This window comes from Podarcis cretensis (genome assembly GCF_951804945.1).
Source record: "Podarcis cretensis genome assembly, chromosome: 8".
Lineage (NCBI taxonomy): Eukaryota > Metazoa > Chordata > Lepidosauria > Squamata > Lacertidae > Podarcis > Podarcis cretensis.
This window is the reverse complement of record NC_137177.1, coordinates 90,261,883-90,391,046: the sequence shown is the minus strand read 5'-3', so window position 1 is coordinate 90,391,046 and position 129,164 is coordinate 90,261,883. Positions and strand designations below refer to the sequence as shown.

Sequence of the window (129,164 nt, the reverse complement as noted above, 5' to 3'; positions counted from 1 at the left end):
AGAGAGGGGGGTAATAATGGAATTTCACTCTCAGTGGATTTTCCATAGTCAACATTTGGTGTTTGCAATCCATTATTATTGGAAACTGGACTTGGAGGCCAAGACTCAGGCCCAGCCGCTTGTCTTGCCTGAATTGGTGCAGTGCCAGCCCACCAGGGTTCAGGCAGTGACCAGCAGGGTAGATGAGAAGCAAATACCTCAGAAACAAGTTCAGATATTTGTTGACTGTCTCTTTGCTCTTTGAATCTCGGAGCTTACGTCTGTAATATTTGTATCATCTACCCTGCTGGCTGAACCCTGGTGGGCTGGCGCTGCACCAATTCAGGCAAGGTGAGCAACTGGACCTGAGACTTCCTCTTGGATCCAGAAACTAATTGGCAGCTGGTGCTGAAGTGTCTGAACTGTTTTCAGAGACAGCCCTACACATAACGTATATTACTGAGTTGCGATTTCAGCTCTGCAACACCATCTGGTGCCACAGTGTTAAAATGCATTTAAAACATCATAATTTGACTAATGTAGCTAAATCCCAGGAGTGGTTTAGCAGACAGGAGCTCTGGGAATTGTAGCCCCGGGAGGAGAATTAGGGGGTGGGGGGGTCTCCCAACAACTATTAGCACGCTTAACAAACTACAGCTTTGGGGGAAGCCCTGCCCCTCTCTTTTTTTCCCTACTCGCTGAGATGCAGAGGACTGAAATAGTGCCTGGTGAATGGGAGGTGCCAGGAATAGGTGGGGCAGCTGTAGGGAGACTAGAAGTACCTCCCCGTACTTACGTCATGCGGATTATGGTTTCCATCGCTTGGTGTAAGACTGAGAGCGATGCCAGCGGCTCCTCTTTGATAACATCCTGTTGTGGGGAAGCACACAGCATGTCAGGGAACTGGAGACACCATCCCTGCCTCCACCACATTATTATTGGAAACTGGACTTGGTTGCCACTAGTTCCTCATTCATATGAAAGCGGGGTGGGGGGGTGTTGTATGTTCACTAAGCGTTTGGACACCTTTAGATATTGGCAAACTTTCCATGGTGGTTTCTGACTAGGCAGAAACCAGATCCCTTTCGGCTTCCCCTTGGCAAGTCCTGTATCGTACAAGGCCAACCCCTAGCAATGCAGAGCAGAACAGGGGCAGCCACCCAGAAGTCCCTGCTCCATGTTACACTGACCTCGTATGATGCATGCCTTGCCAAGGGGAACCCAAAAGGGATCTGGTTTCTGCCTAGTCAGAAACCACCATGGAAAATTTGTTGACGATAAAGAGGTGTCTGAATGCCTAGTGAACATACAACACCCCCCCCCCACTTTAATATGAATGAGGAGCTACTGGCAACCAAGTCCAATTTCCAATAATAATGGATTCCAAACATCAAATGTTGACCATGGAAAATCCACTGTGTATTAATGAGTGAAATTAAAATTATAATAAAACATCAGACATTTAAAACTTCCCTAAACAGGGCTTCCTTCAGTGCCTTCTAAAAGTCAGATAGTTGCTTGTTTCCACAGGGCGGGTGCCACTACCAAGAAGGCCCTCAGCCTTGTTCCCTATAACTTCGCTTCCCGCAGTGAGGGAACCGCCAGGAGGCCCTCGGAGCTGGACCTCAGTGTCTGGGCTCAATGATGGGGGTGGAGATGCTCCTTCAGGCATACTGGGCGGAGGCCGTTTAGGGCTTTAAAAGTCAGCACCAACACATATATTTTTTTATTATTAGTTTCCAATTTTCTACGTCTTATCTCTCACACATATATCCAATAACAAGGTTCTCTGAACCTTCTGACTTCTCTCCCTCTCATGGGTTCTTAAATTTTAAAAATTAATTTTTTGCATCTTACACTTTTCCCAACTATTAGTATGTATTCCGAATTTATCACAATCAATTTCACATTACAAATGTCATTATAATGCTGCCAATGATTTTAACTGTTTAAATTGTGTTTTTTAAATAAACTACAAATTTACTCCACACTCTACAAATATTTGGTCATCTTGATTTCTGATCTTCCGTCAGTTTCGCCATTTCTGCATAGGCCATCAATTTTGTATGCCATTCTTCCTTTGTTGGTAATGCTTCTTTCAATCTTTGGGTTAATAACATTCTTGCCACCGCCATTGCATACATAAAAAGTCTTTTATCTTCTCTTGGCACTTCCCGTATTAAACCTAAAAGGCAGGCTTCTGGTTTTTTAAAAAATGTATTTTTAAACATTTTCTTTAATTCATTATAAATCATTTCCCATAAGTCTTTTACCCTACAACATGTAAAGGTCAGCACCAGATAAGAATGTATTTATTTTGTGTGAGTTTCATAGCAATTATTATTATTATTATTATTATTATTATTATTATTAATACCCCACCCATCCGGCTGGGTTCCCCCAGCCACTCTGGGCGGCTCCCAACAAAATATTAAAAACATAATACAGTGGAATACAGCGAACGTGATCCGTGCAGGAGGCATATTCACAACCTGCAGCGCCGCGTATGTGCATGCGCGGGTCGCAACTCTGCGCTTCTGTGCATGCGCAAAGCGCAATTTAGCACTTTGCATGCGCAAGAGCTGAAACCCGGAAGTAACCCGTTCCAGCGCTTCCGGGTTCGGCATGGTGCGCGACCTGAAAATGCGTATTCTGAAGCGTCTGTAAACCAAGGTACCACTGTACAGCATTAAACATTAAAAACTTCCCTAAACATGGCTGCCTTCAGATGCCTTGTAAAAGTAAGGTAGCTGCTTATTGCCTTGACATCTGGTGGGAGGGTGTTCCACAGGGCGGGTGCCACTACCACGAAGGCCCTCTGCCTGGTTCCCTGTAACCTCACTTCTCACAGCGAGGGAACTGCCAGAAGGCCCCTGGTGTTGGACCTTAATGTCTGGGCTGAACAATGAGGGTGGAGACGCTCCTTCAGGTATACAGGACTGAGGCTGTTTAGGGCTTTAAAGGTCAGCACCAACACTTTAAATTGTGCTCGGAAACGTACTGGGAGCCAATGCAGGTCTTTCAAGACTGGTGTTATGTGGTCTTGGCGGCCACTCCCAGTCACCAGTCTAGCTGCCACATTCTGGATTAGTTGTAGTTTCCGGGTCACCTTCAAAGGTAACCCCATGTAGAGTGCATTGCAGTAGTCCAAGCGGGAGATAACCAGAGCATGCACCTCTCTGGAGAGACACTCTGCAGGCAGGTAGGGGTCTCAGCCTGCATACCAGATGGAGCTGGTAGACACCTGCCTTGGACACAAAATTGACCTGCGCCTCCATGGACAGCTGTGAGTCCAAAATGTCTCCCAGGCTGCGCACCTGGTCCTTCAGTGGCACAGTTAGCCCATTCAGGATCAGGGAGTCCTCCACACCAGCCCGCCCCCTGTCCTCCAAGTACAGTACTTATGTCTTGTCAGGATTCAACCTCAATCTGTTAGCAGCCATCCATCATCCAATTGCCTCCAGACACTCGCACAAAACCTTCACTGCCCTGGTTCTGATTTAAAAAAGAACTGTGGTCTAAACTACAGAGCCTAGGGCTTGCCAATCAGAAGGTCAGCAGTTTGAATCCCCACAACGGGGTGAGCTCCCGTTGCTCGGTCCCAGCTCACCTTTCGATCGGCAAGTCCTAGGCGCTGAGGCTTTAACCCACAGCGTCACCTTAATTAAACATAATTAAGAGTTGATAAATAGTAAAATAAAACCATGTGCCTCCCATTAAACTTGAGCCATATTTTCCTAAGGTTGAAAGGTCAAGAGCAGTGAAAAAGGCAACTGGCTTGGCTGGAGAAGATAGGTTTCTTCCTATCTTATTTTGAGGCTGGAAACTGTTCCTTCCTTTTTTACTTTGAAAAGGTTTATTCTTCTAAAAAGCTATCTATGTTATGTATTAAATATATTGGCTTAAATGTAATTATGCAAAGGAATTAGAAGCTAAGAAATGTTAAATCCTTATGCTAGATTCTTATTTCATATAGTTGGAAGAGATCACAGGGGCCATCAGCCATCAGCCCAGCCCCCCTGCCAAGCAGGAAACATCATTAGAGCACACATATGGTTGTCAGGCCTTTGTTTAAAAGACCTTCAAGAGAAGGAGATCTTTCAATGATGATGTGAACTCAAGATCCTTGACATCTGTTTAAGATAAAAATTTAAGATTAAACCATCTGTTTTGGAGGGCAATAGGGCGAGGTGAGCTGGTAATTAAGGTTCCTTGTTGAGACACATGTAAGATATATTACTACTTATTTGTCATTTATAGATAGAAGAATATATAGCTTTTTGTTTCCCATAAAAGGACAGAAGGAAATGGGTGTATCTTTTGTGATTGGTTCTAGCAAACAGCCAATAGGAATTTCAACCAGGCTGATTGGACAGAGGCAGCCACAGGAGGAGCAAGGGGGCTGGATTAAGGAAATATAAGTGCTGGCCAGAATGGCAGGAGGCCAGGCCAGAGCTTGGTAACCATATACCACTGTGCCTCATATTTATTTGTCTGACAAATAAATTATTATTTTAATTTCTCTATTGCTGCGTTGAATATTTCATTCCAGCTAAGCGTTAACCACAAGCAGGGTGCTACAGTACATCACACCAGCAAAATTAGGAAAAATGTACAAAACAGGAAATAAGGCCTGCTGGAAGTGTAAAATTAAAGAAGGCAATTTCCACCATATGTGGTGGACTTGTGAAGAAATGAAAAAAAATTGGGATTTAATTTATAACGAGCTAAAAAAAATATTTAAATACACTTTCCCTAAAAGACCAGAGGCCTTCTTACTAGGAATAATTGGGGACGAAATTAAAAAAGAAGACAAGACTATCCAATATTCGACAGCAGCGGCTAGAATATTAATTGCACAAAATTGGAAAAGTCCAAATACCCCAACGGTCAGAGATTGGCAAACAAAATTATTTGAATATGTTGAACTAGCAAAAATGACGCAAAAAATTAGAAACTAAAAAAATACAAAGTTTATTAGCGATTGGAATAAATTTATGGTATATATTGAAGGAAACTATAGAAACTTAAAAACTACAGCAGGTCTGATATAAACCTTACAATGCACAAACCATTAATAATTACTAGCTGCAGAAAAAAAGTAAGAATTTCTACCAAGAAGCCCGAAATCGGGAGGTAAGGAGGTCAATAGGTGTGTAGAAGAAATATCTAAATATCTAAAGATATAAAGATTTAAGGAATAAGACAAAGAACTGTAATGGAAATTGATGTTATTTTCATGTTATGTATGGATATTTTTTCCTTTCCCCCCAAAAAAACTGTTGCTTTGTTTTTTCTTTTGGTTATTTAAGTGAAACTCAATAAAAAGATTATTATTTTTTTTTAAAAAAAGAGAGAGACTGGGCGATAGGTGGCCATATTGGCCAGGTCTAAGGATTATTTTTAAGAAGCGGTTTAATGACTGCCTCTTTCAGCAGATCTGGGAAGGCTCCCTCACAGAGGGAAGTATTCACCACCCCACAGAGCCCATTGCCCAGCCCTTCCCGGCTCACTTTTATTAGACAGGATGGGCAAGGATCAAGGAGACAGGTGGTTGGTTTCATGTCCTCAGAGGTAACAGATTGGAATTGATCCCACACAACTTGACTAGACAGGACTCTAGCTCTCTCCTGCCCCAGCCCTGCTCCCACGGTGGAGTCTACCTTTTTCCGAATCTGAGCGACTTTATCTGCAAAAAACTTTGCAAAATCATTGCAGGAGATCTTGGGGTCTTTATCAGGCGCCGATGGCAAAGGTGGTTCTGTTAAATTGCAAACCACCTGAAAGAGTCTCCTGCTATTTTCTGCAGATGCAATAGAGGCAGTGAAGAAAGTCCTCTTCACCGTCGCTATCACCACTTGGTAGGCTCAACGTTGAGCTCTAACCCGTGTCCGGTCTGATTCAGAATGAGTTGTCTGCTACTGACGCTCTAGGTGTCTCAATGATTGTTTCATTGTCCTCCACTCTGGGGGAAACCATGGGGCTGCCTGGGCTCCATGCAATCGGAGAGGGCGCTTCAGAGCCAAACAGTCAATAGCCCTGGTTAACTCCACATTCCAGCGGGCCACCAGGGAATCAGCTGAAAGGCCATCAGCATGGGATAAAACATCCCCTACCACTCTTTGAAAACCATTTGGATCCATTAAATGGCGGGGGCAGACCATCCGAATCGGTCCCACCTCCCTGCAGAGGGGAAGGGTCACAGAGAAGTCCAGTTGCACCAGGAAGTGATCTGACCATGGCACTTCTTTTGTTTCACCTTTACTTAATGGGAAATGCAGTCTTCCCTGTCATTCATTTCCGTTCTGTAGGTGGGGAGGACTAGAGAGCAAGGCACTACGAGTCCCAGAAGGCAATGGGCGAGCCGGCTCCCACTCCTCCCTTTCTCGCCAATGGGAGGCGAGAGTCGGGCTTGGGGGCGGGGGGATGTTTGGAGTGGCAGGGGCAGTTGTTTCAAGATGGCGGATCTGGCTGTGGGAGCGGAAGGAGCCGCTCGCTGGAGCAAGGACCATATCCTTCCCTCAGGAGGGAGGCGGCGGGAGGAGAAGGAAAGGCGTGGGGGCGGGGCTGTTTTGACGGCGGGGCGGTGATAAACGAGGGCAAAGGCTGACGTGGTTCCTGAGCATGTGCAGAGAGCCGCCACGGTTGCCTCAGAAAACGAGCCCCGCTCGTTCCATGGGCTTTGTCCCCGAGTGCAGAGCCAGGCCCAGGGGCTACGGCTGAAGCCCCCACTCCCAGGGCGGGCTGACCCTGGTCCCGCTCTCTCTTGCCCCTCGCCCTTCTCGGCAAAGAGCGGGTTGGAAATATTGCTGCTTCAGATTCTAGTGCAAATGGTCCTGCCAATACGTTACATTCCCCAGAGCTCCTTCTACGCACAGCGTGGCCACCCTAATAGTCGCGCAGAACTGAGCTTCTGCAGCTGATTTCAAGTTTTGTTTGTACAGTAGTTCCCTGTGGTGGAAGTTTTGCTAACTTTGGTGGCTGCCCTTAGGATGAAGACAGGGCTGGTGGTGGGGAGACGTATATTGCACGGCCCTTGAGGTGTCCTATTTATGATATTTGTCAGGGACTCAGCGGGAGCGCAGGGAGGAGAAGAGATGGAGAGCGAGGGGGAGCAATCCGAGGGCAGCGTAGGAGAATATGACAGCAGTTCGAGAGATTCCATGAGCCTCTCCAGCGAATCGGAAGATTCACAGAAGGGGGCGCCGATGGGCAGGGCAAGGGGCGAGCCAAGGGGGACACCCCAGAAGCAAGGGGCCAGCGGGGACTCCCAGAGCAGCAGTTGGAAATCAGGAACAGCTTCCCCACCAGAGCGCAGTGGGGGGGAGGAGTTCCAGGTGTCAGAGCCCACATATGCACCACCAGCGAGAGAAGAGGAGTCAGGGGTGGCCACGCCTCCATCGGAGAGCGAGTTAACGGTCAAGAGGAAAGTTGCAGGCTGGGCGCGCGCGCCAAGTTCAAAGGTACAGGCGAGCGGCACAGAAGGTAGCCCGGATAGGGAACCAGGTCCTAAAGCCCGCCGGAAGGAGGGGCAAGAATCGTCAGGGTCAGCGTCAGAGGAGTCCAGGAAAGATGAGACCCTAGCGGGCAGGAGGGCCCAGAGGAGAAAGGAACTTAGGAAGAGGTGGAGCAAGGCGAGGGTCTTAAACTGGTGTGGAAGGGGAGGAGACTCAGACGGGACTTCGCCGATCTAAGGTCGAGACATAGAGCTGCACGCTGCGGCTTTAAAATGGAAACTGAATCTCAATAAAGACTTTTGTACATAACTACAGCCTAGCGTTGGTCCTCTGTGAGCTGGGACCTGGAGGCAGCTCTGACAATATTGTATGTCTCCTGTAACGGTAAAATATGGGTGCGAGGCTGCTCTGCCACCCAGCTCGTTGGACTAAGTCCGCGGGTCCCTGCGGAGGAAAATGAGCTCAGCCGGAGACAGGAGCAAGCTGCAGAAGATCCAAGTTTATTGCGCAACAGGTTCAAGGTGAGATTGAACAGCGAGGAAGGGGTGACATGAACTTTTGAAACTTCCCTCCATGTCCCAGAATACAGTGCAAAATACATCACAGTTACATCATGAATACATTAAGGAGAGGTTAGGTTACACAGATTACATCATGAATACATTAGGAAGAGGTTGGGTTACACCGGATTAACATATGGAGGAGGGAGGGGGGAATATGCAGAGCTGGAGATATGCGCAGATAAGCACATCCTGAGTACCAGTGATGAGAAGACAATGGTCCATGTATGCATAGTCTGCCACCTGGCATTGCCCGGAGGAAAGGCTTGGCAGTGTGATTTGACGGGATTAGGGTCTTCCTGAGAGTACGTGACACCTCGCTTGAGGGATTATGGAGGACAGGGGAGGTGTCATGGAGTCCTAGAGAAATTGAGCCGATTGGCACCAAAAGCAAGAAAATCGGTGTTGTGGTTGATTTTATATGATTTTTAAAGATTTCAGCCCATTTTATACTGACAAGTAAAACAGGAAACAAAGTGGATACATTGTAGCGATATTTGACAGTTTTTATGGGTTCACAAGTTTCGATTCCATTGTTCTCCCAGCGGGGAGCCGTCAGCAGCTTGTCAAAGGTTAAAGGAGGTGTGCAACAGCTCAGCTGAGCTAGTTCCGCAGAGGGAAATGCATTGTTCTGATTGGGTAGAATGCACCCATTGAAGAGATACAAAATGTCTGTATACACGGTCTACTAATGGAAACAATACAGCAGGTATAGCAAAAGGGAGACATAAGGCGGTTTGGGCTTATTTTCGCCCGGTCTATTTATTCTAGTTAATGGACGTAGGGAAAGGAAAAAGGCACTTTTATTTATGGGGTTCGGAGTTAAGTGTGGTGCTTGTGTAACAGTGTGGGGGCTGAGGGGTCCATATGGGGCTCGGTGCCCTAGAGGTCATCGCCTCAGACCCTCTGGTGACCGGCGGAAGGGGTGAAGAAGACATGCCCCCCCTTCCGTATCACTCCATAGCCTCTCCTTTTCACCCAGGGACCCCCGAGCCCGTGACCCTGCAAAACAGACCCAGAGCCTCTTCGTCACTCCCTCCTCGCGTCCTTTCGGCCCCAGAATGAGGTGTCCCACTAGCAACAGGAAAGACTGACGGTCCCCGCCCCCCAATGGTCCTGCTTCTCTATGGAGCTGGAAAGGGAGGCTCAGACCTTCAGGCTCCCAGAGGCAAAGTTAGGAGGTTCTGGGAGGCCTCGCATTGCACTTCTACAAAAGAAGGCCACCCTGCACTAGTTAGCTCGGTTGGTTAGAGCGTGGTGCTGATAATGCCAAGGTTGCAGGTTTGATCTTCGTAATGGCCACCTGCATTTCAGGGGGTTGGACTAGAGGACCTTTAGGATTCCATCTAATTCTGCAGGTCTGTGATTCTAACATCTCGGGGGGGGGGGGGACGACACACATCTTGCATCTCCAGCTAAAAAGAGCTAGATGAGCAGCTTACGATTAACTCCATGTGGTCATATTCTGGGTGCACGTTACTGTTGCTGCACTACTGATCTGCATTTACTACTGACCTGGACCCTGTGCCTTGGATTTCAACCTTTTTATTTGGCTAAGTACTAGTGCAGTGCACAAGAATAAAATGTTAACAAAGGCTTATAGCAATAGATAGAAATGGGGAGAGAGGAGGAAAAATAAATAGTACCTGAATAGGGAACAGTGTATAAGGAGCAGTATATGCAAGTAATTGCATAAACGTGCTATTTTGTTTTCCATGTACTGTAATCATTATTTGCATTTACTGATGCTTACTGTCATTATCCACATACACTTTCTTCTTTCCCAAGATACCTGTTTGGTATTAATATGTTCACATCCTTTTTGAACTAATTTGCATACATAGGTCTTCAGCTGATGTATTTGAACTAAATCTTTCCATATGGATTTTAGTCTGTTTGGTTGCCCCCCCCCGGGGGGGGGGCAGAGTAAAAAGCTTCCTTTCAGCATCTAGAAGAGATGATGTGTGGAGAACAACTTCTTGGATGTAACTTGCTGCCACTACTTGGCAATGGGCTGATGGCTAACTTAATTGAATCTACCATGAGATGATAAATGCCTGCTAAAGATATGCAGTGTGATGGGAGACTGGATGGTCCAACGGGGAAGGGTCCCATGGTATGGTCTTGGTGGGTGCAGTTTACCCAGATTTCTCTCCTGATCCTCCAGATACCAGTACCTGCTTCTAAGAACCCCAGATAGCTTTTTCAAAAATGTGTGACTTTAAAGTTTAGTCTGTGTCCATAATAAGAGTCTGAGGAGCATTCATTGAGTGTATAGCCTCCAGGAGTTGCTATTATAATAAAGGCTAATACAAATAAATGTGGCTCATTACCTCCGTGATTGAGCTAGTTACAGGGTCTTCAATAAAAGACAACCTTTTCATTCAGGTCTGTTTAAGAGTAATAACAAAGTGGATTTACAGAAATGTCTGTATTCTCCCAGTCAGTGTTGTGTTGCGTCTGAACTTCAATTTTGATGCAGAAGAATTTTCAGACTAGCTCAATCACAGAGATATTTCCAGACTGTAAAATGTAGAATGGAACAAACCTTTTGCCCTTGCTTTCCTTGAATGAAATAGCATTCAGTTTCTGATGAAGAGCAGCCACCTGTCTATGTCTCAGGTATGATATTTGAATGGCTGCCAAATTTAGCTTGAATTGTTGGGTAGTGAATTGGGCCAGGACCTGATTCGGATTCACTCTGTGCATACAGCACATGCACCCTTGTCTCAGCGACTTTGGAGCAACAGGTTAAAATAAGATTGGGGGTCTGTTTGTATCTTTGGGGAGAGGGCTAGAAGTAAAAGAGCTCAAATGATAACTTAGGGCAGGGGTCTGCAACCCGCGGCTCCGGAGCCGCATGTGGCTCTTTTACACCTTTGCCCCGGCTCCGGGGCGGATACTAGCGAGGGGAGGAGGCACATTGTGTGCCCCGACACTCCCCACTGTGGCGGGTGCTGTACTGGCTATGACGTCGCATGGGGGCGGTGCGTGCGTTAGTCACACACCATCCCAACGTCACCTTCCCGCCCGCCCGCTACATTGTAAGGGGCATGTACGCTGGTCACTGTTTTGAAGTGGAGTGAAGAACACACACACTCAAAAAAGGGTCACTTGTTAATTTAATGTTTATTTCTATGAGGAGCAGTAATTCTGAGGGGTCAAACAAAGAAATAATAAAAAGTGACAAAAAAGTTATTTTTATAATGACGAGTTTTGCAGCTCCCAGGTTTTTTTTCTTTGGAAACGGGTCCAAGTGGCTCTTTTTGTCTTAAAGGTTGCAGACCCCTGACTTAGGGATACAACCTTTTCAGGTCCTTTAGAAGGGCTGGAAAAATCTTGGTGTGTTTTTAGGCACCATCATCTCATTTTCACAGGTTGGCAGGCAGCCTTAGGTACGCCTTATAGAGCTAGAGAAATGGCTTAAAGCTGCCGTTTAGGAACATTTGATCTCTAGCTGCTCATATTTACATATTTATTTGCTTACAGTTTGCCTTCTCCTTCATCATGGAGCCCAAGGTAGTGTACATGCACACGCAGTTCTCAGGCAGTCTCCCTACCCTGGGAGTATACGAGATCAAACTGTGAATAATGTCATTGTACGCGCTGACTTCCTGACAAGTTAGATCCAGGCTTCTGTGTTTCATTTGCCTGCCTAGCCATCTCCCAATTGGCTCTTCCTTACTCAGAGGTATCAGAGAAGGTGAGACAGAGTTTTGTTGGCCCGCTTTGACTTGCTTTTATATTCTGACTGCTGTTACTGAAAAGAGAAAGAAATATTTTCATGGATAATTTTAACAGCTTAACCCATCTGACAGCGAGTCCAACTTGTGCTCTCTGCTCCCGTGATATACCTATATTTTTTTGTCAGATCCAGGAATGATTCCTGTTTGTGTGAAAACGTGTTCTCTGTATTGGCCCTTAGAAGTTAGTTCCATGTCAAGAAATTTGTTTATTGAAGGTAGATGAATTTTCTATGACTAATTTTCTTCATGTTTCTTCTACGAGAAGTTCTTTTCTTCAGGCAGATGATTCAATAGATTCAATAGCCCTGGTTGATCAGCCCAGTCTCTTTGTATTGTGTTAATTGTTGCCACCCACTCACTCCTTGGGTGCTGGCTGGGCCCTTCAAGTCCAGAGAGAAGCTGGAGCTATCAAGGCATCCAGGGCGGTTTGCAATGGTAAAATACTGAAAGAAATTAGGTATAATGTGGCAGCGATGGCAGTCCAATTGAATGCAGACTTTTTCTGCCTCCCTTGCTCTCTTCTTATTCTCCCACAGCTCAAAAGTGGCTGTTTGTATCTGGCTTAGAAGCCTTTTTTTTTTCTTTTTTTGTGCCATCATTGTGGCATTCAAGGGGCAAAGATAAAAGTAATTGTGTAGGCCTTGAAAAATCCTCCTTGTCCAGGCATCTAAAAATCTTCTTTAGCATTTGTAACTGGCTAGATTAATACTTGCAAGCCTGGGGCCAAAATGGAGCAAGCAAGACCAGTTTCTGTCACAGTGCCTAAGGATTAAAAGCTTCTTTTAGGGAGCCAAAACTCTGGATACACCTCCATTATTGCCTGTTCTTGCAGCTGTGTATAGTGTTGTGACAGATGAGCTGCCTTTCAGCCTCAAATAGGAGGAGCAGGAAGCATAGCTGTCAACCTTCCCTTTCCCCCCCTGGAAATTCCCTTATTTCAGCACCGCTTCCTGCTGCTATCCCAGATTGTTAGATATCCCGTAGACTGTTCCCGGGACAGGAGAGGCTGCTGATCCCTTATTTTCAAATCTGAAAGTTGACAGCTATGGCAGGAAGACATGCCTCCTTTTAATAAATCCCTTGCAGCTGCCTGTTCTCTTTCCAATTATTGTTATGAAATTGAAGCATTCATGTTTATTAAAAGCGTATTACCACTCCTTGCTGGCACAGGTATGATCAAATAGGACATGGAGCAGGTTTGTTTGTTTGTTTTTTTAAGAAGAGGATTTGATATCCCGCTTTATCACTACCCGAAGGATTCTCAAAGCGGCTAACATTCTCCTTCCCTTCCTCCCCCACAACAAACACTCTGTGAGGTGAGTGGGGCTGAGAGGCTTCAGAGAAGTATGACTAGCCCAAGGTCACCCAGCAGCTGCATGTGGAGGTGAGGAGACGCAAACCCGGTTCACCAGATTACGAGTCTACCGCTCTTAACCACTACACCACACTGGCTCTCAGGACATGGAGCAGTCGTCTACCTCTCTGTTGCAAGAGACTGCTGCTGCTGAAGGAAGGCCTTCAAAGGGTTTCCTACAAAATTTGTCCTCCTTGTATCAGGGATAGCCTGGAAAATTGTGCCCTATTTCACTTTGCTGTTTCCCCCCCAAGCACCTACAAGTTCTTGCTTTGGACTGTGACATGCTAACATGGGGCCTGATAGACATGTGTGTTTGGAGACAGTGTGAAACCAGCACCACACTCCCTCCCAAAGGATCTTTAGCGGGAGTCACACAGAGTGCTGTCCTTAATGTGTGTATCTGAACCCTCCCAAACGACAAAGGTGGGTCCACATGGAAATAATATAAAAAAATAAGGAATTTATTATAAAGGTAGTTTTAACAACAAAGTGCAGCAGCATACACTCACAATTCTAGGCACATATAAAAGCAATATTCTAACTTTCTAAAATAAGCGTTCTCAATAAGGGCCCAAAGTAAACAGGGGGAAGTTAATTAGCAAGATAGTCACAAGTTAGTGCTGCTGAATCTGTGAGTGTGCAGGTGATTTGACCTGAGGTTGCCTGACTCATCCTGGAAGTGCCAGTGCTCTGTCTAGTTTGAATTTTCAGTTCTACAGGATTCCCAGTTGGTTGAAGGAACCGGGCACCAGAATCTTAAAGCAGAGGTTTCAGGATTTCAAAACCTGCTCCTGGTGCCCTTTTGCTTACTAATTATACCAATGCCATTGTTGCAACCTAGCTTCCTGAGGAGGAGTGAATTGTTATGTATCCTCCTGACCTAGCTGGCAAGAAGGTCAGGGATAGAGACGACAGTTACAACGCTGAATGTAATCTTACAAGGCGGCAGGAGGGTCGTTTCCTATGGCCATCCACTTCAGCCAAACCTGTCTTTGGTTCACTCCTGAACACAAATTGGGGCAACAGCAGAAGCCTCGTTGCTGCTGTTTGTGTGGCTGTGACTTGCACTGCCCCTTTAATAATCCAGCTGCCTAGTACGGGCTTTGCAGGTGCACTCTAGATAGTCTCTGCTTTCTGCCCTCTGAGCTATGGTAAAAGGCTGGAAGATGTGCTGCTGCAATCGATTGAAGGATTAAACAAAGTGGGCTGTATGCTGGCTGTCTAGCAACCGGAAGCAGCGCTAATAAGCCTTGCACCTGCTTTTCCCTGCTCCTCAGCCAAGCCCACTGCCTACTTGAGTTATGCACCATTCATCTTTTTCCTAGTTTAAGCTCAACATGCACCAGTTCTCCTGAGGCCTTGAAGCTGGAGTCAGTTGGGGATAATATGTATTGTTATCCAAATTTGTCATTTTATATAGCATCATTCCTTTTTAATAACACTCCAATTAATAACATATCAAATCTTGCGACATCATAATACAAATAATAAAACCAATTATACATTCCAAATTATATTATTTAAAAAGACTTCCCATGTTCTGGCTGGTCAGGAGAAAATCTTTTGTTTCTCGTTCCTGCACGCGAGTAGGAGCTGGATCGGGGCTGCTCAGCTGGGGAGGTGCAGGCTCTGTCACACTTTCCATTGAGGGGTTCACCGCTGGGGGCTCCTTTAAACTTCTCCCCTCAAAGGAGCCCCCATGCCAGTATCAGAGCCCCTGCACCACCTGAAGGCAGCCAAGCAGAATAGTTGCTGGGGTGGCGAATGTGGAGGCAGCCAGGCAGCTGCGTCTGAGAGCCCCTGAACTGCTGCTGAGGCAGCTGTTGGGCTGTCTCCGCATGGCCACCGATGCTCCTTTCAACTTCTCTGTTGAGGTGAATGCAGCCACGCACCCCTCAATGGAAAAGTGTGACGGAGCCTGCACCTCACCAGGAGAGGCCCCATCCAGCTCCTACTCCGTGCAAGCAGGAGAGGGGGCACTCAAAACGGAAGTGTGGCACGGAAAAAGGAAGTGTCACACTCAAAACGAACAGTTCAGATTCCGAAAAAAGTTCGCAAACCGGAACACCTACTTCTGGGTTTGCAGCGTTCAAATTTCAAGTAGTTCCTGAACTAAGCTGTTCAAAAACCGAGGTACCACTGTATGTTAAACTATCCTAGTACCTAGAGTCACTTGAGAATTCTAAGACACTGGAAAAATCAGTGGTTTAAATCAGTGTATTTATGAGTCCTGATTCCAAATGGCATCCCATTGCATCCATGCATGGACAAAAACTGCTCCTTGGTCTCAGAAACCACCATGAAAAATTTGCTGACAATAGCTAAAGAGGTGTCCAAATGCCTAGTGAACATACAACACCCTCCCAAAAAAACCCACTTTTATATGAATGAGGAACCAGTGATAACCAAGTTCAGTTTCCAATAATAATGGATTCCAAACAACAAATGCTGATCATGGAAAATCCATTATTCATGAGAGTGAAATTACCTGCCTCTCTGCTCTATGATTGGGTGCCTCAATATTTATAAGATCCCTTCTCCTTTTAGGACGAGGCAGTGAAGAGCATTTTTATGAAGGCGACAATTCTAATAAGCAAAGCGCTTCAGGGGGAAGATGTCATCTTCCCCCATAAAGTGGAGCCGAGTACCTGCCTCATAGTAAGTAAATAATTTTTTTTACAAAGCCCTGAGCATCTTCGGTCCAGGGTGCCTCAGGACCCTGTTCTACCTCCACAGCGGAAGGCAGCAGTGTTTCTGAAGATCAGTTGCTGGGAGCCACAGGCAGGGAGAGGGAGAGGGAGAGCTCTGTGCAGGTGAAAGATGGATCTTATTCCCAGATCCAGGAGGCCCACTCTTCTCCCCTAGTTGTCAAGTGGGCTGGGCTGGAGAGAGAGCACAATTCAGGGCTTGGTGTGGTGGTGGCAGCGATGGGGTCTCCAGTTCTGACATGCTGTGTGCTTTCCCACAACAGGATATTATTGAAGAGGAGCCCCAGGGGGGCTTCTCAGTCACCGCCCTAAAGCAAGCCATGGAGACCATCACCCACCTGACGTAAGTACGGTCACTGCCCCACATATTCCTGGCACCTCCCTTGCCATACCCTGAAATTGTACCCTGTACTTCCCCACAACAGGAAATTATTGAAGAGGAGCCCCTGGGGAGCTTCGCAGTTTCTCTGCTCCGGCAAGCCATGGACGCAGTCACCCACCTGACGTAAGTACGGGGAGGTACTTCTAGTACACTCTTCCCTAGGAGGACCCACTTGCCAGTTGCAAAGAAGGTGTCAAGTGGGCTGGGCTGGAGAGAGGGCACAGCTCAGGGCTTGGTGTGGTGGAGGCAGGGATGGGGTCTCCAGTTCTGACATGCTGTGTGCTTCCCCACAACAGGAAGTTATTGAAGAGGAGCCGCTGGCATCATTCGCAATCTTACACCAAGCGACGGAAACCATAATCCGCATGACGTAAGTACAGGGAGGTACTTCTAGTCTCCCTACAGCTTGTCACTGCCCCACCTATTCCTGGCACCTCCCTTGCCATACCCTGAAATTATACCTCTTGGCCAGACACAGTGCACATTTCCTCACCGGGTTTATGGACTGCTGGGTGCTGATCATTTCCTCCCCCCTTCTTTCTCTTTGCTCTTCAGTGCCTTGAGACCACCTCTGAATTCCTTGCAGGTGTCTCCCAGGACCAGCCCAATACATTCTCCACCCACACTCCTCCCTGTAAGAAGGCATCTCTAAATCACAGCAGTCCTGACATATTAAAGTGCCCTCTTAACCTAGTGACAGAGTTGTCAAATTGTCTGAAGGCACATACACGGGTGGCCTCCTTGTCAGTGACCCTTTGTAGAGGTCACTTTGGTGACTGATCTTTGCATTTTGTTTTCTGGTAAAATTCTCAGCCCTGCTTTCCTACCGCCTGGTTCCATAATTATGCTCCACAGCTGCTGAATTGGCACTTTTTCTGCGAGCTTTGGATCATTTCCCCTCCTCTTCTTTCTCATTTCTCTTCAGTGCCTTGCAGCCACCTCTGAACGCACAGGTTAGATCGGAGCTGGTGGAGAAAAGCATCATGAAGGTCTTCTCTCTGCCCTCCCAGAAGCTGACGAAGCTGAGAGATGGGAGCCCCATGCGAGCAACAGAGATGCAGGTAACTGGACCTTCTGCTTCTAGGGATCTGAACGGAGGGAAATGGCTTGTCAGTACAGCCTGGAACTGTGGCCAGATAAAAAAAAATTGAGGGCAAAAAGGCTGAGCCGTGTAAGCTACGAATAATGCTGCCAGAGATACTTGGCCCATCACAAGGATGTAACAACCAGAGACCCTGGGTGTATATTCTTGATTCTCTTGGTATGTGTGTCATTTAAAAAGGTGTTCCCTCACCTGGGTAATGGACAGGTGGTATAGAAATAAAGTTTCACCACAACCACCACCCCTGTGGCTCTTTCCCCAACTTCAAAGAATATCTTGCCTTCATTCTGGCTACGGGCTGCAAAAAGGTTTTCATTCTTTGAAAAGAAATAGAGTTGAAGAATGCGTCCTTCTCCAGGTGTGCTGCCACTGGCCCCAGTCAGCATGGCCAACAGTCAGGAGTAGTTGGAGTCCAATAACCAGGCATGGGGACCCCAAGGTGCTCCAGAAGTAGAACAAAAGAGCATCTGCTTTGGATCCACAAGGTCCCAGGTTCAGTCCTCAGCATCTCCAGGTGGGGCTGGGAAAATACTCTGTCTGAAGCCCCAGAGGGCCAACTGCCAATTATCATCTGTAGACGACACCAAGGTTGGAGGATCAATGGCTGGGCTTGGTCTAAGGATGCTCCCTGCATTCCGTTGCTATGGCTGTGGTGAGGTGTAGGTTGTATTATTACATTTATCATATAAAAACACAAATGACAGATCACAACATAAAAATACAAAATCAGAACACAAAATGCTTAATAAAACAAAAACAACTCAAGAGCCAATTAATATCTAATTCTACTAATGTTTTAAAAAAAATTAATGCCTTCTTTTTTCTATATCTTTATTTCTTATTTTGTTTATAAGCTGCCTTCAGTCCCTTTCAGGGAAAAAGGTAGGGTATAAAATAATAATAATAATAATAATAATAATAATAATAATAATGTAGTAAAACAAATAGCAGCAAACTTTCTCCTTTACAAAACAACCCTTTTTGCAATTTGTCCCCTCTATGGTCCAGGCATGATTCATCAAACTAGTAGCCCAAGCTTTATGAATTTGCAAACCTGGATTAATGGTGGTTCTTCCATATGATGATGATTATTTCTCTCCCGTAGCCATGGCTGGATTGACTCCTCAAAGACCTGTGAGCAGGAAAGAGCTGTACCAGCTTCCCGTTGAAGTACGTCTCTCAACATTGAACCTAGATGTGAGTAAGCAGGTGTCAAACTGACTTCTGGACCAAGGCTTAACCAGATCAGGAAGCTAGTGAGATGGAAAGGCTTCAAGTATTGTTTGTGGTTGTTGTTGTTGTTTTTTATTTTTGTTATTGAAAATTTAATAAAATTATTATATATCTATATAAATTTAGAACCTTTTTCAACACAAACACATTATAGACATACATCTAAGCATGGGTATTTCTTAGATCCCAGCCCTTGTCTAGGCATTTGTGTCTGCTTTGTGCAAGGGTTGAAAACCATCCATTTCTCTGGTGACATAACAACTCAACCCTCTAATAACTCGTATAGGGTGATCCTACAGCACAGGGCCCCAGCCCCATAGCTGTACTCCTGCCAGGACAAAAGGAGCTCAACAAGGATGCAGCAGCAGTTCTCCTTCCACCTGCTGCATCCATTTTGTACACAAAGGGGAGACTTGGCCTTGAAGAAGGGTACTTCTTCAGCCAGCCTTACAAATGTCAAAAAGTTACTAGCCTGCAATAATTGTTTTGCCCCCTCCTCCAAAGTCAGCATGGAAACGCATCAAAAAAGTGCCTTCTTCCATGAAGGATGGTGGAGGAGAGACACTCTGATAGTCCACTGTGTTTCTGTGCTGACTGCAGATGAGACAAGACTACTCTTCCTTTACAGCTAGCCAAGAAATCAAGTGAGCTGGCTGCTCAGTCACCTGCATGAAATTCCTGGTTGCCTGGGGCTACTAGGCAAGTCGTCAAATACTAGGCATTCTTCAGTGATTTTAAAACCGATCCCTTTCACCTTTTGAGTCTTCAAACACATGGATGTCTCCATCCCCATAGGTGCCACTTTAAATTGGCGAAGGCTAACAATACAATACTTTCCCCCCCTCTGAGAGCTTGCCATTTCTTGCCAACAGAGGCCTGTGGCACAGATCACAAAGAATGAACAAAGGGTTTGTACCCCTTCTATGTGATGCCTCTTGAAGAGCATGACTGGGAGTTGTGGCTAGACATTACCAAGAAAACATGCCCTTCTGGGTTCAGCTACTCCTTTCAAAGAAGTCTTCAAAAGCTAATAAACTTCTTCTTATCTTTGTACCGACCTGCTGCCCAGGCACTTGTCCTGTACTTTTCCAGGCATCCATTGGGGCAGGAGCAGCAGCTGCAGGCACCTTTGCCTTCACTTCCCCTTTCTGAACTTTCAGCAGGTGTCTTGCTGAAAAATTCCTCTCTTTGGAAATTCCTAGAAATTGAGCAGACAAGATCAGAAAAACGTCCCAAGTTGTTCTTACAAAGCACTTCCCAAACTGAAGCTTCCCCTCCCAAAAGAGGAAATGAAAGCAGCACCAAAGAAAGAAAAGCTTAAGCAGCCCAGGAAAAAACTCTTAATGAAGAAAAACAAACCAGCCCAGACTTGAGAAGGCCCAAGGATAACCCTGCCCAACACCAAGAACCCTGCACCTTGGACTTACTCTTCCCATCCGGAGACAGGGGCCGAACGCTTGGTTGAAGAGTCCTGCAGGGTTACACCACAGACCAAAGATTAATAGTCTTTTTATAGACCCCCGTTATCACATCAGCTGCCTGACTATACTCAACACTTTTATAAGAAGCTCAATTATTTGTATACCAAACAGATTTTTAATGGCGTTGGAGGTACTTGATAAAGCTTTATAATTCCATGAGCAATTAGCCTATGCTCCTCCCTACCATTTCTTAGACAATCATGAAGTTGACAAGTCTTATTCCAAGCCATGTTTCAGTGGCTAGAACAGGATCAATCACAACACAGAACCAAAGACCAGGGAGAGGACCAGAGAGGAGGACAAGCGTAATTTTTGCTGCCTTGTTCCTAAACTCTTCAGAAGGCAATCAGAGCAAGTTTCCACACTTCTGTCATTCAGGGCTGGAACATCCTATCGTATGTAATTCACTACCTATCAATGTGGGCTGGCTGCTTTGGCATAACCCCAGCTTCTCTCTGGATTTGAAGGGCCCAGCCAGGACTCAAGGAGTGGGTGGGTGGCAACAATTAGCACAATACAAAGAGACTGCAAGCTGATCAACCACTGCACCAGTACTTAGCCAAATAAAGAGGTTGAAATCCAAGGCACAGCGTCAGTAGTAAATGCAGGTCAGTAGTCACTGCTAAAGACCCGTTGGGGGGAGGAGGTGCAGCAACAGTTACGTGCACCCGGAATATGACCACATGGAGTTAATCGTAAGCTGCTCATCTAGCTCTTTTTAGCTGGAGATGCAAGATGTGTGTCCCCCTTAGAGATGTTAGAATCACAGACCTGCAGAATTAGATGGAATCCTAAAGGTCCTCTAGTCCAACCCCCTGAAATGCAGGTGGCCGTTAGGAAGATCAAACCTGCAACCTTGGCACTATCAGCACCACGCTCTAACCAACCGAGCTAACTAGTGCAGGGTGGCCTTCTTTTGTAGAACTGCAATGCGAGGCCTCCCAGAACCTCCTAACTTTGCCTCTGGGAGCCTGGAGGTCGGAGCCTCCCTTTCTAGCTCCATAGAGAAGTATGTCCACTTGGTGGCAGGGATCATCAGTCTTTCCTGTTGCGAGTGGGACGCCTCATTCTGGGGCCGAAAGGGCGCGAGGAGGGAGTGACGAAGAGGCTCTGGCTCTGTTTTGCAGGGTGACGGGCTCGGGGGTCCCTGGCTGAAAGGGAGAGGCTATGGAGACACACCAGATCCTACAGAGGACCCCTCAAGGGCCATGCAATACACGTCTTCATCCCCAGGAGGCGAGGAGGGAGCGGCGACGAGGCTCCGGCTCTGTTTCTCGGGTCCCGGGCTCGGGGGCAACAGCCGAGATCTGGAAGCAACGGCCAACTGCCAACGGCCCCCCGCCCTGCCACGCCCCCCGCGCCCGACTCTCGCCTCCCATTGGCTGACAGGACCCGGGCTTCGCCCAGATACCGAGTCGGAAGAGCCGGCCAATGGGGAGGCCTCGGAGCGGGCGCGTGAGAAAGGAAAGAGGGGTTGGAGCCGGCTCGCCCACTGCCTTCTGGGACTCGTAGTGCCTGCCCTCTATTCTTCCCCCCAGAGAACGGAAATGAATGACAGGGAGGACTGCGTTTCCCAAAAGCCAACGCGGCGCGGCTTCTGAGCTACGTACGGGTGGCGAGAAGAGGCAAAAGTGCTGTTTTCCCTCCTCCCGGGTGTGCAGGTGCAGGTGGTCAGAGGCTGATGCGGGAGGGAGGAGGAGGAGGAGGAAGAGGGAGGAGAAGGCCCTGCGCAGCCTCAGCAGCTCCAGCCGCACCAAGCCCTGCCTGGAGAAGCTCCCTGGTTGGCATGGAAACTGCCCAGAGCCTTCCTTCCCCCCCTTGTTCATTCCATGGCGCTTCCTCCCAACAGCCCCGGGAGGGAGGCCAGGCTGAGAGGCAGCGACTGCCAGCCCCCCCCCCGAGCCCTTCCTTTTTCATTCGCACAACAGCCCTGGGAGGGAGGCCAGAAGGAGAAGCACGGGAAATGCTCCAAGGCTGCTTATTTGATGGCATTTATATCCCGCCTTTTTCTCCGAGGAGCCCAAGGTGGCACAGATGGCTCTCTCCCTCCTCCTTTAATCCCCACAACAACACCGAGGTAGGTTACTCTGGCAGGCACTGATTGACACACCCTTAATGGCCGAGTGGGGATTTGAACCCTGGTCTCCCAGGTCACAGTCCAGCACTCTAGCCACTGCACCACACTGCCTCTCCTTAGACTTTGCTATGGCAGAAAATCCTGCCTGGAGCCTCCCATGTTTTGGACCTGACCTTCGGCACACTTGCCCCCCCACCCAAATTAGTTACCTTTGTTTGGAGGAAAAATATCTGCTACTTTCCCTTTTTCTTCTTCTTTTTTAAAGGCATGCCTTCTCCAAAGTGTACATGTGATCTTCTCTTTTGCCCCTGGGATATTTCTAATCTAACATCCAGGCTTTTAAGGCAAAATTTCCTATTTGATCTGGGATCAAGGGGTCAGCAAACCTTTTCAGCAGGGGGCCGGTCCACTGTCCCTTAGACCCTGTGGGGGGCCGGACTATATTTTTTGGGGGGAGAGGGGATGAACGAATTCCTATGCCCCACAAATAACCCAGAGATGCATTTTAAATAAAAGGATACATTCTACTCATATAGAAACATGTTGATTCCTGGACCGTCCGTGGGTTGGATTTAGAAGGCGATTGGGCCGGATCCTGCCCCTGGGCCTTAGTTCACCTACCCATGATCTAGGATTTGGTTCAAGCCCCAACAGAACCTGCCGCTCACTCATCCCTTGAAACCTTCGTGCAACTGATGCAATATGCAATCTCCCTCCATTCCCCATCCTGCCTGTTTCCCCTATGATCTCAGGAGAACTGAATTTATTCTGTTTATAATTTGCCGGCTTGTTAAATGCCTCCCATGGCAGCGGTGCGGAGGAGGAAGGCCCCGCTGGAAGATTAGTCCTTTGCATAAAGAAGATCCGTATTTTTGTATTAAGGCTGGACCTAAATTATTTTAGGCGTGAAGCCCAGGAGACAGCACCGCAGACTGTTCTGCCGGGAGCCCAGGGGGATGAACTAAATGACCTAACAGGATTTCCCCCATCTTTTACCTTTGACGCTTCAAAGGGCTCCCTAAAGGCGGGACCCCTATCTGTCCTCTTCTGTTTTCCACGCAAAAACCTAAGCTCTGCCTGCTTGACAGCTTCCAAACATCGTGTGCTGTGCGGCATCTTTCTTCCTCTTAATTCCGTCTTCCCGCAGCCCCGTGACCTGTAGGAGTTTTGCAGCTGATGGAAGCTGTAATGCAGTGGTGTCATGGACTGGCTGGATGCAGAGAAGCAGGGGAACCCCCAAGGGAACTCCCAGGGAAGAAGGCTCTTAGAATCATAGAATCAAAGAAAAGCCCCAAACGACTAGGACCCCAATTATCTCAGGGACACCCTGATTCCTTATGCATCACCTCAATCACTGAGAACCTCTGGTGGTTCCCAGCACCCCTGAGTTTCAACTAGTCTTCACTAGGGATGTACACTATAGTGTGACAGGCCAAGCCCTGTGGAACTCCCTGCTACTAGAGGTTTGTCAAGGATCAGACCTCCTTTCCTTCAGAAATCTTTAGAAAACTTTGTTTAAACGGACAACATGATTTTAACCAATCAGTATGATTTATATTCCTTGATGTTTTATGGATCTTTTCTTGATTCTCCCATCTTTATTTTCCCTCTTGCTATATTTCTTCAAAGGGCAGATTATAAAATCTGTAAGTAAATAAATCAATCAACATGTGGCCTTCCAGCCCCCTGCAGCGCAAGAATCTTTTTGCCCAACAACCCTGGGAGACTCATGCTACGGACTGAGCTATCCCTTTGTTTGCAAGCTGTATTGCTTATATCTGGCGTGTGAGGATCTTGGTGATCCCCCCCGCTGGTTAGCTTCCTTTTCTCACTGGGTGTAAGCAGTGCTGGATTTCCCAGCTGGCAGATGAAGAACGTGCTTAGGGCACCAGCAAAGCAGGGTCGCCCAAAAATGAGCTTTTGTTTGTTTTTTAAGTATCAAATGTCTAATTCTTAACAAACACTGAAGCAGTCTATTACAGGGAAACTCAGAGCTTTGTTCGACTTCCTTAAGATTTCACACTCTTGCCTCATTTTTCTCTTCTCTTTATAGTACTTAAAGGTAAAGGTAAAGGTACCCCTGCCCGTACGGGCCAGTCTTGACAGACTCTGGGGTTGTGCGCCCATCTCACTTAAGAGGCCAGGGGCCAGCGCTGTCCGGAGACACTTCCGGGTCACGTGGCCAGCGTGACATCGCTGCTCTGGCGAGCCAGAGCCGCACACGGAAACGCCGTTTACCTTCCCGCTGGTAAGCGGTCCCTATTTATCTACTTGCACCCGGAGGTGCTTTCGAACTGCTAGGTTGGCAGGTGCTGGGACCAAGCAGCAGGAGCGCACCCCGCCGCAGGGATTCGAACCGCCGACCTTTCGATCGGCAAGTCCTAGGCACTGAGGCTTTAACCCACAGCGCCACCTGCGTCCCTATAGTACTTATCCCCACCTAAACCCAGGGATGACCTAGCAGTGTAGATTCAAATAAGGCAAGAAAATAAATTCCTGTCATATGTGGCAATAAATCTATGGGGTTTTGTAGTTTTAAAATTTCATGCTTCTGTTTTGCATGACATATGGGGGCACTATGGTATTTTCATCGCTTAGGGGTCTTAATGCAGTCCCAGGCCAGATTTGAATATGTCTGTGGGGGTCCCGCGGGCTCGCAAGGTTTGCAGGCAGCAGCCTGCAGCCCACAAGCTCGGGGGACAGCAGGGAGGCGCAGCGCCGCCACCCTGCTATTCCCGGACCTGATCTGGAGGCTGGCGGGGGGCGGGGAGAAGCAAGCTTGCTTCTCCCCATCGCCAGCCCCATGAGCTTGGGGGACAGCGGGGCAAGCCGCTCCCCCACGGAGGCTAGAGAGGCTGTCCCTGAAGGCAGAAGAGGGAGACGAAGCACTCCGTCTCCCTCTTCTAGCTTGGGGATGGCTGCGCAAACTTGGGGGGAAAATAAAAATTTTTTCCTTGATTTCCCCCCCAAAAAACTAGGTGCGTCCTATGGGCCGGTGCGTCCTATAGGGTGAAAAATATGGTATTTATCATTACAAAAGAGTGGCCAGGCTCCCCAGGAAATCCAGTCAAGTAACCTGCCAGACAGGAGATAAACAATGGCAGGAGAAAAACAACATTCAAATTTCTGTTTTAGACCGCCTTTTCTGTGATGTAGGTATGATGTATCTGAGGGGTGGTCTTAGGTTACACTCCTTCTGTGATGTATGTATGATGTTTCTGGGGGTGGTCTTGATCTAGGTAAAGGTAAAGGGACCCCTGACCATTAGGTCCAGTTGTGACTGACTCTGGGGTTGATGCTCATCTCGCTTTATTGGCCGAGGGAGCCGGCGCACAGCTTCTGGGTCATGTGGCTAGCATGACTAAGCCTCTTCTGGAGAGCCAGAGCAGCGCATGGAAACGCCATTTACCTTCCCACTGGAGCGTTACCTATTTATCTACTTGCACTTTGACGTGCTTTCGAACTGCTAGACTGGCAGGAGCAGGGACCGAGCAATGGGAGCTCACCCCGTCACGGGAATTCAAACCACCGACCTTCTGATCAGCAAGTCCTAGGCTGTGTGGTTTGACCTACAGTGCCACCCGTGTCTTGATCTACAGGGTGGCAATTTCAAAAGTCTTTATTAAGGCCTTGTGTGCCATTGTTCTGGGTTCCTCCTTCTTTCCTGTGAGTGAGGGGAGCACCCTGTTGCAACAGATCAATAAAGATCAACCTTACTAGTTGCTTGGCTTCTCAATATTCTCTGGTTGGCCTCTGTTATTTTCTCCTACCAATAGGGAACCTATGTAAGGACTCTATATGGGCTCTTGGATACCCCATAAGGGAAAAAGGGCAATTTTTGTTTACAACAATAACATGTGCTGGTTCATAGTAAAAACAGATTTCCAAAAATGCTTTCAGTGTTCAGGTGAAAGTTTATTTGCATTTGCTGTTTTTTGCTTTTTGTGTATTTTTTAAGAGCAATCAAAGGAGACAAAAGCTGTTTAAGGAGTTTCAGATGCAGATATTTAGCAGTCGTATCTTGCTTGGCAACCCAATGACAGCCCAGGCCTCTCGCCTGACTCAGCTCAGTCGCTTTCATACGGTACTATTCATTAGGTCAAGAAGAAGAGCCTCTACCACCATCTGTACGGAGGAACATGCAGCATTAGCAGAAGGCGGCACCGTTGGGAAGGGGTCAGCTGCTGACTCGTCAAACTCTCTTGAAGACAGCAAGTATTCAAAGGTTTAAAAACCAAAGTACAATACAAAAAGGAAGATATAAAATTGCAAAGGATAAACAAACCAAATTGCCAGTCTGAGCTGCCCCAATGGTTGAAATAGTGGCAGGTACAGAAAAGAAAGAAAGAAAAGTAGAGGCTTTTGTGTCATAACGCATAAAGAGAAGAGTCTTAAGTTGCCAGAGAAAGATTATTTACATCAGAACCTCAAAGGCAGACTTCACAATATCAGTCAAAGGCCAAACACGGGGGCTTTATTTACAGAGGGCAACATTAAATAGCATTTTGAAGCAACGATTGTCAGACACAGACACTGAAGTTTTTGCAGCCCGACTGATAACACAGAGCGTTATTGTGACCTCTGCTTCTGGCTAATCTGGGCCAGGCCTGGCCCCAATCCCTTTTTGGTGGGGAGAGAGGCAGCTTGGAGATCTGCAGTGTGTGGAGGGGAGTCGGGGATTCCACTGAATCTGGGGCTGGGCTTGGTGGACCCCTGCCCTGCCAATCGACAAGGGCATGGGCCAGCCGTGATCAGGGCTGCTGTTAATGTCAGTGTGTGGCAGTGGGCAAAATCCTAAGGCGTTACTGTGGAGTCCCAGAGTGGGAATTGTGACTTTACCGATTGGGAGGCGCCTATTGCTGCCTTTGCTCCTTTCCCTTGCTCTTCCACGAAACTGGTACTATATCCAGACACTCAGTCTCGCTACGTGTAACTCTCCTGAGATGGCCGCGGGACCAAATTCTGCTATGTATATTTTGCGGTCACACTTTCCAGCTGTAAAATGTGGTATTGGCCCCAGAACCGAAGCATCCTAGGAATCCTGGGTGTGGTGGGCAGATGAGAGTAGCATACACACACCATCCCTAAACTGGATGCACTGGCTGCTAAAGGGGGACAAGTCAGGGCTAGCTTCTGACCTAATAGTAGTAACCTGTGAGCGGCTCACCTCAAAGACTCCCTCCGCCCCGGGCAAGTCTTGCAGCTCAGCAGAGTTGGCCTCACCTTCTTGACTCTTCCACCTCTGCACCAAGTTTAGGAGTTGTTGATTGCTGGTTGAAAACTAGAGGGGAATGAAAGCCTGGGAGGTGCAGCCCCTCTCTGGGAGCAGGCTACAAGCTGACGCCCACATAGAATCATAAAGGTTGGAGGGGCCCGTAACGGTCCTCTAGTCCAGCCCCTGCAATCAGTAACCATGGCTAGGCTGAAAGAAGACAATAGGCTCTCCTAGTAAATTTGGTGGGGTGGAAGAAGGAGCCAAAATGCCGTTCTTTCAAAAGCTGCCTAGCTGCACCACACAATATATCCATTGTCTCCCAATCTTCCATTGTAAACCCGGCCAGGGCCATCACAAAACTGCTACTTTTACACCCTAGGAAAACCACTTTTCCTCCTTAGGGAGTGAATGCCCACAGATCAGCTGCATGAGGATGGTGATGATGACAGCCTTGCTTCATAATAATTCAGCATTTGCTTATGGCTTGCTGCTTACATGGAATAAGTGCTCTTATGATCAGATGCACAGTTATAAATGAATAATTACTAAGTGAATATTGTGTAATTACAGAGTGAGAGTGGGAGTCTGTTCTCCGCTAACTTCTCTTCTAAATATTATTTTAAAAAATAAGAATTGGGACTTGATAATCTTTGATTGCTCAGAGCTTGCTGTGTTCAAATAAATGGGGGCACATTTCATCAGGAATGTACCCAGGACAAACCCCGAATGCATCCAGGGCATTCCCTTCACAAGAAGGATGGATGGGCTGGGCCTGCTTCCCAATGTGCTGGCAAACTGGGCTCTCAGGTGGTTCTTGCTTTCCAGATGCAACAGCCTCCAGTTCACAAAATCATAGATTTGTAGAGTTGGAAGGGATCAGGAAGGTCCTCTAGTCCAACCTCCTTCAATGCAGGAATCTTTTACCCAGTGTGGGGCTGGAAGCCACAGCCCTGAGGTTAAGAGTCTCATGTTCTGCCACCTGAGCTATCCCAGTTGGCTGTGAGGGGCTCTCATTCCACCTTCTCCAACTGGGTGCCCTCCAGATATTTTAGACCACAACTCCCATCAGCTCCAGCCAGCACACTTGTTCTGACTGGGAACTGTAGTCCAAAACATTTGGAGCATTCCCAACTGGGGAAAGCTGAATAACTCGTGAGACCGGGCCAGAGTAATGAGCCACCCTTTCTGGCCTCACTCTGTGTTCTCTGCAAGGCTTCAGCACTTATTTTCTAGCCTTCCTGTGGTCTCCTTGAATCCCTGCCTCTGCTCAGCCCCTCTGTTTAACCAGCCTACCTCCACGTACTCAACAGCAGGGAAATAAATCTCCACCCTTTTCTCCCTATAGTCCCTTTAAAGACTTGGGGAAGAGGGGAACAAAAGAGAAAATTCCTCTGGCAGCAACCGCAGAATGCCATGACCTCCCCACTTAGCAATGGTTCCCCATGTGCTTGGCAAGCCTTACTTTTCTTTCCTCTGCCCATGCCTCTGTATACTGAAGGGAGTGTGTCACGCAATGAAAGCTGTTGGCGCAGCAAAAGTAGCAGTCCTTAGAGAGCAACAGGATTCTTTGTGTCCTTGGCCAACAGAGTTGTTTTGGCCTTTGGAATCAAAAGAGCAGTTTCCTTCCAGGGTAGCTGGCATGACTCCCAACTGAAACTCTCTGAGAAAATATGAGCCCCCAAGCATCTTTCCATAGCATTCATGAGCCCCTCAGCCCCTCTCAGCAATGATATGCAGCCCACATCTCCACTGACAACATTCTGCAAACACAGTGTCGCCACCACCCCTTCCTCACACATCATGTGGAAATTGTAAAGTGTAGAGCTTATATGGTGGTCCGCTTCTGCTCCTAAATATTATTTTCCTGACCAGATCTGCTCTGTTTCACAGCAACTGCCTTTCCTGGAGAGAATTTGGACCTTGGTTTGCATTGCGTGGCCTCAGTCCGCCAGATTCTGACTACACACCTAGAATCAGGGCTCCCCCCCAGCTGGAACTCACCAGAACTCAGGCCTGGCACCTCTCAGGTGGGCACCATTGCTTCCAGCATCTCCTTTTCTAGAAAAATTGCACTGCCTGGAATCAGAATTGTAGACTTGGAAGGGACCCAATAGGTCACCTGTTCCAACCCCCTGGGTGAAATCGAGCAGCCGTTCTTCAGACTCACTGCCTGAGCTGGCGACTTGGTCTTTGGAGGTGCCATTTCAGTGCTGGGAAAAGGAAGATTCTCAGTGAGGTTTAAAGGTCTGGGATACAAATATAGCAATGAATAAGTTCAAGATTACATTGAGTGATATATATGAGAGCATTGGTTGTGGCTTACATAGGAAGCTGCCCTATACAGATTCCTTATAGCTCAATATTGTCTACACTGATTGGCAGCAGCTCTCTAGGGTTTCAGGCAGAACTTTCTCCCAGTCCTGAAGATGCCAGGGATTGAACCTGGGAGCTTCTGCTTGCAAGGCAGATGTTTGGCCACTAAGCTATGGCTGCTCCCCACACTTTGCATTTGTTTGCATTGAATGGCTATAGCAAACTTATCAGCTCAGGCCAATCAGGTAATTCCGCCACCTTCAGTTTTCATGATTTTGACATGCACACCTGGCAAATGAAATCGAGGCTGCAGCAGGCAGGACCGGTGAGTTGCCCAGAAATTGGAGGGCTTCCCAGGAAGGAGGAGACATGGCCCCAACCCTTCCCAAAGGGATCTCCTGCATAAACTGCCCATTCAACCTACCATTTAAGCAACGTTTGTGTATAATGAACATTGCTTAATGTTATTAGCTGGTCTGTGGAAGCACCAGAACCAGAGAAGCCTTTTGTTGTAGTAGTTTCAAAACAGCAGGACATCTCCAGTCACTTATTCTTTATAAAAATGACTGAGTTCTAAAATATTCATTCCCTTTCGTCTACTGAGGAAAAGGGGAGGATTTGGTCCTTATTACAAGAGAAATGAGTTTCTCTATGCAAAGCACCAGTATAATTTTTGAGGTACAAGAAGAGTGAAATCTCTCCTTCAGTGAGTTTAAAAGAAGAAATGCATAGCTGTCAACTTTCAGATTTGAAATAAGGGATCAGCAGCCTCACATGTCCCGGGAACAGTCTACGGGATATCTAATAATCCGGGATAGCAGCGGGAAGCGGCGCTGGAATAAGGGAACTTCCTGCAAAAAAAGGGAAGGTTGACAGCTATGGAAATGGGGTTGGTTATTTTACTCTCAAAATGTACTTGTATGCACCAGCAGAGCCCCCTGTGTGGACACACACTCCCCACTTTCTAACAAATGGGATAAAAGATGCAACTTCTCTGGCTCAGATAGGAGATGGTTCCTTTATGAAGGTGTTGCTTTCTGGGTATTGTGACACAGAGACCTGATCTACTCCATGTGAGCAGCTCTCGCCCATTTCAGTGTGTCTTGTGCAGGAGAACATGCACGTAGATTGTGCCCAAATAGATTTGCATTACCCTTGTGATTCTTTGCATAGGCATGTTCACATGAGAGCAAAAGACCATTGCTTAAGTCTCCCTAACTGGCCAGTGGCAGAGGTAATGCATAGGGGACTCTTGTCAATTTCAGTTTCTCTCTGTTATTCCAATCTTAAATCCAGTTCTTCACATTTCCACATCAGTTTGCAATGTATTTTTTAAGTCCTGCTGGAAATTCATTAGCATTTTAGTGTGAATTTCCTCTAACACGCACATTTCTGTATGCCATTTTGCCTAATAACAAATTTTAGCAAAGCATATTTTCTTCAAACACAACACATATTTGTATGTTACTTTTACTAGTCTATGCATACGTACAGTACGCACAACTTTACTTCTGTGGATGCATTACTGTACACACCACTTTCTCAGAAAACTGCAATGCAAAATTTGGAGGATAGTTGTTCTTCAATTTGTATATTGTTTTGGGAAGTGTGAATTGGGAAGTGTGAATTTCAATGCAAACTGAATCATATTTCTTCCCCCATCTCTAGTGCTAAACACACAAATTTGTTCTGGAGCGGGAAATGGCAGGGGTTGAAGTGTTAAAGTCTCCTGCAACACCCCCAAGAATCCTGATCTGGATTGTTCCCCCCACCCACAGCACCCCAGCAACACCCACAGAAAAACCCCCACCATTCACACTTTTGCTAATTGTACAATGGTGTTGTGTTTAGTTTGGCCCCAGTGCTAGTGAAGGGTTACACTTGTGTGTAACCTAATCCTAACTGTTCTTTTCTTAACCTACTTCTGGTGGGGCAATAAGAGAAGTGGCTTCACATATCCACCTAACGTTTTCACCTTTCTTAAATCACCCCCCCCCAAATGTTTCTTTCTTCTTGCTGAGTCTCAAAATGCAGAGCAAAGAACAATGTTCAACTACCAGAGTGGAGGCTCAGATTGGAACAGGGAACTAACTGACTGGCAGGGAAAATGTTAAGCACTGCTCAGCCCCCCCCCCCCCAATTTTCTCAGTCCTGATCACTCCACCAGAAGCAGCAGCTTCATTTTCAGATGAGGTGAAACTGCCATGATGTGCCTGTAATGCTTAGCATGGCTTGAAGAATTTAAGGGCAGGAGCATCCAGGTGTCTTGGACCACAACTCCCATCAGCCCCAACCAGCATTGCCAATGGGCAGGAATGATGGAAACTGTAGCCAGACTACACCTGGCTGTCCCCAACCCTGCCTGGCAGGAACAAAGATTGCAGCAGACCTCTTTGGTGGGTCCCCAGCCACTGCCCCCCACCCCTGGATCCAGCCAAACAAAGGAAAACACTAACAGCTCTAATTAACTTCTGTTGAAAATCTGTATCTGTGTCCCAGCCAAGCATCATGAGTGATGCTCAGATCCCTTCTAAATGTGAATGCAGTAGAGAGAGCAGAGGCAGGCCATTTCTGTGCAGAACCTGTACCCCGATCCAAGTGGCTCTCGAAAGCAATTTACAGCTGCAGCAAATTTTACAATCACTTGTGAAAACACCTCAAGCGTGATAAAATCCCTTAATAGTGCAGTAAGTGAGAAAATAGTATTTTTGTAAGCTTTCCATCGTATTATCCATTGTGATTACACAAGTGACATTATCGGCAGTGTTTGTGGCTGTCTTGATAGTCCAGACAACCAAACTAGCACTTATGTGGCTGAAATGGAGTTATCGTAATACATATTTTCCTTAATGTAGTGCAGGTGGAACTTGGGAGAATCTGATTTATTTCCCACTAGGGCATCAGCACTTTACCAGCAGCTGGAACAGAGAGGCCTCTCTAGATCTGATGGAGCTGCTGGGTGGCCACAGCTGACCATCTAAGGACAAGAAGCTCCCTTAGATCAAGCCAGGTCCCTGATCCACCTCGCCAAGCTTCAGCCACTCCAACTGGCAACAGATCTCAGAGGCGTCATCGGGTGAGAGACCTCCTTTGGCCCTGTGACCTGGTGTCCTTTTCTCACCTGAGACACCTCAAATTGATCCCAGGATCACGTGCATGCAAAGCACATGCTCTACCCCCGAGGAGACGTGTGCGTGCGTGGGGATATTGCAGCCCAGAAATCTAAGCTGGTTTCAATCCAGAACCAGTAGACAGTCCTCAAAACAAGGGAAATGATTCCATTTGTTAGCCTGGATTGTCAACCGGGGACCAGCCCCCTGCTCATTTTGAAGCCTGGGGCAGAAAATCCACAGGGTACCCCCAGTACATTGAGAAGTTCTCCTGCACAAGCTCCATCAAAAAGAAGATGAGATGTGCAAGAGACTCACCATCCTCTTGTACACCTCACAGCGACTTCCAATGAGGAAGAGCTTCTTGGTGGATTGTGCCCCAGGGTCAGCTCTGTCCTCTCCCCTTTGCCAGCCTAATGGTACCTGCCCAACCTTGTTCCACCTGCAGGGCAATCCACTGGTGCAGGGGGAGCCACTCCTTATATTAAAACGCCCACCTTCCCCAAAGGCATTTAGTGTCACTCGTTCGTACGGAAAGGAGGTCTCTGGTGCTCAGCTGGCTCCTGGGTCAGATCCTTGCCCAAGAAATCCCACACCCTTCTCCAAGGGCTTCTCGGCAGCCGAAACAGCTTGTCTGCTTTAAAGTCCAGAGCAATTTCCGTCAGAGATTAATAGCGGCAATTGGATCAAGCATTCAAAAAACCAGTTCAACCTCCCGTTCCGCAGGTTCCCTGCTTCAGCAAGGGATCAGCACTCTCCCCAGTGCACACCAGTATTTCTGAAAGTGACCCGCTGTGCACTAGAAAGCAGTCCATGGGAAACTTCCACGCATGGGCCTGACGTGGCTTGGGACGTTTGCGCTGTGAAGTGACTGGCATTCAGTGGCAAGCACCCTCTCTGTCCCAAAGGGAGCATTTAAAAGGACAGACTATCTTGGTTATATCCTTGGATTCGTGGCCGGGAGGAGGGTAGTCGCACAAATCCTCAGAAAGCATTTCCTCACCTTCCCAAGCAAATCCCATGGGGGAAAAACATTCTGGGGTCCTCAGCCTCTCTTTTTCGCCGTCCAAAGAGATGCCACTGTAAGGAGGAGTTTTCCCTGTGGTGGCAAGAGCAGAGGGAGTAGCGGAAGGCAAGAGGAAGAAGAAAAGGAGGAGAAAGGAGGAGGAAGAAGAAGAAGAGGAGGAGGAACAAGAGCAGGGAGAAGCATCCAGGAGAGGACCTCAAGACTCTGTCTTCTCTTTCTTTTTGCTCTTTTTCAGAAAGGACGGGGCCCGGAATTTCTTTTTCTTCTTTGAAGGAGACTTGGAAGGGGAGCCCTCGGGTGACACAGGTCCACTGGTGACCATCTCTGTTTTGTCCTTAGGGGCGTCGGTGTCTGCATTGGTGGTCATCTGGCTCATTCCTTTGCTGAGCAGGTCCTCTATGTTTTGATCATCGTCTTTGCCGTTCACCACCACCGTGCCTGGGTCGTCCGCCTTCTGGTCAGCTTCAGCAGGTGCCTGGCCACCGTCTGCCTTCTTGCCACCTTTCCAAAAGAAACAAGAAATGAGAGCTGAAGATTCAACCGATGTCGTTTTTGGATTGCACTAGGAGTGATGCAAAACAAGTAGTTCAAGTGCAAGACATAGACGGGAGAGACCTGCTCAGCCAGGAGGCTTACTGGGTGACCTTGGGGCCAGTCCCTGTCTCTCATCCTGATCTACCTCATGGGGTTGTTCTGCAGAAAGGGGCACAGGGGTGTGTGTGTGTGAAACAATAATAAAGGGCTAGAACAGGTGGGTGACAATACGATTGGGAGTGAGGGGATGGAGAGAATGAATAAGGTGCATTCAAGAAAACAAACGCCAGTAACTAATATTGCTTCCTCACCAAAATGCAATTATTATTATTATTATTATTATTATTATTATTATTATTATTATTATTACTATTATTATTATTATTATTATTATTATTATTATTATTATATTACTACTGTATTAAAATAAATAACTTTTTATTGTTAAGAATGGCTAACAATAAAACTGTAACATTAGCAAAGGTTAGAACTACAATGCATAATGATTGTCGTTCCTTTGGAGAGCCAGCAGTGGTGCAGTGGTTAGAGTTGGAAACTGACCTGGGAGAGCCGGGTTCGAATCCCAGCTCAGCCATGAAGCTCACTGGGCGCGACCTTGGGCCAATCACTACCCCCTCAGCCTAACCTACCCCACAGGGTTGTTGTGAGTATGAAACGGGGAGAGGGAGAACCACACACACCACCTTGAGCTGCTTGGAAGAAAAGGTGGGCTGTAAATGTAATGAGCACATAAATAACTACTGAAATACTTTGTACAGCAAGAACCATCATGTCCTTATCCAAACGGTGCCTGCTCCAAAGGCCTGCCTGAGCAGAGCCCTTGAGCGGATGCCTGAATGAACGTTGGGATGGGGAGGGACAAGCTGGTCTCAAGAGGAAGAGAGTTCCACACTTGGAGTGCTGCCACTGAGAAGAGCCTCTCCTGCAGACTGCAAAAGTCTGGGGCTGGCCGGGGCTGCAGAGAGAAGAGGCGCTTCTTCAAGCAGCTGGGTCCAAGTGCCGCCATCTTGAACTGGTCCTGCTGCAGACACTGCAATGCTTTCATGATCAGTGTCATAAGACCCTACTGTACGCGCAGCAGGATTCTGTCCCACTTTTTGAGGGAGCGCACAGCAGTAATCCAGGCAGCATGAACTACCGTGGGTAGGCTAGTCTCCACAGGGCGGTAGGAGGGCCTGCTAGGGCTGGACATAGGGACTCCTAGCAGTGGAGCCACGTGAGTCTCTGTCAGCAGTTTGGAATCTAGGAACAGAGGAAGACAGGAACGTGCCTTATACTGAGTCAAACTGCTGGCCCATCAAGCTCACTACCGCCTGCACTGACTGGCAGCAGCTGCCCAGGATTTCAAGCAGGAGTCTCTCCCAGCCCTATCAGGAGCTGCCATTGAGGACTGAACCTGGGATCTTCTGCTTGCCCAGTGAGCTGCGGTCCAAGCTGCACATCTGTTCCTTTCGGGGGAAGGCTTCGGAACAGGCCATCTAGGGATTTCTCAGATCCAGGAACCCTTACCCACACAGCTTCCACCTTACCAAGATCCTTCCTCAGCTTATTGGCCTTCGTGCAGCCCATACAGCCTCTTCAGATTAAGCCCTCTAGTTCTTTCCTATAGATGTTTAATAGCATATAGGCGTTAAACAGAGTTCCAAGTGCAATCTATAGGCGCACATTATCTATAACCCTTACAACAACCCCGCAGGTAGGGGTTAGGTATATTGCAGATGGCATGGGGTTCAGGCTTAGGGATGGTGGCCAAGCACTAAAGGAACCTAGAAAGTTCCCAGCGCATGTGAGATTTGAATATAATACTACTAATACTAATACTAATACTAATACTAATACTAATATTTCTACCCCAGCCACTCTGGGCAGCTTCCAGCAAAAGATTAAAAATACATCAGTCATTAAAAACTTCCCTAAACAGGGCTGCCATATAGTTGTTTATTTCTTTGACATCTGATGGGAGGGCGTTCCACAGGGCGGGCGCCACTACCTGGTTCCCTGTAACTTCGCTTCTCACAGTGAGGGAACCGCCAGAAGGCCCTTGGCGCTGAACCTCAGTGAACGATGGGGGTGGAGAAGAAGGGGCTTCCTGGTCTGTTCCTGGATCTCTTATGCTACACCAGTTCTTGTACATATTCTGTACTACATGTTACACTAAATATTTATGCAATATGCCACAAAAACACAATGTATTGCAAAGAAAACTTTGCTAATCAGCAGACCGCATATGATGTAGGGGAGCCCCCCCCAACCATACTCCACCAGCCCATTAGGAAAAGTCTTAACAATGATGAGAGCTGCAACAAAGTCCAACATTCAGTTCTGTTCAGTACAAATTTATTACATCTCCCCAGTACAAATGTAGGCTGCAGCCTCCTTCCCTTCCCCTGAGTGGAATCAGAAATGGAGGCGGGGGCAATTCAGAGAGGCTGCTCAAGAGGCAATTCAAATCCTCCCGTCACATTCATCAGGATGCAATAAAAGAGGCCAAACTACAACGATGGTTGCCACAGGTCCCCCATCCCTGCTATATTATTGTTGTTATTATTTACCCATCGCTCACTCTAAGGTCCCAGGGTGGGTTACAACATTGAAACCTTAATATTAAAAACTGTTCCAAACAACTTACAATCACAAAGCAATGGTGGGTCCTAAAAACTTACACCTCAAGTTTGTCAGAAGCCAGAATAAAGAGGTGCTTCTTCAACATTCTTGGGCAACTGTTAAATGATGGTGCCAGACACACCTCTGGGGGCCACCACAAAGAAAGCCCTCTCCTCCTGGGCCACCAGCACACCAAGCCTCCGAGGGCAGACAAGCTACCAGGAGGCGCCCCTCTGCCTATCACAGCACCCAAGGGGAACTGTAGGGAAGGAAGTCGTCTTTCAGTTATCTGGGGTCTGAGACATTTAGGGCTTTTTGGACTACATGGAACTGGCTGAGATGACTGGCAGAATCCGAGACCAAGGAGAAGAGTCGGGGGAAGAAGATTGGAAAAAATTTAAAGTTTATCTTCAGAAATATTGTAAAATTAAGGAATGTTAGAAAGATGTTGGAATAGAATTATGTGGTTTTAGCAGAAAAGATATAAAGGATTAAGTAAAAATGAACTGGTGAAAGAAGAGAATGTAAAATCACAATATATTAAGATAAATTAATAAGATAAAAACAAAGGAAAGGATTTGCTGGAATATCTAACTGAATTAGAATACAAAAATGGGAGGTGTGAGGAGGTCAAGGAACTAAGTGAATGAAAGCAAGTGATGTAAAGGTTTGATCTGTTTTTCTTTTTCTTTTTTTCTTTCAACTGTTTGTATTTTTTCTATATTTTTTCTGTCTTTTTATTTTTTCTTTTTTTTCTTCTTTTTTTTCTCTTTGTAATTTTTAAAATTTGAATAAATATTATTAAAAAAAAAGGGGGAGACATTTAGGGCTTTAAACACTAATGTAAGCAGCTTAAATGGGGCCCAGGATCGAAGTGGCAACCAGAGCAGCTGTTTTGAAATGAGTTAAAAGAAATTTAAAGGGAACCCCAGCCAGCAGTTTGGCTGCCCCTCTCTAGACAGAGATTCTGGTGGAGGCTTTTCCTAACCATGCCAAGACTCTGTTTAACTGGAGCTTTTGGGGACAGATCCTGAAACTCTGCTTGCAAAGCAGATGGCCTGCCACTGCCCTGTGGGCCCTCTTGGCATCATGCAACTGAGTCCATGTTTTACACACGTTTGCAGCTCCAAAAATGAAAGGGTTGCTCAGCCCTGAGATGCTGAAATGGAGGCTGGATTGAGACCCCGTCCCTCCCCCCGGGAGCAGCTGAAAATTGAGAAAACAGCCTCTCTATACTTACTAAAGTGACAAGTATTCAGAATCAGAGGGAACTCCTTTGATGAGAGCAACACATGGAAAGAGAAAGGAGACAGTGTGGAGACAAGCACACCAAACACAACGAGGCACAAATGAGACAATGCAGGGGAGGGGGAAGCAACAACACTACATCCCCCTAATAGTCACAAGAAACCATGCCCCTCTCGGATCAGGACCACACTTCCACTACACCCTTGAATAGGGCGGGGCATCACATCCTGGGGAAGGTAAGATTTCACAGCATCACAGAATTGTAGAGTGGAAGGTTCCCCAGGGGTCATCTAGTCCAACCCCCTGCCATGCAGGAATTACAGCAAAAGAATCCCTGGCAGGTGGCCACCCAAGGAAGGAGGGTCCACCAGAGCAGGGCAAGGAGGGAAGGCAGGCCTTAATTCTCCCCCTGCCAGTAGCTGCTAGAATTAGCTAGCTGCTGCTGCACATCTTGTTATCTTACAGGCACCAGTGGGTGGACCTTTTCCGCTGTGCCGCCCAGCCTTCAGGAGTTGCACCCCACCCCTCGATAAGACATCATCTGGAAATCTTTTAAGACTCTCTTGTTCACCCAAGCATTTGCCAGAAATTAGAGCAGAGGAAACAGATGTACCAGGCCCAGTTAGCAGGGACCCCCGGCTGAAATTCCATTATAAAGAAACAAAAAAGAAGCAAGTCTCATATCTCCTAGACTCAGGTATGAAGCAAAAGGTATAGGTACTGTTCTAAGCGGTTTTTGTGGGATGAGCTAGCCTGGCTGCTGCTGCCTTTCAGTGTTTTTAGCCACCCCCATTTCTCCAATCCTATTAAAAGCATCTAATCCAGCTCATCTTGTTGCTGTGAGTTCCAAAGCCTAACCTTTCATGGTGTGAAGAAGCAGGTGCTTGACAGAGCGCTGCAAAGGCTTCCCTTACCTTCTGAAGTCTTGGGCGGGCTTTTTAACGGAGGCTTGGCTGGGCTCTGGACTGTGGGGTCTGCAGTCGACTCCAAAGGGGCCGTCACCTCTTCCTCCAGGCTTGTGTCTTTCTCACCTGGGAGGAGATGGGAATACAATGGAAGAAAGCATGTCTCAGGATGCCTGGATGTCCACAAGGATGGAGCAAACCCCCCCATCTCACTGTTTCTAAACTGTTTCGGACACAGAGCTGAAGGCGACTGCCAGGTGTCCACCTTGCTCCTTTGCAAGGAGAAGGAGGTCTTTCAACCCCCCAGGACAGGGGGTTCAAAGGGAGGCGTCACAGCTTGCTGGGGGCTGTGGTCATCAGCACAGGGGTCCAAAATCCTATGCAGCCAAGGCAACATTTCAGGTGGCTCACCTACTACCGAGCTGGGTTTGAGGTCCTTGTATTAACTTACAAAGCCCTGAACATCTTAGGTCCAGGGTATCTCAGGGATTCTGAGGCCCTAGATCCCAGCTCAGTCACTGCAGGAGCATTGATAGTTCCTGGAGTTGGTAAGGCTCCTTTGACAACAGCAAGTAACTGAGCCTTTAGTGCCATCAGTCCAGTCCTGTGGAACTTCCTGCCACTAGGGGATGAGTTTATGGAACCACGGGAGCGGTGGCTTTGAAAAGAGTTGGAAGCCACTGCCCTAGGGATGAGCTATTTTTCACTCTGTGATGACTATATAATAGGATAGGTATTATAATACATAATTCTCTCTCTCCAGGGTCAGAGCAAGGCAGTGGATTTTGGACTGTGAGCAGGAGAGTCCTGTTATAGGATGGGGGGGGGGGGGTTGGTTTAGATGTCATCTCTGGGTCCCCTCCAAGTCTGTGCTGCTATGTCTGTGAGATGGGATTCTATAGGAAATAAACGACTCACGTGGTAAAAAATAAATGTGGAAAACATAAAATTCTCCCCCATCCCTGTGTCTCTAGCACACCACCTACAAATTCCTTGGAACCATCCATATCCCATCCTTCCCAACAAATGCTTCTTTCTTGTCCCTCTCAGCTGATGACACAGCATTCATCTCCCCAGAGTGTTTAGGTGGCCCCTATTTTATCAAGTGTCGTTAGTTGCTAATACCAAAGCAAGTGCTGTGGTCTTTCAGCCCACTCAAGTTTCTAGTTCTCAGCAGCAACCAGCCCCTGTGCTCCTGAACCATGATATTTACCATCGAGACCCAGTTTCTTTCTTTCCACTTCCTTCTTGTACTCCTCCAGCTCCTGGTCTGTCAGCTGACTGAAAGGGTTTGGTGGCTCTGGCTCCGGAGGAACCTCGTTGTGGGATACATCCTTCATTTCTCCGTCTGCCAAGTGACTCTCTGTAGACTGCATTGGGAGACAAGAAAGAGGTAACTATGGGGGGGGGGGAGCCTGCAGGCAGAACCATGGAGGCCGGAAAGCAGAAAGGTGTTCTGGGCCCACGGATCAATCCTATCATGCTTCGATCCCACCCTTTCTCAGCGGCTGCTCCCAGCCTTTGGAACTCCCTTCCTAGTGAAGCTAGACTGGCTCCCTCCTCGTGGTCCTCCTGCCGGCAGGTGAATACCAGTTTATACCGAGAGGGAAGGGAAGGGCTTTTAATAGCACCATCCTGTTTTTATTATTTGTATTTTAATAGATTTGTCTTTTTACATTGTTTAAATTCTATTGGAGTTTAATTACTTTTTAACAATGTCTTCAGCATTTTTTAAAATTTTACCTGTGCTTTAATTTGTGCAAGCCATCTTGAGTCCTGGGCCATGAAAAAGGTGGGACATTGATGATGGTCTAAACTTCCCCTGCAAAACATTTTGGCTAAATGGCAGGACGCCTCTTTAAAGGTCATTGTAAGATGGCCCTGGATGCCCCTATGCCTTTCCAGACCTCACTGTACTCTCTTGCCCTTATGCTTAAAGGCACATCCTTCCATGTTGCTTAAAGATTTCTGGACCCAATATCTTTCAATGTCATCCATCATTATAGCATTTATGGAACGCTTAACTCACCATTGGAGGGTGATAAAAGGATCAGCCAGGAGAGTTGCATTTGACTCTGTATGGTCTCAATTTATATTGTTTATTAACAACAGTACAGTAATCTCCCTTCCCCCTCAGTCATAGCAGCCGCTATGGAGAAATTATCTTAATGCTCTAGACTGAAGTACATCCTGTGGATGTGAGCTTAACATGGAATGTAAAAGATTTTCCAAATCTGTTTTGATGCCATATGGATAATAGAAGACTTAACATTTGTACATGTATTTGTCCTGGGAGACAACACTTTATGGTTTGTAACTGGTTTTTTAAAAAATGTCAAAAACGTTTGCAAATAGTAATAGTAATAGTAATATAGTAATAGTAATAGTAATAGTAATAGTGAGGGGCCTTTTGTGGGACATTATTACAGTCAAACTCATACAGTATTTTGTCAGATAAGCACATGAAGAGGCTGAGGTTCACAGAGCTTTCCTGTTAAATTTGCTAGAGATAACTCTGTGACATCTCTTCCTTTGTTTGCCTTGGCAGGAAGCTGAAACACTACATCCTTCCTTCCTGCCTGAGCATCTCTCTCTCTCCTTCATGCCTCCAAGCTGACTACTCAGACAACATTTTGAACTTAGATTTTCTACTTTTGTAACTTAGTAGTTATAAATCTGCCTTCATTTTGCTACTGTAAACTGCTGCTTCAAGACCTAGGTTAGGTAAGCAAATACTACTTTCACTTCTTCACCAAACAATGTGTGTGATGGTCATTTTTAAGGGAGAGAAAAGTAGTAATACCAGGGAAAATCCCATCTGCCTTAAAGCATCCTGGATTCTTGTCTGTAGAAAATTAAATCAACCTTGTCTTAGCTTCCAAGTTGAATGCTGCAAAGGATGGTACTCTGCAGATTCATAAATGTGAGCAAGGATCCTCTCCTACTGCCTAAATCCATTCCTACACTTTTCAGTGCTAAATTCTTGAGGGTGAAATTTAATTCCCAGTGAGATCAGGAAAGCCCCACCCCTCTATTATTTGAAACGAGCTTAAGTGGTCTAAGTGCTGGGATTCAGCCAAGGAGCCCATGAAGGACTTCCGCTAGTGCAACTGGACTTCCTCCTGCTATCCTCCTCCATGCACGGACAATTGGCTCTTTGGGGGTCCGGAGACACCCCAGAACTGCAGGGAGGTGGTGGTGGTGAAGAGGCCCGATAGTTGCACCAGGCAAGCAGGAATGCTTGCACAAACAGAGAGATCTGCTTAGCACTGCGTTGAATGCCCGCCCCCCAGATGTCTATAGAATAAATAAGTAAAATATGCCTGTCCTCATAACAGCCTGGTGAGATCAATGTGGTAGAGAAATGGTGCCTGATTTGGAGTCTCCATCCCAGTGACGCTTATGGCACTGGAGCCAGTCGACAGCCATTGGGGTGGGGGTGGCTGGATGATCCTCCCAACTTTACAATTCAGTGATGCTATGATTCTATTCCAGGACATTCCCTGCGGGTTTTTACACTGGGAGGCTCCCTGAATGACAAGTACCGGGCTCCTGCTTTTCTCTGCTATCACGCTGGCGAGCAACTGGGACTGGGGTCCGGCCGATTTCACGTCCTGGCGGTTTTGTTCTCTAATCTGCAAGTGGAAATGAAGGAAAAGAGGAGAAAGTTTGTGGTCTGTGGGATTGCAGCAATGCCCCTGAAGAAGAGAAAGCAACACGCAAAGTTTCTTGGTGCCATCAGGGGCTGTGGATCAGGACCAGGCTCCCTGTTACCAGCACTAATGGGATACCTGGCTGGAGTTCTGACCTAGTTCAGCGCATTGCAGGGGCTTGGACGAGGTGACTTCCAACCCTACAATTCTGTGACTCTACACTGCATTACACCAGCTCTCCCCATTATATTTCTGCTAGGGAGAGAGGCTGCGGGGATTCTTCCCCAATACACAATTCCCAGGATTATTTTGGGGATGCCATAGCAACGGAGACGGTACCAACAGAGATGGAAAGTGTCTAAAGAGCAAATGGGAAGGAGGTGGCTGTACCTTATTCCTCATTTCCAGAACTTCTTGTGGGTCTGTGTAGAGAGGCACAAATTGGTTTGGGTTTTCAATTCGGATCGGTGTTCCACTGCTGGTTTTCTCCACCTCGTCTGCTTTCATCCACTGGGCAGCATGAAAAGTCAAGGGCAAATTGTAAGGTCAAAGGGAGGTCTCTTAAGGGTGGAGAAAGGGCACAGAGGGGTTCCTTAGCTGTGATTCTGGCATTGCAAGGGGTTGGACTGGATGATCCTTGGGGTCCCTTCCAATTCTGCAAATGATCTGCAAAGCTGAGAGGCAGGATGGGCTTTGGGGCTTCTGAATTCAAACTGACGAGTCAGCTTTTGCATCCACACTGAGAAAGAGCCCAGATATGTAAGGCTACAGACATTCAGGTTCCTAATTCAGCAAGAAGAGCTTTTCAGATCATTGTGACCCCCATCTTCTCTCGCTCACCTCACTGTGTGGGCCCTGCTGTCATGTGACTAGTCCTCATGAACGGTATAATCTGCCACTACTGAAGGTCACAACTCTTATTACCTATTTCCTGATTGTCACTGAAAACAGAAACGTATGTCCTCTGATTTTCTGAATAGTCCAAGGCAGAATTTTTCTTGAAATGAGTTAAATGGCCTGACTGAATTAAAACAGCTTTTCGAATCTTTAAACTCTCCCCCACGGTGAATACGTTTCATCCTCCTATACCAGCCAGTGGCTGCTTCTGGGGGTGGGGGAACGGACGGACCTGGAGGAGTAGCCTCAGCGCAAGAGGAGAGAAGTTTGTCACACAAATAATGGGACTCAGGAAAGGGCAACCAAAATTATCAAGGGGGTTGACTGACTCCCCTGTGAAGAAAAGTTGCAGTATTGGGGATTTTTTAGTGTAGGGAAAAGGTGAGTATGACAGAAGTTTATAAAATAGTGCAGCTGAATAGTGAAATAGTGAAATAGTGAAGCTGAATTCAGAACAGAGAAAAGAAAGTCCATTTTCACCCAGCACAGTTAAACAATGGAACTGTAGGCGCTGTAACTCTCCAAAGGTGCACTCCTCCACTGTCTCCTGAGACAGATGTCAACCAACCAACCAACCAACCAACCAACCAACCAACTAACTGTCCCCTAAATTTCTGCTGTAGCCAATTGGATGGGGGAAGAGGGCCCTGCCTTTCTTTCAGCGTGGAAAATGGTGGCCACTTCCCTTATGTGGAACATTTCGCAGGGACAAGAGGCAGCGAATGGTGTTCTCCTTACAGTGGTTTTGGTTCTGCTGGCGCTGCCTTGGCTTTCCTCGGCCACATTCACCCGCAGATAAGTGTTAGGTGTGTTCAGCCAGCGGGTCTTCTCCTTCTGCTGCTTCTGGGCATGCTGCCGGAGAGTTGAGACGGGCGCTACGTCCTCCTCAAACACAAAGGCTGTGACCGTGGCTGGGATCTCCACCTCACTCTTGTGCTTGGTCTTCTCCTGGACAAATGGATAGCGGTAGGCGTAGCCGGTCCGGTAGCCCTAGGAAGGACAAAGAGGGTTCCCTGAAGGCTCCCCTGCATGCTGACCCAGAGGCAAAAGCTTAAGCTGTGAGGCCACTTGCCTTCTGCACAGAAACTACCTGCTGATGTAGAGCAGGATTTTCAATCCCCCAAACCCACCCCAAGTTTCTGGTCCTGGTGGCTGTTAGCATGCATGAAAAACATTTGTATTTTTACTTAGAGATTACCACATTTCCTATCAGTAACATCTACCAAGTGTCAACTGATAGCAGTTCTGGTTTATGGGTTAATTAATGGGATCTGGCAGCTTGCAAATGTTCAGCTTGAAGTTATAAAATGGTAACCATCCATTGTTAGACAACAGGGTGGGGAACCTCAGTGGCCCTCAAGTCACTCTATGTGGCCCTTGGGTTTCTTCCCACCACACCCCTTGCTGTGCCTTCTTTGCTTTGCCCTCTCCTGGAGTGCTTTTGCCCTGGAGTCTGGGGGTGTCAAAGCCAGCCTGCTTACGGACTCATTGTTAAAACCATGTTTATGGAAGACCATCTTACTCGGCTCCGAGTGATCGTCAAAGAAGAAGACTGTTCCAAGGTAACATCTGCATCAATTGCTCTGCCCATTTTTGCCTCTGGCCCCACCCACCGCTGGCATGTGGGTCCCAGAAGGCTCCCCAGAAGGAAACGCATTCCTCAGGTGGGAAGAGGCTCCCCTGCACTAGACAGAGAAAGTGAGGATGGGACACATGTCCAGGAAAATGGGCGCTGTGGCATCTGCGCTTGCAAACGCACCAGGTTGTCGAGCATCCTCATCAGAGCCTCAAACTCGTGCTCTCCCAGCCGGCTCTTCTGCATGGGTCCAAAGGTGCTGCCGGCCCATCGGACAGAGCCAACGTCATGGGGCCGGTGCTTCTCTCGCTCCAGGACTATCAGATTCTCTGCTCCGCCAGCACTGGACAAGGCGGAGACCTGGAAAGATGCAAACCACAAGAGAGGCCATTTATCCACATGTGGTGTCCAAGCAAAATAGCTGAGCGCCAAGAGAATATCTGGAGATCAAAAAGTGCAGGGGAGAACCAGTTGGGGGCCAATTTGTTGCAGCCCCAGCAGGAGCCCAAGGGTGCAGGGAGGGGGGCAAGACAGTAGCATCCTTTGGTCATCAAGGAAGTGTGGAAGAAGCCCATGCATTGCCACCCTTCCACCTGCAGACGGCGCTCATGCGCTGGGCCTTGGCACATGGCTGACCTAGTTTTTTCCAGCTGAAGAAGTAGGCTGATGCTCAGAGGGGCAGACAATGGCACTGAGCATCAAAGGCAGGAATTGCAGGAAGTCCAACCTGCCTCCCGCCATCCCCACCCTGCCTGGGGTTGCAGAGCTTATTAGTTCCTGACAAGGGTGGGCAGAGCCAGAAAGACAGAGAAGAGGGCTGGGGAAGACTGTTGCCTTTTGGGGATAACATTTTTAAAGCCCCAGAAGAGGAAATAGCTGATGAAGCCCACCTGTGTAAATAATAATACAATTGATTAGTTTATGGATTATGAAGCTTGACGTTCTATTCTTTAACTTTCTGCTTATGCAAAAAAGTAAAAGTAAAGGTAAAGGTACCCCTGCCCGTACGGGCCAGTCTTGCCGGACTCTAGGGTTGCGCGCTCACCTCGCTCTAGAGGCCGTGAGCCGGCACCGTCCGAAGACACTTCCAGGTCACGTGGCCAGCGTTACGAAGCTGCAGCTGGTGAGCCAGCACCAGCGCAGAACACGGAAACGCCATTTACCTTCCCGCTATAAAGCGGTCCCTATTTATCTACTTGCACTTAAGAGTGTTTTTGAACTGCTAGGTGGGCAGGAGCTGGGACCGAACGACGGGAGCTCACCCCGCCGCGGGGATTCAAACCACCGACCATACGATCGGCAAGTCCTAGGCACTGAGGTTTTACTCACAGCGCCACCCACGCCCCCCCCAAAACAAAAAACATTACCAAATAAATCAGGTGCGATACTCTCCCTGATGCTTTTCAATATCTTTCTACGCCCCCTCACCCAGCTTGTCCGGAGTTTTGGGCTGGGCTGCCATCAGTATGCTGATGACACCCAACTCTATCTGTTGATGGATGGCCATCCTGACTCAGCCCCAGACACACTGACCAGATGCTTGGAAGCTGTGGCTGGATGGTTACGTGGGAGCCGGTTGAAGTTAAATCCTTTGAAGACAGAGGTCCTTTGGCTGGGTCGGGACGATATGAGATTGGGGGGGCAACTCCCATCTCTTGCGGGGGCACAATTAGTGCCAGCACCATCCATTAAGAGTTTGGGTGTAATCTTTGACACCACCCTTTCCATGGAGGCGCAGATTGCAGCTATAACAAAGGTGGCATTTTTTCATCTCTGCCAAGCTAAGCAGTTGGCTCCTTACCTCTCTCGCCCTGACCTAACCACTGTGATCCACGCGACGGTCACCTCCAGACTGGATTATTGTAACTCGCTCTACGTGGGGCTGCCCTTGAGACTAACCCAGAAACTCCAGCGGGTGCAGAATGCTGCGGTGAGACTCCTTACGGGGTCCTCCCTGCGAGATCACATTCACTCGGTGCTATACCAGCTGCACTGGCTCCCGGTGGAGTACAGGGTCAGGTTTAAGGTGCTGGTTTAAACCTTTAAGCCCTATACGGCCTAGGACCCTCGTACCTACGGGACCGCCTCTCCTGGTATGTCCCACGGAGGACCTTACGGTCTTCAAAAAAAAAAAACACCTTGGAGGTCCCGGGCCACAGAGAGGTTAGGCTGGCCTCAACCAGAGCCAGGGCTTTTTCGGCTGTGGCCCTGATCTGGTGGAACGCTCTGTCACAAGAGACTAGGGCCCTGCGGGACTTGACATCTTTCTGCAGGGTCTGCAAGACAGATTTGTTCCACCAGGCCTTTAGCTAAGGCACAGCCTGACCCCTTCTTTTGGTAATTCTTCACAGAACTCTAGCCTAATGGTTGCCATCAATTTGATTTGAACTGATTTTATAATGAATTGATTTTAGAATGCTGTATTATTTTACTGCTGTTAGCCGCTCTGTGCCCGGCTTTGGCTGGGTAGGGTGGGATATAAATAAAATTTTATTATTATTATTATTAAATTATGCAAAGCAAGAAAATGGATGCAACTTTTAAATTTTTTTGCAGATCTTAGCAGGAACCAGCTTGGAGAAAGGGAGGGGGCAGGTGCTGCAACCTTCCAACAGTTGGACTTCACCCCCAAAGGCGTCCTCTTCCATTGTTTCCAAGACATGGGGATGCCAACCAACATGCACTAACATATATACTATCAATAGTAACTGATACAAACTATCAATATCAATGGCTATTGCTTACTTTAGAATGATTTTAAAATACTGTCACATGAGTATTCTCAGAATGAATTATCTGGGTTGGTGCCACCTTGTGAACTTAAATGAACTGGCATTAGACTGACGAGTGAGGATGCCCTGATGTGCATTTTTTGCTCCTGTGTTGTTACTGTGGCTTCTTTGGACACGTGGGGAAAGGACATACAGTAGATTCCGGCGTATAAGACAACTTAACCCCAGAAAAGAGGTTAATAATAATAATAAATTTTATTTATATCCCGCCCTCCCCACCCTGGGGCACTCCACACACCATGGAGTGGCGGGATGATAATTCCCCCCCAAGCACCACCCTCTGTCCCCAACCAGAGAGGAACGAGCGCAGCCATTGAAGGACTGTGCCCTGAATCCCAACGTCGGCAAGGCGGTGGTCCAGGAGTTCGTGATCGACCATGTCGAAGGCTGCTGACAGGTCTAATAGAATCAGCAGCCCCGACCTGCCTCGATCCAGCTGCCTGCAGAGATCATCTGTTAGGGCGACCAGAGCCGTCTCGGTCCCATGACCAGTGCGGAAGCCGGACTGGAATGGATCCAGAGCCGATGTTTCATCCAGAAACCTACCAAGCTGTTCAGTAACCGCTCTCTCAATCACTTTACCCAGGAATGGAAGATTCGAAACCGGGTGGTAATTGGATAGATCTAAGGGATCTAATGATGTTTTCTTTAAGAGCGGGCGCACCACTGCCTCATTCAGTTCCCCTGGGAATGTCCCGGTGCCAAGGGACAAATTGATGGTATCCCCCAGGGGGGTCCGCATCTCGTCTGGACACGCTCTAATCAGCCAGGACGGGCACGGGTCGAGAGGACAGGTGGTGGGCTTTCCAGCTCGGAGGAGTCTGTCCACATTGGCTGGGGATATCCGGTCAAAGTGGTCCAATACTGGACCTGAGGACAGTCGAGGGGCCTCCAGTTCCTTTATTGTATCCAAATTGGCAGGGAGGTCATGGCGGAGCAACAGGACCTTCTCCGCAAAAAAGCTTGCAAATGCCTCACAGCTGTGTGTCAAATTGTTATTTAAATTTGGCTGTCCTTCGAGGGACGTTAAAGACTGAATTATACTAAATAATTGCGCCGGGTGAGAGCTAGCGGATGCAATGGAGGCCGAGAAGTAGGACTTCTTGGCGGCCTTCACTGCCATCTCGTAGGTTTTCATAAAAACCCTATAAGATGTTCTTGAAGCTCTGTCACGGGCACCCCGCCATACTCGCTCTAGCCGTCTGAGGTCCCGCTTCATTTTCCGGAGCTCCTCAGTAAACCAGGGAGCCCGATTTCTGCGGGGTCGCAGAGGGCGCTTAGGTGCGATCTCATTGATGGCTGCCAGGAGCTGGGTATTCCAGCCCTCAACAAGCTCAGGCAATGAGTCGCCAGGGGGAGCAAGGTCCCACAAGGCTTGGCAGAATCTATCAGGGTCCATCAGCCTCTGCGGGCAAGCCCAAATTGGCTCGCCACCTAAGCAGGGTGGGGGTGGAACGTCAATCCCGGCTTTCAGAGCATAGTGAAAGGTTAAAAAGTCAGGGGTCGTCTTATACGCCAGGTATGGGAGGCGTGGAAGCAGCAGCAGGGGCGGCAAGCTCTGCTCTGCGCCGGGTGGCTTTCTCCCGGCGTGGAGCTGCCCAGTGTATTAGACGACTGGGCTTATAAGACGAACCCCCAAATTGAAGCTGCCAATTTTGGGGGGTCGTCTAATACGCCCAGTCACCTAATACGCCAGAATCTACGGTACACAAATTGAAATAATAATGGTGTCTCTAATGCTGTCAAGCAGTTGGAGTAGATGACCATTTGAGTCCCTTCCAACCCTATAATTATATGATTAGATAAAACGTGCCTGGTGACTAAAAGAAGGGGTGGGTGGGTGGGTGGGTGGGAGGGAGGGGGTGTGTGCTCTGCTGCTCACCTGCACTTCACAGGCAGCCTGCAAATGGAAGATCTTGTAGAAGGCTTCTTCCACCGTGTCTCCCAAGGCCACCACACCATGATTCCGCAACACTAGAACCTGCCAAGAGAAGGAAGGAGAAAGGGTCAGTAAAAATGGGGAAAGCCATAAGTGCTTCTCAATTCTGTATAATTTTTCACACTGCCTCTTGCCCGAGGAATTCAAAAAGTCTGGCTAAGCCCTACTTCAGAGGTCTAGATCCCAAATGCCAGCTCCTCCACAGTTCCGCATGTCCCACCGTCCCCCCTGCCCCCACCAGGGAAACTGGCACTTTACCATTGAATCAGAGCAAACATCAGCCAGGTTTTCTGTGAATTGACGCTTCCTCTGGTTCAGTGTTAAAGAGCAGGTTTTCCTGGGGAAAGTCGTGAGGCAAACAGACAGAAAACCACTTGGACCCCTGCCTGGAATGCATGGGGCAAGCACAAACCCTCTTGCACCTGGGCTTTCTGGGCACGAAACAAGCAGTGTGGACAATCCCAAAAGGCTGTTTGATGTGCCACAGTGCCAGAGGACACTGAAGCCTGAATACTACCTCTCAACCCTCACCTTGCAGGTGGGTCCTAGACACTTCTGCAACTCGATTCTGTCTGCTTCTTCCTCCATCTCCCCATTGAAGTCAAAGTACACCATGTTCCCTGCCAGCAGTGCATCGTGGGAAATGGGCAAGAGGCCGTGCTTCATGGCAGACACCTGGAAAGGAAGAGAGAGCAGAGACAGAGAGGCAAAGATGAGCAGGTAGAGCCATCCCTTGTCTTTCCATCAACGCATCTAGACTGTGCCTTGGATGGGCAACAGAGGTGGGCCTGACCTTTGCACCGTAGGTCACATCCCAGGCATGCCAGAGTCAGAGATTTCTCCATCCCCTCTTCCAGGCAAGTGAGAGGCATCCTAGTGCAAGGGCACCTTCCAGCCAGGCAAAAGCACTTGGTGGCAAGAAGGGCCTTTTACCAGCTGCAGCTGCTCCAGCAGTTGTGGCCATTCCTGGACTGGGAAAGCCTGGGCACAGTAGTTCACTGCTTACTTCAAGCCTGGATTACTGCAATGCACTCTATGTGGGGCTTCCCTTGTACTTGATACGGAAGTTTCAGTTGATGTGCAATGCTGCAGCATGATTGCTGACAGGATCGAGGCCTTGTCAGCATACAACACCTGCGTTCATAAATCTCCACTGGTTGGCAATTTGCTACCAGGCCAGATTCAAGGTGTGACTATTAGCATATAAAGCCCTTAACAACTTGGGACCTGTTCTGTATGTGAGATGGCCTTACCCCGCCTGTGCCCGCTTGAATGCTTTGAATGGAACTGGCACTGTTACAGGGGCCACATAATACCCCTTCCTCATCTCTAAGGACACCATTTTTTAGTGTGGCAGCACCAACACTTTGGAACACCCTCCCTATTGACATCAGCCTTCACTGTACTCTTTTGGGTACCTTCTAAAACATTTTTTTTTGTTTAGACAAGCCCACCCAGATGCTTAGGAAGCTGTTGTGAGCCTTGTTGGTGGTTGCATAGGAGTCATGAGTTTCTGCTCTCCTCCCACCCATCCACAAGCCTGGAATCTAGCCATGTTCTGTCCCTTTCCTTAACACAGGGGTGCCCAAACTTTTTTCAAAGAGGGCCAGATTTGATGAAGTGAACATGCATGAGGGCCGACCAGCTTATTTAGCTTTTTTACGATTTTACCCCAAAGCTGTTGAGCTTTTTGGGGGGGGATTTTACCCCAGGAAATAAACTAACTGGTGTGCCGAATTAGGCCCCGGATTTGGATTAGGCTGAATTTGGACATGCCTGCCTTAACACCTTCCAACGCCTTTCACCAACATCCCCTCTGGGCGTTATGAGCCACAAGCTGGGAGTCTTGCAATGGAGTCAGGCTACTTTCTCAGAGGGAGAAACACCTTTAGCTTTATTTGGGGAGCTCCTGGCCAGAGGACACAGTCGCCTGCAGTTTTCCCAATGACTGCAAAACAGTGCAAGAATCCTATATCCATCCAGCTCCTTCAGGGAGGTGGAATCTACCAGCCAATCTACTTAAGGCTTCTTCAGCTGGCTATAGCTCTTTGCAGAGATTACAGCCTCCATAGCTGATTCAGAAGCTGTCCAAGGTCCTGATCTTGACTGAGCCTAGACTTTGACTGGACCCTGCCTGATTCCTGGCCATAGAACCAGGTGCAGGGATTCTGTTCCTCTTCCCTGTTTCATTTGCTGCTTTGTGGTTTCCTCTAAACATCTCATTTCTCTTCTCCTGTCACCTCTGTACTGCTGGCAAGGATTCTGCCTAAAACTCAGAGCCAGTGCATAGTTAAACTATGGAACTCCCTCCCACAGGAGGCAGTGATGACTTGGGGGGCTTTAAAAGACGATGGGACAAGTTCATGGAGGAGTAGAGGACTATTGGTGGCTACGAGTCATGGTGGCTGGGCTCTGCCTCCACAGTTGGAGGCAGTCGCTGGAAACCATAGGAGGGGAGAGTTTGGATCCTGCTTGCTGGTTTCCCAGTGGTGTCTGGTTGGCCCCTGCGAGGACAAGATGCTGGACTTGATGGGCCTTTGGTCTGATCCAGCAGGCGCTTCTGATGTTCTTATTTGAATAAACTCAAAAGCTGCCCTGGTTTACACAATGCCTTCCAGATAGCACTGTTGGGTTCAGTGTTGGGCATCCTGGATACTGTGAAACTGGGGTCCCCCTGACTATTCCTAAGACCTTCTCCCATTCAGAGTCTCCCAGAGTCCCTGCAGTGCACAAGGAGGGATGGAGAGGCCAAGCTGTTCCAAGCTTAATGCTCTTCTATAAATCAGCCTCGGAGCCAGCCCAAATGTCTGAGCAGGAGGCTCTGTCTGCTGTTTCTCGTTGCTCTGTCAGCAAGACGAATGGACAGCGTTCCTTACTGCAGCAGTGGCTGGCGTGTGCAGATGGATGATGCATCTCACGTCTGGTCTGGCTGCATAGATGGCAGAGTGCAGGCTGAACCTACGGGTATCCACTGGGAAGCTGGTGCTGCCTGCTTCCACCACCTCTCCCAGGATGTTCACTTTTACCTGCAGTGCAAAAGAAAAGGTGGAAACACAGATGGGTGAGACGTTAGGGTGCTGAATTGCACCCTAAAGGTGATGCCTGGATGGCAGCTTCCTTTTGGGCATAGAGGGGGTAGGAGACGCAGTCTTTCCCAAACCAGGTGGCAAGATAGGTTGACAAGTGCCATGATAAATACATTTTTGACAATATTCAAGGCTCATGGCAATCCAGCTACAATCCTCTCATGAGGGAGTCTGCCTGCTGCATCTCTGCATGAGTCACTGCTCTGGTTTTGCAAGCTTCCAGTAATACCCACTGTGAATGAGTGATCCAACTGCACCTCATGCAGAGACACAGTGGAGCTTCTCAACCTTGCTGGAGGCTGACTCTTCCACCTCTGCATAAGTTACTCTTCTAGACTTGCAGACCTCCACTCAGGTCTAGAGATGCGGCAGAAGTCTCTGCCGTCAGATGCTCTGCTTGCTGTATCTTTGTGTGAGTCATTGATCTGCGAGTGCCACCTGGCTGGGCAGAGGAAAGCCCAAGGCAGTAACTTGGCAGAAATACAGAGGACTGGAATCCCGCCCCCCAAGGACAGACAATTCTTAACCTTACCCATTCTAAGAAGAAATATTTTCAGTCACAAGAGTGACAGGTACTTCCCATTTTAATTCAGACCCAGAGTGTGCCCTTTTATCAGAATTCTGCACTTTCTCATTTTACCCCCTCTCAACCCACACCCGGCCCCAGCAATCGTTTGCACATCAGACAGCAAAATATGAAACAGAGACCTCACCCCTCCAATCCTCTCTGCAGTTGGTGATTCCTTGGGTTTTATAAGGCTTACATTGCCTCCTCCAACCTCCAGGTATTTTAGCCTCCAATTCCTATCAGCTGACCAAGTCATTTGCCCTCCATGATGCCAAGGGAACTGGGGGCAAAGACTCCGCCCCATGCCTCTCATGATGTGTTGTCTGACCCTCAAGGGAGATGTACTTATTTATTAATAATGCCTTAAGTATGGAGGTGCTCAAACCCTCAAGTTTGGGGAAGAGGGGTCTTGTGTGCTCACCAGGCTAGAAGCTGTGACTTCAGGACAGGAAAGGCCCACAGGGCAAATGAGGAAATGGTCCTGTTCTTTGCTGACTCTCAGCTGTGAAAGGAAGACAAGAAGAGAATGGTGAGCTCAAGTCTTCATTTCCTTGGGCTCCTGTGGCCTCCTTCTTCCCTAGGGAAATTAAGATCAGAAGACTCTTCCATTCATTTCGTTATTTCCCCCTGAGTCTTCATCCACCTTTAAGACACCGTTTATTTCTGCCATTTCTTACTATAAGATCCCAGGATGGCTTATGACAATATAATTTACCGTTATAAAAACAGATAAAACAATTACAGGTATAAAAACGAGTAAAACTGTTCCAGTCAGCTCAGTACAGTGTAAATTATGTCAAAGAGGTGGGTCCCACAAAACAAAACAAAAAACAAAACAAAACAAAACACGCCCTAACTGCAAAGGGTGTCAGTATCTGGTGAAACCTATACAATGAAGATGGTAGAACACCTCTGTGGGGAGGGAGGTCCACAGTTTAGTGGCTACCACAGGGGAAGTCCTCTCCTGAGCTACCATTTCCCGGGCAGAACATCCAAGAGGATCAGCAGAGATGGAGACCATCTTTCAGATATTTGGGGCCTAAGCCGCTCAGGGCTTTAAATACTGTTACACGTCACCACAGTCTCTGAGTGTTGAAAGACTGGCTCCAGAGGTTCCAGGCGCTTACGTTCCTTGGAATGAAGGTCAGCAGAGACTGTGGTGTCTTTAGGATGTATGATTTCATTTACAAACATCTACAACCTGAGCATAAGGTGGAGGGGCTCACAGCATTGACACCCCAACAGATCTTGCTTCTCTATTAGTCACGGCTTTGGATCCAGCACAGAGCAAGCAGGTCCCTGTGTCTCCAGCTTCCAGCCTGCTTCCATCTCAGCCCTTTCACACACACTCTGGCTATTGTTTTCTTACCTAGGAGCTGGGTGAGGGGGGTGGAGGAAAGAGGCAGCTTAGCCTTAGCTGTAGCTTTTACACCCTACCTCATTCTTTTGGGACAGTTAAGGTCACTGTCTTAAAAAGAAACTTGTCTGACCAGTTCGGCAAGCACCTGTTAGATTTTAACCCTCGCTGGGTACAGGAGCCCAAGAATTAGAAGGGACTCAGGGCATCATCCAAACTGACCCCACCAAACACACAACAATATCATTACAAGGACCTTATTGGGCCTGGAAACAAACTGGCGCACCGTTGCCTTGAGCCAAAGGGGATAAAGTGGGTATTGACCAAGAAAAAGGAGATTTCAAGGCGTCTTGTTTCCTGCCCACTGAAGGAGCCCCTGAACAAAGTAGGCGGCAGGGAAGGGATCCCTCACCGTGACGCAGGTGCTGCTGAGCTGCGCCCAGCCATAGAGATCCAGCAGCCGGTAGACGCTGCTGACTTTGCAGCGCATGAGCCTCTCCCCTTTGGCAAAGGACGTTGAGTCAATGCCCTGGAGGTCATTGATGGGGGTCACCGTGGAGAGGTCTGTGGGAGAGAAAGCGCACAGGAGGGGTCAGCTGGTTAAACAAACACAGTCAAGGCATCACTGGAGCTGGGTGAGACGGTCCATTTGCATGTTCCACCCATGGCTCTGGAAAAGCACATTGCCTCTCACTTTCCTCCATTCCTTGTGGATGATTTAATTTTCTGTTTGAAACAGAGGTGGGGAACCTATTTGACGCCACAGGACACATTCTTATCCAGATAGGCCTTGCAGACCAAATTTGACAGGTGGGTGGGAAATTGCTTGATGTCACAATGAAGCCAGATTCAAGGTGCCTTGAAGTTCTGAAATCAGGACTTCAAAGCACCATTTAAGGTACTGCTGAAATGAAGACCCCCTCCTGGCTTTAGCAAACGATTATGAATCCAGAAGAACATACAAAGAGTCTGCTGGGTCAGGCCAATGGCCCATCTAGTCCAGCATCCTGTTCTCCCATTGCTGCCTCTGACCATGAAAGCAGAGCAGAGCCATTGTGGCTCATAGTGATCAATAGCCCTCTTCGATATGGTTTTGCCTAATCCTCTTTTAAAGCCATGCAAGTTGGTGGCCATCACTGCCTCCTGTGGGAGTGAGTTCCATAGTTTAACTCTGTGCTGTGTGAAGGAGAACTTTCCTTTATCTGTCTTGAAGGGGCTGGCATCAGATGCCCTGCTAAAATGGAGGGGGAACCCTTCAATTTAGCCGGGGACTTGACGCAAGTGACTTTCTGAATCAGGAAAGCGTCTGCATGGAATCTGGTCAAACTGAGCAGGGCTCAACCCCACCCCCACCCCACTGGTCAGCTGGCAGGCAGGGAGTTACAGGTGAAACTTGGAAAATTAGAATATCGTGGAAAAATTCATTATTTCAGTAATTCAACTTAAAAGGTGAAACTAATATGTGAGGTAGACTCATGACATGCAAAGCGAGATATGTCAAGCCTTTATTTGTTATAATTGTGATGATCATGGCGTACAGCTGATGAAAACCCCAAATTAACAATCTCAGAAAATTACTGCCTCAGTGCGGCGTGGCATGGATGAGAGCAGCTTTTGCATCTCATTTGGAAACCAAGGACCCAGAGTTTGGAGGAAGAATGGGGAGGCACACAATTCCAGATGCTTGAAGTCCAGTGTGAAGTTTCCACAGTCTGTGTTGATTTGGGGAGTCATGTCATCAGCTGGTGTTGGTCCACTGTTCTTCATTAAGTCCAGGGTCAACGCAGCCGCCTACCAGGAGATTTTGGAGCACTTCATGCTTCCTTCCACAGATGAGCTTCATGGGGATGCTGACTTCATTTTCCAGCAGGACTTTGGCACCTGCCCACACTGCCCAAAGTACCAAAACCTGGTTCAATGCCCATGGGATTACTGTGCTTGACTGGCCAGCAAACTCGCTTGACCTGAACCCCATAGAGAATCTATGGGGCATTGCCAAGTGCAAGATGAGAGACATGAGACCGAGCAATGAAGGCTGCTATTGAAGCATCCTGGTCTTCCATAACACCTCAGCAGTGCCACAGGCTGATAGCATCCATGCCATGCCGCATTGGGGCAGTAATTGATGCAAAAGGGGCCCAAACCAAGTACTGAGTACATATGCATGCTTCTACTTCTCAGAGGTCCAATATTGCTCTATTTGCAGTACTTGTTTTGCTGATTTCATTTAATATTCAAATTTTCTGAGATTGTTAATTTGGGGTTTTCATCAGCTGTATGCCATTATCATCACAATTGTAACAAATAAACGCTTGACATATCTCGCTTTGCATGTCATGAGTCTATCTCATATATTAGTTTCACCTTTTAAGTTGAATTATTGAAATAAACGAACTTTTCCACGATATTCTAATTTTCCGAGTTTCACCTGTAAATCCTGCTGCTTTGGTTACATGCACCTGTTCCTGGCTGGAAACAGGCATGGGCAGCCAATGCAGGATTTAATCCTGACCTTCTGGCCCATCAGCTGACCTTACAACAATTTGGCTAGGCCAAACCATCACTTCCTCCTACCATTTCAGGAGAAAGACCCTCCCTCACTGGCCATCAAGTATCTCAAGGGACAGGATGGAGAGAGAGGAAGGTGGCCAGGAATTGTGGCTGGGGTGGGGGTAGCTGCAGAATGAAGAGCTGGGTCCCTTTTGGGGCTGGCGGTTCATGTGTCAGGTGGGTGGGGGTTCTGCAGAAGTGAATGCTGAGAGCAATGCGTGGGTCCGCCAAATTCAAAACAAGGTTGAAAAGTGGGGGGGGGGGGCGTCCCATGAGGAGGCCAGGTCAGGGTACAGTGTGGGGCAAAAGGCTGAGCACAGTCAGGCCTTGCTGGAGTCACTGGGGCCGCATTCACACCATGCATTTAAACCACTGTGACACTACTTTAAACAGTCACAGCTTCCCCCAAAAAACTTCTGGGAGCTGTAGTTTGTTAAGGGTGCTGAGCGTTGTTAGGAGACCCCTTCCCTATTCCCCTCCCAGAGCTACCGTTCTCCATGGAGATGAGCTGATTATTAGACCGCTCTAGGCATTGTAGTTCTGGGAGGGGAATAGGGGTCTCTTCACAATGCTCAGCCCCATATATATTCTTTGGGGGAAGCCGTACGTGTTTAAAAAGTGGTATGATGTTCCTTCAGATGTAATGGTGTGAATGACACCTGTGTGGTGGCCAGGAGGCTTGTGTTGATGTGAGGCACAGGCAGATTTCTAGGCAAGAGGAGGGAGGGAGGAGGAAAGGGGCTCAGGAGACGGAGAAGGTGCTTTGGCACCAGACGCATTCGTACAAGGGATGCCAACTTACTCAAGGGTGAAGGCGGGAAGACGGAAGGGGCAGTGCTGGCCATGAAGTCTGCAATCTGCCGGAGGGCCCAGATATTGGAGTTGTTTCCTTTCTTCATTTGCTCCTGGATGAGGCTCTCCAGCTCCTCCCTGAAAGACTGGGGTGGGGGAAACCCAGAGAGACCCTGAATGATCCAGGCTGCAGCAGCTCTGAGTCCTCCTCCTCCTCCTCTGTACCCTTCAAACTCTGACATTCGTTTGCTCAAGAATGACCACTTCATTCATTTGGATATTCAGGAACCAGAGAGAGACCCTTTCATCTCTGGCTGATCCAAAGACTCAAAAGATCCAAAAGTGGTCATTCTTACAATAAAGGGAGACTTCATTGTAAAACCACTGCAGGGCATGAGAAGTAGCGCCAGCATTGCCACTGTTTTTTGGGCAAGATCTTGCGAGATCTCACCCACGTCCCGCAAGATCTCGCCAGAACCAACCTCTGCTCAGCTAGGTAAGGGATGCTTTGCCGGCAGGGCAGTGTAGCATTTCCTGTTTCACCTCAAATGGTGCAATGGGATGAATCATCCCTGAACCACTGAAGGACTCTGGATTCAATCACAGTAATGGCTTTCTATCCCACTGCAGCTGTTAATTAACTTCACAGCGCTGGGATCATTGTTAATCTTTAAGGTAGACACATAATTTGGGGAAATGAGAAGTGGAATTGTGACATTTATTGTGTGGTAAAGGGGGGGGGGCTTTCCTATTGCCAGGAGTCAGAAACCCTTATTGATCAACTGCAAATCACCCAGGAGATCAGCTAGTAGACCCAAATATGCACAGGTCCTGAATCAAGCAAATGTGCAAATGGCTTTAGATACCTATTAGGTCCATAAATTACCATATAGCATATATTCAACACAAGAAACAGCGACAATTTGTTGTTGACAAAGGACAGCTGGACATAGAAAGGGCCCCATTACCTTCAGTAGCTTAGGGCCTCATCAAACCTAAATCTGGCCCTGCCTGTAGCCCAGAGCAGGTCATGTGGCCCTGCCTCAAGGTCAGACATGCTCACCGGCTCAAGCTGAGCTCTGCCTTTCCTGAGTGGAATGGCTCTTGCCTTGCTGCACAATGTCCCCCCGCCCTGTCAAATCTGGCTTGCGCCATTGAGGTGGGTGATACTCACAGGGCTTTGCAGAATCATGGTGACCCTTTTCTTCTGCTCCATCAGGTTGAAGTCTTGGCGCAGGTCGGCAGCCATGTTCCTGATGCGCAGGTACTCAGGGTCATCTTCTGAGAACCGGTCGAAGTAATGCTGGCTTTGGGTGGGGAGGGAGGAGACCTCCTCAGGGATGGTCTCGCTGCTCATTTTGGATGTTCTAGTCTACTTTGGGGGCCTGCACAAACAAAGATGGAAATGCCAATTGCATCCTCTCTCTCTAGAATCCTAGAACCATAGAAGTGCAGAGATGGGGGGACTCCCAAGGGTAATCTAGTTCAAATGTCCGCAATGCAGGAATCACAGTTGAAAAATCCCGGACAGATGGCCATCCAACCTCTGTTTAAAAACCTCCAGCGAAGGAGAGTCCATCACCTTCCAACTGCTAAACAGCTCTTGCCCTCAGAAAGCTCTTCCTCGTGTTTAGTTGGAATCTCCTTCCGTGTCATTTGAATCCTACCCTCTGGAGCAGCAAAAAACACGCTTGTTCTATCTTCCATGTGGCACAGCCCTTCGGATATTTGAAAGTGGCTATTATGTCATCCACACTTCCCTTTGTCCCACAATTTATTCTATTGGTCCGTGATTTCAAGGCACAAGTCCAATAGGTTTTCCCTTTGTCCCGCCTCTTTGCCCGAGAAAACCCACTGTTCACCGCTGAATCGGAACAGAAGTCAACCCACAGGAAACCTGATTGATGAGCCCAGGCTAACCATACCCAGCTCCCTCCCAAGGCTTGGTTTCCAGACCCTTCATCATCTTGGTCACCCTCCTCCGCACACCTTCCAGCTCTAATATCAACACAGCAATGTTAAGAAATTGCCCAAGCCTCCTTCCCCAGAATCCAGCACTTTAATGTCAGAACGCACCTCTTGACAATGCTTGAGGGGGTTTATATACTTCTGGGATCACAGGGGGAAGTGGGCAGGGTGTGTGTGTGTGTGGGGGGGAGCTGCAGGCTGAGTCACAAACAACTGCATATCAGGCTGACAGAAAGCCCTGGTGTAAATTACACATTGCAGCAAATCTTCTCTGTTCATTATTGCTAAAAACGTTTAATTACAACCAAGGAGCCCAGATGGCATGTGGCTTGAAGGCAAAAGCACGTGAGTCTCTTACTTCCAGCAAGAAGAGTAGGCAGAAAACCTAGAGAGACCTGAAACCATTACTCATCTGGTCGCCTATGGCGAGGAAGAATCTTCTCCAGGGGACCAAGCCTAACAAAAAGCCACAGTTACTTACTCAAAGTATATGTGATCAGGGAGGAAGAGAATGTTATTTGCACGGTTGTAATGCTCTTATTGTGGGTGGTGCTGTGGGTTAAACCACAGAGCCTAGGACTTGCTGATCAGAAGGTTGGCAGTTCGAATCCCCACAACGGGGTGAGCTCCCGTTGCTCGGTCCCTGCTCCTGCCAACCTAGCAGTTTGAAAGCACATCAAAGTGCAAGTAGATGAATAGGTACCACTCTGGTGGGAAGGTAAACGGCGTTTCCGTGCGCTGCTTTGGTTCGCCAGAAGCAGCTTAGTCATGCTGGCCACATGACCTGGAAGCTGTCTGCAGACAAACGCCGGCTTCCTCGGCCAATAAAGCGAGATGAGCGCTGCAACCCCAGAGTAGACCACGATTGGACCCTATGGTCAGGGGTCCCTTTACCCTTTAATGCTCTTATTGCACTACTTAGAAGCAGCTGGACCAGCCTAAGTGTTTGGTGCCACATATGATTCTCCCTCCCAGCAGAGCATCCAGCACAATCATCCCCCCCCCATGTCCGTGAAGGCTGCTAGGAGGATATGCTGTTCCCTTGTTTGCACTAGGTCAGACTTGCTCCCTTCCCTTCTGCCATCCCTTATGGCATCCGTAATCTGCCAGCTGAGAGGGTCTGCTTCCCTTGGTCTCATGGTATGGCCAGCCACTGACAAACAGGGCTGCAAACAAGAAAGGTGTGTTTTACTTATTTATTTCAGAAAATTTATACACTGCTTGACTGTAAAAAAAACAAAAACAAAAACATTGTTAGTAAGAAGACCAGGGGTCAGCAACCCGCGGCTCCGGAGCCGCATGTGGCTCTTTTACACCTTTGTCGCGGCTCCGGGGCAGATACTAGCGAGGGGAGGAGGCGCATTGTGCGCCCCGACACTCCCCACTGTGGCGGGTGCTGTACTGGCTGTGACGTCGCATGGGGGCGGTGCGTGCGTTAGTCACGCACTGTCCCGACGTCACCTTCCCGCCCGCTGTCAGATCACGGCTCCGGAGATATATTTGTTTTAAATGTTGCAATGGTTTTGCGGCTCCCAGGTTTTTTTTCTTCGGAAACGGGTCCAAGTGGCTCATAGAATCATAGAATCATAGAGTTGGAAGAGACCACAAGGGCGATCGAGTCCAACCCCCTGCCAAGCAGGAAACACCATCAGAGCACTCCTGACATATGGTTGTCAAGCCTCTGCTTAAAGACCTCCAAAGAAGGAGACTCCACCACACTCCTTGGCAGCAAATTCCACTGTCAAACAGCTCTTACTGTCAGGAAGTTCTTCCTAATGTTTAGGTGGAATCTTCTTTCTTTCTCTTTTTGTCTTAAAGGTTGCAGACCCCTGGTTTATGCACTGAAAATCAGTGAACAAAATATGAAGAATTAACAGCAAAAATGCAAGACATTCGAAAAGTTGACATAACAGCAGACTAAAACCAGATCGAAACCTGTATGAACTTTCCAAATGTCTGGGTAGGTTTGTCTGACCAAGAAGGTTTTAGCAAGTGCTGAGAAGAGTTCAGTGAAGGAGCCTGACTCCTGTCAAGAGGCAGGGAGTTCCAGAGTGTAGCTGCTACTCCTGCTGCACTAAAAGATTGGTTCCATACAAATGCGGAAGGGGTCCTACGTGACACCTGTAACAGAGCCAGTCTCGCCAATCGAAGCTGTCAGTTGGGGTATATGGGCAAGGCGATCTCACAGGTAAACTGGCCCCAAGCTATTATACTAATAATACTACGAACTTTGCCCAGAAGCAAACTGGCAGCCAGTGCAAGACCCTGAGCAACAGTGTCGTGTGCTGACAAGGCCTTATGTAGCACATCCCCTGCCAGACAGGACTATGGAGCAGAATTTCATTCCTTGGGCCTCTGGGTTTGCATGTGTGTGTGTCTGGGGCACATCTCTCACTCTTCCGTCTAAATATTTGAACACATGCTGGCTGTTAGCATTGCTGAATGGACCAAAAACCCAACACACGCTGTGTTCACACAACATTCCTTTCTAGAATCAATGGAGGCCGAGTGCTTGTTTTCTCCAAGTAGTCTGTTCACAATCCAGATATATTGCACATTATTCTTGCCCCTGAAGACTGCTTCCTGAGAAACTGGTTTCATTTTTAATATAGTAACTCAGCTCGATTCTGCATTACCCTGCAGCACATCCATTTGAAAACAGAGGAAGACAGGTGTAGGTGGTTTGGGCAATGGTGGGGGGTGGGGTGGGAGTCTCTACCCCCACCCAATGATGTTGTGGGTGAGCATAAACCAAGATCACAACTCCCACCTCCTTCTCTATTCACCTGGGGCAAATGGAAAAAGCAAGAATAGCCTCATCAAAGGAAGGATTTTTTAATTGCCTATCAAGTCACCAAACCCAGCATTGTAGATGGCAGGATCTAGACTCAACCTGGATGCAGAACAGCATGCTGAGGAAGAGCATGAACAATGCTGGATTGAGTAAAAAAATTACATTTTTGTGTGACAAACAAGTCACTGTGTACACAGCCGCAGTGTTGGGGAGTGTAATGCATTTGTGGGTAATCACAGAACTGTCGAGTTGGGAGGGATCCCAAGGGTCATATGGCCCAACCTCCTGCAGTCACAAATGTCGAGCTTTGAAAAACACACATGGAAGAGGCTATTGAGAATTTAAAAGTAAGAGGCACATATAATGAAAAGTTATGACTCTGCCGTGTGCTTTTCCGCCCTGCTTTGAACCCCTCAGCCTGGGCGCTCATGTCACTCCCCAGGCTGGCACATTAGATGACCTGCTCTGGGGATCCTGAATTCAGACAACACTTTTGCTTTCCATTTCTCTCCAGTGTCAGCTTGTGTTTGGATGGAGACTTCTCTCGAACTTTGCAGAACAACCACTTCCTTTTCGCCTCTTACTCTTCCAAGGCAGTGCCATGTTACCGTTGCCTGGTAACCCAGATGCACCAGGACTTAAAAATAAAGATCTGAGTAGGATTAAGAGAGGAGGGAAGCTGGAAAGCTCTTGCTGCCTTTCAGCCAGGTGCCAGTTGTGATGGGAAGGGGCACCATGGAAAAGGGGTTATATACATGATATATGATATCAGAGAAGTAAAAGAAAATGCCTTGGGCAGCTCTGCTCACATGCTTTAGCCATCATCTAACTTTCATGCAAGGTTATTGCATGCTTGCAAAATAAACAAATAAATAAATAAAATCCCCCAGCATTTGAGCAAGCAGAACTGCTAGAAATTTTCCCACAATAGGGGCCGGCAGGAGGAATTGTGTCTGCAAAACCCCTCTTTTGTGTCGCCCTTGACACAGAGCTGCGCTTGCACATTCTTGTCGACCCAGATTGCTTTTAGCTGGCTGCCTGCCAGCCTCTCTGTCCTGCAAACAGCTCTTAGTCCGCACCGCAGGATGGTCACTAGTTCAAAGCTTGTCCTCACATGACTGCCTTATGAACTCAGACTGGACCCCATCTCCCTCCAGCAAGGTTTGGAGACTGGCAGTGTCAAAGGCCACCTCTGACTGTACTGTTCCAATGCATGGGGAGAAGGAAGGCCTGTGTCCCCTGTGGGACTTGCCCTCTCCTGACACCTTTGCAGCCTTAAAGGGCTTAACAGTATATAATAATCTGAAAGGCTTGCAAATGGCTACAAGGTTACAGCTACACCCTGGTGCTTAGACCATGAGTAGGATACTAGCTTCCAAAGCTGTAAAGCTAAGTGGAGGCTAAATCTCATCACCACTGGGCTCCATTCTCTGCCCAATGGCTAGCAGGGCCACAATGCAAGGAAAAAACCCTTAAATAAGAGACACGGGGGAATGATTAATGGACTTCAATGTCTGTACACTAATGCGCAAAGCATGGGAAATAAACAAGATGAGCTTGAGCTCTTAGTACAGCAAACTAAATATGACATAATAGGCATCACTGAAACCTGGTGGGATAAGTCCCACGACTGGAATGTAATAATGGAGGGATACAATCTATTTCAGAGAAACAGACCAGACAAGAAAGGAGGAGGAGTGGCGTTATATGTCAGGGATGTGTATACCTGTGAAGAGATCCAAGATTTAGAACCTCAAAGCCAAAGTGAGAGCATTTGGGTCAAAATTAAGGGAGAGAAGAATAACAGGGACCTCATTGTGGGAGTTTACTATAGATCCCCAAGCCAAACGGAGGACATAGATGATGCCTTCCTGGAACAGATGGCCAAGCATGCAAAAGGAAGGGAGATAGTAGTAATGGGGGACTTCAATTACCCGGATATTTGCTGGATGTCAAACTCAGCCAAGAGCATAAGGTCAAACAGATTCCTCACTGGCCTTGCAGACAACTTCATTGTCCAGAAAGTGGGAGAAGCAACAAGAGGAACAGCCATTTTAGATCTGGTCCTAACAAATGTTGATGACCTGGTTAGTGGGGTAGAAGTGGAAGGATCATTAGGCGCGAGTGATCATGCTCTTCTGAAGTTTACTATACAGCAGAAAGGAGCAGCCAAGCATACTAGGACTCAATTTCTTGACTTTAAGAAAGCCGACTTCATAAAACTTAGGGAAGTGCTGGGTGAGATCCCATGGACAGTAATACTAAAAGGAAAGGGAGTTCATGATGGCTGGGAGTTTGTTAAGAGGGAGATAGTAAAAGCACAACTTCAGGCAATACCAATGAGACGGAAACATGGAAGGTGCCTAAAGAAGCCAGGGTGGCTATCTAAAGAACTTTTAACTGAGTTAAGATTAAAAAAGGATGTGTACAAAAAATGGAAAAGGGGGGAAACCACCAAAGAGGAATTCAAACAAATAACCAGCACGTGTAGACACAATGTCAGAAAAGCTAAAGCACAGAATGAACTCCGGCTTGCTAGAGAGGTTAAAAGCAACAAAAAAGGCTTTTATGGGTATGTTCATATCAAAAGGAAGAACAAAGAAACCGTGGGGTCACTCAGAGGAGAAGATGGTGAAATGCAAACAGGGGACACAGAAAGGGCTGAACTCCTCAATGCCTTCTTTGCCTCAGTCTTCTCTGATAAAGAAAACAATGCCCGACCTGAAGAATTTGGAGCAAATGATTCAGCAGAGGAAACACAGCCCAGAATAACTAAGGAGATAGTACAAGAAAACTTGGCTAGTTTAGATGTATTCAAGTCTCCAGGGCCAGATGAACTGCATCCAAGAGTATTAAAAGAACTGGCAGATGTGATCTCAGAACCACTGGCAGTCATCTTTGAGAATTCCTGGAGAACAGGCGAAGTCCCGGCAGACTGGAGGAGGGCAAATGTTGTCCCTATTTTCAAAAAGGGGAAAAGAGAGGACCCAAATAATTACCGCCCAGTCAGTCTGACATCAATACCAGGGAAGATTCTGGAGCAGATCATTAAGCAAACAGTCTGTGAGCACCTAGAAAGGAATACTGTGATCACCAATAGTCAGCATGGATTTCTGAAAAATAAGTCATGTCAGACTAACATGATCTCGTTTTTTGACAGAATTACAAGCCTGGTAGATGAAGGGAACGCAGTGGATGTAGCCTACCTTGATTTCAGCAAGGCATTTGACAAGGTGCCCCATGATTTTCTTGTAAAGAAGCTGGTAAAATGCGGACTTGACTATGCTACCACTCAGTGGATTTGTAACTGGCTGACTGACCGAACCCAAAGGGTGCTCATCAATGGTTCCTCTTCATCCTGGAGAAGAGTGACTAGTGGGGTGCCACAGGGTTCTGTCTTGGGCCCGGTCTTATTCAACATCTTTATCGACGACTTGGATGATGGACTCAAGGGCATCCTGATCAAATTTGCAGATGACACCAAACTGGGAGGGGTGGCTAACACCCCAGAGGACAGGATCACACTTCAAAACGACCTTGACAGATTAGAGAACTGGGCCAAAACAAACAAGATGAATTTTAATCGGGAGAAATGTAAAGTATTGCACTTGGGCAAAAAAAATGAGAGGCACAAATACAAGATGGGTGACACCTGGCTTGAGAGCAGTACATGTGAAAAGGATCTAGGAGTCTTGGTTGACCACAAACTTGACATGAGCCAACAGTGTGACGCGGCAGCTAAAAAAGCCAATGCAATTCTGGGCTGCATCAATAGGAGTATAGCATCTAGATCAAGGGAAGTAATAGTGCCACTGTATTCTGCTCTGGTCAGACCTCACCTGGAGTACTGCGTCCAGTTCTGGGCACCACAGTTCAAGAAGGACACTGACAAACTGGAACGTGTCCAGAGGAGGGCAACCAAAATGGTCAAAGGCCTGGAAACGATGCCTTATGAGGAACGGCTAAGGGAGCTGGGCATGTTTAGCCTGGAGAAGAGGAGGTTAAGGGGTGATATGATAGCCATGTTCAAATATATAAAAGGATGTCACATAGAGGAGGGAGAAAGGTTGTTTTCTGCTGCTCCAGAGAAGCGGACACGGAACAATGGTTCCAAACTACAAGAAAAAAGATTCCACCTAAACATTAGGAAGAACTTCCTGACAGTAAGAGCTGTTCGACACTGGAATTTGCTGCCAAGGAGTGTGGTGGAGTCTCCTTCTTTGGAGGTCTTTAAGCAGAGGCTTGACAACCATATGTCAGGAGTGCTCTGATGGTGTTTCCTGCTTGGCAGGGAGTTGGACTCGATGGCCCTTGTGGTCTCTTCCAACTCTATGATTCAATGATTCTAAAAATATGTAAATTGGCTTTGCCAGGATGAGGCAGACATGAGGGACCCAGATGAGGGCAACAGTAGGAGCTGAGGTATGAGCAAGACTTACTTCACCAGAGGGGCCCGTTTAAAGCAAGGAGAGAGCCCAAATGCCCCTCTCCATACCTCCACTGTCTTCTGAGTCTGTAGGTGGGCAAGGAGGGAATTAACAACATTGTTAGGAGAAGGAATGAGCCACTGTGCACGTGGTCAGCAGCCTGGAAGCACAGGTGGGGTATGCCTAAGGAAATGCTCACAGCTGTGGCTGGCCAGGCTAAGATGGGGTTGGAAGCTCAGGGCAGGTGATCCCTGCACCTATGGCTGACTCAGATGGAAACCACCTTAATAGTAGTGCCCTATTTAAGGGGGAAAGAGACAAGCCCCAAGGGTTGCCACAACTCTCCAGGGTAGATGTGGGGAGGAGACCAAGGGGGTGATGCAGGATGTCACAGCACAAAGGGGGACCAAGCGACTCAGGCTGGGTGAAGGGGCAGCCGAAGCAAGGGGAGCTGAGGGACTGTCACATGTGGAGAGGAAGCAAGGACAAAGAGGAGAGTAGATGCCAGGGTGGGGGTGGAACTTTCTTGGACTTGACATGAGGCCACCTCCCTCTCAACACTGCATCAAGCACCAACTGCGACAAGTTTCCACACAATGCAGCCTTAATCCTGGAATCCTCCATGTTTCCCCAGCATTGCTTCCACCTTCCCCATTTTGGGGGAGAGATGTGGAATTGCAGCCCCAAAGGTAGGGCTGAGGCATGGTGGGAGGTGCTGACATGTTGAGTTTGAGAGAGGTAAGAAGCAGGCGGCCATGGGGAACAGGAGAAATGGTCAGTTCTTGCCAGTGGCAGCTCAGCAGGTGCCCCACCTGACCAACCTGTGATGCCAGCTCTGGATTCAGCATCTGGCCTCCAGGACTCTGGAAGGAACAGCACCCCACCAGGCCTGGAGCTAAGCACCCAGCCTGGCCCTAACACACCCCCTGCTTTGGCCCAACACCCCTTCATCCTCCCTCCGCTGTCTCTTGGGGGGGGGCTCTGTCTGGGAAGGAGAAATTCATTGCTACCCAGGCTGCTGCTCTCCCCAGCTTTTAAATATCTGTCACCCCAGGCAGCTTGAACATGGCTAGGCTGCCCAGTTCTGCCCATGGCAACCATGTGCCTCCACTCCCAGACACAAAGGGCCCATTGTCAAGGATCCCAGATGAGAAGGAGTCTCTCTCCGCGCGTCGCTTGAAAACCCAGGAGGAATCCGCAGATGGCAGATGTGGACGGAAGACAATCAGGCAGATCACGAAAAGGTTTCCACAGCCCAGAAGGGTGTGTGACAGCAGCACATTCAGGCAAGGAGGGCTGGGAGCAGCCTGGGGCCACAGGGCACGTTGGCGTATGAGCCAGCTCTGGCATATGGTGCTTTGGCAATCTCATTGTGCCAGGCAGCGGGCGGCAGCCAGATTGTCTTACACAGTGCAGCAGAGTTGCCCACTGGGGGAAGAGCTGGAGTTTTTACAGGAGAAGAGTCCCCTGGGAGTGGGGGGTGGAAGGCAAACAGCGAGGAAACAACAAGAGCCGGGAAGACTCTCTGAGCATCTCCTTCCCTAGGCTGGAGTCGGAAATTCTGTCTGCAAAGCAGAGACCCTAGGGAAGGTGGGAGTGGGTGGCCCTCTGGGTTAGCCAGGGGCTCTGCAATCTGGGATTCTCATCCTGGGATTCTCTTAGCAAATGATAGGGCTCAGTTATCTGCATGCTTTCATTTTCTGCCCCACCAACAACTCCACAGATGCTGTTCCATAACAGGATGGCATCTACACATGCAAAGAAACATACACACACTTCATAAGGAGTTTAATTCTAGAATCCTCTCCAGTAGCCTGTTTTGTTATAGCTGCAGTTGTAATGTAAGAAAATGTGAAAGCTTGTCAAAAGGAAGGAAATAAAAAATGGGGAAGGGAGTTGCAAAATAAAATTCAGGGAGCTCAGAGTTTCTTGGGGGATTAAAAAACCCCTCCTTTTTGCTACTCATGCTGAGAACAACTTGCTATTTGCAAAATTGCACCTACATCCGTTTCTCATTAATGACAATGCGTAAGAAATGCACCTCTTGAGACTCAGGAAAAGGAGATCATGGCAACATGAGGAAGCTCTAAACTTCCTAAACATACAATGTTCCAAGCATCTTTTTTGGTTTAATAAAACAAACCATTTCCTCTTTTCCGTATCTATTTTTAAGGCAATTTTTATGGCACCCCTCTTCTCTCCCCTTCCCTTGTGAATTTAGCAATCTCTTTTGGCCCTCTGCCCCCCCCTTCTGCTGCTTGACCTCTCTGGAGGGACAGGATTCTTGGCACCAAACATTGGTAGCCTTTTTGAAGTTGATGTGACCAGTTGAGCCGGGCCTCAAAGTGGATTAATGGAATTGCCAAACAGGAGAGATGAACCAATAAAGGCAATTAAATTAAGCATCAATCATGCGTCTCTTTCCATGCACAACCATTGCTGCTTGCTCAGCCAGAGTGGGCCTCTACACAGGGCGCACTTCTTTGGTGTGTCAATGCAATCTGCTTGCCCCTGAAAACCTCATGCTATTACAGGGTCAGGGAAAGCAACCTCCTTCCTCCTCTGAGATAAGCTACAACTTGGTTCAAAATTTTGTTGCATGCACACCAATCTCTGAGCAACGAGAGGTTCTAGGAGTTCCTGCACTTACCCAGGGTTTGGTTTCATAGAATCATAGAATCATAGAATCCTAGAGTTGGAAGAGACCACAAGGGCCATCGAGTCCAACCCCCTGCCAAGCAGGAAACACCATCAGAGCACTCCTGACATATGGCTGTCAAGCCTCTGCTTAAAGACCTCCAAAGAAGGAGACTCCACCACACTCCTTGGCAGCAAATTCCACTGTCAAACAGCTCTTACTGTCAGGAAGTTCTCCCTAATGTTTAGGTGGAATCTTAGCATGAAGGTCAGTGGAGACTGTGGTGTCTTTAGGATATACGGTTTTATTTACACAGACATACGACCTGAGCATAGGATGGAGGGGCTCACAGCATTAGTGCACTCATAGATCTTGTTTCCTCATTCTGTTCCCAGGGAAGCCCCAGAGTCAGCACAGGTCCAGCACAGAGCAAGAGAAGCCTCTGTGTATCCAGATTCCAGCATCAGCCAATACTCTCACACAGCCCAGCTTCACATATTGTTCTCCATCTGAGAATGAGGTGGCATCCAGCCAGCTGAGGTGAGAAAAGGCCCACCCATTTTTCTCTTTGCCCATACAAATGGCTGTACTTGGAATTGGCACCCATCTGTCTCAAGAGATAATGGAGTGTGCCTCGGAGGGTGAAGTCAAACCACTGTGTCAGCAGCACTGAAGTGATCTCCCCAGGACACAAGCCTGGCCAGTGTGTATGGAGGTCCGGGGCTGCTCAGATGACAAGACTCCCCTCTTGGCCCCACTGATGGGGTCCAAAGGAAAGCAGAGCAGGACGTTTGGCACCAGCTTGGCTGCAGGAGTTGCCAGATGGAGGCATACAAGGTGCCTTCCAACTGCCTTAGGGACTCCACTCCAGATTTGGGCAGGGTTTACTCCTTAGCCTTTTCATCTCCTGAAGATGTCCAGTGGAGGTTTGGTATCAGAGTTTTCCTTCTCCTAGATGGACTACCTTCCCAGGTGGATGAGCCCCATTTGCCCCTCTTCCCTCTACCGAATGTGCAGAAAGTGCCTTTTTGACTGTTGGACTCACTCTTGGTCTCGTCAACTCAATCAGCTGGAGCCTGTCTTCACATGCAGGGGAAGTCTCTAACTCACTGAGGTTTTGAGACCCATCTACTCCCCTCACCTGGTTTAGCTGGCCTGTCAAAGCTGTTCCTGGGATACGGCCAGTGTTGCTTGCTGACAGCTTCCAGTAGGGACTTGTGAGAACTTAGTGCATGCTGGGGACTAAGGATGGAGCATGATGTGTCCTCCACAGAGATACCACCCCTCTCCCACCCCCCACCCCCAGCAGTACTTCTGGCCAGCCAAAGCCATCACCTTAACAAAGGAACTGCTAGGCTGGTCCTCCAGGAGTTTTTGTACTCCAGCTCCCATCACCGCTTTCCATTGGTCATGCTACCTGGGGCTGATGGGAGTTGGAGTTCAACAGCAGCTGGAGGGATACAGGTCCTGGGTTGGCCAAAGGAAAGGACAGAGCATCAACTGCACCTTAGTTTGGCAGGGTAAGAAAAGCTGTCCTTGTGAAGCGGCCAGGACAGCAACCCTTTCCAGTCCCCTTTGAGGGTGAGGGCAAATGCCGGTGCTGGGTGGGGGGAGAGGCAAACAGTGGGAGCAGCAGCAGATGAGACTCTTAGCTTGGAATGTTGCAGAAATGCACAGAAGGAGGGAAGTTGTTGAAGAACAAAGGGTTCGGCATTTCGGAGGTTAATAAAAATGGCCTGATTTCACCAGGGGATTTGTAAAATGATCTGCCAGACACCCCCTCTGAAAGACACAAGGCGAGGAGGCAAAGAGACTAGATAGATGCTACCTAGATCAATAGACAAGAGCAATCAAAAAGCCACACACAGCAGCCTGCAGGTGCTGTTGCAAAGCTGGTCCTGCTACACTCTAAGGAAAACAACATGAAGCAAGGCTGCCCCATCCTCAGGGGTGGACATTTGAGCTTTAGATGCAAAAAACAAAAACAAAACAAAACCCTGCAGAAAATTTAATTTTGGTTAGCAATCGGGAATCAGCCGGGAATATTTCTTGCATGGCACCCTCATCCCCACACCAATGGAAAGCAAACAGGTCTTCTCGTTCCAGCTCCTCGTGGATTGTGCCCTGTGGGTCAGATCTGTCTCCCACACTGTCTGCCCTTTGTTGGTCTCCAAAATCCATCTCTCGACATGGCGGACCCACCTTGCCGCCTTGCTTATAAAGATTACCTGCCAGTGGAACGAACTGCTTGCTCCACACACCCAGCTCTATTTCCTTCACACCTTAGAAGACACTCCTGCCAAAAGGTTTATTGAAAGTGCGAACACTGCACACGGAGAAAGAGATGCTGTTAGTGGAAAACAGGCCTGGCCCCGAGTTCCTTAAAAATTAACTTCTTTGAGGCATAACAGAATTAAGGAGGATTTAATATACAGTGGTACCTTGATTTAGGAACTTAATCCGTTCCAGAAGTCAGTTCTTAAACCAAAACGGTTCTCAAACCGAGGTGCGCTTTCCCTACTGAGGCCTCCCACCGCTGGTGCCCTTCCACTGTTCAGATTTTGTTCTTAGACTAAGGTAAAGTTCTCAAACCAAGACACTATTTCCGGTTTTGCGGAGTTCTTAAGCTGAATCGTTCGTAAACAGGACTGTTCTTAAACTGAGGTACCACTGTATATCTTTTGGAGTTGGGAAAAAAATGCTTTTCTGGACAGAAACACTGATCATTATACAAAAATAAGTACAGGTGATGATATCCCAAGAATCCCTTAAAAAAAACCTCTCCATTGGTTACTTCACTCCGAGGTCATCAGTACTGATTTTCAGCTGATTACTACACTGCTAACAACAGCAAACACTGTATTACATAAAAGTAGAAAAATAAGATAATAAATATCAGATAATAAATGTTGGAAGTGTAAAGAAAATGAAGGTTCATTCTTTCACCTCTGGTGGACATGCCCAAGGATCAAGGCTTTCTGGGAAATGATATATAATGAAATGAAAAAGGTATTTAAATATACCTTCTTGAAGAAACCAGAGGCCTTTCTCCTGGGTATGGTTAGCCATGTGGTGTTAAAGAAGGATAGAACTTTGTTTCTGTATGCCACAACAGCAGCAAGAATCCTTATTGCCAAGTATTGGAAGACACCAGATCTACCCACTCTGGAAGAATGGCAGATGAAAATGACAGACTATATGCGACTGGCAGAGATGACGGGCAGAATCCGGGACCAGGAGAAGGAGACAGTGGAAGAAGATTGGAAGAAATTTAAAGACTACCTTAATAAATACTATAAGATTAGTGAATGTTAGATTGACAGGGGTTTAAAAATAATGTGGTTTTCAGAGACCTTGATTAAGAAAAGGAATGGAATTAGTAAAAAACTTTTGGGAAACAAGGGAATGGATTTGCTGATTGGATAATGAAATTAGAATACAAAACGGGGAGGTATGAGGAAGTCGGGGAAAATAGGTTGAGAAAATTAAGGTTTGAAATTATACTTGTTGTTTTTTTTGTTTGTTTTGTTTTTATTGTTGCTGTTTGTATTTGTATGTTTTTATTGGAAATGTTAATAAATATTATTAAAAAAAGAAAAAAAGAAAAATAAAGATTCCCCGCTCCCCCACCATAACTGATTGGCAAGGAATAACTGGCAAACTATCTTCATGATAAAATCTAAATATTTTTTCATTTTTATTTATTCACAACATACAAACACACACACACACACACACACATATATATATGTCAGAGCTGCCCGAGGTCCCAGCTCACAAAGGACCAACGCCAGTCCGTTGTTATATACAAGAGTCTTTATTGAAACGCAGTTTCGATTTCAAAGCCGCGGCGTGCAGCCCTACGTCTTAAACCCTAGACTGCTGAAGCTCCGTCTGAATCTCCACCCCCCAGACACCAGTTTAAGACTCTAGCCTTGCTCCACTTCTTCCTTTGCTCTTTCCTCCTCTGGGTCCGCCTGTCCGCTGGGGTCTTGCCCTTTCTGGACTCTTCTGATGCTGAGTCCCCGGATTCTTCCCCCTGCCTCCGGCGTGCTTTAGGACCTGGCTCCCAATCCGGGCTTCCTGCTGTCCCGCGCGCCTGTACATTTGAACTTGGCGCGCGCGCCCAGCCAGCAACCTTTCTCCTGACCGTTACACTGCTCCTGTCACTGCTTCCCCCCTCGGGGGGGCTAGCTGGACCTGACTTCCCCTCCGTTCCCTCACTCTGCGATGGAGGCGTGGTCAGTCCTGACTCATCTTCTCTCCCTACTGGAGGAGACGCTGGCCCTGATACATGGGACTCTTCCCCCCCACTACGCTCTGGTGGGGGAGCTGGTCCTGATCTCCCGCTGCTGCTTTGGGAGTCCCCGCTGGCCCCTTGCTTCTGGTGCGTCCCCCCTGGGAACCCCCCTTGCCCTGGCCCTCGGCGCCCCCCTCTGGGAATCTTCTGATTCGCTGGAGAAGCTCATGGAATCTCTCGTGCCACTGTCATACTCCCCTACGCTGCCCTCAGATTCTTCCCCTTCGCTCTCCATTTCCTCTCTCCCCTGTGCCTCTGGTCCTGAGCCCCTGACAATATATATATATACCCTTTCCCATCAAATGTCACTTTCTTTTTCCTCTTTCTATTTTGTAGAAACAAGGGTGTCTAATAGTTTTGGCAATGAATTGTGATAACGTTAATAAAAGAGAGAGAGAGAGATTGGGGGGGGGAATCTTTATTTTTCCACTTTTATGTAAGTGTTTCACTGTTGTTAGCCTCTTTTAAGCCTTATTTTCCTCTCTCCTTCTTGTTCTCTCTGCCACATCAGCTGTTGCCTGACTCTTGCCAGAGATTTGACACCCTCAAATCACATCCTCAGACTCCTCCCTTGCAGTGCCATAATGTACAGAGGGATTATTTTTCAGGTGGAAGAATATTAAAATGTCTCTGAAGGCATTTGGGCCATTAACAATTCAAAGCGGGCAAAAAAAAAAAAAAAAAAAAAAGACCAAGGCATTTTGTATTTCTTTTTGCTATGGCTTTCCAAGGTGCTCCTGACGTTCCCACGTTGAACTGTTTTAGGGTGTGCTGAGATTATTCATTGACAAGAGTCACTCTGGGCTATAATCAGGAGCAGATTTTTCTTTCTTCTAGCAGTCAGAAATGGTTTCTTCTAGCAGTCAGAAATGGTTTGTGGGCAGAGATCTGGCTTAAATGGATCCTTACTGCTCAGTCTCATAGCTTCCACAAACGGGAAACTGACAAGGCCATAAAATAGGGTTACCAGACATCCCCGGTTCCCGGGGACAGTCCCCGGATTTGCAAATCTGTCCCCGGACAAATTCCATCCCTGGAATGTCTCCAGATTTGAAAATCTGTCCCTGGGAAACATGGCAGCGGCAGTCTCAGCAGCCCAGAGCCAGCCTGGTAGCACAGTTGGCTCAGGCTGGCTTCAGGAGTTGCTCGCTGCCATGGCACCTGCAATTTTCCTCGCTGGAAGTCCCCATATGATGTGTCTTGTGCACAACACATCATATGAGGACTTCTGGTGAGGAAAAATGGTGGGCGCCACAGCATCTCCTACCCCCTTCCCTCTTTGTTTTGACTGATGGGGGAGGCTCAGGAGTTGTGGGTTGGTGGCCGTTGCCCAGTTTTTAAAAAACTCTGCGCATTTATGTTTCACAGCGTGCGAAAGAAGAGCTTTGCACCTTGCCTGGCAGAGAAATCGTGCACCTGGTGTCCCTCTTGGGCAACGGCCACCCACCTGCGACTCCCAAGCCTCCCCCAATCTGTCAAAACTAAGGGGGAAGGGGGCAGGAGATCAGGGAAGGCACATTTATATTTCACAGGGTGCGAAAAAGGGCTTTGCACATTTATACAACATGCATGTGTGCTTGGGCCCAGGGTCTTTGGCCATACCATCCCCACTACTGACTCCCTGTTGCTACTCAGCTTCAAAAAACAAAACAAAACAAAACAAAACAAAAAACACTGGTAACCATACCATAAAACAGATTTTTTGCGAAAGTGAAAAGAAGTACTGTATTTTTTGCACCATAACACTCACTTTTTTCCTCCTAGAAAGTAAGGGGAAATGTCTGTGCGTGTTATGGAGGAAGTGCCTACGGGTGGCATGCCTACGGATTTTCCTCCTCTAAAAACTAAATGCGTGTTATGTTCGGGTGCGTGTTATAGAGCGAAAAATACGGTAATAAACCTAGCAATAAAGAGCACTTTGAAATGGGCCTAGAAATGCCCTGACAACCAGTGCAACTGATTCCGTATCAGCTCCATCTAACTGGAGATCCCGTGGACAAAATCTGGGATCTTCTGAATTCAAAGCATGAAGCTGCAACTCTGCTGGGTTCCCTTGCCAGTTCATGCCTGCCCTTTTCATTTCGCTTTTTGTGAAATTTTGCCTTTGCATTTACAGAGCGACCAGGGATTCCCACCCCCCACTCTTCTGATTATTTCAATTTGATTCAATTTAATCTAATAGTTATTGTCCCTCCTTGGTCTGTTATGGATAAGCTTAGCGTTCTTAAGTGGCACTTCAAACAGCAAAACAAAGCCATTGTGCAGGTCACATGATGAGAGCAATCAGGGCAGAGAAAACGAAGAGCTTCAGGATCACAAAAGAAATGCAAAGCTGACAATCCCAGTCTGTTCTGGCTGGATTGCGATGGTCTCCTTCAAAACCTCCCAGTCTAGCAAGGAGACAAACTGGAAGGGAACAAAAATAGCTAATTTACAACATGACGACAGAACGCATCTAAAATCTCCAGATATGCTACGACAACAAATCTGGAGGGATGAAAGCTCCATTTCTTGCGGAGACCATGAAACAAGGAAACAGGGTCACTGGCAGATCAGCTGTGGGATATGATCAGCACCTCCCATCTGTCCCAGGGTAAACTGACAGCCCAGCTGGGCAAAAGGGCAGGCTGAGATGCTGTCTGACACACAGCGTGGCTGGGCTTCCTCAGAATGCATTGGTGCGCCTTGAAGACAAACAGGAGAGATGGAAGCAAGGGAACGCCTCCCCAGGTTCATTGCCCATTCCATGCCCCCAGCACCCTTCCCACACAACAGTGGTTCCCAAAGTGGGTGGCACTAGGTACTAGGAGGGTGCTAAGAGGAAAGGTGGAGATGGGGGCCACTGGAGATGTAAATGACTATCAGACTTTGAAAAGCTGTTCTCACTGGACCACGTTCATCAATTTTGTTGAGTTAATTAAACCAAATAGTTTTAATTGAATTTTGAATAAATGTGCAATGAATGGTTGCTATTTTATTGTGTTGTTGCCTTCCTTAGTGGGCTGTGCAAACTGCTATTTGGAATAATGCTTTGGCTAGCTAGCGGGCTCTGGGGATGAGTCTGTAGAACCAAGGAGGCAGCAGCCTGAGAAATTTCGGGAAACACTGATCTATAGTGACAATTTTCTCAGGGCAAACTGACACATCCATTGGGGGGGCAGTAGATCTGTCCCCCCAGCTCTGCCTTTTCCTAAAGAGCTTGGGCCTCGATGTGCCTCAGTTTCCTCAGGGAGTGGCAGGCAGACATCCACATTATATGCTGTGTGCCTGGGTGTTCCCTGGTGTGCATGTGATGTGCCAGTGTGGGTACTGGGGGCTGGCCTGAGGTGTCAGATCCGGGCAATGCCCCAGTCACCCCCAAGCAAAGGGGGAGCCCTCAGCAACCCCTTCTCTACAGCTCTGGCTTGAAGATGTGGTTCTCACACATGATGACTCCCTTGCAGCTTCTTCTGTTCACAGCCATGAAGGAGCTTGTGTGGCTACAGAACTGGCTACGGTTCCCTTCAAGGAATGCTTATGGAACCACTGGAAGAGAAGAGCCTGACAACTTTCTTAAAAGCCTTCAATTGACTCTGGTTACACATGTAAAGCTAGTCCTGCCCCCTGCCCAAGAATCCTGGGAACTGTAGCTTACCCCTCACTGAACTGCAATTCCCAGCACCCTTAACAAACTACAGTTCCCAGAGTTCTTGGGGGTGAGCAAGGGTGCTTTACCTGTATGGTGCTTAAGCAGCCAGTGCCTCCCACCCATTAGTGTGGTTTTGTGGCTTAGAGTGTTGGACTAGGACTTGAAAGACCAGGGTTCAAATCTCCGCTCACTGGGTCACCTTGGGGCAGTCGCTGCCTCTCGGCCGAGCCCACCTTGCAGGGCTGTTGTGAGGATTATAATGGAGGAAGGAGAGAACCAGGTATGCCACCTTGAGCACCTTGGAGAAAAACAGTGAGATATAAATGCAATAAATAAAAAATAAAATCAGCCAGCAGGGCCCACTGAGAAGTGCCTGAGGTCCTGATCTGCCCTGCCACTTTTCCAGTCCCGGCAAAACAAGATACAACTGTGCTGTGACATTATCTCCCTGGCATTATTATTTTTTTGCTTTTTGACATGTTGTCTGTGCCATTGCTTGCTATTATTTTGCATGTTACTGTTTTATAATGTTAGCCACTGTGACAGTTATAAATACAAATACACACAGAGAGACTTCCTGGTGAATTGTACCCCAAGCAACTAGATTTGGCTCCCATTCTGCTTGTTACTGATACCCAAAATCACCTACCTGCCCCACCCTGCCTCCTGGTACAGCAACCGCGGCCTCAGGATTGTGGCACTCTGCTGTTCTCTGTGCTGCACACCGGGCTTTTGTCTGCACAGGTGAGAAACAACATCTCTGCCTTTGACTGGGGCTGTTAGTCTCATCTGCATCCTCGATCTTGCTTGCCAGTTCTGTCTTCCTGGGAGCCTTTCCATCATCGCCCCTCCTGCCTGCCAACGGGAGTCATGAGATGGAAACACAGCATCTGTGCTGCAACCTTAAGCTCCTCATCAGCTAAGGCATCTCCAGTCTTAAGCAAAACAAGCACAGTTGTGACCACAAGGGAGACAGCACCTCTTCCGGCAAGCTTCTCTGGAACAGCACCAGAGCAGCCCTCTTCGCAGAACGAGAGATGGGAAGCAAAGAGAAGGTCAGGAGACGGCATGGTTTTTATGGGGGCCGAGACACAGGTGGTGACTAGGTGGGAGATTGCAATACAGGCAGGGTGCAACACCTGCATACTGATCAATAGCAAGAGCTATTTCAGAGAGAAGAAGAAAATCTGATGCTATTAGTTCCCACTGGTGCAGAGTGAATTCTATATTTGGAAGGCAGGAACGGCGTGTTTACTGTGCACAGCGCACCAGACAGTTATTAAAAATTCATTCAGAAGTCTCAACCAATCTGTCTTTCCTTGGTGAACAGAAAGAAATGGAGGGGAAGGAAACGGTGGCATAAAAAGATAAGTTGCAAAAGCATTATTTCTGCCTCTTCATGTGTGAATCTTCACCATGCAGCGCATAGCTAGACTATGGAGCCCCCGCAGGAGGCAGTGATGTCCACCAACTTGGATGACCTTAAAAGAGGAATAGACAAGTTCATGGAAGAGAAGAAGACTATTGATGGCTACTAGCCATGATGACTCTCCTCTGCGCCCAGTTGGAAGCAGCAATGCTTCTGAATACCAGTTGCTGGAAACTCCAAGAGGGGAGAGGGCTCTTGTGCTCGAATCCTGCTTGCGGATTTCCCACTGAGGCTTCTGGGTGGCCCCTGTGAGAACAGGCTGCTGGACTAGATGGGCCATTGACCTGGTCCAGCAGGCTCTTATGTTCATGCCATCAGCCATCCACAGTGCCAGAGGTTCAGGACTTGCCTACATCAGGTGTTTACTGCAAATGAATGTCAACAGGCAGCTGATAGATTTGCCAGCTTTCTGTCCTCCAGATGTTTCGGACTGCAACTTCCACCATCCCTCACCATTGGCCATGCTGGCTGGGGCTGATGGAAGTTGTGCTCCAAAGAATCCAGCGGGCACAAGACTGGGGAAGGCTGATTTAATGAGTAGCCAACGCCAACAGTTGCACTGGAAAACTTTGCCATTTGGCACAGGGGATTACTAGAAGCTGCATTTGTGCCGCTGGGTTAGGACTGGCTTGGAAGAGGTGCAAACCAATCCCTAGAGCTGAACTATTCTTGCAGGCTTTTGGGACAGGGCTTCATGCTTTTGTGCTTAAGATGGTATTACGGAGTGCCCCTTCTTTCCCCCTTCTAGCAAAACATGTTTTCTACTGTTTCAAACTCCTGCAAAACCAGACTGTCCAGAGACAGCAGCAAGATGAAAACAAAGGCTGCACGCACCTATGCTTCATTCCCATCACCTTCCAATCTCTGGGAGGGGGAAGAACTGTATCCAGATAAAAAATTAGGAAGACTGGCTCCATTTTCCTATTCTCCTATAGCTGGTGTGAGGATGCTTTTGTATTTTTGTGTGCACTTTTGCATACTGACAATGAAAGATGAATGAATTTGGAAGTAACACGAACATCCAGCTTGGCCCCTGATTAGTCAGGTACTTTGGACAGTTCCTAAACCCTCCACTCAGATTTCCACTACTTTCTGTCCTCAGATGTGAAATAGTCAGGGAATATTCAGTAAATATTCAACACCTAAATTTGCAGAGGAGAATTGGGGGGAGTGATTCTTATTCCAGCTCTAACATTTCACCAGGAAGCAGATCCAACCTCTTGAGCAGCACATCTCTGCAGAGAGGCCACTTTCAGCTTTCTGCCTGTACGTGTTGTTAAAAAACAGCCCCCAGGAACTTGCCTCCTCCTCCTCCTCCTCCTCCTCCTCCTCCTCCTCCTCCTCTCTCCTATTCTGAAGCGAAGGCCATCGTTGCACCAACCCTGTTAGCAAAAGGGTAATGTGTGGGAGGAACAATTCAATTGGGAGAGCCGCTCGTCATACCGGGAGGTCTTGAAACACAAAGCAAGGTCTGTGGGCTTCATGCCTTCAGAGGCAACATTACTGTTTGACACATCAGCCTGGCTTTTCCTCCTCATGTTGATCTTGGCAGGACCTGCAGGAGACGGCAGGCAGAGGGCTGGCTGCCCATGGCTGCAACAGCCAATCTCCAGAGATACTGCAGAGCAAGAATGGCACTTCATTTTTTATAGCCTTTATTTATTTAGATACAAAAGGTACATTTTCTTCCCGGGGACAGAATCCCACACATGTTAAGCCGCATCCAAGTTTCACACTAACACCCATAGATTTATGCCCAGTTTATTCCTTATTACTTTTACAAAAGACCAGTGCTGGTGAGTTGTAGTCCAAAACATCTGGACCACACCAGGCTGGTGAAGGCTGCTCTAGGCCACTGGGCGGAACTGTCTCTGAACACATAGGCAGTTCTGTAAGTTTGACAAATTAGGCAAGCACCAAAGGAAGGTGCTGATAATATTTATTTCTTATACCCTGCCCACCTGAATGGGTTACTCCAGATAGTCTTCCAACAAACTACGGGGGCGGGGGGGGGGGCAGGGAGTATCAAACATTAAAAGCTTCCTGAAACACAGCTGCCTCCAGATGTCTACAAAAAGTCATTTAGTTGATTAACTCTTTGACATCTGACAGGAGAACAACAACTACCAGACTTTTAGAAGACATCTGAAGGCAGCTTTTAGAAGACATCTGAAGGGAAGCTTTTAATGTTTAATGTATTACAGTATTTTAATATTTTTTTGGAAGCCGCCCAGAGTGGCTGGGGAAGCCCAGCCAAATGGGCGGGGTATAAATAATAAATTATTATTATTATTATTATTATTATTATTATTATTATTATTATTCCACAGGATGGGTGCAACTATCGAGAAGGCCCTCTGCCTGGTTCCCTGTAATTTCACTTCTTGCAATGAGGGAACTGCCAGAAGGCCCTCAGAGTTGGATCTTGGTGTCTAGGGCTTTAAAGGCCAGCACCAACACTTTGAATTGTGCTCAGAAATGTACTGGGAGCCAATGTAGCTTAGGACCGGTGTTACATGGTCCTGGCAGTTGCTCCCAGTCACCAGTCTAGCAGTTGCATGCTGGATTAATTGTAGTTTCCGAGTCACCTTCAAAAGTAGCCCATGTAGAGCGCACTGCAGTAGTTTAATCAAGAGGTAACTGGAACATATACAACTCTGGTGAGACAGTGTGCAGGCAGGTAGGGTCTCAGACATTGCACCAGATGGAGCTGGTGAACAGCTGCCCTGGACAGAGTTAATCTGAGCCTCCATGAAGCCCAAAATGACCCCCAGGCTGTGCAACTGGTCCTTTAGGTGCACAGTTACTCCAATCAGGGCCAGGGAGTGCAAACCCACAGGCAGTTTGTAGGGTTGTAGGGGCCCTTGAGGAAGTAGGGTGCAGTCAGAGAGGCACCTCAAGGCATTTCACAATGTTACAGAGGATTTTGAGTTGTGATTTTTGGCTCATGAAGGCCAGCCGCTTTGAGGGAGGAAACTAGATGGAGCCAGCCATCCATCATGATGGTTTGTGGTGACATCCTTGGCCGGTGTGTCCTGAAATATCATAATATGTGAATGGGAAGGCCAGGGTCTGTGTGGTGGAAGTATGATCCTCCAAAGCACACAATATGGGTCTTTCCCCTTCCCTAAACACCTCTGCTGCGTGCACGACAACACCAGTCCTGCGGATGGGATACTTGGGTTATTTTCCATGTATTTCCTCTCAAGCAATAATTTTATAACAATGACAAGAGATTGTTCATGACAAGTAAGACACTAGGAGGAACTGCTCAACAAGTATAATATCTTGTCTGTTTTATTATTGTCTAGCTTCACTCTCGTTTGTTAAGGTTAAAAACCAGCAGGGCAGCCTCCGCTGATGATGATTTCAGCCGACCAAGATCCATTTATCTTGGTCAGCAAGACTTTAATGAAGGAGGCAAAGAGATACAGAAAGAGATCAGGGCAACAGCTGCAGCTCTCCTCCCTTTCATGCAAATCAGGAGAGACCCCCCCCCCCAAGCCCCCTGGCTGAGCGCCAGAGAAGCTGTCAGATGGGGCATGTTTTAATCAGGCAGACTAAGAGCACCCTACACAAGGCCATTTCTTACAGTCCTTTTCTCGTATCTCATCGCACCACAAAATGCAGGGTGACAGAATTTGTACATACGTTTAATGAAAGCCTGAAGGTGTAACTCAATACAAGGAGCAACTTTTTGGGGCTGTATGTAGCTGAGCACTTGGGCTGCTGAAGATCTGTATGTTTATTCCTCCTTTTGTCCTGGGGGCTATTCACAAATCCAATCAGTTCCACCCCCCCACCCCCATTATGCAAAATTTAATACACAGCAGACTAAAAGCTTTCTGAAAGAGAGAGATGAGGAGGGATGCAGAGTTGGATAAATGCCTCGAGAGAATGGATCTTTCTTTTTTGCTGAGCCTGACAACTGGAACCAGTAAACCAGGGGCGATACTAGGCTTTATTTCACCCAGGTCAAAAACCCAGGCCCCGTCCCCCACCCCCACCCCAATCTCTGTACACACACACTGGCTGGGAGCCTCAGTGGCACTGCTCTGGAGACTTCACCTGGGCCAAAAAAAAACCTGGCTAGCACTCCCCGCCCAACAACGACACTGCAGTAAACCCAATCTGGAGAGCTAAGAATGAGGGGTGTTTGTTGAATCCAGATTTGAAATATTTTTCAATCTACATTAACTTCTGCTTGGAGCCTCCCGGCTGGGACGCATGGCTGCACAAGGAATGTAATGATTTGGAATCCAGTTCCTGCAATGGAAAGGGGACTTATCACTTTGGGCGAGATTCCAAACCTCACACAGCGGGCAAGTTGAGTACTGGGAAGAGGTGCTGGGACACAAGAAGGCTAAGGGTCAGGGAGCCCAGATGCAAAGCGATGGAAGGCTTTGAGAAGGAAAGCAGAAAAGATAAGGAACCAAGGCAAGAAAAGGCTGCTCCGAGGGCTCTCCGAAGTAGGACTGTCATATTCCAGTTTCCCAGCGATTTGTGTCCTATGGAAATCTAAGGCTGCAATGCTATGCACATTTTCCTGAAAGTAAGGCTGCTTACATACCAGGGTTGCTTCCAAATGGGGATGTAATACTGGAAATGGGTCATTGGCGTATCACAAGTGGGTGGTTGGCAACACCTTCTTTAAAAACTTACAGGATTTTCTCAGGAATGGTCAAAACTAGATTAAACCTGGGGGGGGAGGGGGAGGCAGATATGAGCTGGCATTTTGATGCTGATGATATCATGTGCACGGTGCAAAAAACAACAACCCCTGTTGGGGGCACCAATTCCACATTAGACACCTGCCTGAAAGGGTTTAATGCGTCACTCAAGCTGCGTCCACACATGGGGAAAAATGTGCACATGGCTTGCTGTTTCCATGTAGGCATTCGTGGACCTTTGTCCACACATGAGTGCTTTCAATTTTATGGCTCCCAAATCTACCTCAGTATTTCCCATCCATACAAACAGGGGCAAATTTGTGCTGTGAATACTTTCCCACTCGCCAGACATTTCGTTGTGGGCATGAAAATGGATGTTTGCGTAGTAGTGCCACCTCACTTAAAAAAAAAAAAAAATTAATTGAAATGTTTGTTAACAAGAAAAGAGGCGAAAAACACACACACACCTTCTCAAATCTGAACAACAATCTCTGACTTACACAATACATCCATGTAAAAAACCAAGTTAGATAAATATTTGAAAAGTGTCAGGATTCATGGGATGCAATGTATATACGGTAAATCCCTAACATAATTTCCAAATTCTGTTCTTATCCTTTGTAGTTCACTGAGCAAAATCACCCTCTTTTTCTGTATTCTTTTTATTACATTGGATAATAATTTAGGCCTTCTATTTTCAAATTAATAATAATGTTGATTTACATATAATAATACAATCATGGTATTATTAATGTCTATTTAATTATTTTCAGCCACAATTTCAAGGCCAGGAAACGTGGCACAAAGCCAATCCACAACAAATTCTTTAATTGATGTATCATATTCATCTGCTCCTTCTGCAAAACCAAAAAAAACACAGGTTTTGGCTGCAATTTTTGAGTTCCTCCAGTTTTGATTTAATTCTTTTATTTTTCCCTTCTCAAGAGCTGAATTTCTTCTGCGTTTGGCCAGGCTTACATCCAGAGCTTTGAAAGTGGAAGTTGACAAAGCATCAAGGCAGGAGTCAAACTCTGCATTTTATTCCCACCAAAGGTCTCAAGGTTTCTTCCCACTGTGCAGTCAGTTCCTTTTTAAATGTTTGAAATCGGTTGACTAGTCCCCTACTAGTCCCCCTTTGAGGCTGTTCTTGCCATCTTGCACCCCATTGAATAAGGTTTTCTGTGGGCTGGGGGCCATATTGCCAGATCAGGGTCTGTCAGATGATACGAGGCCTTCTTGCTCAGTTGGGATAAATATGACATCAACACACTTCCTTTGCTTTTCAAAGAGCCATGTAACATTCCTTAAATAAGGTGCATGGAAACATAAACACCAATTCTATAGCTGAATCACATGAGGAAGGTTGATTCTGTCCAAGAGTTCATGGAGCAAAAGATTTCGTGTCCGTGTTAGCCATGCTCCCTGGGCCCACTCACTTTTCAAAAACACCAACAACAAAAAATGTGTTTTCCAAGCCAGGAACCTGAGCTCCCTTGTGCCCATGGGCACAAGGCATTTGTTTACCTTTCTGGGCAAAGCTTCGCTATGGGGCAGGGATTGTAGAGGGTCAGGGAGGATGGTCAAGAGGGAGGGTGGCTAATGGTCATCAGACAAAGCAGGCCGAGTATATCCAGCCTTTACCATGTTAGTTTTGAAGTACAGTTCCCATCAGCTTCACCCAGCACCAAGTTGGGGGAGCTAGCCTAAATGAATAGCGGAGACAAAGTTGAAGAAGAGCAGAAAGTAGGCTAGAGCAATATTATTATATATATTATTACATACTGGCTGCTTGCTTTCCTTAGAACTGGCGATTTCTGCCCATCCTTCCAGAAACTGACCATTGTCTAGTGCAGGCCTCAGTACCTCAGCTGACTTTAATTATATGGTAATATCTTGCACCCACTGAGAATAGAGCCCTGCACTTTTAATTGGTCTCAATGGGAAATTTGGCTTAAGAGCTGATGAAAAGTCAAAGCCTTTGATTTATGTACTTTTTAAAAGATTGAGATTGACTGTTCAGGACAGCAAGTGAAACTGGGGTCTCGTTAATGCAGATCAGGGATTATGCCCTTTGTAGCAGTTCTGTAGCAGTTCGGCCCCTGTGAGCTGACCCAGAGGGATGATTCTGAATATCCCCCTCCTCCAAATTTTGCCCCAGACCTCGGGGCTCCAATTTGCTTCGACTTGGTCGCAATGCAGCACATAGACATTTTCTTTGTAGCTTTCTTCCTGATGGGACTGCCAGAATATTGAACATGGCTTTACACAGTTACGATCAAGAACAGCAAAAAGACATTTTAATTGAATTCTTGTGTGATTAGTGCACAACTGCATGCACCCACGGAAAACTGCTGCTGGTGGACAGACCTCAGCTGGAAAGAAAAATGGAAGAGATCCAGTGTTGGCTGGAGGAAACTGTGAGCATGCCAGTTCGAATAGTACTCCCCGCATTATTGCTTCGTGGCTCTACGATGCGCCTGACACTCACCCCAATGGGGCCCCATCTGCTCCTCTGCTCTGGCATTGCATTTACAGTGCATCAGCGTAGGTCCATTATCTCGCTGGCATCCTTGTCACAACCTTAAATGTTTAAAGTGAAACAGTAGCACTAAAAGGAGGGTTGAGAGGGAGACAGACCCCACAGAAGGGAAGGGAGTTTGTCTGGTGGCCTATGCAGATCCTCAGGCTTACACTTAGGATTTCAGTGCCCTTTGCAGGTTGTAGGAGGAGACCTAATTCTCTGGGGAGGACCCACACAACCAGTCCTGGCCCTGTGGCTGCACAATTAACCCACTGGCCCTTGAGAGATGCCTACAATCAGGGGGATGCAGGCAAGAGCTTATTTCTCAGGCTTGCCATGACTTAACCTACTCTTCAACTCTCCTAACAGACTCTTACTCTCCTAGAATCATAGAGTTGGAAGAGACCACAAGGGCCATCGAGTCCAACCCCCTGCCAAGCAGGAAACACCATCAGAGCACTCCTGACATATGGTTGTCAAGCCTCTGCTTAAAGACCTCCAAAGAAGGAGACTCCACCACACTCCTTGGCAGCAAATTCCACTGTCGAACAGCTCTTACTGTCAGGAAGTTCTTCCTAATGTTTAGGTGGAATCTTCTTTCTTGTAGTTTGGATCCATTGCTCCGTGTCTGCTTCTCTGGAGCAGCAGAAAACAACATTTCTCCCTCCTCTATGTGACATCATTTTATATATTTGAACATGGCTATCATATCACCCCTTAACCTCCTCTTCTCCAGGCTAAACATGCCCAGCTCCCTCCTCGCCAGCTGCCCATCTCTGTGGACTTGCCTTCCGCACCGCAGCACTCTCAGGCCTGCTAGACTCTTAGGGGTTACTATGGCAACCAATTTCTCAGTTCCAGGGGGTACCACTTTACTGGATGCTGACCTGGTTATTCTGAGGCCGAGTAGCAAAAGCCCCACACTCACATCGTTGCCTTGATAAAAATGGTGAAGCAAACTGAAAATAGCTGATAAAAGACCAGATTCATCAATGGAGGTGGGGGAGGAAGAATGTGGTAGCTGAAGACCTGGTCTATGGGAAGCAGGTCCCATCTTTAGTCTTGGTCATCTGCTGTTAAATGAGCACAGTTAGCAGCAGTAGAAATGAGCCACGCCTGAGGTCCCTGCAGATTTGCAGCAAAGTCAGCACTGGGCTAGGAGTTTAACCCAGTGGTTTGACCCAGTACCACAGAGAGAGAGAGAGATAAACTGGATAGGAAAATTACATTTTGATAACCCAGTATTCCCTCAGCCCCCAGGGCACCTGCAACATGATAAAACTGAACATTCAGAACTGGATAAATATGGGAACTTGGCCTTTAACTAAGGGCTGGCTGTTGTCAGGCTGGTCAGGCCTCCCATAGCCTTTGGCCATTTGGCTTGACTTACAGATTGCATGCTAGCCAGAGAGTTGCCCAGTGGCAAATGCCAACTCTGGTCCTCATGCCAGCAGGAGGCCGACAGCTTCGGCTCAGCAGGTCCAGCCAAGCGCAGGAAGTGCTACCATCAGCCTGACTCTAAAGAGATCTCTCCTACTGGATCAGCGGCATTTTTCAAAAAACCAAATTCAACATAGCAGATGAGCAACCGAAGAAGACACAGACGTAGAAGAATCAGGCATGTAATGCGGAAGGCATTTAAGCTTCACTCCTGGCAGGTGTAAGTTGCCCAACACGAAAGCCTGGTATATATTTCATCATGGTATATATTTCTTGACACGTATCTATACATATCCATATGTATAAAACTGAATAAAACATTTTTAAAAAATAAAAAGACCTGGCAGAATGGATAAACTAAGCGAGGTGATTTGAAGGCGAGAAAGTGGAATGTGGGTCAGAGATCTGACCAACCCTTTTTCTGTCCCTACTACCCTCAGTGGTGCATCTCGCTTTATTGGCTGAGGGAGCCGGCGTACAGCTTCCGGGTCATGTGGCCAGTATGACTAAGCCACTTCTGGCGAACCAGAGCAGTGCACAGAAACACTGTTTATCTTCCTGCCGGAGCGGTACCTATTTATCTACTTGTACTTTGTGCTTTCGAACTGCTAGGCTGGCAGGAGAAGGGACTGCAAACTCTTGTTTAAAAACCTTCAGTGAAGGAGAGTCCACTACCTTCTGAGACAGTCTGTTCCATTGTCAAATGGCTCTTGCTGCCAGAAAGTTCTTTTCCACCTCTCAGTCTTCTCTTCTCTAGGCTAAACATCCTTCAACTGTTCCTTTTTTTTTTTTTAATAAATTTTTTATTAAATTTTCACATTTTATCAAGACAAACATACACACACATAAACAAAGACAACACGTATGAAGTTTCATAACCTTACTTTCCTAACCCCAGTTCTTGACCTCCCCCCACCCCCCCTTCATACATCCTAGTTCAATTAAATTAACTCAGCAAATTCATATCTCTCATCCTTTACATATTATTATTGTATATATATATTTTTAAAAAACCTTTTACTTAGCCAGATTTTACTTATCCAATTTTCTTATAAATATTAAAACCTTTTCTAAGGTCGACTCAAGTTCCTTCCACGAATTTCCCTTTTATCTTAAAAATAAATCATAATAATCAAACACAAAAGTCATAAAGATTTTTTTTTAAAAAAAATTCTCCTTTCCCCCCCCCCCCAGCCCGGTTTCTGTCCCTTCCAAATGTCCCCACGTCCACAAAAACAGTTTTTAGCCTGGATTCCTCACATCTGAGGCCTTTAAGTCCCTGTCAGTCTCTCTTTGCCGATCTTGTTGGTAGCCCTCCTCATTGGTCCTCGGGTTTCGAGGAAGTTCCAGCTCGGTCTCATCAGAATTTCTTCCATCCAAAGTACTTGACACCAGCTGCTGCAGAAGGTCAACCAATCCATACTCGAAGAGGAAGCCCCAGTCATATTTCTTGTTTCTTTTAAATTCAAATATTCCAAATGTTCCAGGGGCTTCCTCCCACCTCTTTCGCATCTTTCGCAGATTTGTAATCCAAGGGTCTTCTTCTTTGTATTCTAACAATGTAAGCTTGTGGTTGGTAGTCTCCATCTGTACTGGCCCTTGCTCACTCTCCCCCTGTTCCAAAGTTATCTCTTCTGATTCAGCTGCAGATTTTTTCCCAGTCAAATCCATTGTGCCTTCAGCAGAGTCACTTATTTTAGAGTTCAAGGTTATAAGTTGTTTACTCATGACCGAAGTCTGCTCCTGCAGTTTTCCCACAAGAAAAAACATTCTTTCTAACTCTGCCTGTAATTTTCCATCTGCAGCCATTGTAATGTTTCAATGTTTCCCCTAGGGGGATTCTAGTTACTTAATAGTCTTTTCCCAATAGTCCTTTACCTTGTTATTTCCCTACTTTATTTCCAACCACTTTAGTTCAAATGTAGCAAATTAAGTCCAAAAAAGTGTTAAATAGTAAAGTTTTTAACTTTCGCTGCCCGTTTGACAGCTCCTTTGACAGCTGTCAAACTCCTCGTTCCTTTTTCTCCAGCTCACATAGAGGACACCCCCGGGTCTGGGGAGGTTTAAACAAAAACTTCTAAAATTCCACTCTTACTCTCCAGCACAAATCTTCTTCTGTCAAATTCGTGCAAATATTATCTTTTTACAAAACACCAAAGAAAGAACTCTCCACCTTAGTTCTCTGATCTTTGCTTTAAATTTTCTGTAGGCAGGAGGGTGCGGACTTCCCTTTAGCACATCCCCCGATCGTGCCGAATTCAAGGATAAAATTTTTAAAGTCCAAGTTCCAATCTACTCACGGATTAGTTAAAGTCCGAATTTCAGGGAAGAAAGTCAGCGGTCTCCGGCCATGGCTCGCGGCTTCGCTCCACTGCAGTAGCGGTCTACTCACAGCACCACGCCACTCCCCGTACCCTCTCCGCAGCCTTTAAAAAGGCTCTTCGTGGGTTGGGGGGGCGCTTTAGGTGCCCGCCGAGTCACCAGGTCCGCAGGCTTCCGCGCCTGCGGTTTCTAAGGGTCCCCGCGTCGCCGTCGCGGTAAGACCCGTCTGCAATGGAGCCGATTCCCTCCGGAGCTCGGAGGGAATCCACCATTAACCGGATTGCGCTAACTCGGAAGTCCTTCAACTGTTCCTAAGGCTTGGTTCTCAGACCTTTGAGCCTCTTGGTTGCCTTGCTCTGCACACCTTCCATCTTGTCAATCTCCTTTTCCACTGGGTGGGAGGCTTTTGTCCTGAGCTGAGCGACATGCCAGCCATGACTGATGGAAACGTCCATTGGGAAAATGCCAAGGCACTGAAATGCCAGAGCTACATTTAAAAGCACGAGAACATCTCAGGAGAAGGTTAAACGGTTGACTGTGCTGCTTCGTCAATGTGGCATTTGCATCTACGGCATCTTAGCTGAGTCATGCCAGCTGCACGCTTGATCCCCAGCTAGCCACTGCTGACTCAGACTGGGTGGCAGCACAGCATGGAGGGGGAAACAGGGGAAGCTGCTTAATAATAATATTATGCATTCATATATGAATTATTTGTATACATTCATATTCTACTCTTCCTTCAAGGACGGGGTGGGTGGGCACACACATTTTATCCTCACAACAACCCTGTAAGGTATGTTAGGATGAGTGATAGTGATTGGTGCATCCGCCCCAATGAACAGAATTTGAACCTCGGATTCCCCACTCTTTGCCCAACAGGCTAAGCACTACACCACTCTTGGCATTTAGTCTCCTCAGACCACTTCACGTGAATAATTTCAACAATCCTGGTGCCATTCCTGTAAGGAAGGTCAAATAGCTCACCCTTCCCTCAGAGCAGATGGCACTCTGAAGCCATTAGATATCTCCTTGCATATAGTCAAGCCAGAGAGAGTTGATTGGCGAGGAGACATTTGAACCAGGGGTGTCTTGGAGAACAGTTTTTGCTCTTTGGACCAGCACAGGAAGCTTAGCAATTGCTGTGTGCTGTGACTTTAGACCTGAAGGAAACAAACAAGCACACCTGTCTGGTTTGCTCCCATCCCTTTATCAGGAGTTTGAAGCTGAATAAAGTCCCCCTGGATGATGTAACCGTGTTCTGGATCCTTCACCCCCCCCCCCAAACACACTATTTATGTGTACAAAGTTTATAAGTTATTATACCACAAAGACAAATGCAGATTTTTCCAGGTTCTTCATTGCTGAGCTGGTGAAGTCTTAGCCACTCGTTCAAGCAGTGAAAGATGCACCCTATGCTTTCTTACTTCAGAGTAAGTCCCACTTTAAGATTCACTTCCAAGTAAACATGTCTAGAGTCAAGCTGCTACACTAAATACCCGCTCTTGAAAGCTGAATCAGAGCAAAAGGCAATATGCGGAACACCAAAATAGCTGTTTGCTCTTATTGAGCTTTAAAGAGTGAGTTTTTGGGGAGACAGCTCTGGATCAAAAAAAAGGGTGCTCAGACATGAAGCTTTAAAGCGCAGAGCTGTGCCTGCAAAGAGCGGGGCGAAAGGTTAAGCATGAATATGCCTATAATTCTGAGCAAATGAACTGGGCTGGTTCTATTAAGCACACTGTGATGGATGGGGCCAAATGGAATTATCCCATTGATCTGAAAGAAGCAGCTTTTAATGTAATCAGAGAGGCGAAATGCCGTTAAAAGAAGAGGCAGCAGGACACTATACTTCCTCCCAAACCTTTGAGTATCTTGGGGGGGGGGGACTTTCCAGATGCTGAAGGCGAAGGGAGTTCCCTAAAATAAGCCTTCCAGATGCTTTGGATTAAAATTCCCATCAGTCCCAGGATTCACACTACAGTACTGTGTTGGCTCTGGCTGGGAGTGTAGTCATAGAATCATAGAATCATGGATCTGGAAGGGACCCCAAGGGTCATCTAGTCCAACCCTCTGCAATGTCGGAATCATGGCTAATTAAATTAACTTGACAGTTCATAACTTCAGATTTAATTAACTTCACACTTAAAAGGCCAAACTACCCTTTCCACACTTCCCAGAGCAGTAAGCAAACCAAAACACAGCCTTCCTCTGAATCTTGTGTTACAGTCCTCCAACCAAATAATGTGCACAAAAGTCCACATACCAGGGCAGATGTGTCCAAAGTCTGTTTTGGGGGACTAATCTGGCCACCCGACTGGTTTTATGGTTTTATCCGGGCCCCCGTGGCAGTTTATGTATTGGTGTCAAATCCTAAAAGATCAACAAGTTCACTCCTAGAAAAAGCTCAACAACTTTGGAGTAAAATCGTTAAAAAAGGTCGGCCCTCACGCATGTTCACTTCATCAAATCTGGCCCTCTTTGAAAAAAGTTTGGGCACCCCTGTACTAGGGGGAAAGTGTCCATACATGCATACATTGGTGGAAATAATATACAAAAATGCATCTGGAGTGTACAAGGTGAAGAAGACTGCCTTGTTATCTTGAGGGCAGTCAGATAAGCAGACTGACCTGACAAGTTGGCAATAAGGGAAAGGTGCATTTAAGAATTTATAATAAAGAGCCAGTGTGCTATACTGGTCAGAGTGTTGGACTTGGGAGACCAAGATTCAAATTCTCAGTGAGCCATGATGCAGCGCAGTGCCTTTTGGCCTAACCTACTTCACAGGGTTGTTGTGAGGATTAAATGAGAGGAGGGAGAACCATGTATAAACCGCCTTAAGCTCCTTGGAGAAAAAGATGGGATATAAATGCAACCAACCAACCAACCAACCAACCAACCAACCAACCAACCAATCAATCACAGCACTACCCAGTGATGCCCTTCCTGCAACAGCCAGTCAGCTGGAGGGGAGGGTCCCATTTCTGGCATCTAAGCATCTTGGCCACACCTTGTCTCTGGCCCTTGGATGCAACAGTTTTCTGATGGAGCTGTGAATCATCTCTCAAATGTCAGTTACATAAAAGAGGAAGAAAAATCGATATGTATTTTGTGACCTAATCAAACAGATGGGAGAGAGAGGAAGCCAGCGGGGATCGATAGGGAAGTGGAGGAGTCATGGCCTGGTCACTTAAAAACCCTCCCTGCTGTGATTTTCCACACAAAAATATTGCCCCATCAAAGAATTGCCAGGAGCTGGCCTGAAACAGAATGAATTATCTCCATCCCTGGGTCTAATGTGGCATAAACCAGCCAAAAGAGCCATATTAATCCACTTAACTGCTAATGTTGGTTCCTTGGGAAGGAACAAGGCTTCTCATCTTGCAAAACAGGAGGCCTCTTTTCTCTTGTTCTCTCCTGATTGATAAAAAAATAAAAATGAAATGAGGAATATGGAGGCCCTTCTTTGAGGGGAGAAATCCATTTGGTGCCAGAAAGGAAAGAGATGGTCCTTTTTTCCAGGAAAGGATTTGCTGTTTTAGGGTGAAGACAGACATGACATTTTAAGGGCCAGGAGACGAGGCTGTTTTGGGAGAACATGGCTTGCGATATATATATAGCATTGATTGTTGACCCATCATTTCAAACTGCCCCTGAGTGCAGGCAGCCAAGTCACCTTGCAGAAAACCATTGTGCTCTCTGCTCATGTGTGTGTGTTTGTGTTGGGGGGGAATAGTTCATGCCCAATTCACAGACAATCACTTGAACCCATTTTTAAAAAAATAATGTGATCTTTGCTTTTATCTACACAAAATGTCAGAAGTTCCAAATGCATGTGATTCAGTTAAGAACAACAAAGAGTCTTGCAGCAGCACCTTAAAGAGCAGCTAATTTATTATGGAATATAAGTCTGCCTCCCCCAGCCTGATGCCCTCCAGGCAGTTTAGACAGCAACTCCCACCAGCCTCCGCCTGTGAAATATACTCAGAGTCGCAAAGTGATTTCATGCTCTTTATTCAGCTCATAGTGGTGAGGAGGAATGAATGAAAGTCCCCTCAAGGTATCTGCTTTATATACATTATTTACACAATGGGCTGCACATGATTGGCTAATTCCGGAATTCTACTGTAAGCCAATCAGGTTGTGGATTCACTTCTATCTGGAGCATGATTGGGTAGTTCCTGCCAACCAATCATACTGCTGCATTGTTCTAGGACCAATCAGACTGCTGCATTCTGAATCCTATTGTTCTAGGACCAATCAGGCTGCTGCCTTTTGGATCCTATTGTTCTAGGGCCAATCAGACTGCTGCAGTTTGGATCCTATTCAACCCAGTACATAACACCCCTCCCCTCTAAGTTCCAGTCCTGCCCGGGAGGTCGCATTCATAGTCCTCGAGGTACGCCGGTGGCCTACGTGTGCGTTGCGGCCTGGGGTGTTCCCTGGTCCGGGGTTCAGGTTCTGGCTCGTGTTCCAAGGATGCTGGCTGTGATGGGGCTGTTTGGTCTGGCGCAACCGGCTCACTCAGTCGTGGTTCTGGTTCCGGTGTCCTTTCGGCCTCGCAGGTCCTCTCTGTATTTACTGATTCTGCCTCTCCTACTGGCCCCTCGTGCTCTATGGGCCTCACTGCCCCTCTGTTCCCTTGGGACTCCTCTGCCCTTTCCTCCTCCTGGTTTTCTCCTGGGAATCGTCGCCGTATCTGGTCGCAGTGGCGGCGCCAGCATTGCCCCCCATCCGTTAGCACCTCATACGACATGGGGCCAGTGACCCTGGTGACTGTGGCAGGTACCCATGCTGGGCCTGCCCCAAAATTCTTTGCGTACACTGGGTCCTGAGCCTTGAAGGTCCGGGGGTTCTTGCCTTCCCCCACCACTGCCTCATCCTGAGCTCTATCGGGGTGAAGGCGGTCCAATCTGATTGCAAGGCGCCGACCCATTAGTAGTTCAGCGGGGCTCCGGCCAGTCGTTGAGCTGGGGGTGCTGTGCTGTGCTAGAAGGAATGTGGCAAGGCGGTACTCCCAATCCCCTTGCGTCATACGGCGAAGGGTGTCCTTGGTGGTCCGCACCATGCGTTCTGCTTGGCCATTGGTGGCAGGGTGGAATGGCACCGAACGGATGTGGCGGATGGCGTTCTGCGTTGTGAAGGTTTGGAATTCTCCTGACGTAAATGCAGTCCCGTTGTCTGAGACGAGAGTGTCAGGGAGCCCGTGGGTTGCAAACAGCCTGCGTAGTACCCGGATGGCTGCGGACGTAGAAGTGGACGGTACCAGTGCGACTTCCAGCCATTTGGTGTAGGAGTCCACCACTATGAAGAATGTTTTCCCCTAAAAGGGGCCAGCGAAGTCCACATGCAGGCGTGACCATGGTGCTCGGGCGGACTCCCAGGACTGGACTGGGGCCCTTGGGGGATCTGGGTGGGATTCTTGGAAGGCCTGGCAGTGTTTGACCCAGGCCTCTATCTCTCCGTCGATCCCTGGCCACCACACATAACTCCTGGCAAGGGCCTTCATTCTTACTATCCCTGGGTGTGTCTCGTGTAGGGCTGTGAGGACCCTTTTGCGGAGGGGCTGGGGAACAACGACCCTGCTTCCCCATAACAGGCACCCCTTGTGGGCCGACAGTTCATGTTTGCGGGTTGTGTAGCCGGCGAATTCTGGCCTGGGGCTGCTGCTGGGCCATCCCCTCCACACCCAGTCCAGGACCTGGGAGATGACCCTATCTTTCTTGGAATGGTGTGCAACTTCTTGTGCCTGAATGGGGCGGTCAGGAAGCAGCTCCAGGCTCATAACCTCTTGTGCAGGTGCTGGGTCGGGGCCTGTTTCCGGTAGTGGTAGCCTGCTGAGGGCGTCCGCATGGCCCATCGCCTTCCCCGGACGGTGAATCAGTGCATACTGGTAGCTGGCAAGGAAAATTGACCACCTGAGGACGCGAGGAGACAGCACTTGGGGGGTCTGCTTTTCAGGGGCAAACAAGCCAAGCAACGGCTTGTGGTCAGTCACCACGGTGAAGGGCCGCCCGTACAAGAAATCATGGATTTTTTTTTCTCCCTTCACGATTGCCAGACCCTCCTTGTCGATTTGCGAGTAGTTCCGCTCAGTTGCGTTGAGTGTCTGGGAAAAGTATGCCACTGGTACCTCTCTTCCATCCGGGAGTTGGTGTCCCAGGACAGCGCCAATTCCATAGGGCGAGGCGTCGCATGCTAGCACCACCGGCAGCCTCTCGTCGAAGTGTGCCAAGACCGAGTTTGAGACAAGCAAGTCCTTGACTGCCTGGAATGTGGCCTCCTGGCGCTGGCCCCACACCCAAGGGGCCCGCTTGTCCAGGAGTCTGTGTAGGGGCTCTGCTACCGCCGCCTTGTGGGGAAGGAAGGAATGGTAAAAGTTCAATAGTCCCAAGAAGGCCTGAAGTTCAGTCTTGTTCTTGGGCGCTGGGGCATCACAAATGGCCCGTACCTTGTCCCCAGTCGGGTGGACCCCTTCTGCGTCCACCATAAATCCCAGAAAGTCCACCTGAGGCACTCCTAGTAGACATTTTTCCCGCTTCACCTTGAGACCCGCCGTCTGGAAACGGTGCAGAACGGTGCGGAGGCGGTCCTCAAACTCCTCTGGTGTGGGCCCGGCAATCAACACATCATCGAAGAAGGGGGTGACGCCAGGAATCCCTTTAAGTAGAGAGTCCATTAGATTCTGGAATATGCCTGGTGCCACGCTGATACCGAATTGCAGCCGCTTTACCCTGAATGCTCCTCTGTGCGTCACAATCGTCTGTGCCTCTGCTGTGGCCTCATCTACTGGCAGCTGTTGATATGCTTGGGCCAAGTCCAGCTTGCCAAAAATTTTCGACCCAGCCAGGGTGGCAAGAACATGGCTGACCACTGGCACTGGGTATGCATGGGCTGTAAGGGCCTTGTTTATGGTACATTTGTAGTCTGCGCAGATGCGGACCGAACCATTAGGCTTGACGCGTGTGACAATTGGGGTTTCCCAGGGGGCATTAGGCACCGGCTCCAGCACTCCTTGCTCCACAAGCCGGTCCAATTCCTCGTCTATACGGGGTTTCAGGGCAAACGGGACCCGGCGGGCCTTGAGCCTGACCGGTCGTACTGCGGGGTCAAGCTGTTGAGCAATGGGGGGCCCGTATACTGTCCCAATTTCCCATCAAAAACCCCCGGAAATTCCTTCCATATGGCGTCCACGTCCACTTGTAAGCTAGTGTGGTTCACCCCGGTGACGGCTAGCCCCAGTGGTCCAAACCATGCCAATCCCAGTAAGCTAATGTAGGGGCCCTTGACCACCAGCAATTCCAGTTGCCGCGTCCGCCCTCGGTATTGCACCCTGAAGGTCCCCACCCCCATTGTGGGGACCTTACGTTTCTGGAAGTCCCGGAGGGTGAATGGGGCCGGCCTGAGTTTGGGACCCCCAGTAGGACACAGTTTCCTTAAGGTCCTTGCCGAGATTATGGATAGAGTTGAACCCGTGTCAAGCTCCATGCGGCATGGGGGCCCCTCTATCTGTACGTCAACATAAATTTTCTCTATGTTGGGGTGGGGCAACTGGTATACCTGGAAGTTCGTGAGCTCAGTCGAGTTGCCTTGGTGCATTGGGCCCCAGGACCTGGGGCTCTTGGATTGGTCATCTGATGCCTGGCGTCGGGTGGGCCGAGCCCGACACACCCGGGCGATGTGTCCCGATTTTCTGCACTGCCTGCACTCTGCATTGCGGAAACGGCAGGTCCTCCTCTCGTGACTTTCTCCGCAGCTTGCGCAGTTCCCTCCTTCTCGTCGAGGCAGCTGTGGTATGTGGGCTGCTTGAGTGCGCTGCTGTACTCGGTGCACCTCCTCCCTGTTGGATCCTGAGTCGTCGGTGAGGTCTTCATGGTGGACCCTCGGTTGGGATGGCTGGCTCGGCCGTGTCTCTTGCGTCGACCTCTCGGCAGCTTCCGTTGCCAGGGCCTCCTCCAGAGCGACCTGGAACGTTAGGTCCTTCTTAGCGTAGAGGCGTCGTTGCAGCTTCTCATCCCTCAGGCCACCGACGAGGCGGTCACGAAGCATGTTCTCCAGCTCTGAGAAGTTGCAGAACCGGGCGGCTTGGCGGAGAGAGGTCACAAACCCAGTTATGGTTTCCCCAGGGGCTTGCCGCTTTGCGTAGAAGGCATTTCGACGAGCCACCACTGAGGGCTGCGGCGAAAAGTGCCCCTTCAGCTGTTCCATTATTGTTTTGTATGGAACAGTAGCAACGTCTTCAGGCGCAAGGAGAGCCCGGGCGATTTCAAACGTCTCCTCTCCACAGACGCTGAAGAATATTGCCCTCTTCTTGGCATCTTCTTCATCGGTGACCCCTTTGGCTTCTAGGAGGAAGGTGAAACGGGAGGCGTATGCTTCCCAGTCTCCAGATGCTGGGTTGAACGGCGAAAAGCTGCTGTTGGTTGCCATTCTGAGTTCCTTGTGTCCCGGAGCTGAAGCCTGGATACACGGTGCGAGGCAGCGATGCGGCAGGTGGCGGTGCTGCGGTGCTGTGTGTGGCAGTCAGCTCAGCGGGATCCCACCTTTGTCGCCAGTGAAATATACTCAGAGTCGCAAAGTGATTTCATGCTCTTTATTCAGCTCATAGTGGTGAGGAGGAATGAATGAAAGTCCCCTCAAGGTATCTGCTTTATATACATTATTTACACAATGGGCTGCACATGATTGGCTAATTCCGGAATTCTACTGTAAGCCAATCAGGTTGTGGATTCACTTCTATCTGGAGCATGATTGGGTAGTTCCTGCCAACCAATCATACTTCTGCATTGTTCTAGGACCAATCAGACTGCTGCATTCTGAATCCTATTGTTCTAGGACCAATCAGGCTGCTGCCTTTTGGATCCTATTGTTCTAGGGCCAATCAGACTGCTGCAGTTTGGATCCTATTCAACCCAGTACATAACAGCCTGCAAGGCTGTTTGGAGCTGGGGCTGATGGGAGATGTAGTCAGAAACATTCCAGTCACTTAGCCAGCCGTGCCTTCTTCCAGGATGGCCCCCTTCTTTTTACACACGCACAGCCAGCTAGCATTGCATGGTAGCTGAGCATGCTCAGTCTTTGTTGGGTTGGTTTCGGGTGTGTTCCCTTCCACTTCTCTGAGTAGACAGAGCCATTTTGCTGGCATAAGAGAACAGGTTCCCTATCAGACTACATAGGATATCCAGCTCTTCGGTGAAGCAGCTGATACCATTAAGAACCACAACAGGAATAATAAATTCCAAATGACAGTGATTTGAGACAACAAACTTAGCCAACTCATCTATGGTGTCGTTCAACATGGATAGTGAGCTTCCTGCACTTTCATTCATTCTCCATTTTCCACATGATGGTCTTCTCCAAATCACTGCCTTTCCTCTTTTAATCTGCATTTTCTCAAAACACTATCCCTTAAGCCAAACTCTGATAGACAATCCACAGTCAGTCGTACGAAAAGCCACCAAGAGCTTCAGGAGCACTGAGAGAGCAGCATCTCCATGGCCCATTTCCCATCATAAGTCACCCACCAGGGTGCCTTTTCCATCCCAAAGCCTTACCTGAAATCAGACTAAGACAGATCTAAACCATCAGCATCACCCAAGACCTTCTGGCATTGGAAGGCCACAGCCCACAACAATGCCTTGTCCAAAATTGGAAAATTAGCACAAGGGTACTGATAGACAAGGCTGTATATTGCCTCCCTGCTTATTTAACTTATATGCAGAATTCATCATGCGAAAGGCTGGGCTGGATGAATCCCTAGCCGTATCAAGATCACCGGAAGAAATATCAACAACTTCAGATATGCAGATGACACAACCTTGATGGCAGAAAGTGAGGAGGAATTAAAGAACCTTTTATTGAGGGTGAAAGAGGAGAGCACAAAATATGGTCTGAAACTCAACGTCAAAAAAACGAAGATCATGGCCACTGGTCCCATCACCTCCTGGCAAATAGAAGGGGAAGAAATGGAGGCAGTGAGAGATTTTACTTTCTTGGGCTCCATGATCACTGCAGATGGCGACAGCAGCCACGAAATTAAAAGACGCCTGCTCCTTGGGAGAAAGGCGATGGCAAACCTAGACAGCATCTTAAAAAGCAGAGACATCACCTTGCCAACAAAGGTCCATATAGTAAAAGCTATGGTTTTCCCAGTAGCGATGCATGGAAATGAAAACTGGACCAAAAAGAAGGCTGATTGCCGAAGAATGGATGCTTTTCAATTATGGTGCTGGAGGAGACTCTTGAGAGTCCCATGGACTGCAAGAAGATCAAACCTATCCATTCGTAAGGAAATCAGCCCTGAGCGCTCACTGGAAGGACAGATCCTGAAGCTGAGACTCCAATACTTTGGCCACCTCCTGAGAAGAGAAGACTCCCTGGAAAAGACCCTGATGTTGGGAAAGATGGAGGGCACAAGGAGAAGGGGACGACAGAGGACGAGATGGTGGGACAGTGTTCTTGAAGCTACCAGCATGCGTTTGACTAAACTGCGGGAGGCAGTGGAAGACAGACGTGCCTGGAGTGCTCTGGTCCAGGGGGTCACGAAGAGTCGGACACGACTAAACGACTCAACAACAACACCAACACTGATAGAGCAAGTCTGACTTGTTAAAGGTGCGACTTTCCTAGTGGCTTCTTCAGGCTGTCAGGAACAACTCCTTCCCTCAGAGAGGGATTAACTGCCTCAGAGGTCCACTCACTCAGTCCCAATCTTGCTGTTTTAACTGGCCAGGATAGGCAAGGACCAAGCAAAGAGGCCACCAGCCTCATCCCACAGAGCCACATGCCTCCAGCGTCAGGCAAGACAACCTGAGCAGGATCCATCAGGCAATGCTTCCTGGTTCCTTCAATCTCTGAGGGCTCATCCACACTTCCGCTTCTACCGTGCCTGGAAAGCACTGGTCTGAGCCCTTTTCCTTTTGTCCTGCTCCTTTCCAAGGGAAAACCACTCTTTAGTAATAAATTGGAGCAAAAGCTAAAGCTAATCCAGAGGAAACCCAAATTGCTGTTTGCTCTGAGCTCTGAGCAGATTCGCCCAAGGGAAAGCAGTGAGACGACAGGACTCTGCCATAGCCAGCAGTGTGTCGAGGTCAGCATGGATGGCAGGGTCAGCCTGGCAGGGCTCAGCTCCAAGAGGTTGAGCAAAGCCAGCCCAACACAAACCTATGTGCACCTTGCAACTCTGAGCGAAAGCTCTCTTGCAACTCTGCTGCTGATTTTGTGCAGCAGAAGCCAACGCGACAGGAATAATTGACACTTCTGCCTGGGGCTGGGAGGCATTCTGGGATATGGTGCTAGGAGTGCCTTCACAATGAAACATCATGCGGGAGTAGAGAGAGAAAGGCTTCTCGGTGGATTTGGCTCGGAGCAAATTCCCGAATAGAGTTTTCGCATCCACGACAGCTACCAGATTAACTGAAACAAAGACTGATGTCCTCTCCATCATGTACGGAAGGCGGCCCACATTTCCTCTCTACACTCTCTGCTGTTAGTGGAGCTTCCTGTCTTGAGCATATCAGATGCCTGGCAGCCACGGATGGGCGAATCTGTCCATTTCAGTTCTTTCTCCGTTTCTTATTTTCCCCCAGCCCTAAGTTCCACTTGCCCTCTTTCAGCGTCTATTTGCAAATTTTCCTTTGCAAAACGTCAGGATGAAAACCCGTTTGCGTTTCTAGGAGCATTTTTGCATGCAATCAAATTTTCCTGCAAGCCCTTTATTGTAATGCAGTGTAGGTTTGTAAGATACTTTCACTAATAATATTAGCATTTTGCACTGAAGAATCACATCACAAAAATAAAGAAAAATGCAGATTTTTAAGGATTAACAGTGTTCCAGATTGCTTATTGGTTCAGAAAGGGTGAATTAGGAATTAAAATGCAAACTGATTTATTCTTACTGCTGCCTATAGTATTATTTATTTAGAGCATTTGCACCCTGCTCTTCAGTCAATTCCAGAGTGGCTTAAATAGGAGCAATCAAAACAAGACGGTCCCTGCCCACAGGCTTGCAATCTAAAAGAAACAGGCACACAAAGGAATAGGGAGAGGGAAGGAAGAGGGGGAAATCAAACTCAGGCGCCAATCTTGAAACAGTTCTTAAAACGACCGGCTGGCATAGTTCAGGGGTAGGAGGTGCCTGGTGGAGCTGGTCTTACGGTGAAGCTGAGCGAATGAGTCTTCTGTTTCCCATCTCTCCCACTGAGAAAGTGGTGGAATGGCTGCTCCAGTAGGGCATGCCATGTTAGAGGGTGAAACAATTTTTGCAAATTTCTTTAGTGAGGGGTCTTAAAAATATGTTTTTAGGTGTGAGGAATTCAAATCTGCTATTATTTTGGTGACTGGAGAACATTTAGCTTGTTAAGTCTATGTTTGATAAAGTACATAAACTGATTTTGGAAAACCAAAGACTTATAATTGTACCTTTTGAAAGTGCCATGTAATGCTAAATAAATAAATAATGATATATGATATAACTGCACATGCTTTTAATGATTTCTGTGCAATTTTACCCACATTCTACTTATCAAGCAAAACAAAATTATATTTATTTAACCAAATATCTTTTGAATTCCCAAGTTATGTTACAACTTTTTAGCATCCCTCATTTTTGGAAGTTGAAGCTGACAACAATTTAACAGGCCCTACTGCTCCGGTATCTCTTTTTGGGATGAACCACAGAGATACAATAAAGCCAGTCTCTTTCCTACCCACTTTCCAGGTTACCAACACAGCCACCCCCCCACCCCCCACCCCCCACCCTTTTGGGCATTTTGACCCTAATGACAGCACCATTTTTTACTCAAGTAAAAAAAAACCCTCAACTTTTGAAGCATTTGTCTGCAGTTTAATAAATCAAGCTGATCTCAGAATGTAAATCAATACTACAGCAGCCATGGGCAGACTTCCACCGATCGCGGCAACCTCTTGCCTCTCCAGTAACATCTAGCAAGGCACAAAACAATACATGGCTCCATAATGCAGATGGTGAATCAGAGGGGGGTGGGGGGTTAAGAAGCTTGCCGTGGGTCCTGTTGCATGGAGTATTTGGCGGTGCCGGCTTGCAGGCAGAGGAAACAGCCACCCTGAACATTCACACTCCATATCACCACCTTGGAAATGGTGAGAAGGGACACTGTTGCCCAGCCTCCGCCAACCAAGCTGGTGCCCTCTAGGTGTTTTGGGCTCCCAGCTGCCCCAGCCAGCGTGACCATACAATGCTGGGGCAGATGGGAGAGAGCACCCTGTTGGGAAAGGATGCTGGAGTCTGAGAGCATCAGAGGAACTCAGTGGCCTTAGCGGCAAATAGCTGCCATCCAGGCATGGTGGGTTTTCTGGCAAATATTGAACTGGGAAATTTTCTGCCACCCTAAATCAATGGAGAAAATTAATTAATTAATTAATTAATTAATTAATTAATTAATTACATTTCTATACTGCCCTTCATCTAAGGTAAAGGTAAAGGTACCCCTGACAGTTAAGTCCAAGCACGAACAACTCTGGGGTTGCGGCGCTCATCTCGCTTTACAGGCCAAGGGAGCCAGCGTTTGTCTGCTTCCGTCGACAGTTTTTCCGGGTCATGTGGCCAGCATGACTAAGCTGCTTCTGGCGAAGCCACAGCAGCGCACTGAACCTCCGTTTACCTTCCCGCCAGAGCGGTACCTATTTATCTACTTGCACTTTGACGTGCTTTCAAACAGCTAGGTTGGCAGGAGCTGGAACCGAGCAACGGGAGCTCACCCTGTTGTGGGGATTTGAACCGCCAACCTTCTGATCGGCAAGCCCAAACAGCGCAGTGGTTTAAACTTCATCTAAGGATCACATAAAAGCACAATAATGCAGAACAAGCATATGTTATATAGATTAGATTTAGAATGCTTTGCCTTATATTTATTTTTAAAAACATATTCAATGCACAAAATTTTAATATTTGGGCATCCGTTTGTCTTGAGAAAACCCTTTGTGTAGGGTTTACTCCTTAGCCTTTTCTTCTTCCAAAGATGTCCTGCAAGGAGGTGCACATTTAGGATCAGAGTCTTCCTTCTCCTAGATGGATTACCTTCCCAGGTGGATGAGCCCCATCTGCCCCTCACTTCCCTCTACAGCACATGCAGAAACTGCCTTCTTGACCACTGGACCCGCTCAATCTGCCAGAGGCTGACTTTGCATGCAGGGGAAGCCCTTAACCCAGCAGGGATTTGAGACCCATCAGCTACCTGGTTTAGCCAGCCAATCAAAGCCCTTCCCAGGATGTGGCCACTGTTGCATGCTGACAGCTTCCAGGAGGCCCAGGTGGGATATAAATATTATAAATCTATAAAAGCCCCCCCCCCATCAAAGTTAGTTGCTAAACCATTGTTGTTTGGTTGTTCAGACTTGAGGCCTCCCTGCTGCCCCCTCTTGCTTTGGTCAGCCTTCTGTTTTAGATTAACCACAGTTTGCCATTTTGCCTGAACCTGACAGATTTTGGGTTAACCTGAGATATGCCTTGTTAAAACAAGCTGTTTTTCAACCATAATCTAAGAAGCTGGCTTGTTTTGACAAACCACAGTTATAATAAACCACCATTTAGGGTTCCTAATGATGCTTAACCTAAAACAGAAGCCAAAGTAAGAGGAAAGGGAAGCAGGACTGTGCAAGCCTGAGACTTACTATGGCCTGTCCTTGTCACAGTAAACAATGGTTGCATGATAAGCGCAAACAGGGCCGCCAGCAATGCACTCCTATGCAGGCTGATTTATAATAATGTCCAACTGAGCTAAATGAGGCTGGCTCCCTAGTATGTAGTGACTAGGCCTATAGCCTAAAGAGTAATGCAAAAGTGTTGAAAACTGTTCACATCCTAATTTTAGCATGCCTTGAAAGCTGAATACATAAATAGATGTGCTCCCTGGGAATAGTCACCCAGAAAAGAATGCTAATTTCAAGTTTAATTTTACATGGAGCTAGTATTCAGGTGGCTCTAGACTGAAGAAGGGAAGGAAGGAACAAGGAATTAAAAATAGCCTTTCATGGCTGCCATCGCTAACCCTGAACCTCCGAGGAGGAGGAGAAGGAAGAGGTGGCTCGATGGCACCTTTCCAAATCATTGCATTGATTTGGGGTCCCCCCCCCCGGGGATTCCCCCAGGAATGCCTGCCCCTTCAATCCCAATCCATTCTGAGTAGAGCCTCGGAGGGTTCATCCACCTCTAGTTTGTTCTCTTACTGTTATTTGACCATAACGCTTGTGCAATTGCATCTGACAGAAATAGAAACCTCGCCTCAAAAGCAGCAGCAAGAGGGAATATCCAAGAATTCTGGAAACGGTCTGTTGCATCCTTGGATGAGGCAGAATTTAACACCAAACATAACCATGGAAACAGAAATGTAGCTTTTTCTAAGCCACGTAGAGCGTTGGAACATAAAGCCTACAAGAGCAAGGAGATGTGTCTGCAATTAGGAAGAGCTTCCAAAGAGAAGTGACAAGGGGAAGGAGATAAAAGGAGGAAATGGTCTAAGCAACCACCTGGGTTGCATACCAGATGCAAAATGGAACTAACCTGCCCAGACCCCAATGTCTTGGACCGCAGCTCCCATCAGCTCCAGCCGGCACTGTCATGCTTCCATCAGCCCCAGCATTGCACAGGATGATGGGAATTGTGGTCCAGGAACATCTGACGGGCATCAGGTTGGGATAGGCTGTTCTTGCCCATTTCAAGAGAAATATTAAACCAGGTAGAAGAAGACGAAGTCAGTGGTACAACACCAAAATTTGGCACCGTCCCACCTCTTGCCTTCCATTCCACATCATAGTTGCAGCGCCCCTGAGGATGTGCACTCAGTGCGACTGAACTGATCGTGCTTCCCTAAATTCACCTCTGACTAAGAGAGTAGGGATTAATAAATAATAATAATAATAATAATAATAATAATAATAATAATAATATAAAAAATTTATTTATACCCCACCCTCCCCAGCCAGAGCTGGGCTCAGGGTGGCTAACACGAATAAAGGTTACACCTAAGCTCTTGACAGAAGGCACTGGCACTAATTGAGCCCCCGCAAGAGATGGGAGTTGGCCCCCCCAACCCCTTGTCTTCCTGACCCAGCCAGAGGACCTCTGTCTTCAAAGGATTTAACTTCAACCGGCTCCCACGCAGCCATCCAGCCACAGCTTCCAAGCATCTGGTCAGTGTGTCTGGGGCCGAGAAGTTGCAATGTCAACAGTTTCCCCAGGAAGATTGCTTGCACAAGTCCATGGCCCGTTTACTGTGGTAGCACTTGCACTCTGGACTGACGTGAGAGAGGCGTCCTCATGGTATTCCTTTCAGTGCCTGCTAAAAACAGCTCTTAAAGACAAGTCTACCCAAACAAATAAATGTTGCTGTATGTTTTTAGTTTATTCCTGATCTTATCTTTTGAATGTTTCAAAGGCTGATTTTTATTGATAATTTTATTGTTTTATTTTCTTTGTATACCGCTTTGAGGGTTTTCTTTTAACAATCAAGCAGTGTATAAATGCTAGGGAATAAATAAGGAAATAAACAATAAATTAACTGAAAAGTTGGTGATAACAGACCTTTCATGGATGAAAACAAGGGCAAGCTCCCCTTCTGTCACCTCAGCGATCTAACTGAGTGGTTCCTGCCTACCTAACCACTGTTTGGTCCTTTGGTTCTTCTTTCCCTCCACTTCTAATGCATCTTTCCTCCCAAAGGAGCCCCGGGCAGCAAGGAGCACAACAAGGTGTTGTATTCAACACAGTGCTGAGGGAAAGGGCTGTAGCATCTTCTGCACATGCAGAACATCCCAGCTTCAGTCCCTGCTGGCATCTCCACGTAGGGCGGGAAGAGATTCCCTGCTTGAAACCCTGGACAGCCGCTGCCGGTCAGTGTAGACAATATGAACCAATGGTCTGACTCATATAAGGCAGCTTCCTATGTTCCATCAGTTCGAGGGTTTTTCCTTGCATGATGCAATGTTCTACCCCCTCTTCCCCACACCTGGCACTTGAGGTCAAACCCGGAGACCCGGCTACCCAATGTCTCTCGCTGGGATGCTGCTCACACCCTTTAGTCCTCATGCCTAACAGAGATAGGCAGGCACAGGGATAGTGCATGCAATGGCATTGGCTCCCATTCCATTGCGGAATTTGACTCACAGTTGCCTGAGCTGTCAGAATTTGCAGCTAAACGTAACATGATGCTTAATGGTTCAAGGGCAGGGTCTCTTTTTACAACTGTAAGCAGCAGCTGTAGTTGCCTCGCCCCCACCCCAAATCCACTACAGTGGTACCTTGGGTTATAAACACCTTGGGTTACAAACACTTCGGGTTACTGACTCTGTTAACCTGGAAGTAGTACCTCAGGTTAAGAACTTTACCTCAGGATGAGAACAGAAATTGTGCAGTGGTGGCACGGTGGCGGCAGCAGGAGGCCCCATTAGCTAAAGTGGTACCTCAGGTTAAGAACGGTTTCAGGTTAAGAACAGACCTCTGGAACAAATTAAGTTCACAACCAGAGGTACCACTGTATGTTTGGGTTGGGTCTGCAGCATGCAGGGAGAGGCAGTAAACACTTTCCTCTGATCCCACACCTGCAATGAGCACTTTCTCCTGAATGCTGCTGTTAGTCGAGGGAGAGTGATCCCATTGACACCAACAGAGGCTTCCGTCCTGCCGCAGTTGGGGAAGGGGGATGATAGTAGGCAGAAAAAGGGTTAACTCCCTTCACCCTGTGAAGGAAATCAGGCCCACCCACAGTAATTTAGCCTGATAAAACATTGACACGCTTTAGCAGACTTTGGTCAAAGCCACAGCCTAGATTTAAAGCATACCCAATATAGATTTAAAGCACATGACTTCCCCCAAATAACACTGGGAACTATAGTTCCCCCTCATAAACATACAATTCCCAGCATTCTTAACAAACTACAGTTCCCAGGATACTTTGTGGGAAGTCATATCTGGTTTTCAGCGATGTCTGAAATAAAGATGGAGCTATGTAGAGGCACTGGTGGCTTCACGGTTTTTCCTGCATCATTATATTTGCATAGCATAAAACAGGGGTTGGCAACCTAAGGCCCACGGGCCACAAGTGGCCCTTGGGGGTCATTTAACTGGCCCACAAGCCGCCCTTGAACTGAGCCGCTCGCTCAGCACGTCCCCGCATGCTGCACTAAACCGGCACACCCCAGTGCGCGGACTTGTTTCTGCGGCACCGGAAATCGTGTCTGCAGAGGCACAGACACCGAAAATCGGATGATATAGTGACATATCACTCAGTCCTAGAAGTCCTGTGCTTTAAATGCATGTTGTGAATCTGCCTTAAGAGAAATGGCTGCCCCCATAAAGTAACCTGGGAAGCATAGTTTGCTAAGCGTCGCCTAACCACTCTTAGCACCCAGGATTCTTTGGGCAGGAAGCCAGGATGAGAGCTTTATATTATTGATGTCTCATCATGCCCACCAGATGTTTTTGACTGCAACTCCTATTAGCCCCAGTACTTAGCTTGTAAGCTCTTTGGGGCAGAGGCCTCCCCTTTCCTACCATTTTGCTTCTGTTACTCTGTGAAATACCAAGAGAAGGATCAATGCTCAAATTACAGGGAAGATGAGAAAGAATAGGGTATCGTTCTTTCAATCCGTGGGCCCCAATCTGTGACTCATTTCTACTGGATTGAAACCATGCTGCTCCCACAACCTTCTGAAAACAGTGGCTAAGGAGGACAGCCGGACCCCACTCTGCTCCCCTGTAATTCAAACATGGCCCACCAGCAGATCGTCGCTTGAGTCAACAAAGCAGACACTCCTCCTCATCCAGGCCCAAAGCCACAGAGGCTGAAAGAGGTTGGAAAGATTCTCTTGAAAACAGGGAGGGGGTGAAAGGATGCCCCCACCTCAAAGCATTCTGAAAGAGGAACTACGGGGTCTCATCACAGAATTCTGCAGTTTGAGCACTGACAAGAGACAGTGAAGAATGGTGGTTCAAGTGTCAGACTAAGACTTGAGACGCCAGGGTTCAAATCCCTACTCACCGGGTGACCTTGGGGGCCAGTCACTGCCTCACAGGGTTGTTGTGGGGATTAAATGAGGAGAGGGAGAACGACATATGCCACCTTGAGCACTTTGGATGAAAAAGTTGGGATATAAATGCAATAAATGCATAAATAAATAAAAATACGGATGACCCTGGTTGATAAACAACAGCACCTAGAGCAACCACAGACCTGATAGTTGGAAAGGGAAGTAGGTTTGTTTTCAAAGTGAAGCTCAGGGCTGCAACACACTCTCTCCTCCTTAGACCTACTGAGCATGTTCCGATTATTTCGCAGGGGCTGTGACTCATGAGACCTCCTGGAAGAGGAGACTGGGTGAGCCATGGCTGCAGCAGCCCTCACGATGAGGAGCTTGCTTTGACAGTGAGAAAACAAAAGAAAGAAATGAATATTCAGCAGGGATGAGGCCAAGCCCAGGTTAAGTGTGGCTCAGGAGTCCTCCCTCCTCCTTCCTAACCACACACAAGGTGGAGGAAGAGAACCTCACAGACACAAAGAGGACCCTGGATCCGGCCCAGAGAATCAGCCGCCACAGTGACACTTCCCAGCATTTTCCAGTCACTTCAAAGTGCAGAGCTAAGACCCACCTCTGTTGCCAAGTATCTATGTGTGAACCCGCTGCCTAGGAAACCAGAGGAATCCCCAGAGATCAAACACCAGAGAATCTCCATGGCATGTAAAGCCAGATCAGAAGGTTTTCATTTTTAGGGATCAATGTGTCCATAATACACCATAATACACACACACACACACACACACACACACACACACACACACACTCTTTAAGATGACCAGCAGCCAATTCTGTCCAATGGGCTGCTGCTGTGTTGCAGCATACAGGGCTTTTGGCCACGGTCGGTTTAAAATTGTTGCAAAAACAGGCCAATCTGGTTTATGCAAACCGTGCAAGAGAGTAACCTCCACCCCCATCCCCACCTATATTCCAGCTCAAGAAACACCACCTGGGCTCTTGGGAATTCACTCGCGCGCTGGCGAAGGGAGCAAGCAGCCCACGAAAAACAGCAGCAGCAGCAGCAGCCCCAGCACCTTGGGGTTTTCCTTTTTGCTGCAAGATGGGGTGGGGTGGGGGGGCACCTTTTGACCCACAGATTCACCGGTGCAAAACATTCAACGCCAAATAGGCTTTACCTATTTCTTTAAAAAAACAACAACAACAGAAGCAGAGACAATAAAGTGGAAAGGCGACTTGTCGAAGGTGCAGATGAAATCCGAAAGGTTTGCCTTCTCCTTACCCGTTTAGCGCATCTTCCTTGCAGGGGCGGTTATTCGCTTTCCTCCCCGGCAGCGCGGTCCCTTCTCCTCCTCCTCCTCCTCCTCCTCCCAGTCAAAGGAGCCCACCGGAGGAGCCCATCCTGCGATCTCCGGATCTGTCCCTCGCCGCGCCTCGCGCCTCCTCCTCCTCCTGCTCCTCCTGGTCTCCTTGGGCGCCTTCGCTGCTCTGCGCGCCGCGGAGAAAGAGATCCGCCCCGGGAGGTGGGGAAGATGCCGGGCAGGGGGAGGAGGAGGCGGCGGCGGCAGCAGCAGCAGCAGAATCCAAAAGGGACCCGAGGCAACCTGCCCGCCTCGCCCCGTCCGCTTCGGATGATGACAAAAGGGCGGCTCCCCTCCGCGCCCCCCTCCGGACGGCTGCGCGCACAGCCGGAGGCGCCGCGTCCCTCGGCCACCGAGCCGCTGCGCTGCCTCGTCTTCTGCTGCAGGGAGGAGCGGTGACGCAATGGGCCGTTGGCACAAGGAAGCCCCCCCAGCCGGGCGGGGGGACCCCGATGGGTGGGCCGGAAGGATGCGCCCCTCTCATTTAAGGGGCTGGAAGGAGGAGGAGAAGCCGGCGATTGAGCTGGCTTTATTTGGCTGCGCGGCACTTGTTTTTAATGGCGTTACTTAGGAGTAGGAGTAGGCGGCTGCTCAGGAGTCGACAGGGGAAGGGCACCTGCTTGGCACCCCGAAGCTCCCCAGGTAGGGCGGGGAGAGCCGCCGCTGCCAGTCCGTGTAGGCAGCACGGGGTCGAGGGACCCAAGGGTCTGAGTCGGTGCGCTGCGGCGGCGATCAACAGACCTCGTTGCGCCTGTGGGGAGATGCTGCCTTTGAAATGTAGCGCGCATCTGGCACTGGCGCGGGAGGAGCAGGGCGCCACTCTGTGGCCCGCGAGACGGGAGCCTCGGATGGATGCGGGGCTGCGGGAGAGGGAAGAGGCAAGGAGCCAGGACCACCTCGGCCGATCAGGGGTCACGTTTTTGTGAAACGATCTCGCCCTGCCCGATGAGATCCTTGATGGAAGTAAGTAACTGGATTGTATGCTTAGAGTTCGCGGGGAGGTTATACGACACTGACTCTTTATTGAGCGTTCATTCGGGGTTTTTCTGCTGTGCGGATGGATGTGCCGCTTTTCCACAATGAGCTTCGCCCAGAGCGGCTTACAGCAAACATGCCAAACATCACAATGCATACCACTAGAAATGCAAATAAACAAAATGCAGAGCAGGTCAGTGATTTCAGAAATCACAAAAATCAACAAATTGGCAATCACAGAATAAATTCAATGTTACAAACACCCCCACCCACAAAACCCCCAAATCATCCAGGCTTAAGTACATAACCACAGAGCAAAACAAGAGTTAACCAACGATGAAGTTTCTGGTCTTGCCGCTCTCCAAGGAGCCTGGCTTAAATGCGGTTCAGCTGGCTCCCATATCCTTTCTCCAGAGGAGGCTGACACAGCAGCAAAAGGCAAATGTCGGAGAAGGCAACGATGGTGAGTCTCTTCTCCAGCCTCCTAGAAGTAACAACTGCTGGTTATTGCACTCACTGGACAGGTAATATGCAGAAAGACATTTCTCCCATCGCTTTTGATCTGTAAACAGTTTTGGGGCAGGGGGAAGAAGCAGAAAAAATGACAAAAAACCTCTGTGCTAGTTGGGCAATCTGAATTTGCTGGTATGTGATGGAATCCCACATGCAAATTGTGACAGTCTGTTATCCCACTGTGTGTTGTGTTCCTTGTTGCTGTATGGGTGTGAGGCTGTGCACACTCCAGGGGGCTAGTGCACAACTGTGTCACATAGTTCTGATTTCTCTGCTTCTGAGGACTTTCCATTTAAATCCGCCTTGATGTTCCCACACTAGTGTGTGGCGCTTGATGGGACGCCTTCATGCTATGTGTTGTTGTCTGTCCCCCCCCCCCGCCCCCATCCTCAGTTAGTACTTCTTTGCCCTTTGGAAGTTACAGGAACTAGATGTCCATTATGGACAGGTATGCAAGGATTAGTTTACCTGTGCATGCACACCTGGTTTCCCCCCTTCATTTAAATGGTTTTGTTCACAGAGTATTGCAACAACAAAATTTTACCAAAGCCAAAACTTCACGCATGTTTCATGTAAGGGAAAACAGACAATTTTAAAATTCATTTTTGAAATCATGTTTTTCAATTTACTGATTTTGCACAGAGCAGCATTTAAAATGATGTTCATATGACGCACCAGCCCTGCCAAGTTCAGAACCAACAGCTCACCCTAGAGAGGGCAAAGAATGACCGGACAGGGCAAGGCAGGGGAGTCTCTGATCTCCAGACCCTTCCCCTGCCCCCCAACACAGAAAGCCACAGTGTGGCCCAGAGAATAACATAAACAGTACTTTATTATTTTATTTTTAAAGGTCAAATTTATTAGGAGATTAAGAGATGTATTATACATGGACTATAAATACAGCACAGCTGACTTTATTCACAGTCAGACACAGAAACAGCCAATGCCAACCTATTTTGTGGACACCCTTGTTCTTTTGTTCCAAGAAAAGTTTGCACCATAAGACTTGGATTTAGGTTTTGGAATCCTCTGCTCTTGAACATCATAGCTCCGGCCATTTCCCCCCCCCCCAGCAAAGGCTATAGCAGCTTCTTTCGTAGAAAAGGTCATCAACACATTGGACAGAGGATCCGCGGAAGATGCCCAGCCCACCAGTGGGTTTTCCCAGCGCTCCCTTGTGTCAAATTCTATCTTCCATTTTTTTGTATTGTTAACACCAGCTTGCATGGCATCACGGGCTGGAACAAAAATGTGAACTTTTCTGGTTTTGATATACTCCTCTGGTACACCTGTTAAAGGTGAAATGTCCAACTTTTCATCGGCTGTGATGAGTTGCATGTCTTGAGCTTGGTCCTGTGCCAGCCGCCATGTGGAAGTGTTCAGTGACCCGGGTCCGAAGCCACTGGTGGAGGCCACGGCTGCTACTTCTCTCCCTGCCCTGCGCGCCAAGTGCCTCGCAGCCGCTGACATTGAGAGCTCCTGCAGAAGCAGCACCGCCGCCATGTTAGTGCAAACAGCTGCTGCGGAGACGGGCATAAACAGTACGTTTCACACACACCCATAAGGGGTTGGACTAATGGCCCTTTGGGTCTCTTCCAACTCTGCAATTCCCTGATTCTAAGCATACACAACCCAGGGACACAAAACATGGAGACTGTTTTTCTTTCCCCACTTTTCCTGCAAAGGCCATTTTTCTTTTTGACCACTGCAGTTTTGCACAAGAGCAGTTCTGTACAAAACAGCTGTTTTAAGAGTAAAAACAAATTACAGCAAATGTGCCTTTCTCTGCACATGCCAGGAGTAAGCATGGTGCATCCTTTCTTTTGGGGCTGATGGAAACAAAATGGTTTGGTTGTGCTCAGGTGATGCAAAAATGGAAGAGAAGGGCATGGAGCTAAGACGGCGCACAGCAAAACTTCCCAACGCACATAAAGGCCCCCCCAACCTGGCCACCTAATCTGCTTGCCCAAGGAACATGATTTCCCCTTATCACATCATCTGCAGAACGAGGAAAGGGTAAACTAAATGGGGAAGAAAGTATGGGCTGCCATTTAGATGAGGATGGTGCAAACACACACACACACACACACACACACACACACACACCCCTCTGGCTGGGGTTCATTGGATCCACTTTAAATTGCCATACGTACATACCTTAGAATCATAGAATTGTAGACCCAATTGGAAGGGACCCAAAGGGTCATCTAGTTGAACCTCCTGCAACGCAGGAATCTCAGCTGAAGACAACAGTCATCCAACATCTGTTTAAAAACTTCCAGTGAGGTTCAGAAACCTTCACTGCCTTCTGAGGTAGTCTGTTCCGCCATCAAATAGCTCACCAGGCTGTTCCTAATAAGGATCAGGTCCATGGAACAAAACCCCCTGCTTTGGCTTCTCTGTTGCACTGAACCTTCCCGAGAACACCCTCCCATATTTAGGGGAAGCTTTCAGTTACCCTCTGAAGCTCTTTGCTCCCCACAACGAATTTTGGTCCAAAGACTAGACTGCAAAGATGCAAAGCATGAGTCATAATTGTGGCAGATTTAATTTAATTTTAAACATAACAAATGAAAACTCATCAAACAAGAATCCCCGGTTTGGGTTCCTTTCTGTAAGTGCTGCGTCTTGAAGAGCTGATCCTCCATCTGCACCAAAGGAGGCTCTGAAAGACAAATTGTTTGCAGGTGTGGAAGTGCATCTGCATCTTTGCTGATTGATTCCAGTCCTGCACTTTTGATTTTCCATCCTGCATCCTGAAGGCAGCATGCAGAATAGGATAAGGATTAAACTGGAATGAAATGAAAACAGAAGGTAAAGGATAGCAATAAAATAGCAACATAAAATGTATAATCTTAAACCAGTTGTTTCCAAATTGGGCACTACTGCCTCTGGGGGGGGGGGCATAGTATTACTCGGGTAAGTGCATGAGCTACTACCGGTATTTATCTTATTTATTTGTTTGTTTTATTTCATGAAACTTATACACCACTTGCTTGTAAAAACAAACAAACAAACAAACAAACAAACAAACAAACAAACAAACCTCAAAGCAGTTTACAAAAAGGAAAAAAATGATAAAACCAAGAAAAAAATTACAATACTTTAAACCATACAAAAACTTAAAATACAAAAACCGATTAAAATTCACAGGTAAAACCAAGCCCTGGAGAAAACCTTACCTGCTACCCGGTTGTGTGAAGTTCCAAAATCCCCACATAGGTAGGAATAAGTGTTTCCTCCCAGGCCCACATGGGGCTCTGCACCACTGGGTTTGCCCACACCACTTCCACCCCATTTTCCATCTTGATGCAGTTGTTGGGTCTCTGGGGCCTGGGGCTGGCTGGCGAGCACTTTTCTAGTGGAGCTGGCACTGAAGAGGGCCCAGAAGGACCATGAGCTGCTGGATCTTTCAGCTTGTGGAAGCAGAAAGGAAAACAGATCAGTGGTGAGACAGCTTGGATGACCACATACATACGAAAAATTGCAAAGAAAGGGGTGCTTGGGAAAGAGCTGGCATGAATTCATGGGCAGAGCATTAACTGGTTTTTTGTAGGGATTAAATAAGGAGGGGGAGAACCATCTCTGTCACTTTGAACTCAGGTGGGATATTAAAGTATTAAATAGATGAATAATAAACACAGTGAATGTAATGTATTCGCTGTACAATTCCGGGTATGGATACAGTTTGCTATCGCCTCATAAGTGCTTTAGTGCAAATTCAATTATTTATTTCAAGGAAAAATTAATTATGGGGCGGGGAAGATACCTTCCCTACCCACTTATTTAGGCAAAACGTTGTGTGATGTATACCCTCCACCACCCCAAATCAATCACCCCACATTGTGGAAAGTCAGTTGCAATTCTGCTTGTAGCTTTCCAGGGAACGTCAGTGTTGCAGTAACCTGCTTGGAAGCAGCCGCAGTTCAAGTGTCACAGGTCTCCCAGTGAGCAGGGCCCAAGCTCCACAGGTGCATTCTAGGGGATGCCCTGGAACCCGCAAAGCACAGGGTTTTGCAACAAACTCAGGAGGTTCTTCAGCAGACCGCACCGTGTGGCAGGGTTCCTTGTTGCTTTATCTGGCCCAAGGAAACCTACCCACCCCACACAGATACATTAAAACCAAGGGGGGCAAGAAACGTTTTTAAAACACCTCACCCACTTCTAAAAGGCCACAGATAGTTAAAGGCCAAAGGCCTGGGTTACAGAGAAAAGTTTTCGCTTGGCGCCTAAAGATATAAAATGATGGTGCCAGGTGAGTCTCCCTGGGGAGAGCATTCCACAAATGGGGAGTCATCGCAGAAAAGGCTTGTTCTCGTGTTGCCACCCTCCAGACCCTCGAAGAAGGGCCTCAAATGAGGATCACAGGAAGTTCGGCAGGGGTGGGGGGGTTGCAAAGTTAGTTTTGCTCCTACCTCACACCCTCCAGTTTCCTCCAAAACTGAGCGCAACAGTCGAATGTATTCAGCAGTGGCTTTAAGCATATCAACTTTGCTGGGCTTCCGGTCCTTCGGAATCAGTGGCACGATAGCTTTGAGCTTGGAAAAGCAACTGTTCAAGTTCTTTATCTGTGTGTGGGTTTTTTTTTTTAAAAGCAAGCAATTAAAGCCGAGAGATTAGTGTCTCCTGAGCCCTTCAAGCCGGAGAAACTTTTCCTTCCTTTGCACTCATCCTGTGATGAGCAGTTGGGAAGAGCTCCCTCCCCTCCCATCACCTGTCCTTCCAGATGTGCATTTTTACTAACCTGTTCATGAAACCAAATTACGACTCATTTTCTTCACTTTGGCTGCCTGCTAATTGGACATGATATTGGGGTGGCTAACCTGTGGCTCTCCAGATGCTGGACTAACTTCCATCAGCACCTGCCCAACTTGGCCAACCGTGAGGGCTGATGAGAGATGGAGCCTCAAAAGCATCTGGAGGCCCACAAAAGACACCCCTGTTTACTTTCAAGATTTGGCCTGAGGGCAGAGGGACAGAGATTCAAACTCCAGTTTTGCCATATGCTTAATAATCCTGTTGCTGTTGCTGTAATTGCTGCAGGTTTGGGCATGTCAAACAACACTTAAGACAGCAGAGTTTTTAAGGGAGATGAAAGTGGTTTGGGAGAGGTTTCACTTCACATTACTATGGTTATTATTAGGAATAACTTTCTGATGGTAAGAGCTGTTCGAGAGTGGAAGGTGGTGTCTCCATTTGATGTTTTTAAATAGAGGTTGGATGGCCACCTGTCTAGGATTATTTAGTTGTGATTCCTGCATTGCAGGGGTTGGGCTAGATGACCCTTGGAATCCCCTCCAACTCTACAATTCTATTATTCTAATTACTTGCTATTCACTCTAAGGCCCCAGAACAGTTACAACAATTAAAACACAGTTTAAAACAACTCTTTGCATGCGTGCACACCCACTCACACCCACCCACCCCTTGTTTTTGTCTTTAATTAAATAGATTTTGCCTTGTTTTTGTCTTTAATTTTTGACACAACACAAATACTTGCCAGAGACAGAAGCGGAATGAGTATGACATTATGAGCCTCTTTCAGCCTCCCTTCAACTCCCAAGTAACTATTGCCATTTGCCTTCTGCCAAAGTCTGATGCAACCAGGTTGCCGAACTAACCTCCTCAAAGTTTACCCAAGCTATCTAAAGTAAACAGTTAGCAATGGCTGATTTTCTGATAAGAATAAAAGCTATTTTATTGCTGTGTCCTGACAGCTTTCCTGGAGGAATTGGCAGAAGGAAACAGTTCTTCCCCCAGAAGACAAAATATTCCAGGAAGTGTTGGCTGGTGGCAACTGAGGAATGGCCATCTGGGTACAGAAAAAGAGCATCTCTTTCCCTACCAAGCCCCAAGGAATCAACTTGTAAAATGCAATGACCACTCCATACAGCTTGCAAGGCTTCAATGACCATCTATCTGGGGTATGGCAAATGTTGACATTTACCGGTAGTTCTTAATCTTTGGGGAGGCTAGTGGGAAAAGTCAGAAAATTTGGGCACTTCCCCCATTTCCTGGCACATTTTGAGCCCAATGTCATCCTCATTTCCACAATTTAACACTAAAGAATGGCTTTTACCATGTACTCAGAGTAAATATTGAAAATCTGCCCCCAGGATCCAGTAATTCCTGAAATTCACCTGCACATCTCCAAAAACCCATCAGTAAATGACCTGTTTTCACACTCATTTACTTGTCAATGTTGGCATTTGCTTGTACCAGCACATTCACATCCAACTCTGACTCAGCCTTTGACCACCTCAGAGACTAAAGTGTGTTTCACATTGTTACCCCACCAATTGCTTGAAGAAAACTAAAGAGAAGACTAGAGAGCAGGAAGTATTTTGAAATCATTAGCAGATTTCCTTATGCTCATCATGACCAGGATTTTCTTAGCATAATGTTCGGGAACAGCCTTTCCCCAACCGGCTGCTTTCCTGGTGTCTGGGAATACAACTCCCATGAGCCCCAGCCAGAACTGACATGTTTCCATCAGCCGCAGCTTCATATGACCAGGCTGGCTGGTGCTGATAGAAGCTGTAGTCCAAGATGTCTGGAAGGCCAGAATGGGGAAGGCTGTCAGCTGGCAGGTGTTTCCCCCACCCATTTCCCCAGGCTCCTCCTTCCACCAGTTCATTCAGCCCCTGTAAAACTGGCAGATGTTTTCATTTATGAGAGCCATCTTCAAATATCTGAGGGGCAAGCTTGTTTCCTCCTCCAGAGAGTAGGACTGAACCAATGGATTCAAATGACAAGGAAGGAGATTCCAGCAAAACGTTAGGAAGAACTTTCTGAGGGGAAGAGGCTCTTTGACAGTGGAATGGACCTCCTTGGAAGGTCGGTGGACTCTCCTTCATTGGTGGTTTTTAAGCAGAGGTTGGATGGCCACCTGTCATGGATGCTTTAGGTGAGATTCCTGCAGGTGGTGCAATGGGTCGGTGTTAACCAGAAGGTGGGTGGTTGGAGCCCACCTGGGGACAGCTTGGGGCAGGATTCTTGCAATGCAGGAGCCTGGACTAGATGGCACAACTCTACTATCCTATTATTCTGTAACTAGGAGGACAGAAACTCTTGTGGCTTCATACAGTGGACAGCTCCTTGGAATTAAGTTCTACTGTGTGTCCAACAGGGCTCACTCTCAAACCTCAGTCTCTGTGTCTGCTTACCCTCTCTCTCTCTTTAGCGTTCGCTGCTTGCCTCCTTCCCAGGACCTGATCCTGGTTCACCGTGGGAAGGTAGACACCAGAGGACTTCTTCTTCATTCGGGTGATGGGGGCCTTGGCAGGCATGGGGCCAAAGTGTTCATTCAGCATCTCACCCAGGATCACAGCCGAAGGTGCCGGGGCAAGCTGGGGCAGCAGCTGGGTTTCTTGCTTCGCCATCCTCACTCCCTGGATATGACAAAGCAGAGCTGTTGAGCATCAGGAGGAGCCTGGTCATGGCCAGAGAGTCACCAGCTGCAGGTAAAACCCACCTTGCCACATTTCAGGGAGGGGGGACCAGCTAGGGATGGAGGAGAAAGTTGCAGCACTTAATGTTTAAATCCACACTTTAAAAAAAGAGGACCAAAACACAGCTAACTTTTGGAATTTGCACTTTTCCACATTTTGCAATGCAGTTCTCCAGCCAAAAAACATTTATGAAAACACACACATTAGGGGGAAGTCTGCATACAAATATATTTGGCAGAACAAACCAAATGTGAATATATTAGGAGGAATTGTTTTTTAAAAATATGTGCATTAGTTTGTATGCAAAGCTGCATACAAACGTGCTGATTAGGACAAATTTGCACTGAAATGCTGATGAAGTTTCAGGGGAATATTTTTCCGGGAGGGGGGGGAATAACTCTGAAATTGCAGAAATATGGAGAACCAAATTTAAGAATGGAAAAATGAGACTCTGACAGAACCAAACTTGACCCTTCCATCCCTAGTGACCAGCTATATTGTTTATATATATTCATTTATTGCATTTATATTCCATGTTTTTCTCCAAGGAGCTCAAGGTGGCATATACATGTTTCACCCCCTTCTCCTTTAATCCTCACAACAGTGACTGGCCCAAAGTCACCCAGTGAGCTGCATCATGGCTTACCGAGGATTTGAATCTTGGTCTCCCAGGCCCTAGTCCTACACTCTAACCAATATAGCACACATTATAAATTCTTAAATGCAGCTTTCCCTTATTGTCAACTTGTCAGATAAGGCTGCTTTATTCACTCCAACATTTTTAGTTTCATCACTGAGGCATCTAACCAATGTATTTGTTAGCTGCACGAAATGATTGGCCTTATCTCTTCTCTCTGTTAATTAAAATGAACTTAGCTCAACTAAAGCTATTAAAAAAAACTTAGCTCTGTTTTTGCTAATGAGTTCAACAAGTGTTTAAATCCAAACCAGTTCAAACCAACAAGCAGTGGCGTAGCGTGGGTTGTCAGCACCCGGGGCAAGGCAAGTAATTTGCGCCCCCTAACCCGTGGATTTGCGCCCCCTAACCCGTGGATTTGCCCTAACCCCAGATGTTGCGCCCGGTGCGGTCGGCCCCCCCTGCACCCCCCACGCTACGCCACTGCCAACAAGTGCAGAGTAATAAAGATAAATCATCCATGTTTACATGTGTAGGTGTTCCACACCCACACCTCTGCTGCGTATTCTTTTTCTGCTCTGAAGAAGACAGACAGAAGAGGAAGAAGAAAGCCTATGAACATTCAGAATGGAGGGGGAAAGACTAGGCAGAGGGGGCGGGTCCCCCCCCCCCCCCATTGTGCTGGCTGTGGTTGGTGAGGGTTGCAGCAGGCCCAGGAAAGCAGATCTTGGCCCATTGCAATTAGGCTCCAGGGATGATGAGTGTTAGGAGAGGGATTCAGCTAGTCCATGGGTAGGCAAACTAAGGCCCGGGGGCCGGATCCGGCCCAATCGCCTTCTAAATCCTGCATGCAGAAGGTCCAGGAATCAGTGTGTTTTTACATGAGTAGAATGTGTCCTTTTATTTAAAATGCATCTCATTGCTGACCCCTGAGTCTGACCAGCGCCAGAGGCTAGTCTGACCAGATGGGTCTCCTGGTGTCTTCCAGGATAAGAGTCTGGGGGCTCATCCAGACTTCCTTTCATGCTGTGCTGTCCAGGCTTTAAAGCCTCATGTCCAAGCAGTTCTGTTGTTGTTGCGGCAGCGCTTTCCACAGGAAAATCTGAATTTCACCGCCTAATTTGAGTTAATGGCAATCCACGGAAAACCTGATTGCCATTTGCTCTGATTCAGCAGCAAAACACAGGTTTAACTGGGCAAAGTGCAGGAACAACCCCCCCCCCCCCGAATGCTCAAACGTGGAGCTTTAAAGGCTGGACCTGCGCCTAGAAAGGTGGCACCAAAGGAAGTCTGGACGAGCTCTGACTTGGCTGCAGGGTCCTTTCCGTGGTCCTGCTTCTGCAGTGAACGACAAGCTCCAGAAGGTGTCACTAGGAGACTGCTGCTCAACCCTCCAGTATTTATACAGTGCAGAGGATTTCAAGCTTTTTGGGTCCACGGCTCCCTTAACCAACTACATTCTTTCTGCAGCTCCCCTGTGGGGCTCAGGAGCCCAGTTATGTCATCCCTCGCCTGCCGAGCTAGCAGCATCTCACCCCTTTTTCGAACACCTTCCCTTGTGGAGCATTCCCTCCGCCTCCTCTCCTTGAGAGTCCTCTGGGCAGTCGCTGCTGCCGCCCCTGGCCTCTGATCAGCTCCCCACCCCCATCCTAAAGAGAGGTGCCTCCTCCCACTGCCCCACAGGGGCCTGGGAAGCACCCCCTGGCCAGCCCCAGAGGCAACTTTCACCTGGGGAGCTTGTAGCCAGGACTGCTGCAACAAACAGCTTTGCAAGCCTTTGGGAGGCAGAGATGCAAGAGGGAATCAAAGGAGCGAGGGAAGGAAACGGGGACAGAGTCCAGTGTTGCCCGCGGCACCCCTGGCCATCATTCAAGGCACCCCAGGGGGCCACAGCACACTGGTTGAAAACTTACTGATATATTGAGCTCACACAGGGCACTAATTAATCCCTTCTTAACATATAGGGAGGAAACTGCCCGTTGAGGTTTCGTCGGCAGGGCTGCACTTCCATGTTTGGAATCTGGTGTGTGTGTCCATCCCGGGACCATTTATGTCAGGAGTTCTCAAACCTCTGGGGGCCCCTGCACCCTTGGTTCCATAGACTCACCCCCAATGCACCATACTCTATAAAAAGGATTATTAAGAACAATGGTTTTCCTGACCCACTAAGGAAGATATTAGCATAGTAACTTTCAAAGGAGTAACAATTAATTGCACATTTATTCAAAATCAAATTAAAACTGTTTAGTTTAATTAATTCAAGAAAAGTGATGAACTTGACCCAACGATACCAGCTTTTCAAAGTCTGGTAGTCATTTACACCTCCAGAGCCCCCACGCTGCCCCCTTGCCTCTTAGCATCACCCCCCCCCGGTAATCCTCCCCAGGGGGCGTCACTTTGGGAACCACTGACCTATGTTACTGGCAGCACAGATTGCCCATGTGTAACCAATTCCTTTTACCGCCAGCTGTGACTCCTGGACAGAGGTAGCCTGGCATCAGTCATTCATACTCTGGCTAGACTGCTGTAATGTGGGGTACATGGGGCTGCTCTTTAAGATGGTTCAGAAACTGAACTTTAGGCCAAAGGACACCTGCCAGGGTGTCAAGTTGGGGCCGGGCATTATGAGTCTATAGCACCAACACTATGCCAACTGCATCAGATCCCAGTTCATTTCTGGGCTCTATGCAAAGTGTAGATTTTGACCTTTAAAGCTTTGGACCACTTTCCCCACACATGAAGTTCTTCAAGAGAACTCATTGTGCAGGGTCTCCAAACTGCATGAGGTGTGGTCTTAGAAATATGCTTTGGGGTGTGAGGAATCCAAATCTGCTATAATTTTTGTGATTGGGCAACATTTAGCTTGGTAAGTCTACATTTGGTGAAGAAGCACATCAACTGCTTTCAGAAAACCAAAGAATTATAATTATAATTTTACATTCTGAAAATGTCAGGTAATACTAAATAATAATAAATAAATAAAAATAATATAGAATATAGCTGAAAGTAATTTGCAATAATTTTTAATCATTTCTATGTATTTTTACACATTTACTAAGTAAAACTAAATTATATTAATTTAATCAAAATATATTTTGAGTTCTCAAGTCATGTTCCAACTTTTTAGCACCCCTCGTTCTGAGGATTTGAAAGTCGAAAAATTCAACTTGCCCTAGCCATGACAAGTGGCAATAGTGCTGCTTGGGCCACACTTTAAGGCAGAAGTTTGTGGCTTCACTCGGCAGGAGTGCCCCCAAATGCAGCAGAATTGGCACACTGGTGTTTGAAAGAAGTAAAGCAATGCCATCTACAAAGAGGGTCTCCCCTTAGATTGCCCACCTGCACAACTTCTACCACAGAAGGAGGCTTCTCAGTGGTGGCCCCTCAACTTCACCTGATAAAGACTTTCCCACCAGATGCTTGTGGGAAACCAGCAGGCAGGATTTGAATGCAAGACCACCCTCCCCTCCTGTGGTTTCCACTGGTGTTCAGAAGCATTTCTGTCAACAACAGGAACTGTGGAGGCACAGCATAGACATCATGGCTGGCAGCCATCAATAGCCCTCCTCCATGAATTTGACAAATCTTCTTTTAAAGCCATCTAGATTGGTGGCCATCACTGTCTCTTGTGGGTGCCTGTTCCATAGTTTAATTGTGCACTGAGTTAAGGAAGACTTCCCTTTTATCTGTCCTGCATCTTCCAACCACAAGCATCACTAGATGCCCATGAGTTCCACCATTAGGAAGGAAGGAAGGAAGGAAGGAAGGAAGGAAGGAAGGAAGGAAGGGAGAGAGGGAGGAAGGAAGAAAAACTACTACTTGGGTGTCCCGTCAGTGCCACAGACTTTTTCAGTTTCCCAGATTTTTACATCCAGCCTGCTTCTCTCTGCTGGTTTCTTCTTGTACCGATACCTTCCCTACCCCAGAAAAGTCCCAGGTATATGATACAGTTAAAACAGTTAAACAAAATTCTACACTCTAGCCCCAAAACAGTAATTCCATGCTACACATTACAGGGAGAACACCAAAATACAATTCTTCAGTTTTCAAAAGGTGCAGTTTGAGCAGCCAATGGAAGCTGTAAAGAAAAAGTACCCCCCACCCCTCTGGAGAGGGAGTCCTACTGGGACGGCACTCTTAAACCCCCCCTCCAAGAGTTGCAGAAAGGTCTTCTCTATCAGTCTTAATCTTTGGCTGGCCTGTGGTGTTGCTCCATTTTAAATAATTTTCATTACAATTGCACATTCTTGCAAGAGCTTAACAAAGGGTACAGAATACATCAACACATAGATGGTGCCAGTCTCTCTCTAAATCCTAACTACCAGGGCTAAACAATATAACACCTCCTTTCTCTGCTGCTGAAAAAGGGGGTGGCCCTGAGTCTCAGCCTGCAGAGTGGCTGGGGAAACCCAGCCAGATGGGTGGGGTACAAATAATAAATTATTATTATTATTATTATTACATACTTCAAGAGAAGTTGACAGGTACTTTACCACCACTGCTAGGCATTTGGAAACCCTAAAGTGAACCCTGTACTTACAGACTTGAAGAGACCAGCAGGCCCCTTGGCTCCCTGTTTTCCTCAGCCCAGTCCAGTGTATCTCAGGTGATTGCCTGCTTGCCCTAATGAAGGCTTCCAAATCACTGAAAACCTGTGTTGGGAAGAACCACACCTGAGGCTTTCTCTGTTAAAGGCCCAGGAGACTTCAGCTAGCCTCTTCTAGCTTTGCCCCCACCGGCTTTGCCCCCTGGGTTGTTGCTTCTGTTGGTGGGGCGCAATATAGCCTTTGCTGCGACCCATAGATGTGAGCTGAGCTAGAATGCACTGAAGTGCCTCAACATCAGCTGCAACTTCTGTCAGCCCCAGATGTTGTAGCCCAACATCTGGGGGGCACTAGGTGGGCAAAGTCTGACCTGTCCCTCTGGGGAGGCGATGGCAGCTGGCAGGGTTGGCTGGCTGAATGGCAGCCCTTTGCCAGGGACAATGGGAGAGCGCCCCAGCATGCTGTTTCAGTGGCCGGGAAAGCAAGCCCCCCAGAGATTCTCCCTGAGAAAGAGCGGCAGAAGAGGCACCTGCTGGGTCCTTCTGAGACGCCTCCCCACATCGTGGACCTAGCCAGGTTTCTGCCTGGTGCTGCAGCTGCATTTTGAGCAGAATACACCTTAGGGGGCAGCAGCGCATTGCCCAGTGCTAGGAGTGTGCTTAACTGTTGCAAGGGCTTATATAACTGCCTTTGTTTCAGCCGGAGTAGGACATCTCTGGGCAAACGCGCCTCTCCGATTCTCTCAGCTCATCGCATCTCTCCGGCATGCCGACCTGCACGCGCCTCTTCCCCCTGGGGGGGCGCAGCGGATGCTGAGGGGGTCCTTTCTGTGCTGCACATGGGCCTGCAGGGGGATTGGTGCCCCGCCCCGCACCAAAGCCTCCTCGCTTCTAAGCCTATAAGAACGAGAAACCTGCTCTGAGACAGCTGGACTGTGGACAGGGCAGTTGTGCGGGGCCAGGCCTGCCAGCTGATTCGGAGGAAGCCTGTCCTGCGCCTTTAAGAGAGGGTCAGCAGGCGAACATTTTCCCAGCCCAGGGAGAAATATCAGCTCAGCTCAGGTGTGCAGTTCACACAGTTGCAATCATTTGGAGTGGGAATGTGGGGAGCCTGCAGCTTCGCCCAAACCCCTCTGCTGCAGCCTGGACAGCCCCAGCTTTTTGGAGGGAGCACTTTTTCATTTAGTTACTTCACTTATCTCCACAGAGCTTTGAAGCTCACCAGATGGGGCCAGGCACCGTCTCTCAGCTGAACCTACCTCACAGGGTCCTTGTGAGGACAAAACGAAGAGGGGAGACCTTGAGCTCCCAGGGGAGACGTGAGATATAAATGGAATAAATTAATTTTTAAAAGTTATGAATTGCTTTCCACGAAACATCTCAAAGTGATTAATGGCAACATAGGGACTGTGGCCAATAAGGACTGAGGCCAATAGGGACAGATGTTACTTAGGAATAATCATAAGGAACATAGCAGACCTAGTAAAAGAGGTGAAAATCTTTTCCCCTGCCACGAAAAAGGCTCTGCTCATCTCTCTTGCTCAGCCATGAGACATTTGTAGTACCGAAGAGCAGTCAGTCAGTCAGTCAGTCAGTACCTTGTGGAGAGTAAAGACCTGGCTAAGGCATGGTGATGACAGGGGAGCATCTCAATGGGCTCTGCCTACTGAGTGTGCGCAGAAAAACTGCATTGGAAACGAGGAGGAATTTGAGAAGGAAATGCTGGAAAGGTTTTCAGCAAATGTAAAAAAAAAAACAACCTTTAGATTTTTTAAAAAATAAGAAGGAAAATGGCATATTCTTTGTCATTTTGCAAAATATACTCATTAACTGCCTGGTTTTAGTTTTATATTTAACTTCCTGGTCTTCCAGTTATGAAAGATTTTGACAGATTTTTCTGAGCAATTGGGGTCAAAAGAAAGTACGGTAATTTAAAACAACTGTTGTCGAGACATTTCATTCCGAATCTGCTAGACAGAGCCAGGCAGAGGATGATGACAGGAGGGTTTCCTGCCCCTCCCCCGCCCCAATTCCTGGCTTCATCCCTGGTTTCTTGCACTGCAGAGGGTTAGACTCGACGACCCTTTGGGGAACTTTCCAACTCTGCAATTCTATGATTAATAGAACCTATAGAAACAATCTCGAGTCTGATACAGATGCAACCTGGGATAGGTATCTCTACAGTGGTACCTCGGGTTACAAACACTTTGGGCTACAAACTCCACTAACCCAGAAATAGTACCTCGGGTTGAGAACTTTGCCGCAGGATGAGAACTGAAATCGTGCAGTGGCAGCGGGAGGCCCCATTAGCTAAAGTGGTACCTCAGGTTAAGAACGGTTTTGGGTTAAGAACAGACCTCCAGAATGGATTAAGTTCGTAACCTGAGGTAAAAGGTAAAGGTAAAGGTACCCCCGCCCGTACGGGCCAGTCTTGACAGACTCTGGGGTTGTGCGCCCATCTCACTTAAGAGGCCAGGGGCCAGCGCTGTCCGGAGACACTTCCGGGTCACGTGGCCAGCGTGACATCGCTGCTCTGGCCAGAGCCAGAGCCAGAGCCAGAGCCACACACGGAAACGCCGTTTACCTTCCCGCTGGTAAGCGGTCCCTATTTATCTACTTGCACCCGGAGGTGCTTTCGAACTGCTAGGTTGGCAGGCGCTGGGACCGAGCAGCGGGAGCGCACCCCGCCGCAGGGATTCGAACCGCCGACCTTTCGATCGGCAAGCCCTAGGCGCTGAGGCTTTAACCCACAGCGCCACCTGCGTCCCACTGTATTTAAAAGGCTTTGAAGACAGAAGGAGATCTTCCATCAGTGCTTCCTACCCTAATATTTAACAGGAGAGGGCCTCCACTCTCTTGGCCCACTCCAGTGGGATAGTGGCCAGTTTTGATCAGCAGGTGCTCTTCCCGACAGATAGAATGTGGGTGGTCACATTGTAAGACGTTATGGTAGAGCAAAGATTTAACGCTCCCCCCTACTTGTCCTTGGGTTTCCTCCTTCAAAGAAATTATGTTTGTGTCAAGTGCTGGTTACAGCCATAAAATGGTGAGCCTTATCTTCTAGATAAGAATTAAGTAAAGGGCAAAGATTAGGGTCTACTCAGCCTCCTCTGGGCCATTTAAGTGAAAACATTATCCAAGAGCTTTGAGGTGGCGGTGGTGGTCAGGCATTCTTTGAATATCAGTTTTCCTTTTTTGTCCAGAAGGTCACCAAAGTCCGCCCTTCATATCTTTTTAAATAAAAGAAAGAAATGGGCAAGTGCCGCAGGTCCCAAGGAGATGTCATGAAGAGGGTGGTCAGATCCTGAGGAGCTCAGGGAGTTGGACCTGGGTGACCCTGGGGAGGGTCCTAGCAGGGGTGGGGGAGATGGAGTTGGGGCACGGAGAAGGCCACTAGTCCGGGGTGGGGTGGGTGGGTGGGACTGGAGTCTGGAGAGGAAGGTGGCAGGTTAGCAGAGGAGTGTCCTGTTCTTGTGACATTGGGCACTCCTAGCTGGACTCTTCCTTACTGGAAGCTGATTTATATAGTCTGTCAGACAATTGGACCAACTAGTTCAGTATTGTCTACACTGACTGGCAGCAGTTTCTCAGAGTCTCAGGCAGAGGGCATTCTGAGTCCTACGATTGAACCTGGGGCTTTCTGCATGCCAGTGGCATAGCATGGGTTGCAGCACCCGGGGCGGGACAAGTGTTGTGCCCCCTAGTGGATAGGGCAGCTGGGGGGAGACATGCACTGGGAGGGGGCTTCCTCCCTTGGGCGCTTTCCCGCCTTCCTCTTCCTCCCTCCTTGGAGGGGGTGGCGCTGCTGCCCTCCCCCTCCACAGAAGCAATCTCCTCCCTGGCCTGGGCCTCAGCCACTGCGCCCAGCACTCCCCAGACCCTTCCACTTCCATCCTTGCCCCCTCACAGACCGGGTGAGCCCTCGTACATGTGGGTGTCTGAGGAGAAGGAGGCACTGCCCCAGCCCCAAAGCACAAAGGCCCAGCCCAGGTGTGGTTTGCCTCCCCACAGCTTCAGAAGGCAGCAGGAGCTCAGCAGGGAGCCTGGTTGCGCCCCTCTCGTAATTTTGCACCTGGGGCCACTGCCCCCTGCCCTCCCCATTACACCACTGCTTCATGCAAAGCTGATGAGCTAAGGTCCTTCTGCTGGCGTCTCTTGAGAAAACGCTGTTGTGGATTTTCTTCAATTACCCACTCCAGTTGCAATGTTTAAGACAGCTTTTTATTTGGTCAGAATAACAGCAGCTGTTGGGGAGTCCACAGGACTATCAGTTGCACAG

General features: G+C 47.8%; 2 protein-coding genes, 2 long non-coding RNA genes and 1 pseudogene across 9 annotated transcripts; 1 reads left to right on the top strand and 4 right to left on the bottom strand.

Moving 5' to 3' along the window:
• Positions 1-15,293: 15,293 nt before the first annotated feature.
• On the bottom strand, positions 15,294-21,047 carry LOC307222415. 2 transcript variants are annotated; one of them, XR_013841742.1, is made up of 4 exons: positions 19,952-21,044; positions 19,583-19,722; positions 18,346-18,482; positions 15,294-17,862 (listed from the first exon to the last, which is right to left on the bottom strand). It is a non-coding gene; the product is annotated as an uncharacterized lncRNA (long non-coding RNA). The 2 variants fall into 2 exon arrangements; XR_013841741.1 differs by lacking the exon at positions 19,583-19,722 and having other exon boundaries at positions 19,952-21,047.
• Positions 17,823-18,645, top strand: LOC307222413. Its single transcript, XR_013841739.1, has 2 exons — positions 17,823-17,943; positions 18,397-18,645. It is a non-coding gene; the product is annotated as an uncharacterized lncRNA (long non-coding RNA).
• A 7,832-nt stretch (positions 21,048-28,879) lies between the features above and the next one.
• Positions 28,880-110,998, bottom strand: ADD2 (adducin 2). Of its 3 annotated transcripts, none has more exons than XM_079987476.1 (15): positions 110,688-110,998; positions 59,444-59,654; positions 58,280-58,415; positions 55,340-55,491; positions 53,992-54,072; positions 52,793-52,942; positions 50,448-50,591; positions 49,860-49,958; positions 45,369-45,545; positions 44,348-44,599; positions 43,103-43,222; positions 42,605-42,694; positions 40,273-40,429; positions 39,069-39,185; positions 28,880-34,248 (listed from the first exon to the last, which is right to left on the bottom strand). In XM_079987476.1, exons 2-15 carry the CDS (start codon positions 59,624-59,626, stop codon positions 33,944-33,946), a joined length of 2,163 nt encoding a protein of 720 aa, XP_079843602.1. In that variant the 5' UTR covers positions 59,627-59,654; positions 110,688-110,998; the 3' UTR covers positions 28,880-33,943. The 3 variants fall into 3 exon arrangements, with proteins under 3 accessions (XP_079843602.1, XP_079843604.1, XP_079843603.1); XM_079987477.1 differs by lacking the exon at positions 28,880-34,248 and adding an exon at positions 37,948-38,180; XM_079987478.1 differs by lacking the exons at positions 58,280-58,415; positions 110,688-110,998 and having other exon boundaries at positions 59,444-59,552.
• Positions 110,999-113,089: 2,091 nt separating this feature from the next.
• LOC307223443 (NADH dehydrogenase [ubiquinone] iron-sulfur protein 4, mitochondrial pseudogene) lies at positions 113,090-113,784 on the bottom strand (annotated as a pseudogene). Its single transcript has one exon. The product of its transcript is annotated as an NADH dehydrogenase [ubiquinone] iron-sulfur protein 4, mitochondrial pseudogene (transcript).
• A 1,186-nt stretch (positions 113,785-114,970) lies between these two features.
• FIGLA (folliculogenesis specific bHLH transcription factor) lies at positions 114,971-125,995 on the bottom strand. Of its 2 annotated transcripts, XM_079987638.1 has the most exons (4): positions 125,660-125,995; positions 119,421-119,645; positions 115,437-115,670; positions 114,971-115,045 (listed from the first exon to the last, which is right to left on the bottom strand). In XM_079987638.1, exons 2-3 carry the CDS (start codon positions 119,634-119,636, stop codon positions 115,440-115,442), a joined length of 447 nt encoding a protein of 148 aa, XP_079843764.1. In that variant the 5' UTR covers positions 119,637-119,645; positions 125,660-125,995; the 3' UTR covers positions 114,971-115,045; positions 115,437-115,439. The 2 variants fall into 2 exon arrangements, with proteins under 2 accessions (XP_079843764.1, XP_079843763.1); XM_079987637.1 differs by lacking the exon at positions 125,660-125,995 and having other exon boundaries at positions 119,421-119,962.
• Between the last annotated feature and the right edge of the window lie 3,169 nt (positions 125,996-129,164).

Excerpts from the sequence above, each read along its gene's own strand:
- ADD2 (XM_079987476.1), bottom strand. The coding sequence starts at position 59,626 with ATGAGCAGCGAGACCATCCCTGAGGAGGTCTCCTCCCTCCCCACCCAA. Across the intron at positions 54,073-55,339 it reads TCAGCAGCACCTGCGTCACG|CTGAGAGTCAGCAAAGAACA; the intron begins GTGAGGGATCCC and ends TTCCTTTCACAG. Across the intron at positions 42,695-43,102 it reads TTCTGGAAATGAGGAATAAG|ATTAGAGAACAAAACCGCCA; the intron begins GTACAGCCACCT and ends TTCCACTTGCAG.
- FIGLA (XM_079987638.1), bottom strand. The coding sequence starts at position 119,636 with ATGGCGAAGCAAGAAACCCAGCTGCTGCCCCAGCTTGCCCCGGCACCT. Across the intron at positions 115,671-119,420 it reads ACGCTAAAGAGAGAGAGAGG|CTGAAAGATCCAGCAGCTCA; the intron begins GTAAGCAGACAC and ends TGCTTCCACAAG.